Below are 123,929 nucleotides of genomic sequence, written 5' to 3' on the forward strand. Positions count from 1 at the left end.
AAATGAATAAAAAAGCACAAACACAACCTCAGAGAAATATGGAATTATGTAAACAGGCCAATTCTATGGCTCATTGGCATCCCTGAAAGAAAGGAAGAGAGCAAGCAAGTTGGAAAACATATTTATGATACTGTCCATGAAAATCTCCCCAACTTTGTTAAAGAGCTCAACATTCAAATCTGGGAAATGCAAAGAACCTCTTGAGGTACTACATAAGATGCCCATCCCCAAGACACATATTTCTTAGATTCTCCAAGGTCAACCTGAAAGAAAAAATAACAAACTAGAGAGAAAGGGTAGGTCATTTAAAAAGGACCCCCGTCAGGCTAACAGCAGACCTTTCAGCAGCAACTACACAAGCCAGAAGAGATGGGGGGCTATATTCAGCATTCTTAAAGAAAAGAAATTCTAATCAAGAATTTCATATCCGGCCAAAGAAAGCTTTTTAATGGAAGGAGGAATAAGATCCTTTTCAGACAAGCAAATGCTAAGTAGCAGTTCACTACCATCTACCTTACAAGAGATCTACCTTACAAGAGATCCTTAAGGATGTACTAAACATGGGAACAAAAGACTATTACCAGCAACCACAAAAACACACTTAAATACATAGACCACTGACATAAAGCAACTTTATAATCCAGTCTGCATAACAACCAGCTACCAACATGATGACAGGATCAAATCTGCACATATCAATATTAACCTTAAATGTAAAAGGGCTAAAGGCCACACTTAAAAGGCACAGAGTGGCAACTGAATAAAGCAAGACCCAATGACATGCAGTTTTCAAGAGACCCATCTCACATGCAATAACACCCATAGGCTCAAAGTAAAAGAATAAAGAAAAATCTATCAAGCAAATATAAAACAAAAACAAGCAAGGGTTGCTATTCTAATTTCAGATAAAACAGACTTGATACCAATAACAACCGAAAAGAAGACAAAGAAGGCATTACATAATGATAAAAGGTTCAATTCAACAAGAAGACTTAACAGTCCTAAATATAAATGCACCCAACACTGAGCACTCAGATTCATAAAACAAATTATTAGAGACCTACAAAGAAACTTAGATAACCACACAATAATAGTGGGGGGCTTCAACACCCCATTGACAGTATTAAACAGATCATCAAGGCAGAAAACAAAGATATTCATGACCTGAACTCAACACTTGACCAAACGGACCAACAGACATTTCCAGAGTGCTCAACTCAACAACAGGATATATATATTTTTTCATCTGCACGTGGCCCATACTAAAAAACTGCCTACGTGATTAGCCATAAAAAAATTCTCAACAAATTAAAAAAAAACCAAAATCATACCAACCACACTCTTGAACCACAGTGCAATGAAAGTAAAAATCAATACGAAGATGATCTCTTAAAACCATAAAATTACATGAAAAATAAACAATCTGCTCCTGAATGACTTTTGGATAAACAATGAAACTAAGTCAGAAGTCAAGAAATTCCTTGAAACTAATGAAAACAAAGATACAATATTCTAGAATCTCTGTGAGTCAGCTAAAGGAATGTTAAGAGAAAAGTATATATTGCTAAATGCCCACATTAAAAAGTTAGTAAGAGCTCAGATTAAAACCTAATATCACACCTAGTGGAACTAGAAAAATAAGAGCAAACCAATACCAAACCTAGCAGAAGAAAAGAAACAAGCAAAATCAGGTCTGAAATGAATGAAATTGAAATGTGAGTAAAACCATACAAAGATCAATGCAACCAACAGTTGGTTACTTGAAATAATAAATAAGATTGATAGTCCCATAGCTAGACTAATAAAGACAAAAGGGAAAAGATTCAAATAAACACAGTCAGAAATGACAAAGAAGGCATTACCACTGACTCCACAGAAATACAAACAACTCTCAGAGACTATTGCAAACACCTGTATGCACAGAAACTAGAAAACCTAAAAGAAATGGATAAATTCCTTAAATCATGCAGCCTCCTAAGATTGAGCCAGGATAAAATTGAACCCTAAAAGACCAATAACAAGGTCTAAAATTGAATCAGTAATAAAAAGTCTGCCAACCAGAAAAACCCTGGACCAGCTAAATTCACAGCCAAATTCAGAAAGATGTACAAAGAAGAGCTGGTACCATTCCTGCTGAAATTATTCCCAAAAGTTGAGAAGGAAGAATTTAACTCATTTATTAGGCCAGCATCATTCTGACACTGAAACCTGGCAGAGACACAACAAAAAAAGAAAACTTCAGGCCAATATCCATGATGAACTACAGATGCAAAAATCCTCAACAAATTCTAGCAAATCAAGTCCAGCAGCACATCAAAAAGCTAATCTACCACAATCAAGCAGGCTTTATTCCTTGGATACAAGGTTGGTTCAACATATGCAAATCAATAAATGTGATTCATCACATAAACAGAACTAAAAACAGAAACCACATGATCATCTCAACAGACACAGAAAAGGCTTTTGATAAAATTCAACATTCCTTCATGTTAAAAACCCTCAACAAACTAGATACTGAAGGAACATACCTCAAAATTTAAGAGCTATCTATGACAAACCTACAGCCAACATCATACTGAACAAGCAAAAGGTGGAGGCATTTCCCTTGAGAACTGAAAGAAGACAAGGTGGCCCACTCTCATCACACCTATTCTGCACAGTCCTGGAAGTCTTAGCGAAGCAATTAGGCAAGAGAAAAAATAAAAGGCATTCGAATAGAAAGACAGGAAGTCAAACTATCTCTCTTTGCAGATGATAGGATTTTACACCTAGAAAACCCCATGGTCTCTGCCCAATAGCTCATTGATCTGATACTAACTTCAGCAAAATTTCAAGATACAAAATCATTCCACAAAAATCTAGCATTTCTACATTCCAACAACATCCAAGGTGAGAGACAAATCAAGAAAGCAATCACATTTACAATACTCACACAAAAAATTACCTAGGAATACAGCTAACCCAGGAGGTGAAAGATCTCTACAACAAGAATTACAAAACGCTGCTGAAAAACATCAGAGAGGACACAAATATAAAAACATTCCATGCTAATGGATAGGAAGAATCAACATTGTTAAAATGGCCATACTGCCCAAGGCAATTTACAGATTAAATACTATTTCTATCAAGTTTCCAATGGCATTCTTCAGGGAACTAGAAAAAACTATTCTAAAACTCATATGGAACCAAAAAAGAGCCCAAGGCAGTCCTAAGCAAAAAGAGAAAAGCGGGGGGCAGACTTTTTATTACTGATTCAATTTTAGACCTTGTTATTGGTCTTTTAGGGTTCAATCACATTTCCCAACTTCAAACGATACTATGAGGCTAAAGTAACCAAAACAACTTGATATCGGTATAGAAACAGACACATAGACCAATGTAGCAGAATAGAAAACCTAGAAATAAAGCCACACATGTGAAACTATCTGATCTTCAACAAAGTTGACAAAAGCAAGCAATGTGGAAAAGACTCCCTATTACATAAATTGTGCTGGGACAATTGGCCAGCCATATGCAGAAGACTGAAACTGGACTCCCTCCTTACACTATATAAAAAAGCAACTCAAGATGAATTAAAGACTTAAATGTAAAACCTAAAACTATAAAAAACCCAGGAGAAAACCTAGGAACTACCATTCTGGACTTAGGCCTGACAAAGATTTCATGATTAAGATGCCAAAAACCATTATAACAAAAACAAAAACTGACAAGTGGTACTTAATTAAACTAAAGTGTTTCTGAACAGCAAAAGAAAATAACAACAGAATAAACAGGCAACTTGCAAAATGAGAGAAAATATTTGCAAACTATAAACTTAACAAAGGCCTAATATCCAGAATCTATAAGGATCTTAAACAAATGTACAATCCGAAACCAAACAACTCCATTAAATAGTGGGCAGAAGACATGAGCAGACACTTTTCTAAAGAAGACATACACATGGCCAACAAGCATATGAGGAAAACACTCTACATCAATAATCATTAGAGAAATGCAAATCAAAACCACGATGAGATGCCATCTGACATCAGTCAGAATGGTTATTACTAAAAAGTCAAAAAATAACAAACGCTGGCAAGGTCATGCAGGAAAGAAACACATACTGCCTCTGGGAATGTAAATTAGTTCAGCCACTCTAGGAAACAGTTTGGCAATTTATCGAAGAGCTTGAAACAGAGCTAACATTCTACCCAGCAATCCCATTAATGGGTATGTACCCCAAGAACTGTAAGTCATTCTGTCATAAAGATACATGCTCACCTATGTTCACTGCAGCATTATTCACAATAGCAAAGACATAGTATCAACCTAAATGACCATCAGCAGTTGAAAACATGGTACATATACACCATGGAATATTATGCAGCCATAGAAAAGAGTGAAGTCATGTCTTGCAGCAACATGAATGCAGCTAGAGGCCATTATCCTAAGTGAATTAACACAGGGACAGGAAACCAAATACCAAATGTTATCACTTATAAGTGGAAGCGAAGCACTGAACATTCATGGACACACAGCAGGGGACAAGACATAGCAAGACTTATTTGAGGGTGGAAGGTGAAAGTAGCTTGAGGATCGAGAAACTACTTATGGGGACTTTCCTGCTGGAGTGATGAAATAATATGTGCATCAAACCCCCATGATACACAGTTTCGCCATGTGTCAAACCTGCATATATAACCCCTGAACCTAAAATAAAAGTTGGAAGAATTTAAAAAAAAGGTGTACCTAACTTGGTGGGTGCTGTAATGTTTACTTAACAAGCACACAGCCTTTTGGGCATCTAAATCACAGCACAGAGGCTCTGGGACATGGGATCTAGTGACCTCATAACAGTGGTTGAGATAATCAGAATATAGAGAGTATTAGACATATCTAATTACTTTATAAATTTCTTCTTTCATAATGTGAGTAGAGCACTATCCAGTGGCTATCTGAGAAACCCCAAAGACCTTTAGATATGAACGGCATTTAACAGCTTTATTCCCATAAATTTATAACTTAAATTTATTTAAAAAAACAAAAAGAAGAATGGGAGAAAGGAAGAAAAAGAAGAGAAGAGAAAAGAAAAGAAAAAAGCAAGACCCAGAATTTTAGAGAAAACTAGAAATTACAGCAAAAGTTAGACATTAATTTTGGATACCTATTATAGGCGATAGTACTTTAAACAAACAAAACAAGAGGAAGTCTTAGAAGTGAGAAACCTTTGCCATAAATGATTCAAGATCATGAGCAAAACACACAACTTATATTTGAAGACCAAAATTTTAAAATGATTTTTGTAAGTTGTTAATCTTTATATGATTATATATACACATATATATGTGTGTATGTTAAACATAAAGACTGAAATAGGTGATAAATTTAAACTTTTTAACTCTAATTTTAAAATAATTACCTTTATTAACATATTAAATAATGGGTAAATACATTATCTTTAATTTACCAACTTAATAACCTGCACAATCTTTAAATCAGGCAACACATATTCATTATCAAGTGTACATACTCACTTTTCCCTTTACATATTCCTCTTGAGGGATGATATATGAGAAATAGTGCCTCACTGTGGAAATAGTTTCTGCCTTCTGAAACACAACTTGAGGATATATCAGAATTCCCAGCAGGGATGTACACTTTGAAAAGGTTCCAGAAATGATTCTGATACCACACTCACTGCTGCGAATCAGTGCCGATATGTCACTTCCGTTCGAGAAATGAAAGAATAAGTGATGTTTATTACTCCTTAGATTGTGATGTAAAGTTTAATAGTCCAGTGTAGCTTTATACATATTTTGTCCTAAGCAGTTTACAGATCAATATTTTTTAAAAAAGTTTCTACTTTTTATTAATCATTGAAGTCCTTTTGATAAAGTTAGACTTCCTGGAACCCTTACGTTTGGCAATGAATTTTCAGGTTGATTCAGGTTTATAAGGAGAAATACATATGACACTACAAAAGTGTGAGGGACTAGGACTGACATGCTTTTTCTAGGGCCTCAGTTGGCTAGAAGTGGACAGCAGCTGTTCTATCAAAAACTCAAACAGGGGTTTTGGGGATTTGCAACCTCAACCTCTTTCCCAGAGCCTATTAGGAGGACACAAATACAAAGATTCAATAAACGCACTGGCAAATCACAATGTGAAAAGTCACCGCTGTGGGGTATTATTTGCTAAGTAGCTAATCCCTCTGGGGACTCTCTGAGACAGCCCGTGGAACATATCTCATAATCTTCCTGTCCACTGACTGGTATCCCGTATTTGCTGGACGTCACCTCCAGGGGCATTGTCCCTTCTTCCTGCCACACACATGTAATTCTGGGTTGTTTTTTTCTATGTGTCTAATCTTCTATGCAAAACTCTTCCTTGGGAAGAGTGACAGTGCAGACTCTTGGGATAGAAGTCTGTCAACCTTACTAGAACTTTCTGTCGAACTCAGGAACACTGGGGAACACTGAGGCATCAATACCATATGCTTTGACATGGTTTTTAGTACTCTTTCCATTTTAGGCTTTTTTTTTTTGTCTTAAATGTAAATGCAGTCATGTTCTTCAAGTTCTACCGTATATAAAGAACTGCCTTAGATTTTAATGCCTTAGATTTTAACTGCCTTAGATTTTAATCCCTATGAAACCACAGGGATTAGAGACATAAAGCTGCAGCTTTCACTGCGGTAGAAAACCCTATTTTCCTGCCTGTTGGCAGAACACTTACTAGGAGTATGCAGAAGCAAAGTGCAATTATTCTCCATGATGCAAGGACCTACATTATTCATCAACGTAGAACAAAACCCAGATATATTATTATCCCAGATTATTCATTTGTGAGCAGACTACCAATTGTCGATCCAAATGAATTTTCTTTGTTCTGAGTACTTTTGATCATATTCAAAATCTCAAAGCTTTTAAAGTTTTCAAAATGGGCTCTCAAAATAGGAAATGTGATCTCGTGAAGCTTACTGTACTTACAGTTTGTTATGAACCGAATGCTGTATCCCTCTAAAACTCCTAAGTTGAAACCCTAGACACTAATATGATGGTATTTGGCAGTGGGGCCTCTGGCAGGTCGTGAGGTTTAGGTTAGATACTGGAAGGAGGCCCTCATGAGGAGATTAGTGTCCTCATGGGACGAGGACCCAGAGCTCTTCTTCTCGCTCCGCATCCCCCACACACTCAGGGAAGGCCACGTGTTGCCCAATGAGAAGGAGGCTGACCACAAGCGAGGGGCCAGGCCTGACCTTGAACTAGCTCCTTGATTGTAGGCTTCTCTGCCTCCAGAACTGTGAGAAATAAATGTCTGTGGTTTAAGTCATCCAATCTATGCTTTTTTTTTTTTTTTTAAACGGAGTCTTGCTCTGTCGCCCAGGCTGGAGTGCCATGGCACGATCTCAGCTCACTACAAGCTCCGCCTCCCGGGTTCACGCCATTCTCCTGCCTCAGCCTCCTGAGTAGCTGGGACTACAGGCGCCCGCCACCACATCCGGCTACTTATTTTTGTATTTTTTTTTAGTAGAGAGGGGGTTTCACCGTGTTAGCCAGGATGGTCTCAATCTCCTGACCTCGGATCTGCCCTCCTGGGCCTCCCACAGTGCTGGGATTACAGGTGTGAGCCACTGCGCCGGCCCAGTCTATGCTATTTTATTATAGCAACCTGAGCTGACTGGCTGTTATTTCTGGTAGTTACTGATAGTTATCTACTTGCATGTCCAAAGGAAATAACACAGCTACCAATTTTTTGGTGATATTCTTCAAATGTCAGCAGGAAATTTGATTGATTCTGGAATGTGTAAAGAGCTTGACAGAGGTACCACTAAGAATCCTTTCATCTGTTTACAATTCACAATCCTGAGAGGCCACTTGCAGAGAAAAATGCTGATCAAGGTTTCCTGGATGAGGTGTTCCTTCTCAGGGTAGCCATATTATCATACTATTAAGAGACTACAGACCCCTAGAACTTGACCTTTTGATGGACGGGACCAGGAGAAGGGGTTGAAGTAGATGAAGATTTCCTAAGAACATGGGATCAACTGGTCAATTTTCATTTGAAAAGGACTGAGAGGTCAGCTTGTAGAAAAGGAAGACCAAGAGGGAGAAGCAGCAAAGAGCTACATATTAGCAGAAGATCAGCTTAAGAGTTGAGAGGGAGCAACCTCACAGCCTTATGGCAAATAAAGATATTGAATATCAAGGAATTAGAAGGATTTAAAGAATTATGACTGAGAGTCTTCAACTGTATTCACTTTGACAAAGTTCATAAGTCTTATGGATTTTTTACTTGCCTTTGTCGGCTGGGTTTCATTTGTTAAAAATGCAGTTCCACAGAGATACTTAGCCATGAGGCAAGACAATTATATTTGTGCTTCTCATTAAATTGTGTTACATCCTAATGTCAGATTCTAGTCTCTATAAATTCTACCAGTAATTTCAGATTTCATGGTCTGCTTCCTAGCATTAGGATGAACCCCTATGGCAACCCTATTCCTATCCATTGGAGCAAAATGATAACTTAATTATATAATATATCAAAAAAGTGTTTTGTAGTATTTCACTAGTTCTTTGCCTTTGTCTCATACTTGGCTAATTGAAATTGAGATTAAATAACTTTAATTTTTACAAGGCTACAGTTGTAAACTGAGTTTTTTTTCCCCATAATACATCAACCTTTGGCAAATAATTTCATCTCCTGGGTCTTATGCCAGAATTTTCAGAACAGCCTTAAAAACTGTGAATGAAATGACTTGGCAATTGAATGCTGAAAGAAAAATAAATACTTAAAACAATTTAGTCTACTTTTAGTCGTTTTCATTCAAAAAAAACTTTGTTAATCATAAAGTAAGTTTCCCAATTTATGCTTTTAGTTCTCCATTATTTTCAGACAAAGCACTTGTAAACCGTTGAACATTTTTATGAAGTGTTATATCACAAATTGAGGCTATTGCATAAATGTTATGTTATTTTAGACCACCTAAAATATAACTTCTTTCTGCACTCTACTCTTCTTCAAGTTGTCTTATAATATCCAAAATTTGCACCATAATTTTTTCACTCAAGAAAATACTTTTGGACAATTAAATTATATGTATTTAACAGAGAGCTAAATGATTTATGGTATTTCTTAATATCTTAATATCTTTTCTTAACCACTGAGCTTATTTTGCATAAATTATGTCAAGCATTAAGAAAATAAGAAGTTATCCTATAGAGAAATTTTATGTATTTAGAATTATCATTATTATTATTATTTGAGACAAAGTCTCGCTCTGTCATCCAGGCTGGAGTGCAGTGGCTCAAGCTTCTCTCATTGCAAGCTCCTTCTCCTGGGTTCAGCCATTCTCCTGCCTCAGCCTCCTGAGTAGCTGGGACTACAGGCGCCTGCCACCACGCCCGGCTAATTTTTTGTATTTTTAGTAGAGACAGGGTTTCTCTGTGTTAGCCAGGAAGGTCTTGATATCTTGATATCCTGCATCTGCCAGATAAAAATATTAGGACAAAGAAGTTCATTAGTCTCAAGAGCTAATTCAGGATATTTATTATATATTCTGCAGACTATGGCCCTATTTATTCATGTATTTTTATAATATAACATAAAGTGCTCATTTTGACAAAGATATTTCTTTTCTCCATGTGTTCAATTTGCCAGACAAGCAATATAGCATGTAAGATGTAAGAAAAAGTTCCACATTTTCAAAATTATGGTCATTTAAAAAGTTATTGGGTGAAAGAGTCTATCCTTTACCAAATAAAGGCAAAGACATGAAGTGGTTCTGTTAGTTTTCCCATTGTCTCAATTTTTAGTCTTTAATTCCTCATTTTAATATTATTATTTTATTTCTAAGTCATTTTGATTGAATAATATTCAAGTTTTAATGATTTCAATTATTTTAGAACTGACTACTGAAATATTTAAAATTAATTATGATAAATGATTAATACTAAGACTTTCAATAATCTGAGTAATCACACATAGAGGGTCATTAGTTATAACACAAAGAAATGTACTTCTGAGCAATATCTAAAATATTGCCTAAGACTTTAAGTTTATTTTTATTATCTTATATAATTGATGACAAGTAGAATGATTTTTCTTTTTGGATTACTGGCAGGACATAGCTATGTAGTGATCTCAGTAATGATTTTATATAATAACCCTTAAAATTACCAAGCACATATGTAGAACTTCTTACATATTTTAAATTACACCTACTCACTGGGAATGACATACTTTCACCAAATCTCATAATCATAGGCTAAACAAATCTCAAAGGAACCTTGGAGGACTTCTGATTCAGTTATCTCTTTCTGGGTTAGACTCCTCCTAAATCACGTTACTTCCTTTATTCCCTTAAAATGAGATAATGTAACAGTGAATAACAACTTCCTGGCCAGGTAATTCTTTCTTAGGTTTAGTCCAAATTCCTCCCCATAGAACATATATACGTCTAATTTTTCCTCTGTCTGTGAAAACTGAGAACAGTTGCCTAGAATAGACGTGACTCTCACAAATAAGACACATTTTACTGCATGTTATAAGACATTTTTGAAAGTTTGAAATTATGAAGTCCCTACTTAGGGCTTAAGTCATTAAGGGGCCACAAACACTGATAAAATTATTTTCCTTAAACTCTTCTCATTTTCTATTATATGCTATTTAAAATATTATAAAAAAAAAAAAAGAGAAGAAGCAGCCTAACAAATGTGCCAAAGTTAAATCAGTATCTTTGCCAATTTTCTAACTGTAGAAGTTTGGAGCCCTACGCCACTGCTGAACCTGGCTGCTGGGTCATCCACAGGCACCTGGAAGGGAACAGGAAAACACTCTCCAGTGAACACAAGCTCTGCTTTTCGGCAGTTCACTGCAGAAACACACTGGTCACATCATCACATCAGTCATCAAATTGAGGCAACCATGCTGATGAAAAAGAACAATGATCTGTAGGATGGTTTTACCAAAGAGCCAGATTTGGAAGGCTAAGGAAAGGTGCCTCAAGACAGTGTCTCCTAAGCTGAGATCAGAAGGAAGAGGAGACTTTAATTAGTATAAAAGAGGTGAATGGAGCAGGGTAGGATAGAGAGTTTTAAAGAGAAAAGTCAGCAGAGCAACGTCCTTACAGTGAGAGGGAAAGGGGAACAAGGAAGACTTAAAACCAGGTACACTTTGGGAGGCCGAGACGGGCGAATCACGAGGTCAGGAGATCGAGACCATCCTGGCTAACACGGTGAAACCCCGTCTCTACTAAAAAGTACAAAAAACTAGCCGGGGAGGTGGCAGCGCCTGTAGTCCCAGCTACTCGGGAGGCTGAGGCAGGAGAATGGCCTAAACCCGGGAGGCGGAGCTTGCAGTGAGCTGAGATCCGGCCACTGCACTCCAGCCTGGGCGACAGAGCGAGACTCTGTCTCAAAAAAAAAAAAAAAAAAAAAAAAACAGGTACATAAAAGAACTAGAACAGGGGCACAGTCTTCTGTGTTCTTTGGCTTCATTTGCTAGCTTGCGTGGTTACTCTGAGTTGGGGGCTGTAGAGATGCTCCTAATAGCCAAGAGTTTAATTGTACATTGGAAATAGAAACTATTAAAGAAGATGTTGGCCGGACGTGGTGGCTCACACCTGTGGTCCCAGCACTTTGGGAAGCCAAGGTGGGTGGATCACGAGGTCAGGAGTTTGGGACCAGCCTGGCCAATATGGAGACACTCCGTCTCTACTAAGAATACAAAAAAAAAGGTTAGCCGGGTGTAGTGGCGCATGCCTGTAATCCCAGCTACTTGGGAGGCTGAGGTAGGAGAGTTGCTTGAACCTGGGAGACAGAGGTTGCAGTGAGCTGAGATCGCACCACTGCACTCCAGCCTGGGTGACAGAGCGAGACTCCGTCTCAAAAAGAAAACAAACAAACAAAGAAAAACCAAGATGTTTATCTTCCTTACTCAGATACCATATAAGAAAGCTGGGATTTTGCCAAATGCAAAAAGAAACTACATACACCCTGTATTACAAATACTAAAAACTAGTCATCAACCATCTATTGTTGTAACATGTCTTTGAATAATATATGTGTTTTCATTCTATTTCTAAATTAGGCAGTTTGTTTTGTTATTTCAAATCACTGGGTTCGGTGTTTCAATTGCTTAACTAATCAACCCAGAAAATCCACTGTGGAGTCCAGTTTTCACAGTAAATCTAAATTCTTTTTCCACACAACCATTCTCGTCCATCCTGATGCAATTCCTCTAGACATAACCACAGAGAAGTGCAGAGCACACCCTGCCAAGGAGCATCTACTGAAGAGATACTGATAATGGCGATTATCAGTTACTTAATTGTTATTTACAAAGTTGAGAGAAAGAGCTTCGTAAAAATGTGTATCTATTGGCTGTAAGGATGCTTATCTAGAATTAAATACAGCAGTTGTCTATTTATCCAGCATGTTGATTTCAAAGCCCAGTTCTTTTTATTGAACTACTTTGGAATTAAAAATTGTTATAATATTTACATATAGGATTAGGTTTCTAAACCAACTCCATCTAACTGCCAGTAAATTTATTTTGTATATAGCACAAGGAATTGAATTCAATCCCAAATTCTCTCCAGCGTACTAACCAAATTTAAATAAACATATGTGATGAGCTAGCATTGGTATTTGTGAATTTTCATATTTTTATTTTCCTTGGCTTACATTTTCCATATATCAAAGTCTCTTTTGAAAATTAAACTATATAATATAACCTCAGTTTTCAAACATCAGTGATAAGCAGGATTTAATCAACTCAGAACCCAGTGGGGGAAAACATGTTTTACTTGCTTTTCTTTTTTTAATCAAACAAAAGTTATATTTTGTTGTCATTGCAACATATCAGCGAATAAGCAATCCCAGAGAGCTAGGAGCAAGTTTAAATGTGTACATCTATGGGCAAAAGGAACAGCTTAAACTATTATGAGGCGGTCGTTTTTCCTCCAGTGTTTCTTACGCCAGTGTGGAGGCAGCTGGAGACCTGGAAAAGACAGCAAAGACATTTTTCTTTTTCTTTCTTTTTTTTTTTTTTTGAGATGGAGTCTCCCTCTGTTGCCCAGGCTGGAGTGCAGTGGCACGATCTCGGCTCACTGCAAGCTCCGCCTCCCGGGTTCACACCATTCTCCTGCCTCAGCCTCCTGAGTAGCTGGGACTACAGGCGCCCGCCACCACACCCAGCTAATTTTTTGTATTTTTAGTAGAGACATGGTTTCATCGTGTTAGCCAGGATGGTCTCGATCTCCTGACCTCGTGATCCGCCCACCTCGGCCTCCCAAAGTACTGGGGTTACAGGCGTGAGCCACCTTGCCTGGCCGCAAAAACACTTTTCTTGTGACAATTTTAAACTTGGTATATTTGAAAATAGCACAAATGTTTTTGAAACACTTGCAGTAGAAATAGTGACGTTGTAGCAGTGAAAGAAAAAGGCCTATTTTATTGTCTTAGATTTACACCAGGAGGTTGATATAAACATCTTTAGGGTTTGCATTTTTTGAGTTAAAAATTTATTTTAGATTCACAAGGTACATGTGCAGGTTTGTTACAGGGTATATTGTGTAATGGTCAGGTTTGGGCTTCTAGTGTACCCATCACCCAAATAGTGAACGTTGTACCCAATAGGAAATTTTTTTTTTTTTTTTTTTTGGAGACAAAGTCTGGCTCTGTCGCCCAGGCTGGAGTGCAGTGGCGCGATCTTGCCTCACTGCAACCTCTGCCTCCTGAGTTCACACCATTCTCCTGCCTCAGTCTCCCGAGTAGCTGGGACTACAGGCACCCGCCACCATGCCCGGCTAATTTTTTTGCATTTTTAGTAGAGACGGGGTTTCACCATGTTAGCCAGGATGGTCTCTATCTCCTGACCTCGTGATCCACCTGCCTTGGCCTCCCAAAGTGCTGGGATTACAGGCATGAGCCACTGTGCCTGGCCCCCAGTGGGTAATTTTTTAACCTTTCCCTCCCATGAGCCTCCCCATCTTTGGAGTCTCCAGTGTCTGTCATTCCCATCTTTATGTCCATGTGTATTCTTTGTGCAGTATTTAATTTTCTGAGTTACTTCACTTAAAATAATGGCCTTCAGCTCCATCCATGTTGCTGAAAAGGACATGATTTTGTTCTTTTTATGGCTGCATAGTATTCCATAGTGTATATTTACCACACATTTTCTTTATCCAAACAACACTTAGATTGGTTCCATGACTTTGCTGTTGTGAATAGTGCCACAATAAACATCCAAGTGTGGGCACCTTTTTAATATAATGATTTCTTTTCCTTTGGGAAGATGCCCAGTAGTGGGACTGCTGGGTTGGATGGTAGTTGTATTTTTAGTTCTTAGAGAAATCTCCATACTGTTTTCCATAGAGTTTATACTAATTTACATTTCCACCAACAGTGCATAAGAGTTCCCTTGTCTCTGCATCCTTGCCAACATCTGTTGTTTATGACTTTTTAGTAATAGCCATCTTGACTGGTGTAATATGATATCTCAGTTTGGTTTTAATTTCCATTTCTCTGATGATTCGTGATACTGAGCATTTTTTTTTATATAAAGAACTCAATAAGAAAAAACAACCCCATTAAAAACTGGGCAAAGGACATGAACAGATGCTTCTCTAAAGAAGACATATAAGCAGCCAACAAACATACAAATAAAATGCTTAACATCACTAATCAGTTTGGGTTTTGGATAATTGGATTTAGTGAAGGTACAGGTAGATGAGGAGAAATGTTGAATAATATGATTTAGTGCAAAAACTATTTTGAAAGAACGTAAGAATTGATGATTTTTATTACATCTATATAAATTCCTTGGAAAATTAAAAGTGATGAAGGTTAATAGGTGTGCTATTATTGTTGTTTTTCATTAACTGCTTGCTGTGGAATCATTGAATGAATGTGGATAGGTGATAGACATGTTAGAAAGATTTCTTTAGAAAGGTATATTCTCATATTTCTTTAGGGTGGGCAAATTAAAATCACTCATCTGATTGCGGCATATATAACTAAGGTCCTTCATCCTTTTGGCCTGAAATATTCTCCTTCTAACTGAGAAGTATGTGAAGAGAGGAAGCATTCATCGCTTAACCATCAGAACCGCTTTCTAGAACTGATCCAGTCAGAGTGAAAATATTCTACCAAGCTCAAAAATCATCACACAGAAAAAGCAACCACTTAGAGTCTCTGGAAACTGTCCTAACAGAAAATGTCTTTGAAACGACTTTCTATTCTGTTGGACCTAATTAAATCCTTTTCTCTCTTCGCATAGTAAGGACCCATAGTCCCTCCCTATTGACACGTCCCACTTCAGCTTTCCCTTGTTCTCAGGTTTAGGTACACCCTACCTCAAGTTCTTACTGCTTCTGATCATGGAACTGTAACAAGCACTTTTGCCTCAATATGACATCACAGCCTACTGCTTCCATGCATCCCAGGAGCTGGGAGAGACGTGGGCCTCTTCTGTCTACTATTTTTTATTTTTTTAGTATTCCTAATCTCAGGCTATGGTCTGAGAATCAAGCAGCAAACATTTTTGCACTTCTATTTTCTTTCTTTTTTTTTTTTTTATTATACTTTAAGTTCTAGGGTACATGCGCATAACATGCAGGTTTGTTACATATGTATACTTGTGCCATGTTGGTGTGCTGCACCCATCAACTTGTGAGCACCCATCAACTCATCATTTACATCAGGTATAACTCCCAATGCCATCCCTCCCCCCCCCGCCCCCCGTGATAGGCCCCAGTGTGTGATGTTCCCCTTTCCGAGTCCAAGTGATCTCATTGTTCAGTTCCCACCTATGAGTGAGAACATGTGGTGTTTGGTTTTCTGTTCCTGTGATAGTTTGCTGAGAATGATGGTTTCCAGCTGCATCCATGTCCCTACAAAGGACACAAACTCATCCTTTTTTATGGCTGCATAGTATTCCATGGTGTATATGTGCCACATTTTCTTAATCCAGTCTGTCACTGATGGACATTTGGGTTGATTCCAAGTCTTTGCTATTGTGAATAGTGCCGCAATAAACATACGTGTGCATGTGTCTTTATAGCAGCATGATTTGTAATCCTTTGGGTATATACCCAGTAATGGGATGGCTGGGTCATATGGTACTTCTAGTTCTAGATCCTTGAGGAATCGCCATTCTGTTTTCCATAATGGTTGAACTAGTTTACAATCCCACCAACAGTGTAAAAGTGTTCCTATTTCTCCACATCCTCTCCAACACCTGTTGTTTCCTGACTTTTTAATGATTGCCATTCTAACTGGTGTGAGATGGTATCTCATTGTGGTTTTGATTTGCATTTCTCTGATGACCAGTGATGATGAGCATTTTTTCATGTGTCTGTTGGCTGTATGAATGTCTTCTTTTGAGAAATGTCTGTTCACATCCTTTGCCCACTTTTTGATGGGGTTGTTTGTTTTTTTCTTGTAAATTTGTTTGAGTTCTTTGTAGATTCTGGATATTAGCCCTTTGTCAGATGAGTAGATTGCAAAAATTTTCTCTCATTCTGTAGGTTGCCTGTTCACTCTGATGGTAGTTTCTTTTGCTGTGCAGAAGCTCTTTAGTTTCATTAGATCCCATTTGTCAATTTTGGCTTTTGCTGCCGTTGCTTTTGGTGTTTTAGACATGAAGTCCTTGCCCATGCCTATGTCCTGAATGGTACTACCTAGGTTTTCTTCTAGGGTTTTAATGGTATTAGGTCTAACATTTAAGTCTCTAATCCATCTTGAATTAATTTTCGTATAAGGAGTAAGGCAAGGATCCAGTTTCAGCTTTCTACTTATGGCTAGCCAATTTTCCCAGCACCATTTATTAAATAGGGAATCCTTTCCCCATTTCTTGTTTCTCTCAGGTTTGTCAAAGATCAGATGGCTGTAGATGTGTGGTATTATTTCTGAGGACTCTGTTCTGTTCCACTGGTCTATATCTCTGTTTTGGTACCAGTACCATGCTGTTTTGGTTACTGTAGCCTTGTAGTATAGTTTGAAGTCAGGTAGCGTGACGCCTCCAGCTTTGTTCTTTTGACTTAGGATTGTCTTGGCAATGCGGGCTCTTTTTTGGTTCCATATGAACTTTAAAGCCGTTTTTTCCAATTCTGTGAAGAAACTCATTGGTAGTTTGATGGGGATGGCATTGAATCTATAAATAACCTTGGGCAGTATGGCCATTTTCACGATATTGATTCTTCCTATCCATGAGCGTGGTATGTTCTTCCATTTGTTTGTGTCATCTTTTATTTCACTGAGCAGTGGTTTGTAGTTCTCCTTGAAGAGGTCCTTTACATCCCTTGTAAGTTGGATTCCTAGGTATTTTATTCTCTTTGAAGCAATTGTGAATGGAAGTTCATCCTGATTTGGCTCTCTGTTTGTCTGTTACTGGTGTATAAGAATGCTTGTGATTTTTGCACATTAATTTTGTATCCTGAGACTTTGCTGAAGTTGCTTATCAGCTTAAGGAGATTTTGGGCTGAGACGATGGGGTTTTCTAAATATACAATCATGTCATCTGCAAACAGGGACAATTTGACTTCTTCTTTTCCTAACTGGATACCCTTGATTTCTTTCTCTTGCCTGATTGCCCTAGCCACAACTTCCAACACTGTGTTGAATAGGAGTGGTGAGAGAGGGCATCCCTGTCTTGTGCCAGTTTTCAAAGGGAATTTTTCCAGTTTTTGCCCATTCAGTATGATATTATCTGTGGGTTTGTCATAAATAGCTCTTATTATTTTGAGAAATGTTCCATCAATACCGAATTTATTGAGCGTTTTTAGCATGAAGGGCTGTTGAATTTTGTCAAAAGCCTTTTCTGCATCTATTGAGATAATCATGTGGTTCTTGTCTTTGGTTCTGTTTATATGCTGGATTACATTTATTGATTTGCGAATGTTGAACCAGCCTTGCATCCCGGGGATGAAGCCCACTTGATCATGGTGGATAAGCTTTTTGATGTGCTGCTGAATCCGGTTTGCCAGTATTTTATTGAGGATTTTTGCATCGATGTTCATCAGGGATATTGGTCTAAAATTCTCTTTTTTTGTTGTGTCTCTGCCAGGCTTTGGTATCAGGATGATGTTGGCCTCATAAAATGAGTTAGGGAGGATTCCCTCTTTTTCTATTGATTGGAATAGTTTCAGAAGGAATGGTACCAGCTCCTCCTTGTACCTCTGGTAGAATTCAGCTGTGAATCCATCTGGTCCTGGACTTTTTTTGGTGGGTTGGCTATTAATTGTTGCCTCAATTTCAGAGCCTGCTATTGGTCTATTCAGGGATTCAACTTCTTCCTGGTTTAGTCTTGGAAGAGTGTAAGTGTCCAGGAAATTATCCATTTCTTCCAGATTTTCTAGTTGATTTGCGTAGAGGTGTTTATAGTATTCTCTGATGGTAGTTTGTATTTCTGTGGGGTCGGTGGTGAGATCCCCTTTATCATTTTTTATTGCGTCTATTTGATTCCTCTCTCTTTTCTTCTTTATTAGTCTTGCTAGCGGTCTGTCAATTTTGTTGATCTTTTCAAAAAACCAACTCCTGGATTCACTGATTTTTTGGAGGGTTTTTTGTGTCTCTATCTCCTTCAGTTCTGCTCTGATCTTAGTTATTTCTTGCCTTCTGCTAGCTTTTGAATGTGTTTGCTCTTGCCTCTCTAGTTCTTTTAATTGTGATGTTAGAGTGTCAATTTTAGATCTTTCCTGCTTTCTCTTGTGGGCATTTAGTGCTATAAATTTCCCTCTACACACTGCTTTAAATGTGTCCCAGAGATTCTGGTATGTTGTATCTTTGTTCTCATTGGTTTCAAAGAACATCTTTATTTCTGCCTTCATTTCGTTATGTACCCAGTAGTCAGTCAGGAGCAGGTCGTTCAGTTTCCATGTAGTTGAGCGGTTTTGATTGAGTTTCTTAGTCCTGAGTTCTAGTTTGATTGCACTGTGGTGTGAGAGACAGTTTGTTATAATTTCTGTTTTTGTACTTTTGCTGAGGAGTGCTTTACTTCCAATTATGTGGTCAATTTTGGAATAAGTGTGATGTGGTGCTGAGAAGAATGTATATTCTGTTGATTTGGGGTGGAGAGTTCTGTAGATGTCTATTAGGTCTGCTTGCTGCAGAGATGAGTTCAATTCCTGGATATCCTTGTTAACTTTCTGTCTCGTTGATCTGTCTAATGTTGACAGTGGGGTGTTAAAGTCTCCCATTATTATTGTATGGGAGTCTAAGTCCCTTTGTAAGTCTCTAAGGACTTGCTTTATGAATCTGGGTTCTCCTGTATTGGGTGCATATATATTTAGGAGAGTTAGCTCTTCCTGTTGAATTGATCCCTTTACCATGATGTAATGGCCTTCTTTGTCTCTTTTGATCTTTGATGGTTTAAAGTCTGTTTTATCAGAGACTAGGATTGCAACCCCTGCTTTTTTTGGTTCTCCATTTTCTTGGTAGATCTTCCTCCATCCCTTTATTTTGAGCCTATGTATGTGAGATGGGTCTCCTGAATACAGCATGTGAGATGGGTCTCCTGAATACAGCAGACTGATGGGTCTTGACTCTTTATCCAATTTGCCAGTCTGTGTCTTTTAATTAGAGCATTTAGTCCATTTACATTTAAGGTTAATATTGTTATGTGTGAACTTGATCCTGCCATTATGATATTAACTGGTTATTTTGCTCGTTAGTTGATGCAGTTTATTCCTAGTCTTGATGGTCTTTACATTTTGGCATGTTTTTGCAATGGCTGGTACCGGTTTTTCCTTTCCATGTTTAGTGCTTCCTTCAGGCTCTTTTGTAAGGCAGGCCTGGTGGTGACAAAATCTCTTAAGCATTTGCTTATCTGTAAAGGATTTTATTTCTCCCTCACTTATGAAACTTAGTTTGGCTGGATATGAAATTCTGGGTTTAAAATTCTTTTCTTTAAGAACGTTGAATATTGGCCCCCACTCTCTTCTGGCTTGTAGAGTTTCTGCCAAGAGATCTGCTGTTAGTCTGATGGGCTTCCCTTTGTGGGTAACCCGACCTTTCTCTCTGGCTGCCCTTAAGATTTTTTCCTTCATTTCATCTTTGGTGAATCTGGCAATTATGTGTCTTGGAGTTGCTCTTCTGGAGGAGTATCTTTGTGGCGTTCTCTGTATTTCCTGAATTTGAATGTTGGCCTGCCCTACTAGGTTGGGGAAGTTCTCCTGGATGATATCCTGCAGAGTGTTTTCCAACTTGGTTCCATTTTCCCCCTCACTTTCAGGCACCGCAATCATACGTAGATTTGGTCTTTTTACATAATCCCATACTTCTTGCAGGCTTTGTTCATTTCTCTTTCTTCTTTTTTCTTTAAACTTCTCTTCTCACTTCATTTCATTCATTTGATCCTCAATCGCTGATACTCTTTCTTCCAGTTGATCGAGTCGGTTACTGAAGCTTGTGCATTTGTCACATATTTCTCGTGTCATGGTTTTCATCTCTGTCAGTTCGTTTATGGCCTTCTCTGCATTAATTATTCTAGCTATCAATTCTTCCACTCTTTTTTCAAGATTTTTAGTTTCTTTGCACTGGGTACGTAATTCCTCCTTAGCTCTGAGAAGTTTGATGGTCTGAGGCCTTCTTCTCTCATCTCGTCAAAGTCATTCTCCGTCCAGCTTTGCTCCGTTGCTAGCGATGAGCTACGTTCCTTTGGAGGGGGAGATGCGCTCTTATTCTTTGAATTTCCAGCTTTTCTGCCCTGCTTTTTCCCCATCTTTGTGGTTTCATCTGCCTCTGGTCTTTGATGATGGTGACGTACTGATGGGGTTTTGGTGTGGGTGTCCTTCCTGTTTGTTAGTTTTCCTTCTAACAGTCAGGCCCCTCAGCTGTAGGTCTGTTGGGGATTGCTTGAGGTCTACTCCAGACCCTGTTTGCCTGAGTGTCAGCAGCAGAGGCTGCAGAAGATAGAATACTGCTGAACAGCGAGTGTACCTGTCTGATTCTTGCTTTGGAAGCTTCCTCTCAGGGGTGCACTCCACCGTGTGAGGTGTGGGGTGTCAGTCTGCCCCTAGTGGGGGATGTCTCCCAGTTAGGCTATTCAGGGGTCAGGGACCCACTTGAGCAGGCAGTCTGTCCATTCTCAGATCTCAACCTCCGTGTTGGGAGATCCACTGCTTTCTTCAAAGCTGTCAGAGTCGTTTGCATCTGCAGAGGTTTCTGCTGCTTTTTTCTTGTTGTTGTTGTTGTTGTTGTTTAGCTGTGCCCTGTCCCCAGAGGTGGAGTCTACAGAGACTGGCAGGCCTCCTTGAGCTGCTGTGAGCTCCACCCAGTTCGATCTTCCCAGGGCTTTGTTTACCTACTTAAGCCTCAGCAATGGCGGGCGCCCCTCCCTCAGCCTTGCTGCTGCCTTGCAGTTAGATCGCAGACTGCTGTGCTAGCAATGAGGAGGGCTCCGTGGGCGTGGGACCCTCCCGCCTGGTGTGGGATATATTTTCCTGGTGTGCCCGTTTGCTTAAAGCGCAGTATTGGGGTGGGAGTTACCTGATTTTCCAGGTGTTGTGTGTCTCAGTTCCCCTAGCTAGGAAAAGGGATTCCCTTCCCCCTTGCGCTTCCCAGGTGAGGCGATGCCTCGCCATGCTTCAGCTCTCACTGGTCGGGCTCCAACAGCTGACCAGGACCGATTGTCCGGCACTCCCTAGTGAGATAAACCCAGTACCTCAGTTGAAAATGCAGAAATCACCTGTCTTCTGTGTCGGTCGCGCTGGGAGCTAGAGACTGGAGCTGTTCCTATTCGGCCATCTTGCTCCACCCCCTGCACTTCTATTTTCTAATAAACTATCTGGATTCCTCCTAAAAGTTGGAAGTGAGGTAGAGTTGACATCTAATTTTACATAGCCATGTTGATAAAAATGAAGCATATCTTTACAACATTTCAATATGTATAATTCCAAGGCACAATGAGCAAGGTATAGGAATCTGTCCCCTGTGTCTAGCTGTTTCTCCAGGTTTCTCCAGAATGATGGATGAAAATGTAATTTCAAGTCAGATGTCTACTGGGGAAGACTACGGGAAAAAGGATGTGAAATGCTTGACATGATGAGGGATGCAGAGTGTTCAGCAGTTATTTACTGAGCAGCTCATCACTTGATTGTATAGTATACCATATATGAGAATTTATAGAACAGTGAACATATAAACACACAGAACAAATAAACATATACAACATAGTAAGTTTTTAACATTTATTACATACATAGAACATATAAGAATTTATAGAGCAGTGAAAATACCACATTTTGACATTTGTATTGTACTGTGACAGATTTATACATATTTGTATAAAAAATAAAGGTGATAATCTCTTGTGATGTCCCCAAAATACAGCATCCTTTTCATCTTTTTCCATTATGTAAATATAATACGGTGTGATAGAAATGTAATATGCTGTGAAGTGATAGACATCACGACATATCAAAATGTATTTTATATATACATATATACATACACATACATATTTATTAAAGTATAATTTATATACATATATACAAATTCCGAATATGAAATTCAAAGAGTTTTGACAAATATCCACACCAATGTAACCACAGTCAGTCAAGATATAGAACATTCACTGCAGAAACTTCCCTTGTGTTCCTGCGCAGTCAGCTCCCGTCCTACCTCATCCCAGGTAACCACTGATATATGATTTCTACTGCTACATCTTAGTTTTGCTTGTTCTGGGATTTCAGAGTGTACTCTCTAGTGTCTAGATTTATTCATTGAACACAAGGTTTCTTAGCTTAGCCATGTTTGTTGCAGTTACCAGTAGTTTTGTCCATTTTATAGCTGAAGAGTATTTCATTATGAATACCACATAAATTGTCCATTTTCTTGTTGAAGGTCTTTTAGGCAGTTTACAGTTTGGGGATATTATAAGTAAAGATGCTGCAAACACGCTTGTAGAAGTCTTATGATGAGCATAAGTTTTCATTTCTTTTCAACCTAGGATTGGAATTGTTGGGTCATAGGTTCCATGTATGCTTAATTATATAAAACAATGTTAAACTGTTTTTCCTAAGTGGTTTTAGCATTTTACATTCCAACAATAATGTATGAGAGTTATAATTGCTCCATATTCTCAACACGTGGTACTGACAATATTTTTAATCATAACTATTTTTGTGGGCAGAATAACTCACTGTGGTTTTAATTTGCATTTCCTTAATGACAAAATGATATTGTGTATTTTTGTGTGCTTTTTGTCCATTGGCATAGCTCTGCCATTTTTTTAATTTTTTATTTTTTATTTTTGAGATGGAGTCTCACTCTGTCGCCCAGGCTGGAGTGCAGTGGTGAGATCTCGGCTCACTGCAAGCTCCACCTCCCGGGTTTACGCCATTCTCCTGCCTCAGCCTCCCGAGTAGCTCAGACTACAGGCACCCGCCACCACGCCCGGCTAATTTTTTGTATTTTTAGTAGAGACGGGGTTTCACCGTGTTAGCCAGGATAGTCTTGATCTCCTGACATCATGATCCGCCCACCTTGGCCTCCCAAAGTGCTGGGGTTAAGGCGTGAGCCACTGCGCCCAGCTGTCATTTTTTCTTACATTATTTTCCTTTTTTATTTTTGCTTTTTAATTGAGTTGAGTTCTTTGTGAACTACATTCTGAAAAACATTTACAGTGTTCAAATAAAGTGTTGCAAATATTTTCTCCCAGTCTGTAGCTTGATTCTTATTCTCTTAACAATGTATTTTAAGAGTTATTAATTTTAATGTCAAATTTATCAAATTTTTATATCTTGCTATTTGTTTTCTATTTGTTCCACTTGTTCTTTGTCCTCTTTCTCATCTTTTTGTCTACTTTCAAGCATTTAAAAAATTATTCTATTTCATCGAATAATTTTTATTGATGTAATATTAGTTATCACTGTTTTTGTTACTCTAGCATTTGCTTTAGGGATTATAGTATACAGATGTTTTAACTTAAAGATAACTTGTAATAGCCAACTTTTAATAGACATTATGCACAGTCTAAGAACCTTACAAACTATATTTCCATTTAGTCTCTCTAGGCTGTTGTTGTCATATATTTTACGTTTTTACTCATGCTGCAGAACTCACATGACACTGATATGATTTCTAAACAGCCCATTGTCTTTTAAAGATATTTAAGTAATAAGGGCAGGTATTGTATATTTACTGATGGTGTTACTATTGCCAGTGCTCTTCATTTCTTTGTATGGATCCATGTTTCTATCTGCATGAAGATGTTCTTTATTTTCCTTCTTCCTGAAAGGCTTTTACACTGTTCTCATAGTCCAGGTTTGCTGGTAATAAAGTACTTTTAACTTCTGTATGTCTGAAAAATATCTTTATTCCATCCTTTCTTGAAAGACGGTTTTGCTGGGCATAGAAGCCCCGGGGAGACAGTTTTCTGCTTTTGGTTGGGAGGTGTTTCACTGGAAGCGTGAGAGATGTTGCTCCACTGCCCTTCCCCTTGCATCGCTTCCAGAAAGAAGTCTGGTATCATCCTTGTTCTGTTCTCTGTGTAAGACTTGACTTTTTCTCTTTATCACTCTGAGTTTTGATCCATTTGCTTATGATGTGTTGTGATGTGGTTTTCTTCATAGTACCCCCACTTGGGGTTGTTGAGCTTCCTGGGTCTGTGGGTTTATAGTTTGCATCAAATGTGGAAAATGCTCACCTATTAATTTTTAAAAATATTTTTTCTATCCATCCACTCTCTTTTCTCCTTTGAGAACTCCAATGACACACAGATTAGTCAACTGAAGTTGTCTCACAGATCACCAAAACTCTATTGTGTGAAAAGGCAGGAAAATAGGACCTATAATAAGGATAAAAATCAATTAATCTAAAATGACCCAGCAATAGAAAAACCTAGACCAGTGAGCCGAGATCGCACCACTGCACTCCAGCCTGGGCGACAGAGCCAGACTCCATCTCAAAAAAAAAAAAAAAAAAAAAAAAATAGAGGTGACTAGAAAAGAAGATGTTTAAAAAGATTCCTTAAGGAGGTCAATAAGAATTTTTTCAAGGTTGATAAATGCTGCTGTAATTGAGCGTTTCTTTCCCTTGCTTCAGGTGGTTTCATGCACTTTGTTACACACTGAAAGGGGACCCCCTCCAGCTTTGCAGAATTTTCTCCAAGTGCAGCTCCTTCCTCGCTGGCACTTCCTCCTGCCATCTCTAGCCACCTTCGTGCACCTGAACTCTCAGCAACAGCTACTCCACTCACACACCTGCTAGGCTTCCTTAAGCTATCTCCATTGTCGCACTGCTGTCTCAAATTCTCTCAGGTTGTAAGCTGGGATATTCACAGCACACGTCTTGTTTGTTTCCCATCCTTCAGGGATGACATTCCGTGCTGATGTCCAGTGTACTGAAAACCACTGTTTCATGTATTTTGTCTGGCTTGAGGTTGTTTCATGCAGGAGAGTTAGAGGGTAAATATGCTCCCTATTACTCCATCTTATCCAGAAGTAAAATAAGAAAAAAAAATATATATATGTAAGTGTAAACACACATACACATACATATGTATGTATGTAAATAACGTATATAAATCACATCCTAAAGATTTGGAACAAGAAGAAAATTCAGCTGTCAATTATGTTTACTCACTGCAGATTAAGATGAACATTGTAGACTGGAGCATATTATGGGAGCAGGGAAACCTGTAGAATTGGTCAGGAACTAGAAATGTCAGGACCTGCATTCTAACCCATTTTTGTCAGTAATTATCTGTGTAACATTTTATCAAAGCAGTGAAGGCCTTTGTGAAATTTGCAAGAATAGGGATAATTATATGATTTACCTCACTGGCTTGCTTAAGGAGTTAAAATGTGATATGAGTCATACAAAGTGCTCATGCAGCCACAGAGGTTCTATTTTAAGGGCTTTCTTAAATGTTTAGGTACCATCACAAACTAGCTAAGTTAGAAATGTTCATATCGCAAAATCTAAAAGTTCATCTTATGAGTTTAGACATTTTTATTCGCAGAGCAAATGCAACAATGTGAACCTCACATTTTAAAATATATAATGGCACAATAAAATGCAAAAATATAATTTTAGTTCATAATCCTCCACCTATAGGCAATAAACTGTTATCAGTTTGTTAAAAAAAATACCACAGGAAGTAGTTCTTCAGTACATTTTCCTGACGATATGATTAATCCATAATAAATTCTGCTACTACTGCTAGTAATGGCAACTTTATGTAACCTTCTTAAACAATTATTCACATTTGCACTCAAGTATACCAACTGAAACCATAAGTGGCTGTTCTGACAATGCATCAGCAGTGAGCTTAGCCTGAGGTACATCCATTAGGAGTGATGTGAAGGAGGAGGAAAGCATTGGACTCTATGATATTTCATGTCTTTACCAATAGAAAAGCTCTATAATTCTTGGAATTCGATTTTTTAATTAAAAAATTGGTTCTCTCTTTACACTTAATTGCCAAAACAGTGTTTACAAATACTTTCATCTTGCCCCAGATTGGCCAATGAGGTAGAAGGTTAAACAACCAATTCATCATGTTTTGATTTAAAACGTGTCCATATCATTCTTCCCCAACTTCAACTATATTTTAATAATCCATTTATTATAACCTCACATATGGATTCAAGAATAAACTAAGTAAATAGAGCATTTGTTTGCCTTCCAGTTGCATATGAAGAAATTAATGTGTTATTAAAGAAAAAAGCCATGAAAATCGATTTTCCATCTGCACTCTTTTATTTGTTGCAATACTTTTTATAACAGCTAAGATTTGGAAGCACCCTAAGTGTTCATCAACAGATGAATGGAAAAAGAAAATGTGGTTCACATACAAAATGGAGTGCTATTCAGCCATAAAAGAGAATGAGATCCTGTCACTTGCAACAACATGGATGGAACTGGAGATCATTATGTTAAGTGAAATAGGCCAGGCATAGAAAGACAAACATTGCATGTTCTCATTTATTTATGGGATCTAAAAATCAAAACAATGGAACTCATGGATATACAGAGTAGAAGGATGATTAGTAGAGGCTGAAAAAAGTGGTAGACAGCTGGGATAATGGTGGGGCAGAGGTGGGGATAGGTTAATGGGTTAAAAAAAAAACAGAAATAGAAAGAGTAAGACTTACTATATGATAGCACAATAGTCAATACAAACTTCATTGCATATTTTAAAATAACTTAAAGAGTGTAGAGTGTTTGTAACACAAAGGATGCATGTTGAGGGGATGGATACCCCCATATTCTCCATGAGGTGCTTATTTCACAGTACATGCCTGTATCAAAACATTTCATGTACTCCATAAATATATACACCTAGTATGTACACACAAAATAAAAAATAAAAAATAGGTTTCCCATCAAATATTCTTTCAGAGACGATGTGCACAAAGATCCAGAATTACTGTCAGTCTAGGCAGACAGCATATCAAATCGCCTAGTGTGATTTTCTCCTCTGCTAAATAATACTGCGAAGGCAGGAAGCTGGGCTTCTCTACGGATGGAAGTTAAGAGAGAGAAGTGTCAGGAGTTTAGTCCGAGCATGACAACTTACTAGTACTGTCTACTTGAAGACATTAACTCTTACAACCTTATCTTTGTCTCATGTATAAAACTGAGGGAGCAGGTTAAAAAAAATCTTATATGTTAATATATGACTTATTCCACTCCATGTCTCCATTACAATGAAAGATCATACAGAGTCTGGATGAAAATATGTTAAATTTACGATGATCTTTCACAGTAATAGAGACATGGGGTAGAATATATCATGTACCAGTACTAACTACTATCAAAGTATGTTAAGTTTATGCCATAATAATTACTCTTAGGAAACAATCAAGATTTACAGTGATTTCCTAAGGTGAATTTGGACAAAAATATTGAGATAATACCACAGTGCACCAGTGTCACTCTTTTACAGAGATAAGCCTTCAATGTCACATTAACCACTCTATTTTTAATATTAGAATTTTGAAGTTGTTAAGCATCAGAATCTTCAGCTTTCTCAAATGAAGAATGGCAATTATATGTTATTTTCTTTTTTAATTTGAAGACAAAATTTGGGAAATTATTACGCTTTTACTTTTATATTACAAAAAGGTGTTACTTGCAACCAGCATCTACATATCTAAATAACATTTAAAGACTAAGTTCTCTGCAACAATAAAAAGTACTTAATTTAGATTTTAGTAAGTTGACTGTTAGATGGTTGCTCTCTGGCAGAAGTTTAAATATATACACTCAGAAATATTTTTACATCTAGCAATCAGTAAATATTTATCTCTTTTTCTTGCACTTTGCGTTTAATAATTTAAAATAAATATCAAATCAAAAAAGATCAACAAATCTTAATAATCTCAAAATATACAAGAAGGGTAAAGTAATGCATAAACCAATACAGAATACATTTGTCTGCACATTTTTGCATAAATTTAAAAAGCATGTAATTTTGTAATTTTAATTTTATAGAGCATTCCCTAAAATATTTTTTATTTTATTTTAAAAGGAGTTTACTTTCAAATAAGATTAAGTCTGAAAATCAGTACAAAAGATTGATGGTGATGATGTATCAATAGAATTTGATGCATCCGTTTTGCTGTCTTGCAAAAAGTGCAGTGAGCAATGGGCTGTCTGTACTTTCAATACAGATGTAGTATTCTGAGAAGAGATCATTTGTTAAGAGAGGATTTAAGACACAGAGTGTATTCATTCTTTCAAAAACAACACAGATGAGAAGATGGAAATTCATTTATGTTATAGTAATGCTGAATCAGTGTATTTCCAACTTGCCCTGATGTGGAAGAAATATACCACCATCTCATTAGTCCCTGGTAGGCAGTTGGTATGTGGAATATGAAGACTGTAGCATCACTGCTTTTATATAATTGGTTTATTGAATCCAAATGGTGGTTCCATGCATTATCAAATAACCACTGCTTCAATATTAGTCCTTGGAACTGTCTTCATCAAGTTAATTCCAATCCTTTGCTGTCTTAGTGTGTATGTGAGACATGTTCCAGTTAATAGCATATATTCAACTTTGGGTAATCTATGGAAATTTGGCCCCATGGTCATAAACCTGTGATCAGAATGGCAGATTTAATAAACATATAAATGCTAACTTTTCTTGGAGTGAACAGCTTTCAGTTTACATTCCAAAAGCAATTAGATGAGATAATACACAATGATATTTATAACTAGAGCAGTTCAAAAGTTAGAAAAGGAATTAGTGATCTTTAGTTACGCTATTTTTTTTTTTAATAAATTGAAAAGATGTTCTGTACAACATAACAGAGTCACAGGAAATTAAAGGCATATCAGTAACAACTTTTAGAAAAAGAGAAATGAATGATAGAGGAAAACAGATATGACCTCTCAAAATTTTGGGGAAATAAGTTTAGGATGATGTTTCATTCAGGTATTAATGACACAAATAAAGGATAACTCTATGTAAGAAGTAGTGTTTATATCTGGTTGTAAATTTAGTTAAAAACATAATCACAATTTACAAAAACTGTAATTACAAATTACAAAGAAAAATAGGCAGACAATCTTGTAATGACATCCTCTTGCATCTTGTTACCTACCGATTTTCTGTTCCATTACAAAATTCAATACTAAAATTTCATGGCTAACATTCAATATTAATTTCAACAGTAAAATTTATCAAAATGATTAAAAACAGTCAATTAGAAAAAGCAATACACCAAAAATAACAGTAGTATTTCCAGGCTTCTCCTGTGTTGTATTAACCGTCACACGGGGGAAGAAACGGGCTGTAAATTTTGGGTAGGCCGCTTGGCTCTGGATTCCAGGACTATGGAAAAGCCAGTGAAGGTAAACCAAGAAGCATTTCCTGTTTCAAAAACAGCAGCAGAGGGCCAAAAAGAGGGATCCCAGATATGTTTTCAAGTAACAAAAAGCATTTTACAAATGCATTTTCCATTAACAAAGTGCAAGTTTGTCTTTCACATCTGAACAAAAGTTCTGTCATTTGTAAAAAATAAAGTAGGGTCACAGCTTTATAATCCTTTTCTCATCTAAAACCCCACAACTATTAACACAGATCAAACTGCAGTTGTGGAAGACAGTCTTTGAATGGGGAAGCTACTGGAAGGTGATTCATGGCCATACCTAACTCACCGTTCGGAAATGGACGTGGAGGACTGTTTCACGGAGGGAGAAAGGGGCCTCCCAGAGGCGCTGAGGCTGCAGGGCTTCAGCCAGGCGACAGCACTGCACCCGCTGTGTGCACCCTGCTGGCAACAGCAGGCACGTCCACAGTCACGGTGATAGAGACAGCCACAGCTGCCAATCAGAAGACTCACTCTTTCTGGCTTTCATGGACTGTGTGTTGCACGTAGCGCTCACTGTTTAGAGCTGTCTTAGCACTCTTCTTTTTTCGAGACTTTTGACTCATTTTCTTTGCGTAACTTTCTCTGTTGATAGATGCGTATGGCTATGGCAGTGATGCAAAGCAAAATAAATATCACAACTGCTATCACACCTAGGGAGGAAAAAGAAAAATAAAATATCAGAATTTTCTTTTTCCTTTTTAGAGAGAGGGTCTCACTCTGTCACCCACGCTGGAGTGCAGTGGCATAGCTAACTGTAGCCTCAACCCTCCCAAGTAGCTGAGACTATAGGCCACTTCACCACGTTCAGCTACCTTTTTTTTTTTTTTTTTTAAACAATTATTCTTTGTAGAGATATGGGGTGTTGTAGAGATGCTATGTTGAGATGCTATGTTGCCTGGGCTGGTCTCGAACTCTTGGGCTAAAGTGATCCTCTCACCTTGGCCTCCCAAATTGTTGGGATTACAAGTGTGAGTTACCGTGCCTGGCCTCAATGTCAGAATATAAATGGTGATTTTTGCTCCAATCAGAGGCTTTGAAGACATCATTGCTTTTTAAGTTTGGTTAAAATAAACCAACCATCTATTATATTATAAACTGAAAACATCAAAACTCAGAAATGCTAACGCCAAGTAATTTTATGACATTTAGCATACTTCTGAGCTACGACGACTTTTGGATGTGGCTGTGTTACACTTTTTCCCTACAGGTATATGATGATTGGGTTTCAGATAATGCTTTCAGATTTAAAATAAGAAAGACATACACGTCTCTAAGACCACGTGCATCCTTCAGTTAACAAGTGGGAAATTTTAAATCATTTAAAAAGTATAGAGTGTTTAGCATCATCATAGATCATTAAATGTTATCGTTAGTACAATGAAATGGGTACATTTTAATAAAATTGTTTTCAAATACTTTTATGATACTATACTTTTGAAATGCAGTAGTGTAGCATATATGTAATCAATCCCTATTACCAAAAATAATGCAGGCAGATTTATTATTATTTTTTTACCTGGAATGTGGATTATTTGAAAGAGGTAGGTGAAATGTTTTAAAATATTGAAACCATTAGCAATGCCCATGATTCTCGACTCTAGCTGCACACTAAGTCAGTAAATCAGAATAAATGAATGGAAGGCCTGGGTACCAGTATCTTTACAAATTGTTTCAGGCTTTCATTCAGAGCCAGAGTGCTAAAGTGTGAAGCCATGCCACAGAATGCTGTTTACTGAAGCAATCATATGAGTGACAAATGAAAGTAAAATCTATGCTACAAGAAATAAATACATATAAAGACAAGCTTCTGAAGGTCATCAGAATATGTCACCCCCAAATATGCCTTTTTGACAAATATTTTGAGGTAAAGGCAATTAAGAAGCAGCCAATGGAGGAAGAGCTCTCTAGAGCCTCCCCTCTTTTCACCTGAAGACAGGATGTAAATTCTCTTTTACCGGAGACCATTCTTACCAGCTCAGGGATGTCAGCAGAAGCAGATACAAACACACATACTCCATTAGTTTCTTCCCACATATTTATCTTCCCATGGTTTCTCGCCTTTGGAAGCCTAAAATTGCTTTCCATTGTCCTGTCATTTCCCCACGAATGTATTGTTGAAGATGAGCCAGAGTTCTAAGCCACTGCGCTTTGACTTTCACTGAGGTTTCTCCCACATGCTGTGGGCTGCATGCCTTAGTAAACTGGCTTGTTTTTCTCTTGTTAATCAGAGGTCTGTCCCAACTACAAACTTATGAGTGATGAGGAGAAATTATATTTCCTCCCCCACGCTTTTACTGCCTACATCGTACATTTAAAGCACTTCACAAAAATATTAATTTATATCTTCAGCCAGTCCATATTAGAAAATGCAAACTGCCTTTGGGAGAGCCCAGGGGAAGCCTTCCAGACTCCTTTTCATCCCCTCCTTCAGAAACCAAGTAAGAACTTATCAGGGAAAGGGAACACTGCTAAGATGTTTCTCTACATTTACTCAGTCAATCTTGCCAGTGATACTTGACCACAAGCACTATAATACAATTCCAAAGATAAGAGCTGGTTCTGTTATCAACTTGCCCACTTCCTTATCACCAAAAGCTGGCCACTATCCCTGACATTGTGTAAATGTCTGTAGGCCTTGGAAACCTAGTCTGAAAATGTTCGGCATGTTGAAATTGCATTTGCATTGCAATGAAAAAAATCTCCTAAAAAAGGCAGGATTGATTTAGGACTGTATTGTATTTAAAATTGAACACACAAGTATACCTTTTAGATATGCATTATTGACCACATTCCCACTGGAAACTTTAAAAACAGTTTTTGTTCACCAGGTCATGTATTTTTAATTTACACCTTACTGATTTCTAAGAGAAAAAGAATTGAGATAGTGATGGAAATGTAAATATCCCCAACTCAAATTTAGTCAAAACTTTATTATGTCGAAACTGTTTTCTGTCATTTTGGAGGAAACAAACACACCTAGTTTACTTTTGTATGTGTTATAGATTCTGCAGAATAAGAATACAATCAACATTGCAATAATTCGGTTGGGCGTGGTGGCTCACGCCTGTAATCCCAGCACTTTAGGAGGCCGAGGCGGGTAGATCACGAGGTCAGGAGATAGAGACCATCCTGGCTAACACGGTGAAACCCCGTCTCTACTAAAAATACAAAAAATTAGCCGGACATGGTGGTGGGCACCTGTAGTCCTAGCTACTCGGGAGGCTGAGTCAGGAGAATGGCATAAACCCGGGAGGTGGAGCTTACAGTGAGCCAAAATCACGCCACTGCACTGCAGCCTGGGCAACAAAGCAAGACTCCATCTCAAAAAAAAAAAAAAAAAAATTTCAATAATTCACTCGTTAATTAACAAGGAAAGGTGAATGCTTATTTTTTGCACCAGTTCTAAATAAATTATATTTTAGAAAAAAGTTTTCATTGCCTAAACATACTTTTAAACTGTGCTTAATTTTACTTTTCTTCAGTTAAAAATAACTGCAAAACATTCTTAGCCTATTAGATGAGTTCTTGTCAAAGTATGATTAAAAGTGAAACATACAATGGCTACTGCTGTAAATGTCCTTAATGACAGGGAATTGTACACTTTAAAATAATAATGCACTTTAAATAATGTGTGCATTTAAAACTTCTTAAATAAGTGAAACATTGTTATGGGAGTATCCTAAATCATGCCACTTGTCATTGAAGGAAAGTACTATAAAGTCTGTGCTCTGATAATTAGCTGAGGTTTCCATTGCTTTGAACATAATTACTTTAGGTCCGTCCAGCAGTTGCCATTACCTTGACAAATATCCCATATGTCCTAGGGAATACAGCTATTTTCAAATTCATTATTAGTTTTGTAACTGTTCTTCAAAAAAAATGGTTTCAGCAGAATTCTTACACACTGAGCATCCCCAGGGAAGCTGAAATCAGCAGATACTGCCTCAGAAAATCAAGGAAGGCCGGGCACGGTGGCCATGCTTTTGCTCTCAGTACTTTGGGATGCTGAGGCGGACGGATCACTTGAGGCCAAGAGTTCGAGACCAGCACGGCCAATATGGAGAAACCCCGTCTCTACCAAAAACACAACAAATTCGCCAGGCATAGTGGCGCATGGCTGTAATCCTAACTACTTGGGAGGCTGAGGCAGGAGAATCGCTTGAACCCGGGAGGTGGAGGTTGCAGTGAATGGCGATCTCGCCACTGCACTCCAGCCTGGGTGACAGCGGGAGACTCCTGTCTCAAATAGAAAAAAACAAAAAACAGAAAAACACAAAGCAATACATAGCACCCCTGTGACCTCACCACTGAGTGTTGATTCTTACATATATTTCCCATTGTGCTAAGCAATGCACCATTATCTAAAGCGATAATGACAAACAACAGGTCATTCAGGGCCTTGTTACCTCCGATGACCGCCGAGTCTCTTCTGTCTGCATTAACCAAGGGCTCTCCCTCATCCGCTGGTCCAGAACGACCTACAACGGGGAAAGGGAGAAAGATGTTTATTAGCTTGATTTAATCACGCCACAATTCACACATACCAACTTTTGTCAATTAAAAGTGAATTAAAATAAGAACATCACAGAAATAGATTTTAAAAAAGGAAAAAAGGGAGGATGACAGAGACAGAGATAGAGAAGAGAAGGCTTTTGAGAAATTCACAAACGTGTGAGAGAAGCGCAGTTCCGCGTGCGCTGCGGTGGAAGGCCACACACCTGCGCCCCCCGCGAGTCGGGGAGCCAGTTCCCGAGCCGGGGAGCCGGACGCCGCCCCCGCCGCGCAGCGGGTCACAGGGGCCACGTGGCCGCGGACGGTGACCCGGGAGGGGCCGCTGGGGCGCAGCGCCGCCTTCAGGGGAGCAGCGCGGCCAAAGCGCACCGCTGAGAGGCAGCCCGTGAAGCCACTCGCCGCTGCCCGCCTTGTGTCCGGGTCCGCGCCGGCGGCCTCTGAGGACAGAAGGGGGACACACAGTTAGGGCGCAGCGGCGGAGATGGCGCAGGGGCACCCCACACTTGCAAGACAGCGACCCTTGAAAGTCCCTCCAAACCCCTTGTTCCTTCACTCCAGGGGAGGTCACCCTGAATCTTTACTTTTGGCAACCATTTCCATTGTCAGGGTTATGATAACAGATTTGTTCAAGTCCAGATGGCTGGCTCGCTGCAAGTACCAGAGCTTCCCAGGAAAGCAGTTAATGGCATACATTTAAGAAATCCTCTGCCATTTAATTTTTAAAATATAGCATTAAAATACAATTTTAATGGGACTCAGTCAATAATCCGGAGATGACAGAAAAACGACTCTTGGAGATGAGGGCAGAGCTCTGCAAATCCTTTCTGGTTTTGCTTATTGTATTATAGTTGCTATTTTGTATGATGACTTTCATATTATCTAAATAAACTGTATCTTTTGTCATCAGATAATATCCCTCTTAAGATTCGATTATATTCCAATCTTAAATTCAACGTTATCTGAAAGTAGTGCTGCATTTCTTACATTTATCAGCTGTTGCCTGCTGGTTTTTTTCAGGCCCCTTCATGTTCAATATTGTAAGAGCATTTAACTGTTATTTTTAAACCTAGTTTGACAGAATTTAGTCCATTCGTCTTTAGAGGAATAACCACTATATCTGATTTTATTCTTTTTTATCTTACACTATGTACTTCGCAGGATTGTTTCATCTTTTTTCCTTTTATTTTGCTGGTTTAATCAGTTTCCTTCTTATTTCCTGCTTTCCCTTTTGTGAGTTTGAGAGCTCAACTTCCCTAGCCCTCACAATCAAAATTGTTCCTTTACACGATTACATGAAAACAAGATCCTCTTTTTCCACCTTTCCCCACTCCCAACAATGAGATGATCGATCGCACGGGTTCTTTCTCCCGACCCTCCCTCCCACCCCACCGCGGGGTCCCCCCAACAGTTCTTCCCTAAATGGGAGGCTTGGGAAATTCTTTCTTTCTTCTCTCACTTTTACCTTTTTACCTTTCTTTCTTTGGTTTTACTCTAGTACAGTTAGATCCTGACCAGAATGACAATTTCTCTTACACTTATATTTTTCTATGATGTTTCCAGTTCAAGAATCTTTACATAATTTATTTTTTTCCAAGAAAGAACTGTGACAGGATTGACAAAGACTCTCCCCATGACCAGATGTTGGTCAGGCTACTCTAAGCTCTCTGCTCAACCAGCCTGACCTTTGGTCTTTCATCGTCCAGCTTACCTAGAATTCTGCCAATTTGGTTTTAACCCAAATCTCCCACCCTCAGTATCTGATCACCCTCAATATCTAATCACCACCTTTTCATCCCTCTCATCACCCGACAGGTGATATCTGACTACCCTGGCCTGGCTTCACCAAGAATCCTGGTAAGTCATTTTGGCAAGAATTACTCTCTCCTATTTTGTAATTTTCCACTCAGACACCCCACCACAGCCACTCTGCTCCTCGGCTATGAATCCCCACTTTTCCTTGTTGTATTTGAAGTTGAGCTCAATCTCTTTCCCCAACTGCAAAGCCCCATTCCAGTAATTCCTATACCTATTGCCGTAGTCCTGAATAAAGTCTGCCACACCATTTTAACAAGTGTAAGAGTATTTTTATCTTTTGACATGATACAAGATGGTTTTACATTAAATAGTTGTAGTTTAGAGAAGAATCATGTAATTTTAGGGCAGACTTTTTGTTTGTTTTTGAGACGGAGTTTCACTCTGTCCCCAGGCTGGAGTGCAGTGGCATGATCTCAGCTCACTGCAACCTCCGCCTCTGGGGTTCAAGCGATTCTCCTGCCTCAGCCTCCCAAGTAGCTTGGACTACAGGCAGGCACGCACCACCACACCCAGCTAATTTTTTTTTGGTATTTTTAGTGGAGATGGGGTTTCACCATGTTGGCTAGGATGGTCTCGATCTCTTGACCTTGTGAGCTGCCCACCTCGGCCTCCCAAAGTGTTGGGATTACAGGCATGAACCACCACGCCCAGCCAGACTTCTCTTTAAAACCCTGAATAAAAACCTTGAACAATTGTTTAATTTGGAGCTGATGAAACAGAGTAGAACTTTCTTACATCTTTAGTAAATGACTTAATTAGAAAATGATCACCATATATACTTTTTTTAAGCTGGAAAATCTGAAAGGAGTTCCTTTGCCCACTCTGAAGTGTACCTGGCAATCACACCACCACGCAGGATTTTGTACTCATGATTTTATACTCCCAGGTTTTAGCCAGCACTGCTATTTATTATCAGTTAACCAATATTCAGTAGAACTCAACTCTTACTGTGGTGACATGTAGATACAGTTTACTCTCTATTACCTTGACATGGCAACATGGCCAAAACCCTTCACTTTTGCTTCTCTTAGCTGAATAGCAGTAATCAAAAATGTTTTTGACCTGTCTGCCTCCCTTTCTGGGCTTTCTCAACTTTGGGGTCCTGTACCCAGCCCCCTTCCAGTTCTCTATTCTCTTCCATCAAAGCCTGCTCCTGAGTAAATTCATGTTTGCATAAATCCCTGATCATGGCTTTTGATAACACTTTCAGGGGCATGTGTATTTTGGCAGAAGAGTCAAAAGAATGGATCTCTAATATAGAATTTGAAATACTGGCACTCGAAGTTGTGACAAAAAAAATATTTGAGGTAAGGTTGTCTTCCCAGCCCATTGAAGTTATGCCAAATAGACAGATATCTATCCTTACAAAAGGGTGCCACTTGGTTGAACTAAAGGAGAAAACGACCAGATAAGTAAGTGGACAGTCTTCTACACTGTGCAATATGGTAGACACTAGCCACATGTGACCACTGAAATTCAAATCAGGCCGGGTGCGGTGGCTCACACCTGTAATCCCAGCACTTTGGGAGGCCGAGGCGGGAGGATCATGAGGTCAGGAGATCAAGACCATCCTGGCTAAACGGTGAAACCCTGTCTCTACTAAAATACAAAAAAAAAAAAAAAAAAAAAAAATTAGCTGGGTGTGGTGGCGGGCACCTGTAGTCCCAGCTACTTGGGGGCTGAGGCAGGAGAATGGCATGAACCTAGGAGGCGGAGCTTGCAGTGAGCCGAGATCACGCCACTGCACTACAGCCTGGACAACAGAGCGAGACTCTGTCTCAAAAAAAGAAAAAAAAAGAAATTCAGATCAATTAAAATTAAATAAAATTCAGTCCCTCAGTTACACTAGCCACACTTCTAGTGCTTAAAAACACATTTATCTCAGGTGTGTCTGGAGACGACCACATAGGACAGCACAGACTTTACAGGTTTTCATCATCACAGAAAGTTCTATTGGACAGCATTAGTTTTGTTGATTTATACTTTCAAAGACCTCAAGACATCTGTGATGTGCACTGAATCCTGGTTAACGGACCAAGTTAGAACAATCTTAGAATTTTCTACTGAAGAGAATCTTGAGGATAACTTAGTACAGCCTCCTCGTTTTATCAATAGAGAGGGACTGATTGATATAATCACCGATCTTTCTCAGAAAAAACCCCCACAAAATCTCGTATCTTCTTGACTTTACAGAGTTTTGGGGCGTTTTTATTCTGTAATGTTGAAAGAGGCAATCCGCCATCGGCTCTGAGTGTCTCCTCATGCTTTGCTGGGTTTGCCAAGAAGTGCAAGACACGGACAGGACTTTACTTAGGCCACTTCTCAAGGCTGCATTTGAAGGAAGCAACCTTGAGGGATGAGGTCATGACCCCCTCCAGGACAAAGAACAGACTTGCTTATTGCTTGTTACAAAATCGGTAGATTCCCCAAACTCAGTGTTCCTCTGCTACAGTGCAAACCTGGCCACAGGTGCAGCCTTCATTTGCACCCATCACTGCCCCATAAGGCTTGAAGGCCAAGGAAAAACAATGCAAACGAGCTGCTGCTCACGAGGCTTGCCCTGCCATGAGTAATAGGGTCCTTTGTCTCTGTACCAGGACAGCATCCACAAAACAGTTAAAAGCTGTTAACTTACTAGCTTGTAAGTCAGGTAAAATCAAATCCCAGACCCAACATCAAACATTTATTCTAAATGAGACAAACACCATAGCATAGAAGTAATATGAAATACATAGGTGGATGAATTTTAAATGGTAAAACTGTATGTCTTATGTGACATCTCCTTACAAAACTCAAAAGGCAATTTCCAGAAATATTTAATTACCAAAAGTATTCGGCATTCTTACATATCTAGAGCTCCGTTTGAAATACAGTCCTTCAGTAGGGTTTTCTTCAGCCCAGAATGTGTACCTCCTAAGGTATATAAGCTCAGCTGTATTCATATGTAATTGCTTACAGGCTATTTTTTTATTTTTATTTTTTGGGAGCAGACAAAAAGGCATCTTCAATTTTTGCACTCTTTTTTCGAGATATATATATATGTATTTTTAAAGATAGTGTTTAAGGGGCCGGGCGGGGTGGCTCACGCCTGTAATCCCAGCACTTTGGGAGGCCAAGGCAGGCGGATCATGAGGTCAGGAGTTCGAGACCAGCCTGACCAACATGGTGAAACCCTGTCTCTACTAAAAATACAAAAAGTGGCTGGGCGTGGAGGTGGGCGCCTGTAATCCCAGCTACTCAGGAGGCTGAGGCAGGAGACTCGTGTGAACCCGGGAGGCGGAGCTTGCAGTGAGCTGAGATTGTGCCACAGCACTCCAGCCTGGATTTAAAAAAAAACAAAAAGATAGTGTTTAAATACACATGCACATATACACACACAAAGAAAATAGAAAGAATACCAATAATACCAAAGTATCTAAAAACAAATCTTAATTTATAATGGATCACTTTTACTGAATTATAAAGTATTTTAGGTGTTCGCGTTCTTTAAGGCTACCTCTTGGATAAAATTCAAAGCAATATAGAAAATTTAAAATCTAAGGCCGGGCGCGGTGGCTCAAGCCTGTAATCCCAGCACTTTGGGAGGCCGAGGCGGGCGGATCACAAGGTCAGGAGATCGAGACCATCCTGGCTAACACGGTGAAACCCCGTCTCTACTAAAAAGTACAAAAAGTAGCCGGGCGAGGTGGCGGGCGCCTGTAGTCCCAGCTACTCGGGAGGCTGAGGCAGGAGAATGGCGTGAACCCGGGAGGTGGAGATTGCAGTGAGCTGAGATCCGGCCACTGCACTCCAGCTTGGGTGACAGAGCGAGACTCTGTCTCAAAAAAAAAAAAAAAAAAAAAAAAATTTAAAATCTAAAAAGTTTACATTTAAATAGGTTTACTCTGAATTGATCTTGTGATAATCAATCTGAATGGTCTTCATTCAGTAAGATTACACAGAAATGGCAAAATCATATTGAGGTGCTCAGAAACAGCATCTTAATTATGATGGATTCTGGGCCATTTTTTTCTAAGGCATTGTTAGGGTGCATAATAATAAATTAGGCTGGATATGGGCATTATTTTATTAGAATTGCTCATATATTAGCCTATGTGCCTATTAACATGTGAGTGTCGTGAGGGTGGGCAGCTGTAGTGTTTCTGTCATTCAGAGGCTTTCTCGGTACTTATAAACTGTTCATAGTAGATGCTCACCAAATATGTTTACATGAACGGATGAATCAAAGATTTACAGAGACTCCAGAGAAATATATTGATAACTTAGAACAGAGTGTTTTGGGTAACTTTCTTTGTAAAATTAGTGGCTTCTCTATGAGCCAACTTGTTGGTCTATTTTACTATAAGTTAAAGAAAGCACTTCCTATATAATTCCAAATCTAAATATAAAAGTGTAGTTTTGGTATAATTACTAAATGATGTGAGAGTGGCAAAAAATTTATAGCAGAACCAATCCTAAAATATAGTTGTTCAAAGTATAAAGTGTTTTATTAATCTTTGATGATTATCTCTACCTCCAAGGACAGGCAAAATGAATATTTATAATTTTCTAAGATCAGTTGCTTCTTACTATATACTTCATTGCTGAATTTGAATGTAGATTTTTATACCATAAGTTACATGCCTTTGAATATACCATCCTTGAATGAAAACATTAACACTTTCAATTCCATGTTCTCCTTTTTTTGGAAGGAAACAAAGATTATATAATAAATATTATTCTACTTTTTGATCCTCTTAATATTAAAGTGTAGTTTATTTTCTTAATTGATTTACATAAGATGGGTATTTTTCTTTAAAAAAATATTATTTTCCTCAGTTCCTTTATTAAATGTAAAGCTAACTGTGCTTTTACAACAGGTTATAAAAGACAATATGATAGACAATTACTGTAACTTTCTACCTTGCGTAATAGATATTTATGAATATGCCTCCCCATTCCTGTTAGATACTAGAGTCATAAAGGATGGAAACAACAGGTAAAGCAGGGCTTGAGACAGAATTAAAACTGTATTCATCTGCTGTAATAAGATAAAGTTTTTTTCTCTTGTTTTCAACTCAAACGTAGTTTTAGCATTGAATGACAGTCTCTGGAGTTGATGTTGATTAATACATACATAATCTGTGAACTCTGTGTCAGCTTTGGTAACATTCACTTTTCAAGAAGGGTTAGAAAATGATTCATTATGCATGATTGCCAAGTGAGAGCGTAAGTGTGGAGGTATTTTTCCAGGAACGCCCTTGCACATCTCACAGGCAGCACTTATGATTATATGTACACTCAGGCAGGAGTACAGTTTGCACCTTGATTGTCACTCACTGTGAAATTATTATTCAAGTAAGACAAGGAGCTTCTTTCAGCATGATGAATGCTTCCAGGGTTTGTGACATGACACTTGCGTTTTTTGGAAAAAAGCCCTTTTTCTACTTACCTAAAACCTTTCCCAATATGACAGATTTGACGGCGTTGAATTCTGTCCCTGAGGACAAGATGACTTGTTTCTTTGCACTCTGGTTAACCTATTAGATGTCCCACGAGAAGCAAACATCAACAGAAAGTACAATTTTAATGATAAGGAAGCAAAGGAAGATGAGGAAAGGAAAGATGAAAATAAATCACTTTTAAGTATCACTACAAAAGTTCAAGGAGCCACCTTCAAATAATTAATCATTTAGAAGGGGAAGCTATTTTAGAGCAATTGCTATGATGCCATCAGCTACCACTGTATCCATGATCTACCCACTTGCTGGCTTTACTCTTCTTCATAATGGAAGGATCTATAATGGGCAGAGTCCATGAAAAAGATGGAAGCAGCTGTTTCAAGCTTAAATACCTGCTCATTCTGTGGAGAACATTTCAAACATAAAACCAAGCATTGTTGTCCTCTATGCAGATTGAAAGTCTATTTTCCTTCAATGCCAATGACAATGTGTAATTTACTTCGTCTGTTGTGACTCAGGTCTATTTTCTTACTTATTCCCATTTTAATGACTATGTGGTGTGCTTTTAAACCGTGTTTTTAAGTTGCTAAAGCATTTGTTCTTTTATAATCAGAATAAGGCAAGTTCCCACTGCAATATCAATGAATAGATTCCACCAGTAGTCACTATAATAAACTAAAGAACATTCCCTACTGAGTAAAGTAAAACAAATAAAGATATTTTGATATTTTAAACAGTAAAATATTAATAATACCTTTGACAGAACTATATTGCTAAACAAACAAAACAAAGCAACACAGAATAAACCACACCTCCTCTCCCCCAGATCCTGGCCGTATTTGGCCTCTTTTTCTTGACTTACGGAAGAGCAGCACTGAATGGGTTGCTCTTTCATTAGTATTTATTATCAAATTTTTGCATTAGATTATTTGTTCTCAAAATAATAATATTAGTTAGTCTGACTTTTGAATTTTGGGGATTACCTCTACCACGACCACTGCGTCTTCTCTGTTAATTTTCACTTGGTGAAGGTGCCCATCAGCCATGTTTTTAAAATCAAAGGCAAATGCATCAGGATTCTGATGTCTATCTAGCTTGTACCTAATCTGCAAACTTCCTAAAAAGAAAAATAAATGGCATTTAAAATTAAAGTGGTATTTTATAAAACTCTTGATACAGATTCTAGAGCACTTTTATTATTATTTACTTACAGCACTTTTGAATCTATTTAGCATCAATTTAGATGCACCCAATAGCCATCTTTCCTGGAACAGTAATTACTTAAGTGCTATTCCAGTGCCAGACTCTGGGTCCAATGATGCTATTTTAAAAGTCAAGACTAAATGTGTTGTTAACAAGCAGTCTCTCTTCATTTTTAAATGAAAAGGTTTAAATTATGCATATGAGCTCAGAACTCAGATCTAAATTCATTATGACTTTGATATTTATTTTATGAAATGATGAAACTCCATACAACATTATATCAATATTCAGTTCCTGTAATTATAACTTCTAATAAGACTCATTTTAATGTATTACTGATACGTGGATAAAGACTTTTTATAGCCAGAATTATTTTAAGTCTCCTGCCATAATCCAAAAATGAGGAAGAGAAAGGTTTTGTCAGGAGACAAGGTTTCAAAAAAAATCTACATCATCTAATATACATACCCCTCTCCTACACAGATGTACCCTCATTATCTATAATTCTCTTGCAGCTTATACTAAGGTCCTGTTGATCAGATATATATATATATTTTTTTGAGGTGGAGTCTCTCTCGGTCACCCAGGCTGGAGTGCAGTGGTGCGATCTCAGCTCACTGCAAGTTCCACCTGCCTGGTTCACGCCATTCTCCTGCCTCAGCGTCCCCAAGTAGCTGGGACTACAGGCGCTTGTCACCACGCCTGGCTAATTTTTTTGTATTTTTTAGTAGAGACAGGGTTTCACAGTGTTAGCCAGGATGGTCTCGATCTCCTGACCTCATGATCTGCCCGCCTTGGCCTCCCAAAGTGCTGGGATTATAGGCGTGAGCCACTGCGTCCAGCCTAATCAGAGATTTTGTAGATTTTTTTGAGACATTAAATTTTTGTGCTGTGTATCTAACAAACTTAAAGCTTGGTCTTCTTGTTCAACTGTGAAAGCCTTAGAATGCCTCAATTACCACTGTTTGAGAGGCTGCTACTATACTTTTCTTCTATTAAAGTGATATAACTAGTTTTTCAGCCACTGATGAGATAGAGAACAGCTGTACTTATCTGTTGCTTAAAGGAATTGGCTTTTATATAGCTGTACTATAACATCCACATAAATGCTCCTCTATTTGGCTTAGAATGAGGAGGGAATGTATGTCATGTATCTAGATATCTTATTTCAAAATGAACTGCAAAACCAATTTGAGTCATCATGTACTATTAAAGGCATCCTATCAAGAATACAACGGCATATCAACTCCATAAAATTATCAAACATGTAATGTGAGAAAAGCATCTTAATTTCATCTTGAAATGCTAGCTTTTATAATAACCATTAAGGAAGGCACTGAAAAAGCAGACATTGGAAGGCATGCAGTTTTCTTTCATTTATAGTTTGAATGCTGAAAAGACCCATGCCATTCCAGTCCTATTTTTCTAATTCAGGGTTCTCTTTTTCTTTACACAAAAGATATTCACCATTGTTGGCGAGGATAACTGAAAGGTATTCCTCATAGAAAGAGCTCACATACAGCAATAAGCTCGGGGTTTGTGTGGTTCGGAAGCTCAGCGTGATTGTTTCTCTGGTCAATGTTACATCTCTGTGTAATGAAGAAACGAGGGAGCTGGAGTTTTCACTTAAAGTGTAATGTTCTTGAAAATCATATGTCATTGAGGAGCCAGTCTGAAAATATGCGGAAATCTCTGAAATGAAAAATACATTTTTGTTATGTTAACAAAACGTAAGTCCAACAGTCTTGTGTTGAGTACGTTTAGAGAATGAGACCAAACCTTAAATATCCTGGGAGATAAAATAATAGTGAAATGCTTTCCTGTTTTATTTTCTATTTTTCACTTTTAAAACTTTTTTAAAAACTGCAGTTTGAAGAAAAAGTAGCAAACTCCAATATACTCATAACCCAGAATTGACTAACATTTAACAGAGATTTTATTTAATTCTCCAAATCATCTTCATCTCATATTTACATATGATTTATTCTCCAGAATAAATGTATAATTTAAAGGTAACTTATCTCATCTTTGGGTTCCAATATTTTCCCAAATCATTCATTTTTAAACATCTTTATTCAGATATAATCCATATGCCATGTAATACGCCCAATTACAGTGTAAAATTCTATGTCTTTTAGTCTATCCGCAGGCATGTGCAAACATTGCCACAATCAGTTTCGGAGTATTTTCACTCCTCCCGACCTTCTTATTCCCTCATACGAAACCCTCCATATCCACTAGCAGTCATTCTCTGTTTCTCTCCAACATCCCAGTCTATGCAACTACTAATTTACTTTCTGTCTCTGCAGAGGTTCCTATTCAGGAGATTTCATATCAGTGGAATCATATAATGTGTGGTCTTTTTAATCTGGCCTCTCACTTACCATGATATTTTCAAGCTTCATCCATCTTGTAGCATATATCAGTATTTTATTCCTTTTTATTGGTGAATAATATTTCATTGGATGTAAATAATAATGGATGTGCCACATTTTGTGGATCTATTTAACAGCTGATAGACATTTGGGTTGTTTCTACTTTTTGACTATTATAAATAATGCTTCCATGAAAATTCACGTGTAAGTTTTTCTATGGACACGTTTTAATTTTTCTTAGGTATATATACCTAGGAGTAAAATTGTGTAATCTTATGATAACAACAACCTTAAGATTTTGAGAAAAGAAAAAAAAAAGATTTTGAGGAACTGCCATATTTTTTCCAAAATAGCTATACCATTTTATATTCCAAACAGCAATTAGGAGGGTTTTAACATCTCCAAATCCTCACCAACATTTGTTATTATCTTTCTTTAAAATTACAACTATATTTGTCTGTGTGAAAAGGTATTTCATGATTGTGTTTCTCTACTGGCTAATGTTGCCAACTATTTTTTCATGATTTTATTGGCCATTCACACATATTTGCTGAAGAAATATCTATTTATAAGCTTTACCTATTATTTAATTGGGTTAAATTTCTTTTTATTCAGTTTTTTTTGTTTTATTTATATATTTATTTATTTATTTTTAGTATACTTTAAGTTCTAGGGTACATGTGCATAACGTGCAGGTTTGTTACATATGTATACTTGTGCCACGTTGGTGTGCTGCACCCATCAACTCATCAGCACCCATCAATTCATCATTTATATCATGTATAACTCCCCAATGCAATCCCTCCCCCCTCCCCCCTCCCCATGATAGGCCCCAGTGTATGATGTTCCCCTTCCCGAGTCCAAGTGATCTCATTGTTCAGTTCCCACCTATAAGTGAGAACATGCGGTGTTTGGTTTTCTCTTCTTGTGATAGTTTGCTAAGAATGATGGTTTCCAGCTGCATCCATGTCCCTACAAAGGACACAAACTCATCCTTTTTTATGGCTGCATAGTATTCCATGGTGTATATGTGCCACATTTTCTTAATCCAGTCTGTCACAGATGGACATTTGGGTTGATTCCAAGTCTTTGCTATTGTGAATAGTGCCGCAATAAACATACGTGTGCATGTGTCTTTGTAGTAGAATAATTTATAATCCTTTGGGTATATACCCAGTAGTGGGATGGCTGGGTCATATGGTACATCTAGTTCTAGATCCTTGAGGAATTGCCATACTGTTTTCCATAATGGTTGAACTAGTTTACAATCCCACCAACAGTGTAAAAGTGTTCCTATTTCTCCACATCCTCTCCAACACCTGTTGTTTCCTGATTTTTTAATGATTGCCATTCTAACTGGTGTGAGATGGTATCTCATTGTGGTTTTGATTTGCATTTCTCTGATGGCCAGTGATGATGAGCATTTTTTCATGTGTCTGTTGGCTGTATGCATGTCTTCTTTTGAGAAATGTCTGTTCATATCCTTTGCCCAATTTTTGATGGGGTTGTTTGTTTTTTTCTTGTATATTTGTTTGAGTTCTTTGTAGATTCTGGATATTAGCCCTTTGTCAGATGAGTAGATTGCAAAAATTTTCTCCCATTCTGTAGGTTGCCTGTTCACTCTGATGGTAGTTTCTTTTGCTGTGCAGAAGCTCTTTAGTTTCATTAGATCCCATTTGTCAATTTTGGCTTTTGCTGCCGTTGCTTTTGGTGTTTTAGACATGAAGTCCTTGCCCATGCCTATGTCCTGAATGGTACTACCTAGATTTTCTTCTAGGGTTTTTATGGTATTAGGTCTAACATTTAAGTCTCTAATCCATCTTTAATTAATCTTCGTATAAGGAGTAAGGAAAGGATCCAGTTTCAGCTTTCTACTTATGGCTAGCCAACTTTCCCAGCACCATTTATTAAATAGGGAATCCTTTCCCCATTTCTTGTTTCTCTCAGGTTTGTCAAAGATCAGATGGCTGTAGATGTGTGGTATTATTTCTGAGGACTCTGTTCTGTTCCATTGGTCTATATCTCTGTTGTGGTACCAGTACCATGCTGTTTTGGTTACTGCAGCCTTGTAGTATAGTTTGAAGTCAGGTAGCGTGACGCCTCCAGCTTTGTCCTTTTGACTTAGGATTGTCTTGGCAATGCGGGCTCTTTTTTGGTTCCATATGAACTTTAAAGCAGTTTTTTCCAATTCCATGAAGAAAGTCATTGGTAGCTTGATGGGGATGGCATTGAATCTATAAATAACCTTGGGCAGTATGGCCATTTTCACAATATTGATTCTTCCTATCCATGAGCATGGTATGTTCTTCCATATGTTTGTGTCCTCTTTTATTTCTCTGAGCAGTGGTTTGTAGTTCTCCTTGAAGAGGTCCTTTACATCCCTTGTAAGTTGGATTCCTAGGTATTTGATTCTCTTTGAAGCAATTGTGAATGGAAGATCATTCCTGATTTGGCTCTCTGCTTGTCTGTTACTGGTGTATAAGAATGCTTGTGATTTTTGCACATTAATTTTGTATCCTGAGACTTTGCTGAAGTTGCTTATCAACTTAAGGAGATTTTGGGCTGAGATGATGGGGTTTTCTAAATATACAATCATGTCATCTGCAAACAGGGACAATTTAACTTCTTTTCCTAACTGGATACCCTTGATTTCTTTCTCTTACTTGATTGCCCTAGCCAGAACTTCCAAGACTATGTTGAATAGGAGTGGTGAGAGAGGGCATCCCTGTCTTGTGCCAGTTTTCAAAGGGAATTTTTCCAGTTTTTGCCCATTCAGTATGATATTAGCTGTGGGTTTGTCATAAATAGCTCTTATTATTTTGAGGTACGTTCCATCAATGCCGAATTTATTGAGCGTTTTTAGCATGAAGGGCTGTTGAATTTTGTCAAAAGCCTTTTCTGCATCTATTGAGATAATCATGTGGTTCTTGTCTTTGGTTCTGTTTATATGCTGGATTACATTTATTGATTTGCGAATGTTGAACCAGCCTTGCATCCCAGGGATGAAGCCCACATGATCATGGGTGGATAAGCTTTTTGATGTGCTGCTGAATCCGGTTTGCCAGTATTTTATTGAGGATTTTTGCATCGATGTTCATCAGGGATAGTGGTCTAAAATTCTCTTTTCTTGTTGTGTCTCTGTCAGGCTTTGGTATCAGGATGATGTTGGCCTCATAAAATGAGTTAGGGAGGATTCCCTCTTTTTCTATTGATTGAAATAGTTTCAGAAGGAATGGTACCAGCTCCTCCTTGTACCTCTGGTAGAATTCAGCTGTGAATCCATCTGGTCCTGGACTTTTATTGGTGGGTTGGCTATTAATTGTTGCCTCAATTTCAGAGCCTGCTATTGGTCTATTCAGGGATTCAACTTCTTCCTGGTTTAGTCTTGGGAGAGTGTAAATGTCCAGGAAATTATCCATTTCTTCTAGATTTTCTAGTTGATTTGCGTAGAGGTGTTTATAGTATTCTCTGATGGTAGTTTGTATTTCTGTGGGGTCAGTGGTGAGATCCCCTTTATCATTTTTTATTGCATCTATTTGATTCCTCTCTCTTTTCTTCTTTATTAGCCTTGCTAGTGGTCTGTCAATTTTGTTGATCTTTTCAAAAAACCAACTCCTGGATTCATTGATTTTTTGGAGGGTTTTTTGTGTCTCTATCTCCTTCAGTTCTGCTCTGATCTTAGTTATTTTTTGCCTTCTGCCAGTTTTTGAATGTGTTTGCTCTTGCCTCTCTAGTTCTTTTCATTGTGATGTTAGAGTGTCAATTTTAGATCTTTCCTGCTTTCTCTTGTGGGCATTTAGTGCTATAAATTTCCCTCTACACACTGCTTTAAATGTGTCCCAGAGATTCTGGTATGTTGTATCTTTGTTCTCATTGGTTTCAAAGAACATCTTTATTTCTGCCTTCATTTCGTTATGTACCCAGTAGTCATTCAGGAGCAGGTCGTTCAGTTTCCATGTAGTTGAGCGGTTTTGATTGAGTTTCTTAGTCCTGAGTTCTAGTTTGATTGCACTGTGGTCTGAGAGACACTTTGTTATAATTTCTGTTCTTTGACATTTGCTGAGGAGTGCTTCACTTCCAATTATGTGGTCAATTTTGGAATAAGTGTGATGTGGTGCTGAGAAGAATGTATATTCTGTTGATTTGGGGTGGAGAGTTCTGTAGATGTCTATTAGGTCCGCTTGGTGCAGAGATGAGTTCAATTCTTGGATATCCTTATTAACTTTCTGTCTCGTTGATCTGTCTAATGTTGACAGTGGACTGTTGAAGTCTCCCATTATTATTGTATGGGAGTCTAAGTCTCTTTGTAAGTCTCTAAGGACTTGCTTTATGAATCTGGGTGCTCCTGTATTGGGTGCATATATATTTAGGATAGTTAGCTCTTCCTGTTGAATTGATCCCTTTACCATTATGTAATGGCCTTCTTTGTCTCTTTTGATCTTTGATGGTTTAAAGTCTGTTTTATCAGAGACTAGGATTGCAACCCCTGCTTTTTTTTGTTCTCCATTTGCTTGGTAGATCTTCCTCCATCCCTTTATTTTGAGCCTATGTATGTCTCTGCATGTGAGATGGGTCTCCTGAATACAGCAGACTGATGGGTCTTGACTCTTTATCCAGTTTGCCAGTCTGTGTCTTTTAATTGGAGCATTTAGTCCATTTACATTTCAGGTTAATATTGTTATGTGTGAACTTGATCCTGCCATTATGATATAAACTGGTTATTTTGCTCGTTAGTTGATGCAGTTTCTTCCTAGCCTCGATGGTCTTTACATTTTGGCATGTTTTTGCAATGGCTGGTACCGGTTGTTCCTTTCCATGTTTAGGGCTTCCTTCAGGGTCTCTTGTAAGGCAGGCCTGGTGGTGACAAAATCTCTAAGCATTTGCTTATCTGTAAAGGATTTTCTTTCTCCTTCATTTATGAAACTTAGTTTGGCTGGATATGAAATTCTGGGTTTAAAATTCTTTTCTTTAAGAATGTTGAATATTGGCCCCCACTCTCTTCTGGCTTGTAGAGTTTCTGCTGAGAGATCTGCTGTTAGTCTGATGGGCTTCCCTTTGTGGGTAACCGACCTTTCTCTCTGGCTGCCCTTAAGATTTTTTCCTTCATTTCAACTTTGGTGAATCTGGCAATTATGTGTCTTGGAGTTGCTCTTCTCGAGGAGTATCTCTGTGGCGTTCTCTGTATTTCCTGAATTTGAATGTTGGCCTGCCCTACTAGGTTGGGGAAGTTCTCCTGGATGATATCCTGCAGAGTGTTTTCCAACTTGGTTCCATTTTCCCCCTCACTTTCAGGCACCCCAATCAGACGTAGATTTGGTCTTTTTACATAATCCCATACTTCTTGCAGGCTTTGTTCATTTCTTTTTCTTTTTTCTTTTGGTTTCTCTTCTCGCTTCATTTCATTCATTTGATCCTCAATCGCTGATACTCTTTCTTCCAGTTGATCGAGTCGGTTACTGGAGCTCGTGGATTTGTCACATATTTCTCGTGTCATGGTTTTCATCTCTGTCATTTCGTTTATGACCTTCTCTGCATTAATTAGTCTAGCTGTCAATTCTTCCACTCTTTTTTCAAGATTTTTAGTTTCTTTGCGCTGGGTACATAATTCCTCCTTTAGCTCTGAGAAGTTTGATGGACTGAAGCCTTCTTCTCTCATGTCATCAAAGTCATTCTCTGACCAGCTTTGATCCGTTGCTGGCGATGGGCTGCGCTCCTTTGCAGGGGGAGATGCGCTCTTATTTTTTGAATTTCCAGCTTCTCTGCCCTGCTTCTTCCCCATCTTTGTGGTTTTATCTGTCTCTGGTCTTTGATGATGGTGATGTACTGATGGGGTTTTGGTATAGGTGTCCTTCCTGTTTGATAGTTTTCCTTCTGACAGTCAGGACCCTCAGCTATAGGTCTGTTGGAGATTGCTTGAGGTCCACTCCAGACCCTGTTTGCCTGGGTATCAGCAGCAGAGGTTGCAGAAGATAGAATATTGCTGAACAGTGAGTGTACCTATCTGATTCTTACTTTGGAAGCTTCCTCTCAGGGGTGTACTCCACCCTGTGAGACGTGGGGTGTCAGACTTCCCCTAGTGGGGGATGTCTCCCAGTTAGGCTACTCAGGGGTCAGGGACCCACTTGAGTAGGCAGTCTGTCCGTTCTCAGATCTCAACCACCGTGTCGGGAGATCCACTGCTCTCTTCAAAGCTGTCAGACAGAGTCGTTCGCGTCTGCACAGGCCTCTGCTGCTTCCCCTGTTGTTTTTTAGCTGTGCCCTGTCCGCAGAGGTGGATTCTACAGCGACAGGCAGGTTTCCTTGAGCTGCTGTGAGCTCCACCCAGTTCGAGCTTCCCAGCGGCTTTGTTTACCTACTTAAGCCTCAGCAATGGCGGGTGCCCCTCCCCCAGCCTGCTGCCTTGTGGTTAGATCGCCGCAGACTGCTGTGTTAGCAATGAGGGAGGCTCCGTGGGCGTGGGACCCTCCCGGCCAGGTGTGGGATATATTCTCCTTGTGTGCCCGTTTGCTTAAAGCGCAGTATTCGGGTGGGAGTTACCCAATTTTTCAGGTGTTGTGTGTCTCAGTTCCCCTGGCTAGGAAAAGGGATTCCCTTCCCCCTTGCGCTTCCCAGGTGAGGTGATGCCTCACCCTGCTTCTGCTCTCGTTGGTCAGGCTGCAGCCGCTGTCCAGCACCGATTGTCTGGCACTCCCTAGTGAGATGACCCCAGTACCTCAGTTGAAAATGCAGAAATCACGGTCTTCTGTGTCGCTCGCGCTGGGAGTTGGAGACTGGAGCTGTTCCTATTCGGCCATCTTGCTCCGCCCCCGTTTGTTTTTCTGAGAGGGAGTCTCGCTCTGTCGCCCAGGTGGGAGTGCAGTGGCGCAATCTCAGCTCACTGCAAGCTCTGCCTCCTGGGTTCACGCCATTCTCCTGCCTCAGCCTCCAGACTAGCTGGGACTACAGGCGCCTGCCACCATGTCTGGCTAATTTCTTTGTTTTTTTAGTAGAAATGGGGTTTTCATCGTGTTAGCCAGGATGGTCTCGATCTCCTGACCTCATGATCTGCCTGCCTCGGCCTCCCAAAGTGCTGGGATTACAGGCGTGAGCCACCGCGCCCGGCTTCTTATTCAGTTGTAAAAGCTGTTTAAATAATTTGAATACTAAACCCTTTTAAGATACATGATTTGCAATAATTTCTTCCATTTTGTGGGTTATCTACTCTTTCGTTCTCCCATGTTTTAAGAGTTTTATAGTTTTAGTTCTTACATCAAGGTCTACTTGGTACATTTTTATGTATGTGTGAGACAGAAGTCTAATTTCATTCATTTGCATGTGCATGTATATTCAGTTGTCTCAGAGACTATTTCTTCCCATTGGGTTGTCCTGGCACTCTTGTAAAATCCATTGACCATAAATGGTGAGGTATCTATCTGGAATTTCAATTTTATCCCATTGAGCTATCTGTTTAGTCTTAGGCCAGTTATATACTACTTTGCAGTAAGTTTGGAAATTGGGAGGTGTGAATCTATCAAATTTCTTCTTTTTAAAGATTGTTTTGGCTATTCTGCATCACTTAAATTTTCATATGAAATCAGCTTGTCAATTTCAGGAAAGAAGCCAGCTGGGATATTGATTGAAACTACTGAATCTGTATATCAATGTAGAGAACACTGGTATTTTATTTATATTAATTATTCAATCCATGACATGAAATATCTCTCCATTTATTTATCCTTAATTTGTTTCCATGCTTTATAGTTTTCAGTGTGTTTTCCATTTCTTTTGTTAAATGTATTGCTATGTGTGTTATTCTTTTTGATGCTACTGTAAATAAAATTCTTATTGATTTTATTTTCAGATGATTCATAGCTAATGTATAGAAATACAATTTATTTTGTATATCGTTCTTGTATTCTGCAATTTTGCTGAACTTGGTTTTAGTTTTAATAGTTTTAAGTGGATTCTTTGGGATTTTTTATATAAAAAAATCACGCCATCTCAAATAGAGATAGTTTTATTTCCTTTCTAATTTGGATCTTTTTTTCTTTTTTAAAAATTTTTTCATTTTCTTGCCTAATCAGCCTGGCCTGAACCTCTAGTACAATGCTGAATAGAAGTAGTGAGAGCGGCTGGGCGCGGTGGCTCAAGCCTGTAATCCCAGCACTTTGGGAGGCCGAGGCGGATGGATCACGAGGTCAGGAGATCGAGACCCTCCTGGCTAACACGGTGAAACCCTGTCTCTACAAAAAAAAAAAAAATACAAAAAACTAGCCGGGTGCGGTGGCGGGCGCCTGTAGTCCCAGCTACTCGGAGGCTGAGGCGGGAGAATGGTGTGAACCCAGGAGGCGGAGCTTGCAGTGAGCTGAGATCCGGGCGACAGAGCGAGACTCCGTCTCAAAAAAAAAAAAAAAAAGTGAGAGCATACATTCTTGTCTTGTTCGTGATCTTAGGAAAAAACATTCAGTCTTTATAATCAAATATAATAATTTTAGCTATGAGTTTTTCAAAAATGCCATTTGTTAGATTGAGGAAGTTATCTTCCATAATTACTTTCTTGAAAGTAAACAAAAATTCATAAAAGGATGTTGGATTTTATCAAATGACTTTTCTGCATCAGTAGAGATTTTCATGTGTTTCTGTCCTTTATTTCTTAGATATAGTGTATTATATTAATTGATTTTCAGCTGTTAAGACAACTTTCCATTTCTGGGATCATTTCCACTTTGTCTTGATGTATAGTCATTTTTATATGTGACTGGATTTGCTTTGGTAATATTCTGTTTAGGGTTTTCACATCTATCTGCTTAAATGATATTGGTCTATAGATTTAAAATATATATACTGACGTATCTATGTCTGGCTTTGGTATTAGGGGAATACTGACCTTACAGAATAAGTTGAAAAATGCTTTCTCTTTTATGTTTTGGAAGAGTTTTGAATAATTAATACTTTTTGTTTAAATAGTTGATAGATTTTTAAATAGTTGATATATTCTGATAGTTGATAGCATCAATTGTTTGAAACCATCTGGACCTGGGCTTTACTTTGTGTGGTATTTTAATATTATTAAGACATTCCTCTTATTGTTACAGGACTATTTTTTCTCCTCCTTCTTGAAAGAGAAGTAGTAGTTTGCATTAATTTTGTAGTTAGTGTCATCCTAGGAATTTGTCCATTTTATCTGTTACGTAATTTTTTTCAACATACAGTTGTTTATATTCCCTTGCAATGCATGTTATTTCTGTAAGGTTGGTAGTACTATCACTCTTTTATATGTCCTTCTAGTAATCTGAATCATCTCTTTTATTCTTGGTCAGTTGTACTAAAGGTTTGCCAATTTTGTCAGCAATTTTAAAGGACTGACTTTTGGTTTGGTTAATTTTTTCTGTCACTTTTGTATTATCCATTTGAGAAGTTTCTCCTGTTTTATTTATTTTTCCTGCTTTCTCCTTACATTAGATTTAGTTTGCTCTTCTTTTTTCAGTGTCTTACAGTGGCAGGTCAGGTTTTTTATTTGGGAACCGTTTTTCTTTTTAAATATTGATGTTTACAGCTTTAAAATTCCCTCTAAACCCTGCTTTAGCTGTGTTACTATATGTTTTAGAAATGTGGTATTTTTGCTTTCATTTATCTCAAAGCCTTTTCTAATTTCCCTTTTGGTTTTGGAGTGTCTAATTTCCACATATTTGTGATATTCTACAAATTCCTTGTGTTATTAATTTCATCCCATTGTGTTTAAAAAAGACCCTTCATATGATTTCAATCCTTTTAAATGTGTTGAGGCTTGATTTACAGGTAGCATGTTGTCTAACCTAGAATATGTTCCATGAACACTTGAGAAGAATATACATTCTGCTATTGTTAAGTGGCATGTTGTACAGATATGTGCTAGAATGATTGTGTTAGTTTTTTCAACTCTGTTTTCTTGGTAATCTTCTGAGTAATTATTCTATCCTTTATTGAAAGTGAAGTATTGAATCCTCCAGCTTATTCCTCATTTGTCTGTTTCTCTTTTCAGTTCTGTCAGGTATTCTTTATGTAATTTGGGGCTATATTATTAACTGCTTCTAAATTTGTAGTCGTTATATCCTTTTGAGGGAATTAACTTTTTTTTTTTTTTTTTTGAGACGGAGTCTCGCTCCGTCGCCGGGGCTGGAGTCCAGTGGCCGGATCTCAGCTCACTGCAAACTCCGCCTCCCGGGTTCCCGCCATTCTCCTGCCTCAGCCTCCCGCGTAGCTGGGACTACAGGCGCCCGCCACCTCGCCCGGCTAGTTTTTTGTATTTTTTTAGTAGAGACGGGGTTTCACCATGTTAGCCAGGATGGTCTCGATCTCCTGACCTTGTGATCCGCCCGTCTCGGCCTCCCAAAGTGCTGGGATTACAGGCTTGAGCCACCGCGCCCGGCCGGAATTAACTTTTTATTATAAAAGTTTCTCTATTTCTGGTAGCACCTTTTGTTTTAGAGTTTATTTTTTCTGATATTAACTATAGTCCCTTTGGCTCTCTAGGGTTACTCTTTGCATTGTACATGTTTTCCCTTCTTTTATTTTCAACTACATTACCCGTTTCAATCTAAACTGTATCTCCTCAGACAGCCTATAGTTAGATTTCTTTTGTTATCCATTCTGACAGTATCTGTCTTTTGACTGGATTACTCAGCCGATGAATGTTTAATATTATTACTGATACAGTTGGATTTACATCTGCCACTTTTTTTCTTTTTCTATATGTTTCATTGTTTTCTTTTCACTTTTGTTCTTGACTTATTATTTTGTATTGGTGGATATTTTGTAACATTTTAATTTCTTTCTTGATTTCACTATACTTTGGGGTAAAATATATGTGATATATAATTTGCCACTTAACCATTTACAATGTGAAATTTGGTAGCATTAATTAAATTCACAATGTTGTGCAATTATCACCTCTTTTGATTTCCAAAGTCTTTCATCACCCCAAAGATAAACTCTCTATTCATTAAGCAATAACTCTCCATTGCTTCCTCATCTCAGCTGCTGGTATCCTTGAATCTACTTTGTCTCTACAAATTTATCTATTGATATCTAGTAAACATGGAGTCATATAATATCTGCCTTCTTGTGTCTGGCTTATTTCACTTAGCACAATGTCTTCTAGGTTCATCAGTGTTGTATCATGTATCAGAACCTCATTCCTTTTAATGGCTGAACAATATACCAGTATATGTATACACTACATTTTTTTAAATCAATTCATGTGTTGATGGACACTTGTATTATTTACACTATTGTGATTAGTGCTACTATGAACATTTGTATACAAGTATCTGCTGGAGTTCTTGTTTTCAATTGTTTTGGTTATATATGTAGAAGTGGAATTGTTGGGTTCGAAGGTAATTCTGTTTAACTATTTTGAGTTAACTCTAAATCAATTTCGACACTGGCTGTGGCATTTACATTCCCACCAGTAACAAAAGAGAGTTCCAATTTCTCTATGTTCTTGCCCAAACTTGTTATTTTCTGGTTTTTTTTTTTTTTTTTTTTATATAGTCAATCTAGTAGGTTTGAAGAGGCGGCTCATTATACTTTTGGTTTGCATTTCCTTAATAACTAAAGATGTTGAGTATCATCCTTCCATGTGATTACTGACTCTCTGTATATCTTTTTGGAGAAATGTCTCATCAAGTCCTTTGTCCAATTAGACTGTTTTTGTTGTTAAGCTGTGGAAGTTATTAACATATTCTAGATCAGATATATAATTTGCAAATATTTTATCACATTCTGTGGGTTGTCTTTTTACTCTCTTGATAGTGCTCTTTGATACACAGAAGTTGTTAATTTTGATAAAGTCCAAATAATCTATTTTTGTTGTTGTTGTTGCCTGTGCTTTTGGTGTGATCTTTAAAAAACCACTACCAAATCCAAGATCATGAAGATCTGCCTATATATCTTCTCCCAAAAATTTTTATAGTTTTAGCTTTTAGATTTAAAACTTTGATTCATTTTGAGTTAATTTTGGTAAGGGTCTAACTTCAATCTTTGCAAGTGAACACCCACTTTTCCTATGTTTATGTTAAATAGACTGTTATTTTCCTATTGAGTGATCTTGACAAAGACTGTTAAACATCAATTGACTGTATGTATGAAGGTTTATTTCTGGCCTCTTGGTTCTATTCCATTGATTTACAGGTTTATCCTCATTCAGTGCCACACTGTTTTGAATAATGTAGTTTATAGTGAGTTTTGAAGTCAAGAAGGGTGAATTCTCCAACTTTGTTCTTTTGTAAAATTGTTTTGCCTATTCTGGGCTTTTTCAAATTTTATATAAATATTGGGATGGCCTTTTCCATTTGTACAAAAAGTGCTCTGGGGATTTTGATAAGAATTAGATTAAATCTGCATATTGCTTTGGGTTGTATTGTCATTTTAATAATATTAAGTCTTCCAATTGATGAATATGGAATGTCTTTCCATCTATTTATGTCTGTCTTTCATCTCTTTCAACAACGTTTTATAGTTTTCAGTGTCCAAGTCTTTTCACTTTTTTGGTTAAGCTTATTTCTAAGTTTTTTACTCTTCTGATGATATTGCAAATGAATTGTTTCCTTAATCTCATTTTCAGATTTTTCATTGCTAGTGTAGAGAAATACAACCAAATTTTTGGTGTTAATTTTCTATCCTGCAACTTTGCTGTATTTATTTTTTCTTAACAGTTTTTATTTTCTGAAGAGTTTTCTACATATAAGACAATGTAATCTGAGAGAGAGAGATAGCCCTTCTATTCAGATTTGGATGCCTTTTATTTCTTCTTCTTGCTTAATGACTTTAGCTGGAACTTCCAGTACTATGACAAATCTAGGTGGTAAAACTGGGCATACCTGTCGTGTTTCTTATTTTAGGGAAGAAGCTTTCACCATTGAGTATGATGTTAGTTGTAGGCTTTTCATATATAGCCTTTATCATATTGAGAAAGTTCCCTTCTATTCCTAGTTTATTGAGTTTTTTTTTTTCAATCATGAACGGTTACTGGAGTTTGCTAAATTTTTTTCAGCAACAATTGAGATAATCATGTTTCTTTTCCCCCTCATTCTATTAATCTTGTGTAATATGTTGACTGATTTTCATTTGCTGAACCACTCCTGAAATCTTGGGATAAATCCTGCTAGGTTGTGGTATATAAGCCTTTTAATATACTTCACGACAATGTTTTGTTTTATTTTATTTTATTTATTTATTTATTTTTTTTGAGACGGAGTCTCGCTCTGTCGCCCAGGCTGGAGTGCAGTGGCCGGATCTCAGCTCACTGCAAGCTCCGTCTCCCGGGTTTACGCCATTCTCCTGCCTCAGCCTCCTGAGTAGCTGGGACTACAGGCGCCCGCCACCTCGCCCGGCTAGTTTTTTTTTTTTTGTATTTTTTAGTAGAGATGGGGTTTCACCAGGTTAGCCAGGATGGTCTCGATCTCCTGACCTTGTGATCCGCCCATCTCGGCCTCCCAAAGTGCTGGGATTACAGGCTTGAGCCACCGCGCCCGGCCTGTTTTATTTTCTTTAGTGATTGCTCTAAGCTTGCATTATACATATCTTATCAATAATCTGCTTTGGGTTTACACTAACTTAATACAAGTGAGATTTAGAAAAGTTATTTCTACATAGCTCTATTTATTCTCTTTTGGAACTATTTTTATGCATGCCAAACCCATTATTATTTTGCATAATTTATTCTCTTTTTAAAAAATCTGAAAAAAAAAAAAAGAGCAAGTAAGTATTTATAGACTGTCTATAAACGCTCTTATTTACCATTTCTGGTTCTCTTTCTTTGTTCTTCTGACTCATGTTACCATTTGGTGTCATTCTTTATTTCAGTACAGTCTTGCTCCCATCTGTCTCCTCTGTGCTGTTTTTTGTAATATATTTCTATAGGCCCGACAATGAAAATATATAAATTATATATTTGTATATTCTCTATTATAGTTTTATACATTGGTTTTTAGAATAGTTAAGCACTGAAAACGATAAGAAATATGACATTATACTTTCTTTTATAATTACTTGTACACTTACCTTTATTAGTGCTATTTGTTTTTTGTGTGTAGATTCAGATTATTGTCTGGTTCCTTCAGCCTGAAGGAATGTTCTTTGTTATTTCCTCTAATGCAGGCTGATAGCAGTGAATTCTCTGCTTGTTGTAAGTAGGAATATATTTTACTATCTTTTCAAATTTTTAGTTTTTATGAATACCTAATAGTTGTACGTATTTATGGGGTAGAGGTAATATTTTGATACAAGCAAACAATGTGTAATGATCAAATCAGGGTAACTGAGATATCCATCACCTTAAAAATTTATCATTTCTTTTTGTTAAGAACATTCCAGTTCCACTCTTCTAGTTATTTTGAAATATACAATATATTATTGTTAACTATAGTCATCCTGTGCTACTGAACATGAAAGATGGTTTTGCTGAGTGTAAGTTTCTTGATGACAATGGTTTTCTTATCTCTTTGAATATGTTATCTCACTGTCCTGTGGCCTCCATTCTTTCAGATTAGAAGTTAGTTGCTGATCCTGGCGTTTCCTTGTATATATGATTTTTCCCCTACTGCTTTTAAAATTTCCTTCTTGACTCTGGCTTTCAAAGTTTTTTTGTTTGTTTGTTTTTTTTTTGAGACGGAGTTTGGCTCTGTCGCCCGGGCTGGAGTGCAGTGGCCGGATCTCAGCTCACTGCAAGCTCTGCCTCCCGGGTTTAGGCCATTCTCCTGCCTCAGCCTCCCGAGTAGCTGGGACTACAGGCGCCCGCCACCTCGCCCGGCTAGCTTTTTGTATTTTTTAGTAGAGACGGGGTTTCACCATATTAGCCAGGATGGTCTCGATCTCCTGACCTCGTGATCCGCCCGTCTCGGCCTCCCAAAGTGCTGGGATTACAGGCTTGAGCCACCGCGCCCGGCCGGCTTTTGAAGTTTTTAATAAGATGTGTCTGGATATAAACTTCTTTGTGTCATCTGTATTTCAGTGAGCTTCTGTATCTTAGATTCATGATTTTTATTAATTTGGGATGTTTTCAACCATTATTTTTCAAATATTTTTTTGGATCCTTTGTCTCTCTCCTGGTATTTTCAATTACGTATATGTTGGTGTGCTTAATTACGTCTGATATTTCTCTGATGCTGGTTTTTTTTCATTATTATTTCTCTATATTCTTCAGGATACATAATCTCTATTAATCTTGCTTCAAGTTTGCTGATTCTTTTTTCTTTTCTCTGTTAAATATCCCTGGTTTAACTCATTACTCTCTTGGAGTTATCAACATTCTCTTAATTGCTTACTGCCAATATCGTCATATGACTATGCTTAAACTTATCCATGCTCTGTTCCAAATAGAAATCAGTTCACTTGGGGAGGGCTACCAAGCTGTGTATTTTCATGGCCTCCCTCTTGGTTAAACCTGCCTCACTGCTCTGAAGCTGAAGGCAGTTAGAGTGGCCTGCTCCTTTGTAGTAAAACCGTTGCTTACAAGTAGGGCACAGGGTGGGAAAGGTACTTCTTGCCTTGCCTCTCCTGGTGTAGAAACAGTTCCTTAAAAGCAAGCTGGAGTGAGGGCAATTGGGACACAGTATTTTCCAGCTGCTACACCTGAAGACCTTATGTCCTGGAATGAGGAGTTGGTTTAGGAAGGAAGCCCCAGACTTCTCAGCTGTTTCTGCGTGGACAGAGCTTCTGTCCCACAAAACTGGGGATGATAAGAAATGCTGCCACCCAATCTTGGGGTAGTGCAGTATCTCTGGAGTAGGACCTGGGTAGAGAGGAAACCTTTGGCTTCTTGGCTACGTCCATACAGAGTGGAGCTTCTGTCATACTGAGCTAGGGATGGGGAGGTGCAGGGAGAGGGTCTTGGCTGAAATGCCTCAAACTCTCAGTTATATTACTGATGGATAAATGTTTCTTCATTTGATTTCCTTAGGACATTTTCTAGAGACTTTCAATAGTTGTTTTTTAAAATAATAATTTTTACCAGTTATGCCTGTTTTGTATGAGAGAGGGTTTACAGAGCTCCTTACGTGGCCAGCCTGGAAATGCCAGAGTACCATGTTTTTTACTTGAATTTTACCTCGTCTTTAAAAATCGATTTGCTTTGTAGGAAGCATGAAACAGAGCTCCTGCAGTAGCTAGAGAAAAGGTGATTTGAAGATCAACCCTCCGTCAAGGTGAGAATTTAAAAATGTTCTTTTATGCCAAAGATGTTTCTCAGATTTACTGTTTGGATATAAAGGCTAATCCAAAGTGTTGTCTACAGTATTCTGAGAGAGAAAAGTTGAAGGGCTTTCAGCTTCTCTTAAAACACTTTATGAAAGGTTGACATTTTAATTTTATATCAAGTTAATTCCAAAAATGTTTGTAGTATACACATACACACACACATACGCACACACCCCAAATATACCTGTAAATAAAAAGATGTTGGGAGACGATCATTGTTTTGGAATACTACTCCACTCTTTCCATTTCCATAAAATATAAAGAATTTACTGAAAATCCAGATCATTCTTATTAGATTAAGTAATCTGACTATAACAAATGCCCCAGCCACTGGAGGACCATTTTCCATTTACTTACAATACAATGTCTATGCTTAAAATAATTTTGGGTTATAAAATAACATTCAAATTTCACTTAGCAAATGTGGATTGGGAATGCTTTAGAAATCAGCACTTGTGCTCATGAAGGAGTGGTTACTCCTGATGTTGGCTTTCAGATATAAAAAGGGCTCTGTATTTGCACCAGAGCTATGCGATCTGTTAGCACAGAGATCTTCAGGACTAAGAAAAGACATATGCAAGACCTTTTGAAAATTTAAATGACTTCTAGATAATGAATTCTCAAAATTCTTTTGAAAGTCACACAATTTTTATAGTGATTAAAGCTTGTTTTGCTGCTAAAAATAGTATGTGTAACAGCCCAGAGACACTTAAAAACACAATCATATTTTACCTCTTATAACTCAATATTCTAATAGGTTTCATAAAAGTATTATACATATATTAAATAAGTCAGTGCAGGGTACTTAATATTAAAATCAGTCCCTTTTTTCTTTTCTTTTCTTTTTTCCAACATGGAGTCTCACGCTGTCGCCCAGGATGGAGTGCAGTGGTGCAATCTCGGCTCACTGCAACCTCTGCCTCCTGGGTTCAAGCAATTCTCCTGCCTCAGCCTCTCGAGTAGCTGGGATGCCCAGCTAATATCTGTATTTTTAGTAGAGATGGGGTTTTACCATGTTGGCCAGGCTGGTCTTGAATTCCTGACCTCATGATCCGCCTGCCTCGGCCTCCCAAAGTGTTGGGATTACAGGCGTGAGCCACCACGCCCAGCCCTTTTCTTCTTTTCAAAATATGACTGTACCTGAGAAGCAGCTGTGTGATGCCCCACTACACTCCTCTAAGAAGAGTCAAACATCACAAAGTGTCTGAGTGATCCTGTTAATGACATGTCAATATTTAGTTAAATATGATTTCCCCCTCCTAGTTAATATGCTTGTTTTATTAAAAAAAAACATTTCTATAAAGGCCTTTTGAATCACTTCAAGTCATTGTCAGAAGGAACAATGGGTAAGAGGATTGCTCAAGCCTAGGAGTTCAAGTCCAGCCTGGGCAACAGAGAGGCTTGAATAGCAAGAAGTTGTCTCTAAAAATTAAAAACAAAAATAACAATGATGCTTTACTGATGTCAAAATTAGAACAGTACAAGGACAGAGTTTTGAAAACCAAATTATTTTGAGAGGATTAGCACTGAACAGATACTAGGGGTAACCCGGAGATCTTCTAAGAAAGAAATCCAGAGAGGACTGACAGCCGTTAAGTTTTCAAAACCAGTCATACCCCTTCTAAATTCCATAGAGGAATTTGGTACAGAAAGTATTCCATTTCAAATAATTCAATCTTATCCTTTCTGTATAATATCAAATGCCATAAGCGTTCTTCATATTATTTAAGTGCCATGTACTTTCCCTATAACCTGCTCCTTGGTCACACTTACCATTGGAGCAGAACGGCCCATCATATGCTGAGAAGGCACAGTCACAGGCGACCCCTCTGCGTTTCTCTCTGCATCTCCCTCCATTGCGACACAAGTGTCCATAGGTGCTGCAGTGTCCTGCACACCCAGGCTCCACTCCTGGCGTCATTGTGGCTCTTTCTTCCAGATCCAGGGCCACCCCGTTCAACTGCAGAGACCGAATGCATCCTAGAAAGCCTCTCTGTCTGGTGGCCGTTCCACCTACAATGGAAACACTGCAAATAGAAATGTGTTCCTTGGTATTTTATTCAGGATTTTATGTCCATTATTCAGGATTTTATGTCCATGTCAAACTCAGGCCTTAAGGAGAGTGGCAGTAATCACAATGTGTCCACAAATTTTGTGAACACACGCAATTTTGAAAATAAAACTGTTGTGAGACGTCACGAAGCTTTAAATGACATTGAATAAAACATTTATTCATATAACTTTCAAACATGGTGAGTCTGGTAAATAGTCCATCTAAAAACATTTCTTTTACTTCAGGTAAGGAAGAATTTCACTTTAGTTCCTTTACAAAGAACAAAATACATAATATAAACCACATCAAACATTATTTTACTTTCTTTATCAATAAGAATGTGCATTATAATGGTTAGGTATGAACTTTCAAGCTTTTCACAATAATAAAAATATATATGGATACATTTCTTACTTGGATGGACTCTAAAAATGAAGTGTGAAGGGAAATGGAGAAGCAAAGGAGGGGAAGTTGGAAGGGGAGACACCATACCCCAGGATCTCCTCTCAAGAGGATATAGTGCTAAACAGTAACTGAATACTGCATGCATGCGTATTTTGTCATGTCAAACTGGAATGCTGAAGAAACCATTTAGAGAGGTTTACAACACTTGTGTAGTGACACACACCATTATGAAGGCAACAATTCTCAATGTTAGGAGCATGGAAATTACCTAGAGTTTCTGGAAAATGCAAATTGAATACTGCATGCATGCATATTTTGTCATGTCAAGCTTGAATGCTGAAGAAAGAGGTTTACAACACTTGTGTAGTGACACACACCATTATGAAGGCTACAATTCTCAATGTTAGGAGTACGGAAATTACCTAGAGTTTCTGGAAAATGCAGAGTTTTGAGCCTCTTCTCAGAGATTCCGATTCGGTGGGCCTAAGGTGGGGGCCCCAAATCTGAACTGCCAATCAGCTTTGTGGTTGATTCTGAAGCCAGTGATTCATTCACCGCAGTGAATGCTGATTCTAGGTGAATTGTATGCTAATTGTGTTTCTAGGCTTTCCCTTAAATAATCTCCAAGATTACAAGTGAGAAAATCAAGTTCTTGGTTTGACCCCTCCGTGTATTCCTCCTAGTTTGACGGTTTCACGTCCTTTGAAAAAGCCTCACTGCACCTTAATAGAAGAGCTAACCACACTTGAAGCTAGGTTTTAGGAAGTCATGGTATAACAATAACACCCCCATCCACATCCACATCCATACATGAGTTCATTGTGTAGCATTTAGTGCCTGGAAGTTGTATCTACCCTCCCCTGTAAATTAGGTTGTATGATAATTTGTGATTTAGTCCAGTTTTAATTAGATTGCATCCTTATTTGCTTTAAAATGCATAAGAAATGAACAAGTGAGAACTTTCATCTGTGTTAGAATAGTTTCAAAAGCAATATAGCAAAATATATTTTTCCCAAGGGGAACAATAAACAACAGTGATAAAACAGTAATTAAGCAAACTAAAGGAAAGCCTTCCAGAGCTATCACCTTTAAATAAATGGAGTGCAAGAACAGAGGAGCAAGACCGGGTTATAAATAAGGAGCCTGTGATGAGAGAACCCCAGAGGTGAGCACAGCAGTGAGGAAAACCAGGAGTGGGCTCCTGGAAGCCTGGCCCCAGGGAGCTGCATGGTGCTGCTTCCGCTCAGCGGGTATCCTGCGATCTGGTTTTGAGTGGACCCTGGAGGACTTCTGTCCCAATTACAAGCTCTGTAACTACACTGAGAAGTGAAACTGAAGAAATAGATAAAGATGTCTAATGATCACACTAATAGTGTTGACAAAACATAGCTGTCACATATGCCAATCCTCTATAATATGAATGGTTCAAGTTTGGGGGTCGGCTGTCCTGGGATCCCTCTCATTAGCTGGTTACTCCGCCTCTCTGAGGCTTGGCTATCTCATCTGTAAACAGATGACAAGACACCTAAACACTGAGATACTGCAGGGCCCGGTGGCTCACACCTGTAATCCCAGCACTTTGGGAGGCGGAGCGGGTGGATCACGAGGTCAAGAGATCGTGACCAGCTGGGCCAACATGGTGAAAACGTGTCTCTACTAAAAATACAAAAATTAGCCAGGCGTGGTGGTGCCTGAGCCTGTAGTCCCAACTACTCAGGAGGCTGAGGCAGGAGAATCGCTTGAACCCGAGAGGCGGAGGTTTCAGTGAGCTGAGATCGCGTCACTGTACTCCAGCCTGGGCGACACAGCGAGACTCTGTCTGAAAACAGAAACAAAACTAAGAAATGTCAAATAAGAAGTACACAGCAAGCTCCTGGAACCTACCAGGTTGTCAGCAAATAGTACCAACAGCAGTAGTAGTTGTTGCTGGCAACTGTTGCTCTCAGTACGTTACAGTTCTTATTTTCTTTTGGACCTTCTCTGGACTTACACTAAATTCCGTTGTCAACCACCCGCACTCACCAATGAAGAGCTGGCTGTTGAGCTGCAAACGAACGTGCCCATCGGCAGGGGCAGGCTGCATCTTCCGAGGAAGCTGATCCACTTGAAGAGACGCTCCTTTCACATTTCTCTCTGCCCTCACGTGGTGCCACCGATTGTCATTAAAGGGAGTGGGTGACTGCACCGTGACCTCACAAGGTCCATTCCCCACATCAAAGGAAAAGGTCACTTCTGTGGGAGCTAGAAATAGTAGACATGAATATTGCTCAAGCGAATTCACAGGGAAGAAAACTGAGTCTTGTGCAGACACAGGAAAACATGAAGACGTGCTCAGGATGGAAGGAGACAATGACAGCGATGCAGAAAACCGTGAGTGTGAGTTGGGGAAGGGGCGGGGGGCAGAATAAATCTGTATCCTGGAGGAAAAAATAAAACAGAGCGGATTTTAACATATTTATCCTCAGAGTTCCCAATTCACCTTGGTAAGTCCTAAATAGTAGAGCTATGTACCCATAGCTGGAATCCCCACAGCTATGTACCCATAGCTAGAATACCAAATAGTATTTGTTTTTGAGGTTTCAGTAATTTTATGTACAAACGGCTCAAAGTCTCATCTAATTCTATAACCACTGAATGTGAATTCTGACAGTCATAAATTCAGCTTTGGGTACATGAAAAACAGTATGTCTGGTCAAATATTTTTGGAATTCAGTGAACAACGTGACGAGTTTGGTTTAAAGCTCTGGCTCTGCTGTCCTGTACTCTAGGGAAGGCGTGACATTTTAAAGGATTATGATGTGCTTCATGCTTCATTGTTTTATTTTCTTTTAACAGTGATTACTGGCTGGGCGTGGCACTTTGGAAACCCGAGGCAGGCAGATCACTTGAGACCAGGAGTTGAAGACCAGCCTGGTCAACGTGGCAAAACCACATCTCTACCAAAAATACAAAAATTAGCTGGGCGTGGTGGTGCATGCCTATAGTCCCAGCTACTCAGGAGACTGAGGCAGGAGAATTGCTTGAACCTAGGAGGCTGAGGTTGCAGTGAGCCAAGATAGTACCACTGTGCTCCAGCCTGGGGGACACAGCAAAACCCTCTCTCTCTCCCTCTCTCTCAAAAACAAAAACAAACAAACAAAAAAAACACCTAAAATCATAGAAGTTTAGTGTTTTATAAGGAAATACAAAGTAAGAATGAAATAACTAACATTTTGTTGAGCTGAAGCTCTTATTGCTAAATAATGGGTACCCTGTGACTTGCCCCGAGCGGGCAGCTTACCCCGCAGCTCAATCCTGATGAAGTCTGTGATCCCCAGGTTCTCCATGAACACCCCGGAGGAAACTGTGGTCTTAAAAAAGAAACACACGTCAGCAGTGAGTTCTCCGTGGAAAGCAGGGAAATGAAGGTATGAAGTCTCAGTGTTGAAGGAAGCTGAATTCCAAAATGACTCTGTTTGCAATAGAGAAAACGACAAAAGGAAAAAAGTCATGAAACAAAAATAACAGTTACATTTGATACTTACAGGATTATGATTGCTAAATACATTAAGAATCTATATGAGCCTTCACTGGGGGTTCTGAGCATCTGTGTCATATACTGATGACATCAAGAGCTAAATGGTGATTATGTTGAGGATTAGAATTCTGTGTTCAGAGAAGGCCAAGCAAAAGCCAGGCAAAAGCAATGAGGCCAGTTAAGAGATCGTGCAGCAACACAATGGGGACAGGGTCAAGTTCAGAACCACCTCAAAGGTACGGCCAACAGAACTTACTGAAGAACTGGATAAGATGTGAGAGGAAGGGTGGAGTCTGAGGTGACGTCGGCGTTTTCGGTCTAACTGGGAGGGGAAATAATTCTGAAGAAGCAGGTTTGAGCAGCAGCTCAGTTTGGCACATGTTAAACTGAGATCTCTATTAGGCATCCAAGTGGAGATTTGAAGGAGGTAGTTGGATAAATGACTCCAGAAAGCAGAACACAGACTCTTGCTTTCTGTCCTTCTTTTACACACACACACACACACACACACACCTGTCTTAATTCCTTTCATGGCAAGAACAACCAAGAACACGAAGAAGCTTATTTGTTCCCTTCTGTCCAAAACCCAACCCAGGATTGCACATCACACGGATTCCTCAGGCCTCTTTCGTGTCCTTCATTCTGGAGCAGTGTGCCAGTCTTTTCTTATCTTTTGTGTTCTTTTGACTTTTTGGTATTTTTCAGTTGATTTGCAGAATGTTCCTCCACTTGGATTTATCTGACACACTCATGACTGGATTCATGTTGTGCATTTTTGCCAAAACTACTGCAGGAGGGCCGCTGTGTTCTCCTCTGTGTGTCGCGGCAGCAGCCAGCAACGCTTACCAGCCCCATCACCAGTCCTGTTCGTTTCAACTGCCTTGTAAAGTGGCATTTGTCGAGTTTCTCCAACATTAAGTTATTTTTCTCTTTGTAATTCATATATTTTTGACACTTTATAAGGTTACAGAAATACAACTTTACCCAGTTTAGAATTTTTTCACCCAATGGTTTTATAATATATTGATGGCTCCTGACTGAAATTTTATTCTGATGGCTGCCAGTGGTGATTTTCTAAGCTCCGTCATTCCTTCCACATTAATTGGTTGACATGCCTCTGTTAGAAATAGCTTTTCTCGGCCAGGTATGGTGTCTCACACCTGTAATCCCAGCACCTTGGGAGGCCAAGGCGGGCGGATCACAAGGTCAGGAGATCGAGACCATCCTGGCTAACACAGTGAAACCCCGTCTCTACTAAAAATACAAAAAATTAGCTGGGCGTGGTGGCGGGCGCCTGTAGTCCCAGCTACTCGGGAGGCTGAGGCAGGAGAATGGCGTGAACCCGGGAGGCGGAGCTTGCAGTGAGCCCAGATCATATCACTGCACTCCAGCCTGAGTGACAGAGCGAGACTCCATCTCAAAAACAAAAATAAAACAAACAAGAAATAGCTCTTCTCTTATCTTTTACTAATTTATTTGTGTATTTACCCATTTGTTTATTCACATCACTCTTGGATTCCTATTGTATTCAATGGCTTATAATCTGTAACTTATTTTGATGCTTAAATTGTCTGAAATGTGGCAGCTGCTTTAAGCTGACACCCATGTCTTTTTGAGCTTTTTTTCCCTTTTGTCATAACAAAATGATCCGGGCTCATCTTAAATTTTCTCTGCCACATTTCTGGAATCAGCCATTTCTTCAAGGAGTTGTAGTTTCTTTTTTAGCAGAGAATGATAGAAAATGGTGTTTAGAAGCCCAGATCTGCAGGCTAGATATTTACTAGGGTGTCATTGCTTCTAGCCCTCTCAGTAGTTAGCTAGGAAATATGTGTACTTGTATCACACACACACACACACACACTCTTCTAGGTGTATTCTATAGCAGTCAACTAGGAAATATGTGTGTTTGTACATCTCTCTCTCTCACACACACACTCTCTCTCTTCTATGTGTATTCTATAGTTATCTATTATGTATATTAAAATCCATGAGTTCATGTGGATACCTCCATTTTTAACCCAGCACTACAGGTTCATTACAGTCTTCCTCCTTCCCACATGTATAACTCTTTCCTCAGTGAGAAGGTCAGCTCCCACTCTCCTCACTGTGTTTACATCTTTGCTCATTCCCCGGTGTGGAACCAAGCTTCTAACCCAGTGGTCATTTCCTTGACCCCCATCCCTGCAGATCCCCTAGTCCCAGCTGCCCCAAAAGAAGAGAAAAGAATCAATAAATGTTACATTAAAGAATAACAGAGATGAAGATAAGGAAAGGAAAAGAGAAAGGAAGAGGAAGCTACAAGTTTTACAGAAGGGAATATTTTATTTTTCTTTCTTTCTTAATTAATTTATTTATTTTAGAGATGAGGTCTCGCTTTGTCACCCAGGCTGCAGTGCAGTGGCATGATCATAGCTCACTGCCACCTCACGTTCCTGAGCTCAAGAGATCATCTCACCTAAGCCTTCCTAATTGCTGGGACTACAGGCCACCATGCCCAGCTAATTTTTAGTTTTTTTTTTTTTTTGTAAGAGAGGGGGTCTCACCATCTTGTCCAGGCTTGTCTTGAACTCCTAGGCTCAAGCAATCCTCCCACCTCAGTCTCCCAAAGTGAGAAGGGAATATTTCAAATATCACACTTGCTCTTCTCCATACTTTCAGAAGTCTTGCTGAAAGTAGGATATATACTGAGTGTGAAGGACATATCCTGAAGAGTCTCACAAATACAGCCACAGTTGGAAAGAAATGAAGGGCTGAGGTAAATTTCCAGAGAGAAAATAATCTAGAAAATGTTTTTTAGAAGTACAGAGTACCAACAAGCCAGTGTTTGATGTCAGAGTATCAGCAGGCAGGGTTTAAGCTACACATTTCCAGGGGTTATTACTGAACTGTGGGAGGCATCTGAAGCCTATGGATATGCCTCCATGCTGCAGTGTGATGTCTGGCACAGGATATTTAATAATTCTTGAAGATAAAACAGCACAGACAATGGCCAGTAAATCAGATACAACTCAACAGATCCCTCCCTCACCAACTTGAGCTCTTAGATTATGGGAAAAAATATTGATAGGATGACCAACTCTAGTCTTGCTATTACAGTTCAGAAGGGACAAGAAGTATGTGCCTGATTGTGAAGAGATGAATGTTGAGAAGAATTCGACTCTATTCCATATAAATGAATTAAATGTCTGGACAGACCTGCTAGACAGACAGGTAGTGTAGACTTACACTACAAGTATAAACAATGTTTAAAAAAGCACAGAAACAGTATAAACATACTAAGAAAGAAAGAAAGAAGAAAGGAAAGAAAGAAAAGAAAAGAAAAGAAAGAAGGAAAGAGAAAAGAGAGGGAGGGAGTGAGGAAGGAAGGGAGGGAGGGAGGGAGGGAAAAAGCCAGACTGAATGGGAGGAAGGGATGGAAAGAGGGAGGGAGGGAGGAAGGGAGGGAGGGAGGAAGGAAGGAAGGAGCCATCTGAATGGGAGGGAGGAAGGAAATTAAGAGAGAACACAAGCAAAGAAAAATTTCATAAGAGTTTCACAGTACGGGAATAATATAAAAACCAATTCAGTAAAATAAGAGCTAAAATATGAGATAATTTAAAAATAAAAGATGATTTTTAAGGAAAAAAATCAAAGACCCAAACAAAATCACAGAGGTAACAGATAAATCGGAAATATCTAGAAATGGAGAACACAGCTGATAACAAATTACTGACATTGGGAAAAAGCTTAGGATAATCACATTGAATGCATAGGAGAAGGACAAAGAGATTAAAGACATTGGAAGAAACAGAAAAAATGTATGGGGAGGGCAGGCGGGCAAAGAAAACGAGTCAACAGTCCCAGATGCAGAGAATCCAAGAAATGAAACAAAGTATTCAAAGCATAATAAAAACCATTTTTTCTTAAAAGAGAACAGAATGTTTTGGTCAAAATAACCATATTTCATTTTAGAAAAAATTAACAGAGTAATTAACACTAAGGCATATTCCGGATAAGTTTTTGACATTGAAGGATAACATATCTGTCAAGAGTTGTGAAGCGTCTGAAATTTCACCCTACTAGCTTGCCACAGATTAATGGATGCTCATAGAAAACACAAAATTTCTGGGTCAGAGGTAAAGAATTTCATTCCTCACAGCACAGTATGCAGCATGAGCATCAGAATATTTGCACTGGTTCCCCTTGTCTCCAAATTTCACAGGATGACATGATCCATTGGCCCAGGTGGATGCTACACACACAGTGGGTAGGTCTGCTTCTCAGACGAGGAGCACCCAGACAAGGGTCCGGGACTCCCTGATTAAGCAGGAGACAAGCCAGTGCCCCTCCTCTCTGGGGAGTGAGTACGCATGGATAGTGATGCTGTGTTCTCTAGGAACTACTTAGCTGCCTACACGACTGGCTACAGAAACTGCTTGGTATTAGGGGATGGAGACACCACATTGTGTGGCACACTTGGCAGGAATGTACAGAGATGCTCAGGCTCCTTGTTGAACCACCTCTCTCAGCAGTAGCCTCCACACATTGAGGTAGAACAGGAAATAAAAATACATTAAGTCTTAGACTTCTCCACGGCAATGTATGATGCTAGTAGATAAGAAACACTATTACGATTTTTCTCAGTGAAAGATTTTCCCTAGCTTAGTTGTGGTTCAAGTGCTGGGCAGTAGGTAGATCCTCACAGGCGCGAAAGAACCGTGAGCTTATAGCGCCACTGAGGTGAGGGAGGGAGGACTTGGCCATCCATGGAAGCCACCCATGAATGAAAATGCTGCAGGAAAGAGGTTAATACACACTCAGTGCCATGTGATGTAAAACAGTATTACAGAGGTCAGAAAACAGGGCATGTGATCCAATAATTTCCTACCACTACAGTTGGTCTGCAGAGTATAAGGGCAATGAATAAATATCCCTTAGCATTCAGAAAATACTTCATCTCATGATTGTTCTAGAATAAATACAATGAATTGATAATAAATCCAGCCAACCAAGTAATAAGTTAAAACAAAGACGACTGAGTCTCTATAAACTAATGCTTCAGTAAGGAAACACAGAGCTTCAGTACTGACTGTGCCTTTCTGGTATGTGTGCTTTCCTGATATTCACCCCGGCCCTGCTACTGCCACTATTTTCTCTCTGGTCAGAATAAGGGCATCTGTCTACTCCTTTACAACAACAAAAAAAATGTTATCATGAAAAGAAAGCTTTTTCTTGCGACTACTTACTATCTCCGTGGCAGAGCAGCGGCCCCAGGGCATAAGCAGCTTCAGAATGCGGTTGGCCTGCGTCCATCATCACAATCTGAGTGACTGGTAGGTGTTCCTTTTGGGAAAGTACTATTGTGTCGCTGGCCCTAAAAAACAACAACCGAAACCCTTAAAATTATTCTGATTAACAGACAGGCAAAATTAACTCTGATCTCTTATCACAATTTGAAACCAACATCATAGGGCTTAACAATATTTTGAGAGCACAGAGACTACCATGAGTCTAAATCAGGGATGGGCAAACATTTTGTGTGAAGGAACATACAGTAAGCTATCTTGGCTCAGCAGGCCATGCAGCTTCTCACAGCAACTACCTAACTCTGCCATCAGGGTGAAAGCAGCCACAGACACAGTTAGGCATAGCTGGGTTGCAATAAAAATTTATGGACATGAAATCTGAATTTCATACAAGTTTTATATGCCATAAAATATTCTTCTTTTTATTTTTCAACCTTTTAAAAATGTAAAGAAAATATTCTTAGCTCACTGCCATGCAAAAATAGACTAGTGGTCTGGCTTTCACCCAAAGCAAGAGGTTATCACTTCCTGACCCGTTTGCCAATTCCTGATCTAAATGATTACAGAGAAGAAAGGGGTCAAATCAAGAAGGATGGTCATTTTGTAAGCATGGGATAATATTATATTAATATTTTCAAGATCATTAAGCATATAACTTCCCTTGTAAAATTGTCTTAGAATAATATCTAAATGATTATTCATTACAAATAAAAATAGTAACACTGGATTTAGATATTCATTGTGCAGAATATTAATTTATCACTTTTTTAAAGTCCTTTTACGATTGCTGGGTATTTCTTGCCTTGTTAACTTTGTAAATGGAAAATGAATCCCACAGATTCAAAACCAAATACATACAATACCCTTATAAGTAATACACAGACTAAGGAGTGTGAAAGTGGTCTGTGAAACGCTGCGCCCAGTAGTTCAGGCAACAAACACAGGCTGGGCGCAGTGCCTCACGCCTGTAATCCCAATACTTTGGGAGACTGAGGTGGGCAGACTGCTTGAGCTCTGGAGTCTGAAACCAGCCTGGGCAACACAGTGAGGCCCCATCTCTACAAAAAAATACAAAAATTAGCTGCGTGTGATGGTGCACACCTGTAGTCCCAGCTACAAGGGAGGCTGAGGTGGGAGGATCTCTTGAGCCTGGGAGGCAGAGGCTGTAGTGAGCCATGTCTGCACCACTGCATTCCAGCCTGGGTGACAAAGTGAGACCCTGTCTCAAAAAATACAAAAAAAACCAAATAACAAAAAACCCCAAACACTTAAAGCTTTTACTTTTTGTTGAACAGGCATCTTCCTGGGAATTGAGGACACAAAGTAAAAAATATAGTCTCTGCCTTCTGAAAGCACACAGCCTATTGAATACCATGAGTATTAATTATGTGACTGGGAAAATAAATGCCCATGTCTGGGTCCAATACAAAGAGACCTGCAGGATCCCCCAGGAGAACCTGGGGTCCTGGTCTTAGCTATGCCACTAAATTTGTCTCTGGCCAAAATAAAGACATTGATCTACTCTTTTGCAAAAGTATTTTATTATATATATGTATATAAATGTATATGTAATAAATACTTGGCCAATAAATACTGCATATATGCATATATAATAAAATGCTTATATTTATATACTTTTGGTTATATTTTATTACATATGTCTCAACTGCATGTATATTCTGATTTACAGACAAAACACTCTTAGTCCAGTTACTCATTACGATATAGAAACTACAGAATCTAGTAAATACTGTATTTTTTAAATTGCCCAGTTCCCAAACCTTCTTTTCTAGGCATTTGTGGCAAAAGATCACAATAACTGATATTTCATCATTGCAACACTTTTGTATTTTCAAAATAAGGCTTTCTGAATTAAAAAAATTAAATTGGCATGTCCGAGTTGTACATATATTGGGAGCACGTGCGCTATTTCGATACCAGAATACAATGCGTCATGATCAAATCAGGGTCACTGGGGTGCCCATCACTTTCAGCATTTATCCTTTGTGGTGGGAACATTACAGTCCTCCTCTAGCTATTTTGAAATATCCAGTAAATTATGGTTAACTATAATTTCCCTAGTTCTATCAAAACTAGAACTTCTTTTATTTAACTGGACTTTTGTGCCTATTAATCAACTTCTTTTATAAAAGACTTTAGTTATCAAGGTTTCAAATTGGAAAAGATAAAACTAAAATAAAATGGCTATATTATTTAAGATTATTCCCTGAAAAAATCCACTTAATGATAAAGAAAGCTTATTTCTAAAATTTGGACTAAAACCCCATTGCCTTACCTAGTTAAGATTCTGTTATTCATTTTTATGCAAAGCACAGAATATGGATTATCTAGAGGCATCATCACTCAGCTTTAGAGTGGACTGACTGATGGTAGACAAGCTAGAAATATGTCTCCTGCTGAATGAGGTAGGTCTAGGAAATTTTTTATTAATGTGGTAGCCATTAAAAATTACCATTTCAACTTCTGTGATCATCATTTTAGCAAGATAGTCTAGTAGAGAAAATGCGATTTTATTAGTTATTTATGGAGGATGCTTGAATTTTAAAAGATCTACTTTACATGAGCTGAAACTTTCATTCCATTTTTAATACTGACTGTGCAAAATACTGAGAATGTGTAAGTGAAATCCACAGTGCATTTCAGTTTAATTAGGGCAGATACTATAATAAAGCCTTGTTTTTTCAGTTGTTTTGGAAAGTTTGGTGTTTTCAGTCTGAGCATAAAGATGGCCAGTGTTTTTCACCAGTTTCTTATTGTTACAGGCAGATTCCCAACCTTTGGAGATCAAAATAGAATACTCAGGATTTGTCATAGTGATCAGACTTCCTCACAACTTCCTAATTAATAGGGACATCTCATTTTTCTTCTTTTCTCCCTATTATTTTCTAAAGCTTATACTATAGTCTACACTTGGGAATAGTGCATTCATAGTACCATAATCTCTTGCAGCAGTATTAAAAATTCAGTAAGAGAACTTTCAAAGACTTTTTGCTTTTATTTTATATTTTATTAAAAATTTTATTTATTAAAAATTCCTATGGTTCTGGAAATTGTACTTTCCTAGGAAATGTGAAAACTTCTAAAAGCTACTACTTATTATTTGCCAGGGAACTTTATTTAAGGTAAAGTAGAGCCATAAATTTAGGAGGTTGCAAAGAAAGCTAAAAGGGAGAAATGTTGAGTCAACTTTTAACTTTTTTTTTTGTTTTTTGAGACAGAGTCTCACTCTGTTGCCCAGGCTGGAGTACAGTGGTATGACCTTGGCTCACTGCAACCTCCACCCCCCGGGTTCAAGCGATTCTCCTGCCTCAGCCTCCTGAGTAGCTGGGATTACAGGCATGCGCTACTACGCTCAGCTAATTTTTGTATTTTTAGTAGAGACAGGGTTTCATCATGTTGGTCAGGCTGGTCTCGAACTCCTGACCTTGTGATCTGCCTGCCTTGGTCTCCCAAAGTGCTGGGATTACAGGTGTGAGCCACCGTGCCCAACTGTTAATGATTATTTTGGGGGAGTAGATCAGCAATAATAAAATCATTATGATCCACACCTAACCCACTTAAAAAATTTCCAGATTCTCAATTTCTGTTTAATTGCCTATCTTCTGGCCAATTCAACCTGCATTAATTACTATAGCAATATAGTATGTCTTGACAGATAACGTAACTAGTTTCTTCACCTAATTTTTCCTCTTAAAAATTATCTTGCCTACCCTTTCATCCTTAATTTCCATATGAATTTTTTTTTTTTTTTTTTTTTTTTTTTTGGAGACGGAGTCTCGCTCTGTCGCCCAGGCTGGAGTGCAGTGGCCGGATCTCAGCTCACTGCAAGCTCTGCCTCCCGGGTTTACGCCATTCTCCTGTCTCAGCCTCCTGAGTAGCTGGGACTACAGGCGCCCGCCGCCTCGCCCGGCTAGTTTTTTGTATTTTTTTTTTTTTTTAGTAGAGACGGGGTTTCACCATGTTAGCCAGGATGGTCTCGATCTCCTGACCTCGTGATCCGCCCGCCTCGGCCTCCCAAAGTGCTGGGATTACAGGCTTGAGCCACCGCGCCCGGCCTACCATATGAATTTTAAAACCAGATTGTTGCAATCCACACAAGTAAAACACTTGGCATTTTTTTGGAATTTTGTTAAAATTACAGACTAATCTGAGGAGCATGTCAACTTTAAAAGAGGGTATCTCAACAGCAGCATTACTGATATTTTGGGCTAATTATTTTTTGTTATGGCGGGCTGTCCTGTGCACTGTAGGATGTTTAGCAGCACCCTGACTTCTAATTAATAGATACCAATATAAACAACCTTCCTCTCTGTGTGATGACAAAAAATGTCTTCAGACAATGCCAAATGTCCCCTGAGGGTCAAAATTACCCGACTGAGAACTACTGCTTTAAGATACTGAGTCATACTATTCACGACAGTAGTGAGTCAATCCATTCATTTGGCTGTCCTTAATTCTCTTGAATAAGTTTTGTAATTTTTTCCATAAAAGTACTGCAGTTATTCCACAGAACTTTACATTTTTGTTAATACTGCAAATAAAATTTTTCTAGGTGTGTAATGGTAATTATTTTATGATTTTATAGAAATTCAAGTAATTCCTCAATACTGACTGACCATATATTCAGCAAACTTACTGAGCTCTTATTTTTTCCTGATACTTCTTTCTATTATTTTGGATTTTCTATGTAGGCAATCATGTTATCTACAATATCTGCCAGGTTTGTTTCTTTTCCAAACTTTTGATCACTTACATGTATTTTATTTCCTCTTGTGTCTTTAACTGACACATGAATGAACTTTAAAAAATTATATATTTGTTATTGATTACAATTAAGAATAGAGTTTGCATGACAATTCTGTAAGATTTGTTGATTCCACACATTTGCAAAATTTTTTATACCTACTCAACAATAATGTATAATATTCTATAAAAAATAATTTTTCTTTACTAAACGATATATGGCTGCTACATCAAGTTTGTTAATTATAATATTAAAATATTCTTACCTGCTTCACTTACTCATTCCCAAAAATGTTATGCTAAATTATTCCACTGTTTTGGGTGTCACTTTGCCTTTGCATATTTGTTACTTCTTTATTTATATATATATGTATATATATGTGTATATACACACACACATATATTAAGAAGTAATATATATTAGTATATATATAAAGTGTGTATATATATAAAGAAGTACATACATACATATATATATATATACACATACATACATACACACTTTCTTTTTTGTTTTTTTGAGATGGAGTCTTGCTCTGTTACCCAGGCTGGAGTGCAGTGGTGTGATCTCGGCTTACTGCAAGCTCCACCTTCTGGGTTCACACCATTCTCCTGCCTCAGCCTCCTGAGTAGCTGGGACTACAGGCGCCTGCCACCATGCCTGGCTAATTTTTTTTTGTATTTTTAGTAGAGATAGGATTTCACTTGTGTTAGCCAGGATGGTCTCCATCTTCTGACCTCATGATCCGCCGGCCTCAGCCTCCCAAAGTGCTGGGATTACAGGCATGAGCCACCGCACCCTGCCACTTCTTTATATATTTTAAACAATCTGATGATGCACACAAGTGTAGTGAATTCTTTCTAGTGTGTTTATCTCAGCATTAGAGTTCAAGTTTACCCTTAACAATGCTTTTCATCTTGTTCTGATATAATACAGCTATATCTGCTTTCTTTTCATTTGTATTTACTTGGTAAACATTTTCCATTCTTTTAGTTTCAACTTCACTGAGTGCTTTTATCTTTTGTAAACAAACTATAGCTTCTTTAAAAATCCAATATGATAAAATCTAATGTCTGGTTTTTAAAGGAACAGAGTTTACTCATATTTATTATGATTATTTGTACACTTGTATGCATTTAAACCATCTTCTTTTATGCTTTTTGTTTGTGGTTATTTTTAAAGACTCTAAGATAATCACAGAAAAGTCCTATTTAAATTCTTAAGTAAAATAATATTACAATTACATATGTCATCATTATATCAGCCAAACAACTTGTGGATTTTTGCAGACAGTTGAATTATATGTTATATGTATACTTCAGAGAATATATTGGCTTATTTCAATATAGTCAACTATACATTTATACATATATATTGCCTTGCAGCATAGTTCAATATTTTAAATCATTATAATGCCTTTTAAATATATCTGTTTTTATAATAAATCATTGGCATGTTATAGTTATTTGATAGACTATTCTTACTGTGCCTGAGGAACTGTCTGATCATAAACTTTTTTTAAGTAATATGCTTTAGATGAGTTGCTGATTACAGGGAGAACTTATGGAAAAATGGTGTTTATATTAACAATACTACTGGCTCCATTAGCAGACATACGCCTGAAGAGACTTAAGATAGCTTTCACTTTACTTTCATTCCCGAATACTATTTTTATCATAAACTTCCCACCAGGAAAACCTTACTAGGCACCTCAGTAATAGAAAAGAAGTAGTAAAGACTAAGATTTAGGTTCTTATGTCTACACCTTAATCTAAATTATTACAATTACAAATCTTTTCATTTTATGAGACTGGTAAATTCCATTTTTATAAACTGAAAAATCAATTTTATTTGAAAAATTAAAATAGAAATTGTAATTTCCCACCCCCCACCCCCGTGCACACCCCCACATTTACAAAACATAGTCGGCAAGAGTTGGGATAGGATTTGAGAATGCTTATGGTCTTACTGTTGGATAGACCTGTCTACTGGAAGCTCCAAAGTAAATAAGGTCAAAAAGCAAATAACTCCACAATGCTCCTTTCTGAATGTAGGAGGGAAGTTAATTTTTAAAACCTGCTTCTCTCCTAAATTTTTTTCCAAATGAAAGCCCAGGTCTTCGGTCACACCACTGCAGTGGTTTACAGTGCTGAGGTGACATGGCTAAGGGTATCAGAGGACCTGCACCCAACTCAGTTTCTCCCATCCCTCTCCTCAAACTCAGTTCATGGGAGGGTCACTCAATACAGGTGGCTCCAAGTGATACGTTCCTCTGGTTACTGCCCTAAGCATATGTGAAGTCTACAATGAAGTGTGTGCACTTAATACTAACAGAAGGTTCTGTAACAAAAAAACGGTTGACCAGTCTGGCCAATAGTGAAACCCCGTCTCTACTAAAAATACAAAAATTAGCCGGGCGTGGCGCGCGGCTGTAATCCCAGCTACTCAGGAGGCTGAGGCAGGAGAATCGCTTGAATCCGGGAGGCGCACGTTGCAGTGAGCTGAGATCGCGCCACTGCACTCCTGCCTGGGTGACAGAGCGAGACTCCGTCTCAAAACAAAAACAAAACAAAATGGTTAACATTATTCTAATTAAGTTATAAAGCCACTAGCACATATGCCATTCTGTCTTTCTTGCAATAACCTGCCAACGCTCTCCTCTCTGACCTGTAGAGAACGGGGATGGGAACAGACCAATGAGCTAGAGGTCTTCTGAACAGCCAGGAGCTGGAGGGCTAGAGCCCTCACAGGCAGGAGCCCCTTGTGGAATGGAGAAAATGAAAATTTCTAGGATTGTTAAAGATGTCCGTCAAAAGATTTGAAGGTGGCTGTTTGTCTCATTACAGAGCCCAAAGCTAACACACATCATCACAATATCATACCAGACACTTTAAAATGTATAGCATACAAAATATTGTACAAAACCATTTTAACTGATGGGAAATTACTTCACACCTGAAACTTACCAGTGGCTAGATTTGAAACTGTGGATCAGATCTGCTGCTGTTACTCACTGCACTAAAACTGCATTCATTTTTAACTAACAGAAAGTTATATTAGGATTGTACATCAAAATATTGAAAAAGAGTGTCTCATAAATCTATATGATCATTTTGTAATTTCGAACTTGAGGAAGATTAAAAATAATATCCATGTAAATGTATAGTATGTATTCTATAGAAAACTCCAGTAGGTTAAAGTGAGTTTTCCCAGTTTCACAATATTTTTTAAAGTGATGCGAAGTAGACTTTTTATGCCAAATAAATAAGTGGATTAGCATGTAGGCCAAACAATCAACTCAATTATCAAATTACTGCTTAGATTAGCTATTTTACATCCAAATCAATTATACTGACACCTGGATTGACCATTACGTTTTTTTTTTTTTTTTTTTTTGAGGTGGAGTCTTGCTCTGTCGCCCAGGCTAGAGTGCAGTGGCGTGATATCGGCTCACTGCAACCTCCATCTCCTGGGTTAAGCAATTCTCCTGTCTCAGCCTCCTGAGTAGCTGGGACTGCAGGCACACACTGCCAAACCCGGCTAATTTTTGTATTTTCAGTGGAGACGGGGTTTTGCCGCAGTGGCCAGACTGTTCTCAACCTCCTGACCTCAGGTGATCCACCCGCCTTGGCCTCCCAAAGTGCTTGTGATTACAGGTGTGAGCCACAGTGCCTGGCTTAAGTTTTTTTCTAAAGCATGTACTCTACATGATCTAGTTGTTTTATGACAATGCTTTTTAAGTTGCTGACATAAACCCAAAGATTGAAAACATTTACATATTACAAATTAAAAGAAAACCAATATGCATTTCAAGAATAACCTCAAAAAGAACTTCTGAAAAAGAGGCACCGCGATCTACATGAGAAATGCTTTTCTGCTCAAAGGAAAGCATACAATATAACTTTCAAACTCCTGAAATTCTATGGTAGGTGTTTCAAAGTGTGGTCTACAGAACACTTGGAGCTTGAAGCTTTGCTATTGCACTAAAGATGATTTCAATGAGTGTGGGACATTGTTGCTTCTACAAAATAAACAGTCCTTTTATGCAGGACCTCTCGGAGTTTATTGTGTTAATATTAATGTTAATTTCTAAAAGAATGATAGAATAGGCAGCATTATATCCCAAATCAATTTAAGACAAAGATTTGGAGGAATTTGCTTTTTGAATTGCCACATGAATACTAGGTTAATTAATTAACTAAACTAAACTTCCCAGAGAATGATATTTCATTTCCAGTGAGTGGAAAACTTACCAGCTGTTTCTATTTTAGGAAAAATAAAAAACACATTATATAGTATTCACAATGAACTAGTAAATCTTCGGTCATAAAATTTAATCCTTAGATTAACTGATCATATTTCATCAAAACCTGTATTTCAGCTTGCTTGAACATACTTTAATCTAGTTACCTTATGGTATCAGCTTGTCTGACATTTAATTAACTATGCATAATTAAAGAATAAAAACCACATTTTTGTGCAGGGAAATCATATGGAAATCACCATTCACTCCGGCCAGCATCACAGTTGCAGTAATACTGAGAATCAATGCAGTTTCCCTCTAATCCACAAGTACACTTTTGAGCATCAGGCAAAGAACCTCCCCAGTAAGCGTGTGTTTCATTGGTTCTTCCAACCCACCAGCTCAGTGGGGCTCCATCTGAAAGACAAGTATGAGAAAGATGACATCTACTTTGTCCCTCACTACCACCCTCCCCATAAAGTTCCCTTTACTCCCAGGTGTAAAGTATGTGGGTGTGAGAGACAGAGAGAAGATGAGACTATACTTAAAAACTTATATTTTACCTCTGAAACAAAGATGTTTCTTTAAACATGCTAACCAATGTTTTCCCCCCAATATTTCAATATCCAGGCTTAAATGATTCCCATCTATTTTTCTTCTATTAGAAATCAGTCAGTTGCATGTGATATATACTTTCTATAGAAATAACATTCAAAACACATTCACCATTAAAATAAGTATCAGAGTAATTTGCACACTAAAGATAAAATGTATTTGAAATTATGAAATGTTCATTGAGAAAGTTTAATATTATACAAAGACACTGATTTATCTCATCCCATCTTTTTTGCTACTTGTATATTACACATTCGGAAAGATGTGGTACTCTCTTTCAGGACTTATGAATTTTTGGAGGTATTTTTTTTTTTGCATTGGATGTCCTGACTCTTTATTTGGAAGTTAAGGAATGACATTGATAGGCTTTTCTCATCTCTAAGGTCAGAGGTTTCTTATGCAAAGAAACAAAGTGCCCTGGGTCAACTACAGCTCTGATGAGTGCACCTCCTCCTCAGCACTGACAAGGATTAAATGATAGAGCCAGACACTAACTTAGATCTACAGAACTGCATGTTAGAACAAGGGATGCTGCCAGGGGTTGCGCAGGTTGGGGGAAGATTGGGGTGATGGACTGCATATCGCAGTAAAGTTAGGATAATTTAAAAAGCAGGTGTCAGGCCACCTATCTTAAAAAAGGAAGGGGGTCAGGAGCCACATGTTGCAGTCATCACAAATTAGGGCATGAGGAAAATGAAACTGGATAAACTCAACCAGTTTTTTAAACATGTTTGGTCATTTGGTGCTGTTTTTCAAATTTCAATAGGTTGTTACCATTGGAATATGAATTGAGATCTGGAACTTAGCTTCCACCTTACTGCTTATTACAACTCAATTATAACTCATTCATAGATAAGATCTCTGCATTCATTACCACCACCGCTATCCACCACCTGCCCCTCTGCCAAAAAGAAAAAAAAAAAAAGGAAATCTGCGAAAATTTAAAGGGGAATTAGTATCAGGAATCTTTTTAAAATATGCTAACAGCTTATCACTACAAAGTAACAGATATTTCAAAAATTAATATACTCTTCTTGGAATGCCACTTTAAAAATTATCGACTTCACCATTAAACTCTCGCAGATTAAAGAGCAAAACACTCATTCTATCCTAATGTACAAATGTAAATTTACATCTACATCTCCCACATTCCCCATAAAGTAGTAAAAATAAATTTTTTAGAAACAGTAACAAAAAGACGTAAGGGGGGAACTTCTAGACTGATAAACGATCTTGTAGACTTGTCTATCCCTGCTATTTCCACCAAGGATAATGATACATTCTGGAAATAATACAGAAGACAACCGAAGAGGATTCTGAAAGGTAGAAAGAGGAAGGTTAGGACCCCAGGACTGGAAAATACAATAACATAACTTAAACAAAAATTCTGAATCGGCTCAAGAATAGAGCGAAAATACAGAGGATAGAATCACTGAACTTCAGGACCCATCAATAGGCTTTATCTAACCTGACCAAAAAAGAGAAAAGAGACTGAATATAAAAAGAACTGAGCCATAGGATCCTATCAGACAATATCAGAATCTCAAAAAGAGAGAAGAAAGTATGCTGAAAGAGTACCAAAAAAATACTGGCTATAAACTTCCCACATAAGGTAAAACATATCAACCCCCAGATTTCAGAAGCTATGCAAGCCCAAAAAAGGTTAAACCCAAAAATATCCACACCAAGATCCATCATAATTGAGCTTATTGGAAACAAAACAAAAAAATCCTGAAAGCAGCCTGAGACAAGAACACATTACCTGTAAAAGAACCCTAATTTGAATGATAGTAGATTACTCATCTGAAATTATAGAACTAGAAGGAATGGCATATTTTTTTCAGGGCTGATAGAAAAGAATTGTCAAGTATAAATTCTATATCCAGAGAAACTATCCTTCAAGAATAAAATGGAAATAAAACCTTTTTAACACAAAAGAAAACTAAAATAATTTGTCGCTAGCAGACATTCCCTAAAGAATGGCTAAAGGAGGTTTTTCAAAAGGAAAAGAAATTATAACGAAGGATTCTTGGAACATCAGGAAAAAAATGAAAAGAGAAGAAATACGGGTAAATATAATAGACTATCCTTATCATTAATTTTTGAAATGACATATGATAATTGACACAAAAATTGTAATACCATATGATACTCAAGACAATGATATACAGAAGTGGGGAAGATAAAGGACCCAAATAGAAATAACGATTCCATATTTCATTATAAGAGTGAAAATACTTAAGTTGACTGTGATAAGTCACATATGTACACTATAATATCAAGCAATCAGTAAGAAGATTATAAAAATTAAATGTAAATGGTTAAAATATAACAAAAGTTAGACATTGGCAGAGTGAACTGAAAAAAAATAACACAACTAGAAATTTATAAGAAACTCACTTCGAAATAAACATAGGCAGGTTAAAAGTAAAAGGATGGAAAAAATATACTGCAAAATTAACTTTGAGAGAAAGCAGAATGGTTATCTCATAAAACAAACTTCAGATCAAAAACACTAGAAGCAAACAGGGACATTACATAATGATTTGTTTTTAAAAAAACAGTCACCAGCAAGACATAAATGCATGTGCAAGAAACAACAGACCCTTAAAAAATGAAGCAAAAATTGAGACTTCTGGGTTTCCAATCTGACATGATGCTAAGTGTCTGGAAGTCATCACTCCCATTCTCACAAGAGAAAAGCTGAACTAACTAAAAATAAACAATTCTTCTTAGATCCATTAGGGATCTTAAAGTCATAGGGCAAACATTACTCCTAAAGCTGCAGAGACAAGTGAAAACAGCATCACAGCTAATGGAGCCAAAGCAGATGGTGGAGTCTGGTAAAAGCACTTACAACGTCATTGGGCAATTGGTGGATACCGAGCAAGGACAAGCTACAGAGATTAAAAACTCCTAGAGTGGGGGATAAGCCTCAGAGGGTCCACACACCTTCATGAGTTTTATCTCCAGGAAGAGCCCCAGCAAGTTCTCAGAATAAAAATAGGAGAAAAATGCTCTTATGTCTCCAGCAGGGGGAGGGAAGGAGTAAATATTTTTGCAATAAGCGCAGAACAGTATGTTCTCCTTAACAACGTTCTAACCCCCCAAAAAACTAGCTTACTAGAGCCTAAACCACCTAGGGAAATGGAAATACCCAGCACCAGCCGCCTCTACCCTTCTTTCCTCACCCAAGGGAAGGGGAAGGAAGCTGAGAAGCCCTCTGAGGGTCACAGTCCAGGAAGACAGGTTCTCTAAAAGACTGACATAATCATAAGAGTATAGGATGCTTCCGCCGGGCGCGGTGGCTCAAGCCTGTCATCCCAGCACTTTGGGAGGCCGAGGCGGGCGGATCACGAGGTCAGGAGATTGAGACCATCCTGGTTAACACGGTGAAACCCCATCTCTACTAAAAATAACAAAAAATTAGCCAGGTGTGGTGGCGGCGCCTGTAGTCCCAGCTGTTCGGGAGGCTGAGGCAGGAGAATGGCGTGAACCCGGAAGGCGGAGCTTGCAGTGAGCCGAGATCGCGCCACAGCACTCCAGCCCGGGCAACATAGCGAGATTCTGTCTCCAAAAAAAAAAAAAAAAAAGAAAAAAGAAAGAGCTGTCAATTTTAGACCCTATTTAAGACAGAGTCTCTAGGGAAACTCAAATAAAACAGAAGAAAGAAAAATAAAAGAATCTTAGTGGAAAATTTAGCCTGTGACACCACAGTTATGCCTAGAGCAAACACAGCCTAACTACTAACCAGATAAACATAAAACCTTACTTTAAAGGCCTCCTTACCTCAGTTCCTTTGCCAATACAACATGTCTGGCTTTCAACAGAAAATTGCAAGGTATGCTAAAGCCAAACAATACAATCTTATGAGACAAATCAAGCAAACATGCAGATATAACAGATTTGGAAATAGCGGGTAAGGAATTTGAAATAATAATCAATATGCCAAGGGCTCTATGTTGAAAAAGTGGGGGCAACATGCAAGAACAGATAGGTATTATAAACAAAGATATGAAATCTCTCAGAAAGACTGGGAAGACTGGGAAGTGGGGAGGAAAGAATCAGTGAGTTTGAAGAGATGTCAATAAAAATTTTCCATTAAACACAAAAGAGAAAAAGAATGAAAAATGAAACTTAATATCCAAAACCCATTGGACAATTTTTTTTTTTTTTTTTTTTGAGACAGAGTCTCACTCTGTCGCCCAGACTAGAGTGCAGTGGCACGATCTCGGCTCACTGCAAGTGCCACCTCCCGGGTTCACGTCATTCTCCTGCCTCAGCCTCCCGAGTAGCTGGGACTACAGGCGCCCACCACCACGCCTGGCTAATTTTTTGTATTTTTACAAAAAATACAGAGATGGGTTTTCACCATGTTAGCTAGGATGGTATCGATCTCCTGACCTCATGATCTGCCCACCTTGGCCTCCCAAAGTGCTGGGATTACAGGCGTGAGCCAACGCACCCAGCCCTGTTGGGCAATTTCAAACGGTGTAACCTATGTAACCCATAATGGAAATACCAGAAATAGAAGGAAGAGAGTGAGAACCAGAATTTTTTTTTTTTCTTTTTTTTTTTTTTTTGAGACGGAGTCTCGCTCTGTCGCCCGGGCTGGAGTGCAGTGGCCGGATCTCAGCTCACTGCAAGCTCCGCCTCCCGGGTTGACGCCATTCTCCTGCCTCAGCCTCCCGAGTAGCTGGGACTACAGGTGCCGCCACCTCGCCCGGCTAGTTTTTTGTATTTTTTTTAGTAGAGACGGGGTTCCACCGTGTTAGCCAGGATGGTCTCGATCTCCTAACCTCGTGATCCGCCCATCTCGGCCTCCCAAAGTGCTGGGATTACAGGCTTGAGCCACCGCGCCCGGCCAGAATATTTAAAATAATGACAGTTGAGAATGTTTCAAAATTAATGACAGACATGAAACCACAGGTTCAGGAATCTCAGCAAACACCAAGCAGGTTACCTAGGCATCTCATATTCAAAATGCAAAAAATCAAAGACTTTCTTAAAATTAAAAATAAATCTTTTAAAAATAAAATATTGAAATAAACCAGAGTAAAATAAAATACCTTACCTATACAGGAGCAAGAATGAGAAGTACGCCAGATTTCTCTTAGGAAATCATGCAAGCAAGAAGAAAGTGAAGTGCAATATTTAAACTGTTGAGTGAAAACACACACTAATATAGAATTCGATATCCAGTAAAATTATCCTAAATAGTAAAGTAGAAGTAAAGACTGTCTTAGACAAATAGAAAGTGAGGAAATCTTTCTCCAGTAGACCTACCTTGTAAGTCGTGTTAATAGAAGTTCCTCAGAGAAGAGAAAAACAATATAGGCCAAAAACTCAGAAATACATAAATAAAGGTAGGAGCATTAGAGAAGAAATAAATAAATTTAAAATAAAATCTAGTGTCTTCTTAATTGATGTAATAGGTAACCGTTCTAAATAATACTAACGGTGTATTGGGTGATTATGGCTTATGAATAAGTAAAATGAATGATAGCAATGTAATACCAAATAAGACAGAAGGATTGGAAATACTGTGTTATAAAGTACCAGCACCAATAATGAAGTGGAATATTGTTATTTGAAAGTAGAATGTTATCATGTATATTTCATACTCAAAGGCTACCACTAAAACAATTACAAAGAAATGTAATTAATATTCTAGGAGAAGTGAGGATACGGAATCATATAAAATGCTCAATTAAAACAAAAAAATGTGAGAGAGGAATTCAGGAAAAAAAGAAGAAACAAAAGCAACAAATAAAAAAGAGTTACAGTATGTCAAATATTAATCCAAGTACCAATAATCACTTTAAATGTAAACAGTCTAAACATACCAGTTAAGACAGAGGCTGTCAGAGTGAACAGCAACAACAACAACAAAAACCTTGGTCCACCTATATGTTGTCTACTGAAATCCTCTTTAAATATAAAATAGCAGGTAGATTTAAAGAGCTAGAGAAAGATATACCATGCTAACACTAACCAAAAGAAAGCCAGAGTATCTAAATTAATTTCAGACAAAGCCAACTGCAGAGCAAGGAAAATGATCAGAGATGAAAAAGGGCATTACACAATAATAAAGGGGTTAATATAACAAGAAGATACAATAATACTGTGTATATATCTAGCAACGGAAGAGTCAAAATATATTAGGAGAAAACTGATAGAACTGCAAGGATAGAGAGACACATCCATTATTACCACTGGAGACTTCAACACCCCTCTATGAGTAAGTGACAGACTTAGCAGGAAGAAAATCATTAAGGATAGATTTGAACTGAACAGCACCATCAATCAACTGGATCTAACTGAATACTTTAGAATTCAATTAGCGTTACAGAATACTTTATCCAGACACTGCAGAATACACACTGTTCTCAAAGACAAATGCACAATTCATTACGTTAAACCATATTCTAGGCCACCGAACACTTTACCAAATTTAAAAGAATAGAAATCATAAAAGGTATGTTCCTGAATCAGAATGAAATTAAACTACTAATAATAGCAGAAAGAGAACTGAAATATCCTCAAATACCAAAAAATGTAAAAACACATTTCTAAATAATAAAACATGGTGAAAGAGAAAGTCTCAAGAGAAAAAAATTTTTTTAACTAAGTCAGTAATTAATAACCTTCTCAAACAGAAGGTACCAAGCCTAGATGATTCACTGGTGAATTCTATCAACATTGGAGAAATAAATGATACCAATATTCCACAATCTGTTGCAGAAAATAGAAGCAGAGTGACTATTTCTTAACTCATTCCATGGGCCAGCATTACCCTAATACCCAAACCAGCAAAACCTTACAAAAAAGTAAACTGCAAACAAATCTCTCTCCTGAACATGGATGAAGCAATCCTTAAAAAATATTAGCAAATTGAACCCAACAATGTCTAAAAATAAATACCACAACCAAGCGGGATTTACTCTAGATATGCCTTTAACATTTAAAAATTAATTAATATAGTCCATCAGATCAACAAGCTAAAGAATAAAAATCATATGCTTTTAGTACTTTCTGCTCAATTTTTATGTAAACTTAAAACTGCTCAAAAATATAAAGCCTATTAATATAAGAAAACTGATAGAACAGAATGGAAAAATAAACAGATCCACAATTATAGTACAGATTTCAAAATGTCTCTCTTAGCAACTGATAGAACTACTGGACAAAAAGTCAGCAAGGATACAGAAGATCTGAACAACATAATCAACCAACAGGATCGCATTGAAATACATACAGAATACTCCACTTAATAGCAGAATATACATTTTTTTCAAATGTCCATGAAACATTTAGAAGACAGACCATATCCCGGGGAACAAAACAAACCTCAACATACTTAAAAGAACTAAAATCACACAAAGTATATATATATATATATATATTTTTTTTTTTTTTTTTTTGAGACGGAGTCTTGCTCTGTCGCCCGGGCTGGAGTGCAGTGGCCGGATCTCAGCTCACTGCAATCTCCGCCTCCCGGGTTCACGCCATTCTCCCGCCTCAGCCTCCGAGTAGCTGGGACTACAGGCGCCGCCACCACGCCCGGCTAATTTTTTGTATTTTTAGTAGAGACGGGGTTTCACCATGTTAGCCAAGATGGTCTCGATCTCCTGACCTCGTGATCCGCCCGCCTCGGCCTCCCAAAGTGCTGGGATTACAGGCTTGAGCCACCGCGCCCGGCTACACAAAGTATATTCTCTAAGCATAATGGAATCAAACTGGAAATCAATACCAGAAAGACAAAACGGAAATCTCTAAACACTTAGAAATTTTTAAAAATACACTTCTAAATAAGCTATAGGTCAAATAATATGCTTCAGAGAAATTTATTAAAATACCTAAATGAAAATGAAACTACATGAAAAACTAAATGAAAATGAGAATACAACTTATCAAAATATGTGAAATGTAGGTAAAACTGTGTTGATAGGGAAAACTTAGCAGTAAACGCTTACATTAGGAAAGAAGAAAGTCCTAAAGCCAATAATGTAAGTTCTTACCTCTAGAAACTAGAAAATAAAATAAAATTAACTCATACAAGCTGAAGGAAGGAGATAACAAAGAGCAGATGTCAATAAAATTTGAAACAGAAAAATAATAGAGAAAATCATGAAACAAAAATCTAGTTCTAAAAAACAGTAAGAATGAAAAACTATCAAGACTGACAGACAAAAAAAGATGAGACAAACTACGAATATGAGAAATTTAAGTGGCTATCACTACAGATGCTGCAGACATCAAACAAGTAATAAGAAAATACTATAAATAATTCCACACAAATCAACTTGACAATGTAGATTAATGGACAAATTTCTGAAAAAGTAGAAACTACCACAGTTCACCTAACATGAAACAGGTAATTTAAGTAATTATAACTCTTAAGGAAATTGAATTCATAATTTAAAATGACTGAAAAAAAAAATCTCTTGGCCCAGATGGTTTCACTGAAGAATTCTTTTTTTTTTTTTTTTCTTTTTTGAGATGAAGTCTCGTTCTGTTGCCCAGGCTGGAGTGCAGTGGTGTGATCCTGGCTCACTACAACCTCCACCTCCCAAGTTCAAGCGATTCTCCTGCCTCAGCCTTCTGAGTAGCTGGGATTATAGGCATGCGCCGCCCTGCCCAGCTGATTTTTGTATTTTTAGTGGAGATGGGGTTTCACCATGTTGGCCAGGCGGGTCTCGAACTCCTGACCTCAAGTGATCCATCTGCCTTAGCCTCCCAAAGTGCTGGGATCACAGGTGTGAGCCACCCTGCTGGGCTTTACTGGAGAATTCTACCAAATGTTTAAAGAAAAATTAAATTTTACATAATCTCTTCCAGAAAACAGGAGACTAGAGAATGCTACCAAATTTATTTTATGTAGGCAGTATTGTCCTGATACTGAAACCAGATAAAGACAATATGAGAAAAGAAAACTACATATCAATATCTCTTATGAATTTGAATGAAAAAATATTCAATAAAATATTAACAAACCAAACATGTTTGAAATGCATTTTTTGAATTATAAATTATGGCCAAATAGGAGTTGCTCTAGTTATGCAAAGCTGATTCAGTATGTCAACAGATAAAAGAAGAAATACAATATTTTAATACCAATTGACACAGAAAAGACACTTGACAAAAATCCAATGTCCTTTCAAAATAAAACCTGTCAGCCAACCAGGAATAAAAGGGAACTACTTCAACATAACATGGGAAAAAGAATGAATGCTTTTCCCCTAAGACAGGAAGCAAGGCAAGGATGTCTGCCCTCATCACTCTAGTTCAACCTAGTACTGAAAATGTAGCTATTGCAGTAAAGCAAGAAAAATAAATTAACTCCATATAGATTGACAAGGAAGAAATAAAGCTGACTCTACTTGCAGATGGCATGATTTCCCATATAGAAAATCTCAAGGAATCTAAAAAAAATTAAGTTCAAAAAGTAAGAGGATATAAGATTAGTATGGAACAGTCAATTATATTTCTATATTCTATCAACAAACATATGTAAACAGAAATTTAAAGCACAACAGCACTTACAATCAATCAAGAAACTAAATAAATGCTAAGCATACTTATAAAACATATAATCGCTGGATGCTAAAAATTACAAAATGCTGAGGCAAGAAATCAAAGATCCAAATAAATGGGAAGATATCTCATGTTCATGGATTGGAAGACTCAAAATAGTAAAACACCAATTTTCCCTACATTGAGCTATTATATTTAATGTCACGCCCATAAAAATTCTAGCAAGATGTTTGTAGACATAAACAAATTTATTATAAAATTTATACAGAATGAGGAAAGTTGCAGACTTATTTAAAGAATCTTGAAAAAGAAGAATAAAGCAGGAGGAATAAGTCAACCCTGCTATACAGCTACCATGTTCAAGTCAGGGTGATATTGGTGGAGGGATACAAATTGATGAAACAGATAAAGAATGCAGAAACAGACCCACCACACAAGTAAGTTCAACCAATTTCTAACACTATTTAAAATGCAATTCAATGCAGGAAGGAAAGCCTTTTCAACAAATGGTTCTGGAGCAACTGAACATTCACAGTCAGAGAGAGTGAGAGAGCATCAACTCTCACAGCTTATATAAAAGTGTGTCCCAAAATAGGGCATGGAATTAAAAGTAAAAGGTAAAACTATAAAACTTTTAGGAAAAAATTTCAAAAATCTTTGGAATTGGAATTTAGGGTTAGGTAAAGAATTTTTAGAATTGACATGATGTGTACAATCCATAAAAGGAAAACATGATAAATTGAATCTCATCAAAATTAAAACTTTTGAAAAAATATTTGCAAATCACATATCCAACAAAGGGCTAGTATCTAGAATATATAAAGAACTGAAAATTCAACAGTAACAAAACAAACAAACCCAAACAATTCAATTAGAAAATGGAACAACAACAAAAACACATTCACAGACATCTATCTCACTGAAAAGGATATACATATGGCAAATAAGCACACAAACATGTTCAATATTATTAGACATCAGGGAGACACAAATTAAAACCACAATAAAGATATTACCACACACTTATCAGAATAGCTAAAATAAAAAATGGTCGTAACACCAAATGCTGATGAGGATGTGGAGGAAATGAAATTCTCATACACTGTTGGTGGAAATGGTACAAGCATTCTAGAAGACAATTTGGCAGCTTTTTATAAAACTAAGTATGCAATTACCATATGACCCACCAATTGCACTTTGGGGCATTAATTCCAGAGAAATGAAAACTTATGTTCACACAAAACCTGTACACAATGTTCATAAAAGCTTTATTCATAATAGCCCCAAGCTGTAAACAACCAACCCAGATGCCCTTCAATGAGTGAATAAACTCTGGTATATCCATGCCACCGACTACTAATCAGCAATGAAAAGGAACAAATTACTGATACACACAATTATGCAAATGAATCTACAGGGGATTACACAGAGTGAAAAAAATCACAAAGAGTACATACTATATAATTTCGTTTACATAACATTCTTGAAATTTAAAAAAGTCCATAGAAATGGAGAACACATTAGTGGTTATTAACAAGCAATAGGAGGATTTTTTTTTTTTTTTTTTTTTTTTTTTTGAGACGGAGTCTCACTCTGTTGTCCAGGCTGGAGTACAGTGGTGCGATCTCGGCTCACTGAAGCTCTGCCTCCCGGGTTCACGCCATTCTCCTGCCTCAGCCTCCCAAGTAGCTGGGACTGCAGGCGCCGCCACCTCGCCCGGCTAGTTTTTTGTATTTTTAGTAGAGACAGGCTTTCAACCGTGTTAGCCAGGATGGTCTTGATCTCCTGACCTCGTGATCCACCCGCCTCGGCCTCCCAAAGTGCTGGGATTACAGGCTTGAGCCACCGTGCCCGGCCAGTAGGAGGAATTCTTGTGCTGATGGAAATACTGTGTATCTTGACTGTATGGATGTCAAGATTCCGGCTGTGATATTGCACTATACTTCTACAAGATGTCACCTTGGGGTGGGGCAACTGCTTAACGGTTACTCGGGTTCTCTCTTTTACTTCTCACAAGTGTATGTAAATCTACATTTATCTCAAAAAATTTAAAAAAAAAATATCTTTTCAAAAGAGGAGAAGAAATAGGGAAATTATCACTGACAGGAGTAGAATATTCCATTTCTTGTGTTATTTTAGCCCCTAGCCCAGTAGTTTCCAAAAGATTACCTGGCGATTTTTTTTAAACAATTCCAAATCCAAGGCTACACTTCATTCAATAACAACAAACTAACAAATAATTAAGTTTTGTAATGCCAACTTTAAAAAACTGGAGAACTGGGAAGGAGAGTTTCTTACTTACTGAACTTATGTAAGCTATCTCATTTATAAAAGAAACCCCATGAGATCAGTACTACAGGATCCATTGCATCAGAGGAAACAGTCTGAGAAGGATTAAGGAATGGCCAAAATGTCCACAGCTGCTAAGTGACAGACTTAGCATTTGAACTTCAAACTTGGAATGCAACAAGACCTTTGCTCTTTCTACTAGACCAAATTGGCTGCCAGGCATCCAAAAGAGAGAGGGATCACCCTGGGAAGGTACTCAGTTGCGGATTGCACAGGTCTAGCGCAGTGGGTAATATTTAAGAGTGTGAGGGCCAGGCGTGGTGGCTCACACCTGTAATCCCAGCACTTTTGGAGGCTGAGGCAGGCGGATCACCTGAGGTCAGGAGTTCAAGAACAGCCTAACTAACACGGTGAAACCCCGTCTCTACTAAAAATACAAACATTAGCTGGGCGTGGCAGTACACGCCTGTATTCCCAGCTATTACGGAGGCTGAGGCAGGAGAATCGCTTGAATCCAGGAGGTGGGGGGTTGCGGTGAGCAAAGATCGTGCCACTGCACTCCAGCCTGGGCGACGAGAGGCGAATCCAGGCAGAGGAAATGGTCTGGTATATTCCAGGGGCTCACTGGCCAGGACGGATTAGGGAAGGCAATGCAGGTATGGGTTAGTGAATCAGCGCAAACCACCTTCCTATGACAGTCATATACCACTTTCAACTCAACAAAAGATTTTGTACTGAAAATTTAAGAGAGAAATTAAAGTGGCTTTATTATGCTACCGACATATACTTTTTGTTTGTTTTTTTAAGACAAGGTGTTGCTCTGCTGCCCAAGCTGGAGGGCAATGAAGCAATCACAGCTCACTGCAGAGTTTCCAAAAGATTACGTCCATTTATGAAGATTAAGGTATACATTTCTCAAGACATAATTTCAAAAAAATGAGACACCCACTGAAAAAAGTTTTTAATAACACTAGTCATTATTTCACCCTAGACCACAGTGAGAGTAGCGGGGCTGAGGAAAGGCAGACTCAGATAATCTCGAGGGAGGAAACAAACGTTCCAGGTAGATTCAGAGGAAGACTTTGAGAAGAGTAAGGAGGTTACTGGTTCCCACTGGTCTTCATGAAGAACTCTGCTATAGTCAGCCTCCCTACAGCCATTATCCCTCAGTGTGAATGGAAAGCTAAGTCATAAGTTATTAGCAAAATTTCCCTTCATTAAAAAAGGACAAGTCACTCACTAATCCCGCATATGAATGCTGAACGGTCAAGAAGGCGCTCAGTTGCTCTTTTGTCCAATTAAGAGCGGGAAGAGAAGGAGCGAGCGGTCAGGCCTTTGAACGACGCGCCCGCCGCGGGAGTGACCCGAGCCTGTCCTCCCCGGAAAGGCACCTCGCAGCCCGAGCCGCGCCCCGGCCCATGTGCCCCGTGGCCCCAGCCGCGGCGCTTACCTCGTGAGTCCGGGCGCCGAGCGGTCCCACAGCGCAGAGCCAGCCGCTGCTCGCAGCGCTCCGCCAGGCTCACCACGGCCCGCACCTGCCCCGCGCCCGCCGCGTACGCGAAGGACACAGCCGAGCGCGGGTGCCCGCTGGGGGCACCTCGGACGGTCACCGCGTCGGGGCCGCCGTGCCGCACCACGGTCCACGCGGCGTCTGCTGAGCAGAAACAGGCAAAGGAGAGGCATCACTGGGCGGCAGAGGCCAGCAGCAAGGGGCAAAGCCGACGCGTCTTTTATGTGCATACACTTTTAATTGAAATTTGCATTACTGCGTGTTTGCCCCGATTTGAGGAGATGGACCTGTAGAGCAACGTACTGAGCCAGAACTCAGCCTCTAAGAGAAAGCACATTGGGAGAACTGATGGCCAAACTTTTGTGACCTCATGCCTAAAAGTGTATCATGTAAGCAATGACTTTTTAGTTGTCAAAACCATTTTTTACATCAACACAAGCATGGGGCCAAACTGTCTGGATCTTTATCTTTCTAAACTCATCTGCATTTTCCTCATCTGTATGTGCCTCTATTTCTTTCATTATCGAATAAATTTATAAAAGATACATATTGGGACCATGTGACGCACATCTTCACGGGTATAATAGGAAGCAGCTCTATTAAAATAAAGTGGTTTAATTGTGTCAGCTTCTCCATCAGTGGCCAAGCCCAGAGGAATCAGAGGCCTTGAGCTTCTAACAGCACTTTCCAGGCGGTGACGCTGGGCATCTGACTGCCCGCTGACATCATTTCTGGTGTGTCTCTGTCACTTGATTACTTATATTGTTTTGATGAAATAAAAACAGAAGGACCCCACATCTCATAACGGAAGAAGGTGCATCCTGAGTCCTTCAGTGTTCCCAACAATGGACCTCCCACCAGACTCGAAGTCACTTTAATCCTATGCTGGTGCCGTCTGGTCCTTTAACCTCTAGTAAGATGTATTTAGAATAATGGACATTTTACATAAAAATTTTCCAAACTGGAGAGACTAAGAATCATAGGCGAGGTGGCGGGCGCCTGTAGTCCCAGCTACTCGGGAGGCTGAGGCAGGAGAATGGCGGGAACCCGGGAGGCGGAGCTTGCAGTGAGCTGAGATCCGGCCACTGCACTCCAGCCCGGGCGACAGAGCGAGACTTTGTCTCAAAAAAAAAAAAAAAAAAAAAAGAATCATATGAGGATTTTTTTAAGAACTACGAAACAAAACAATGTAATACATTTTACCTTGAGAAATCACCCTTCCAGCCCTTCACATCTCAGGATGTTTAATGGCTTGGCTGCCAACCGTGCATAAGACAAATTTCACAGCCTTACTGTTACTTTACACACGCCTAACAATAACAACAACAGAGATCAGAGGAAAGGACAAGAAAACCAGCCACGCTACTGAAATATCTCTTTAGTCACAAAACCCACGGAGAGCAAAGGTGTGATATGTACAAATGAGCCACAAATTCAGAAAAAATCTGCAAATTTAAATAATGAATGCAATTTTCAATTAAATTATCACTCCCCTCACTGTACTCACCAAAGGAAGGCTCTAAGTGTGCCTATGGTAATTTCAGTTCCATGGGTTTTCCTTTAATATTGCTCTATTTTTTTATTTTAAAATTTTTATTTTGTTTATTTATTTTTGAGACAGAGTCTCGCTCTATCGCCCAGGCTGGAGTGCAGTGGCGCTATCTTGGCTCACTGTAACCTCCACCTCCTGGGTTCAAGCAGTTCTCCTGTCTCAGCCTCCCACGTAGCTGGGACTACAGGCACACACCACCACACTGGGCTAATTTTCATATTTTTTTAGTAGAGACGGAGTCTCACCATGTTGAAACTGTTGGCCAAGCTGGTCTTGAAATCCCTACCTCAGGTGATCTACCTGCCTCAGCCTCCCAAAGTGCTGGGATTACAGGGGTGAGCCACTGCGCCCGGCCTCATTTTAGAATTTTTACAATCTGGTGTTACTCTGTGCACATCACCTCCCCTCACCTTTAGAGTTTTCCTATCAACTGAATCAAATCTAGAAAAACCTATGGAACACTAATTTGGGCATTGAAGATGATCAATCACATGCCATTTTGGGCCATGTGTTCATGATTTGTTGTACAGTGGGACAGAAATGATGGTCTGGAGTAGTTCACATAGGCTGGTGGGCAGTATGATAGATTTGCAGTCACAAATGGTTAAGATGTAGTCATAGAAATGTCCTCAGTACTGAGAAGGGAACTGTTGAGAATACATCTGTAAAACTGTTTTTCTGAAGAGCAGAATAGTAACCAGGGACATTATAGAATATGCATTTGTGTTTATAAAATTCCACTTGACTCACTTCTCCTTATAATATCAATAGTAAAAGACCCAAAGAAGGACACAGACCACTGCCGTTCCCCTAATTGCTCACAATTTATTTCAATAGATTATAAGCATATTGGAACTGGAAAGACCTCAAAGAGCATCTAATATAACTCCTATATTTTTCTTTTTCTTTTTTATTAGAGATAGGGTCTCCCTCTGTTGCCCAGCCTGGAGTACAGTGGCACCTTCATAGTTTACTACAGCCTCAACCTCCAGGGCTCAAGTGAATTGGACCTGAGTAGATTAATTATAACAGTGGCTAAATGTGGAAAGGGGTTCAGAGGTGTGGCTGAGTCAGAACACACTGGAGGCTGTCTCATTGGCCCAGGAGGAGGTTAACTGTAATTGATCCCTGTTCCACTCCTGTTGCTCAAATAAATATCTGACTTTGAAAATTAAGCTAATTTAACTTCATGATTTTGATTGGAATTAGCAGTACAGATGTTTCTCAATTTATGATGAAGTTGCATCTGGATAAACTTATTATAAATTAAAAATGCATTTTAATACATGTGACTTACTGAACCTAGCTCAACCTGGCCTAACATAAATGTGCTCAGAACACTTAAATCGGCCTACAGTTGGGCAAAATCATTTAACACAATGCCTATTTTATAATAAAGTGTTGAATATCTCATTTATTAACTACTGTACTGAGAGTAAAAATATATATATAATAATAATGGTTGTGGCCAGGCATGGTGGCTCATGCCTGTAATCCCAGCACTTTGGGAGGCCGAGGCAGGTGGATTACGAGGTCAGGAGATCGAGACCATCCTGGCTAACATGGTGAAACCCCATCTCTACTAAAAAGACAAAAAATTAGCCGGGCATGGTGACAAATGCCTGTAGTCCCAGCTACCGGGGAGGCCGAGGCAGGAGAATCGCTTGAACCCAGGAGGTGGAGGTTGCAGTGAGCCGAGATCGTGCCACTGTACTCCAGCCGGGGCGACAGAGAGAGACTGTCTCAGAATAATAATAACAATAGTTGTATGGGTACTTGAAATCGGGATGCATATGTTTTCACATAGTAAAGTCGCAATATTTTAAGTAGAACCATTGTAAATGGGGGTTGTCTGCACTTAAATAATAAAATTTACTCAATATATCATATGAAATCCCCAGCATCTGGTATACCCATTCCTATATGCCCCGAAGAAAAAAGAAAATAAGATCCACTGTGTTCTGTTGTCAGGATCACACATATTAAGATCTCTTTTTGGAGAACTGACCTCTTCACTTGTCTGAGAAAGTCTTTATTTCTTTACTCTTCAAGGAGAAGGTTTTGTTTTGCTTTTTCTCTCTTTCACACTTTAAATATCTCACTCCATTATTCTTGCTGGCATGATTTCTGAAGAGAAGTTGCTGTAATACTTATCTCCTCTGCAGGTAAGGTGCTTTCTTCCTCTGACTATTTTTAAGTTTACTTTTACCTGGGCCGGGTGTGGTGGCTCATGCCTGTAATGTTAGTACTTCTGGGAGGCTAAGGTGGGTGGATCACCTGAGGTCGGGAGTTCGAGACCAGCCTGACCAACACGGAGAAACCCTGTCTCTTAATAAAAATACAAAATTAGCCTGGTGTGGTGGCACGTGCCTGTAATCTCAGCTACTCTGGAGGCTGAGGCAGAAGAATCACCTGAACCCGGGAGGCGGAGGTTGCGGTGAGCCAAGTTCGTGCCATTGCACTCCAGCCTGGGCAACAAGAGTGAAACTCCATCTCTAAATTAATTAATTAATTTTACTTTTACCTTTGAATTCTATAGTTTGAAAATATATGCCTGGTATAGTTTTGGGGGCCTTTCTCCTTCTTTAGTGTTCTCTGAACTTCCTGGATTTGTGGTTTGGTGTCTGATATTAATTTGTGGGAATTCTCAGTCATTATTGCTTCAAATATACTTCTATCCTTTCTCTCTTTTCCTAGAATTCTCTTCACACGTATGTTACACCTTTTGTAGTTGTGCCACTGTACTCAGATATTATGTTCTGGGGTTTTTTTTTGGGGGGGTTCAGTCTTTTTTTCTCTTTGCTTTTCAGTTTTGGAAGTTTCTATTGAGGTATCTCCAACCTTAGGGGATTCTTTCCAAAGCTGTGCCTGGTCTCCTAATAAACCCATCAAAGGCATTTTTCATTTCTGTTACGCTATTTTTGATCTCTAGCACTCCTTTTTGCTTCTTAGAATTTCCATCTTGCTGCTTACATTGTTCATTCTGGTCTTGCATGCTATCTACTTTATCCATTACAGTTTTTTCCATATTAATTATAGTTGTTTAAAGTCCTGGACTAATAATTAATAATTCCAACATCCTTGCCATATCTGAGTCAGTTTTTTTGTTTTTCTGAGATGGAACCTTGCTCTGTCGCCCAGGCTGGAGTGCAGTGGCGCAATCTCTGCTCACTGCAAGCTCCGCCTCCCGGGTTCATGACATTCTCTAGTCTCAGCCTCCCGAATAGCTGGGACTGCAGGCGCCTGCCACCACGTCCGGCTAATTTTTTTGTATTCTTAGTAGAGACGGGGTTTCACCGTGTTAGCCAAGATAGTCTGGATCTCCTGATTTCGTGATCCACCCGTCTCGGCCTCCCACAGGCGTGAGCCACTGGGACCGGCCCTGAGTCTGTTTTTAATGTTTGCTTTGTCTCTTCAAAGTATGTTTAGAGCATTAAATCTTGCCTATAATCCAACCCAGACAAACAAGAAATACAAGAAAATTTTGTTGACAACAAAATTAACAAATACATATTTAATGCTTCTACTTAGCAAGTATACACTATCAAACTACATGTTTTCATAATGCTGCCAACTAGGTAAATTTCTCCTTGGTCTGTTCTGATATGTGCATCTAACGATGATCAACATACCTGTCATATTGCAGTACACAAGAAACGGTCCCAGGGGGCCACTTCCATCTGCATCAATATAGTAAAGCCCGGACGGGTTCCCTCGGTGCTTGTGGGCTTCACAAGACTGCTCGTAGAGAGCTGTAGGAGAACACCAGCCATAAGAACCAGAAAAAATAACTCCAGATGTTGAGTCAGTATCCAAAGGTTTGCATTTCTGAATTACAGACATGTGATACATATGACCCAACATCATTTTATAGTGTATGACAGTATATTTGATGAGATGCGAGAAAATGACATTCTAAAAATGAAATCTATTTCTATTAACAAAGGAGAAGAAAATTACCTAGTCAAAATACACTTAAATGTTGGATGTTGTTAGATGCTGAATAAATACTCGGTCACAGTGTATTTCTATTTTGAGGAAGAAGGAAAGATTGTGTTGGTGTTCAAAAATGAAGATGTGCTTATAGTGGGACTGTGATACCATCTTCAACAGACAATCTTTTGGCAATGTCTAGAGGCTGTACTTTCTCTACATCAATGTTTTCTTTTGCTTTTAGGCAAGAAAACATGCAAACTCTGAAGCACAGTGTAAAAGACTTGAAGAGATATGAGAGGAAAACTTTGTGAATCTGAATCTGAATTCTGTGTGCTATTGAAGCATGGTTCTTTTCAAAGTCGTGGCAACTATACCTCAGAAGTAAACTATAATTAAGGAAGAAACCCTCATTCTACCTGTAATAACTGAATACCTGAGCACATTAGTTTTAAACTGCCTAAATAATCTGGCATTTTCCAATAAACATTCTGTAAAGTTTTCCTTAAGCTATGCAGCAGTTATAACCTTTGCTTCCTTTAAAACAACCTATGGATGAGCATTTTAAAGAGATAAATAAAATTTATAAGCCATCAACTTCTCTTCATTAAAAAATAATTAAAGTTGATTCAAAAAGAAACTTCCCTATTTTGCAAGTGACAATTCAAGATAACTGAAATTCAAAACAGGAGAGAAACTGTTTTGAAAGATATCCCTATATAATGTAAATTTACTCGTGACACAATTGAATATTTTCATTCATACAAGTAAATGTTTTACCAAGACCAAGGTATAGAATTAATATCTGCAGGAGATGGACATTGTTAATCTTTATTTCTTTCCACTTATGGCATATTGATTTAAATAGATACATATATTTGTAAATGTCTGGTAGGATTCACTCAAACTAATAACAATGCTTAGATATAGGGTACAGGCTAGGTTTGGAATGGGGACAAATATTGAGGAGAGTGACTAGAACTTGTGCTTTATGTGAACTGTTTGGCTTTTTAAATGATAATGTATACATGTGTTAACATATAGTATATATTAATTGTATACAATAGATTTTAATTGTATGATTAATTATATACAATTAATTACAGACAATTATATATAATTAGTTGTATATAATTGACATATGTTACACAATTAGAAATACAAAATAACCTATACGGCTAGGTGTGGCAGTCTAGTCTCACAGTCAATGACTGTAGGCTTGGCAAAGTTCTACCTTTAGCTGGGACAACAGTCAACTCAATTATTAGATCAGACTGACACCTGAAATACTTTTTCAATCTCCTGATATTTTTCCCTCAGAAGTTTTTGAAGTTATATTTTCATTGCAGTGAATAAACATGCACTAATGTAACTCATTCATTAATTGCAACATTAAATGCAATCAGATGATGTTGAGTGTGGTGGTGGATATGAAGTTGTTAGGTAACACACAGGATTACGCTTCCGCTATTAGGTAGGATACTATGCCTGGAGGATGAAAGAAGTACAAGATGTGGTCCCTGCACCAACTCTATGACCTTATCAAGACATGAAGCCTCTGGTGTGAGAGGCCGCTCAACTCCTAAAAATGTGTCATGGCGGCAGGGTGCGGTGGCTCATGCCTGTAATCCCAGCACTTTGGGAGGCCAAGGCAGGTGGATCACGAGGTCAGGAGATCGAGACCATCCTGGCTAACACAGTGATACCCCGTCTCTACTAAAAATACAAAAAATTAGCCAGGCATGGTGGCGGGCACCTGTAGTCCCAGCTACTTGGTAGGCTGAGGCCGGAGAATGGTGTGAACCCCAGAGGCAGAGCTTGCAGAGAGCCGAGATCACACCACTGCACTCCAGCCTGGGCGACAGAGCAAGACTCCATCTCAAAAAAAAAAAAAAAAAAGAAAAGAAAATGTGTCACGGCTTTATAAACAGGGACCCTTCTAGTACAAAAGTCATACTTCATGCTTCAATCTGTGAGAATCACCCCTGGACTGTCTCCTATTTTGTCCAGATCCTTTGCAGAACCTCAGGGCTGGGAGCGCAGAATTCTCATTGCGTGTGTGAAGTGAGGTTTTAAGGCTCCATGCCCTGCCTTTCTCCTGTGGTTTTTGTGAAAATCAGATGTCTCATGGAAGAGTTCTTAAAAGTTTCAAGTAGGACCTCAGGATGAGAAAGTGGAACTCAGGGCTTTGCATCTTGCTCTGTTTCCTTGAAGACCCAGGGATGGGTGAAATATTCCTCAGAAGTTGCTCAGAAATGTCAGTAGAGATACACAGAAAGAAAACTTTAAAAGTTAAAAACAAATTGAAGAACAAAATAGGCTTTTGAGGATTCTGTGATGTTCTAATTGTAACAGATTGCCAGACGTCAATAACATGGCATGGCCTTTGAAATTCACAAAGGGTGATTCTCCAGTCAAGACACATGATTTTTAATACGGCAGAGGCAGTTGACAGGTGTTAGAATATGTCATCCCTTAGACATTATTCTTACACTTAAATGTCTACCAGAAGCATGTGAAAGGTTGGTTACAACAGACTCAGGCCACCATCTCCAGCGATTCTGATTTAGTAGGTTTGGGTGAGGCCCGAGACTCTTTACTTGTAACAGGTTCCCAGGGACTCTGGGTGTTGCTGGTGCATGGACCACCCATCAGGCATCCTGGAGCCAAGGCTGTGGAGCCACCTCCTTAGCTCAACTCCTCACCCGGCCACAAACTAGCTGGGGGCCAAGTTACTTATCCTCTTTCTGTCCTTAACTCTGCAATGAAGATAATAAGTACTTTCTCCCCGGAGCTGCTTTAGGGTTAAGTGAGTTAATATATGCAAAGCAATATCAAAGGGCCGGCATAAGTACCCGGTACATTAATACTTTTACAATTATTGACTTTACAATCATCATCACCACCAAGGAAAATCACAGTCATTGGAAGAGACCATAAAGGTCCTCTAGTTTCTAGCTGATATCCAATTACCTCTTCAAAAATGTTACCATGTTGCAATCCCATGATGGCCTCATCCCAGTGGTTGTTAACAAATCTTTAAATACCTTAAATGTAACACTGACAGCCTGGCAAGGGGTTGTTTTTCCCCCTTTCTTTCACTGAAACGATTCTCAGAATTAAAAGTATGGCCCAACTCAAGTAATGGAACAAGCTGTTACATCATGCATTTTTAATTTAATTTAGTTTCTACCTTTTACTATATCTGATTCTCCTAGACTTATTTCCCCACTGCTTGCCAGCTTCTTTTTCCAATCCTATTCATACCATATATTTCTGTGTACTGTCTCAGCACCCTTGTATTAAATAAGGTGGATTAAAAATAAACTAGAAATTGAGTGCTGAAATATCTCTTCTGATATGTTTGCATGATTGCAAATATGCAGCTACATATAAACAACTGATCAAGATGAAATGACAAAGAGATGCTGACAGAAACGCGAGGGAGGCGTGAGGCTTACAGGAATGACAGGTCTCGCCCGTGTAGCCTGTGCCCAGACAGTCACAGGAGAAGGTGTCCCACGACTGGGAACACGCGCCCCCATGCTCACAGTAGCTGGGCAAGCACCTAAAAGAAAACAGATACAACTGCTGTTTCCCTTTTTTGATCATCAGAAAATAAATGTCTTACCAAAAGCAGCTTAATGTGAAAGAACAGCATACGCAAGATAACCCCACATGACGTGATTACTGGGTCTGCCATCAAGGCTCTCTAAATATAGGGACAAACTTTGGATAAATATATCCATTAGCATGCAGCTGATGATCAGGTATCTGTGACAGCTGAACTGTCAACACATTTCTTTTTTTTTTTTTTTGTCCCAAGTGACACAATAACTTGACATGTGGCAAAACCAATTACATACATACAACTATGAAATATGACATGCTGCATCACTACGTTGTGGTCATTGTTAAAAGAAAGAAGGGGAAACAGGGAGGAAGATAGAGGGGAGGAGAAAGAAACAGGAACAGCTTCAGTCACACAGTGACAGAGGTCCAGAAATTTTGAAGAACATTTAATTTAGGTCATCTTGTCGCCTTTTAGATTTGGAATGAGCAGTCGGCTGTTGTTTTTTAAGCAATCTTAACACTGGTAACATGTCAATATGACCCAAAGCAATCTACAAATTCAATACAATTCTTATTAAAATCCCAAAGCCTTTTTTTGCAGAAAACAAAAATCCATCCTAAAATTCATAGGGAATCTCAAGGGACCCTGAACTAGCCAAAACAATCTTGAAAAAGAACAGTTGGAGGTCAGAGTTCTCTGGAATCTGCTGCCGCCCACTATTATATTGGGGGCCTAGCCTGCCTGCCTCTCAGGGTTGTTAGGGGAACAGGGAGCAGGGTACACTATGGAAACTGACCAGCAGCTGACACAGAGTGGAGGCTTCACCAAGAGGTAGCATGACCTTCTGGAAGCCTGGCCTGAATACCATGACCCACCTCTGCCTCGAGCAGAGTTGGATCTCAGCCTCTGCCTGCTGTCTCCCGCTGCTGAGCACATAGCTAAGGCTCTGCCCGCTGTCTCCCACTGCTGAGCACATAGCTAAGGACCTGGTAAAGAGTGAAGATTCTAAAGGACACTGACCTTCCAGGCTGCGAGGGACACCCTCATCCATGCTGGAGCAGCAGAGGGGGTTAAGTGCCCGCCCAAGTGCCCCTCCCCATGGGACCCAGAGAAGTAGCAGAAGAGGGGCTGGGAGGTTGTGACAGGCCTCCTGGCTGTGATGGGAGGACGACCAGCAGAGAACTAGGGTATGAAGTTGACAGAAAGCCCCAGGGGCCTGTATTTGGCCTCCGGAGAGATCCTTTGAGGGGAACCTGAGGGGCTGGGAAGAAGAATCCGCAGCAATCTCTACCGTCCCCGTGCCCTCAGCCCCCCCGTCCTGGCTCTCTGGCAGTGCACCACCAGCTCAGGGCCAAGACTTCCACTGATTACACGGTGCTAATGAGCATTTAGTCTGCATTCAGAGAAGAGTTAGGGGCCATCAGAATCATAACTTTTCAAGTATTTCAAAGGCCAAGGCATGGAAAAGCCTGTGTGAACTGATCAGAAGACGGGGAGTTGGAGTGAAAGGCGAGGATGGCTGGGGTGGGGGCCCACCCCCATACCATTTTTAAAAAAGCAGCTGTTCCTTTTCCCCCACATTCTTCTCCCCCTCCTCCCCTTCTTTCTTAATGGAGCATCTTAAGATCATACATGACTTGAAGATTCCACAAATTTTAAAAAACATTAAAAACCACTGCTGTTTGATATCAACAGGGAGAGAACTTTAGTTCAAAATATTTTGAAATAAAAACTATTTAAGTGATCTGGTGACTATCAACAAGCATACACTATTTTTCTTCAACTAAACACAACATCAATTTGAAAAATTTACATGTAGTACAAATAATAGAGGAAGTAGCTAGCATGCAGAAGGCCAACACAGGGGAAGATGGCAGAGGGAGGGCAGGAGTAGGGTGAGCAGCCTGGTCAGCACAGCCAGGTGAGGAGGTGACACAGGCCTCCCTGCTCAGGGAGCCCCAGTTGGACCCCACTGGAAGCTCTGCCATGTGGTACACAGAGCAACCCTGAAGAGTACAGGAGTCTGACGTAAGAGGTGATGTAAGAAGTTAAAACCTATCCCGGCCGGGCGCGGGGGCTCACGCCTGTAATCCCAGCAGTTTGGGAGGCAGAGGCAGGCAGATCACGAGGTCAGGAGATCGAGACCATCCTGGCTAACCCGGTGAAACCCCATCTCTACTAAAAATACAAAAAATTAGCTGGACATGGTAGCCTGTAGTCCCAGCTACTCGGGAGGCCGAGGCAGGAGAATGGCGTGTACCCGGGAGGCAGAGCTTGCAGTGAGCCGAGATGGCGCCACTGCACTCCAGCCTGGATGACAGAGCGAGAGAGACTCCATCTCAAACAAACAAACAAAAAAACCTATCCAAACATAAACATCCATTATTTGTGACTCTGTCATCCAAAGTGCCCACTGCTATTTTTTGCGTAGCTTACAATTTTGACTAAAAAAGATAACTTCATACCCCATATCTGTCTCTAAGTAGGATTTTTAGGTCTGGTATTTGAATAACATGTTTCTACTTTGCAAATTAGTGATATGGTTTGGCTGTGTCCCCACCCAAATCTCATCTTGAATTGTAGTGCTCATAATCCCCACATGTCATGGGAGGGAACCTGTGGGAGGTAACGAATCATGCCAGCAGGTCTTTCTCATGCTATTCTTGTGATAGTGAGTATGTCTCACGAGATCTGATAGTTTTATAAAGGGGAGTTTCCCTGCACAGGTTCTCTTGCCTGCCACCATGTCAGATGTGTCTTGCTTCCCCTTCACCTTCTGCTATCATTGTGAGGCCTCCCCAGCCATGTGGAACTGTGAATCCATGAAGCCTTTTTCCTTTATAAATTACCCAGTCTTGGGTATATCTTTATTAACAGCATGAGAACAGACTAATACAATTAGAGCTTTTTTTTGTTGTTGTTAACAAAGAAAGGCTAATAGATGCTTACAGGCCGGTTTTCAGGATACTTAAAAGTGAATTTTCAGTATTTTCAGGATTTCAAAACTGAACATAAAGGGAACAGCAAAGGTCTTTAATTTTAACTGTAGAATGTCATTTTGTGTCCCCAAAGTTTTCTAATTTTATTGCTTTATAAAATTCAGGTTTTCAAAATAATCTCAGGGGAGCTAGTCTTCTATGTTACTGACTTTGGGAATGAAATAGTGAATAGCCTTCATTTGTAGCCCTATTTGAAAATAATTTAAAAGTGCTTTCTTAAAACCCTTATCTGCAGTGATTATTGTACGCATCATGGCTGAAGTTTAAGTGTGGCTCACATATACATGCTTACTTGAGCATGTTTACAACTAACTCTGGGGTACAATTTGGAGGTGTTTTTAAAATGTGGGATCTTAGAGACCAAGTTAGGCACCAGTGTAACTCTTGTGACTTTAAGGTTAAAACAAAACAGTCTATAACAGTAAAAACAATAGTTTTGTACTTTGGGAGCTACGTGCACAAAGCAGGCAATGTGGATCATCTCTGAGAAAAGGCAGCCTCACGATATATATCTCATAACAGATATACTGCAAATGGATATTTTGTTAGTAATTAACAAGATATCAAAATAATGTCATGTAAGTGGAGAAAATCACACTTGCATCACAGCTGGGCTGACAGCTCTTGTCACTCATAGTGTGGGCACATGGGACATTTCCCCTTAACCCAGACAGAACTGAGCTCCCTGGATAGTTAGCTGAGCAACGTGGGATTATATTAAGTGAGCAAATGGCCAGAAATCTTCCCAACTACCCTCCCCACTACCGAGTGGGGTTCTGGAGCTGGTGTTGAGATGTAAATGCAGTCCCAGCTGTGTGTCAAGAGTTGGAATCTCAAGAGTGAGAGGTACTTGACAAAATTCTTACACTTCATACATATACTCCTCATCTTTTAATTAATCCATTTTTCCTAAAAATCAGCAGAATGTTCACAGGGGGAAATTATTCCGTGCTGAATAAAGTTCATATGAATGAACTTTTCATTTAGTAGAAATTATGTTTTTTTAATATGTCACTATGAGTTATAAATTAAAACCTGTTTAGCCAGAGATGATAATTTTACAGTTAATGTTTAAAACAGAATTGACTAACAGAATTTACTCCATGAAGAAGGCAGGTTTTGAAAGTTCTACCAGGTGTAGATATAACTTTAAATTTTTAAATATGTAGCACTTCTTTATTCACTGAAAGTAAATACCAAATGTACTATGGCAAATTGTATGTAGAAATACTGTTTCTCCAGGTGTGACCCTGTGATTCTTCTCAGCCAAAATCATTGTAAAATTATGGCACAACTAGCATAACTGTGGTTGTAATACTTATTTTAATTAAATGTTTTTCTTGTTTAACCTTCTCCATATTTCATTGAGTACGTCCTTTGGCACATATCTTCATCCATCTTTATGATTCAAACTTTTCTAGGAGAAATTACTTTTTATTTTCTCTGCAGGACATGTGGGGTTGGGTAGCTAATGAATAGTAACTCGGCAAATTCCTCTGCCTGGAAAAATATCATCCAACTGATGGGTGTGTGGTTGCAAAAGCCAGCTTGATAACTATTAGCTAAGCAACCTGGAATCATATTAAGATAAAATCCATAAGGTGTATGTCTTCTAATACAATACTATCATTTAAAAAATTTATTCCATTAGATATGCAGTTTTCTTTCTTTTTTTTTTTTTTTTTTGAGACAGAGTCTGGCTCTGTCGCCCAGGCTGGAGTGCAGTGGCGCGATCTCGGCTCACTGCAAGCTCCGCCTCCCGGGTTCACACCATTCTCCTGCCTCAGCCTCTTGAGTAGCTGGGACTACAGGCGCTGCCACCATGCCCGGCTAATATTTTTTTTTTTTTTTTTTGGTATTTTTAGTACAGACGGGGTTTCACCATGTTAGCCAGGATGAAGCTGATGTGATCTCGTGATCCACCCCCCTCCACCTCCCAAACTGCTGGGATTACAGGCGTGAGCCACTGTGCCCAGCCAAGATGCAGCTTTCTAATCTTCATAGTAATTATGACTATTTCATTCCCTCTGGAAAGAAAGATAACAACAACAACAACAAAGAGAACAGAATGCCTTTTTCCAGCTGTCTACATTTGCTTTCTTCAACTTTGAAAACAGGTAAGCTCAAGTGACCTAGGATGGCCCTTACCTGTCTGTGATGCCGCAGGAGTCTATCTGGAGGTCCCTGAAACTCCCCAGCGCCCCTTGCTGTACTGAGATGGGATCCACCGCTTTGTCACCAATGGTGATGAGCCTCAGGCAGCCCTGAAACCCTCCCAGGGGGCTTTTACATCCAGAGCCAGAGCTGTTGTCCAGGCAGCCTGAATATGGAGACAAAAATAGGACAAAAGCAGTAACTATGACAAAACTATTCCACAGTATTTACTATATGAAGACTGCTGCTACCCCTTGTTTATGGACATCGGTATGATGTGATGAGCTTCACCATTCATTAGAGAGGTGAGAAGGGGCAAGGTTAGAACTGATCAAATTTAAGATAATACCTGGAATTCAGAATAAGAAATTATGGGGGAAAATTTAAATTTAAAATTCCTGTCACAGGAATTATTGCCCAACCAACTGAAAAGAGGTTTGGCTTCTTTTGTGAAATCTCATCTAAGAAATAATCATGCATTTTAGCATCACGTAGTGTAAGTGAAAAACATTAAAATGGAGGTTAAATTAAAATAAATGAAATCATAGCCCACATTTTATTTAGGATATACTGGATTTATGAAGTGTGAAAAATGCTACATAAAAATATAATTGTGTACTACCATTTATCTAAAATATGTTAAATTATCTACCCTATAGGTGTTTTTGTGTGTTGTGATGTATGTGCCTTTGGGAGTATTTAAAAACAATTTTTTTTTATACTGACTGGGTGGAAACACCTAGATTTGCTTTTCTAGTAACACTTTCTTTGGTATTAGGTGCTTTAGTCAAATATATAACCGAAGATTAAATTCTAATGTTAACAACAACACGAAAAGTAACAGGACCTAACACATTGTTAGGGTACATAAGGATAAAAATTTGCAGTCCAGAATTGTTCCATGAATAGAAAGAAATAAAATAGACATTTGATTTTTCCAATATTAGAAGTTAAATATTAAAAGTTTCACCACAACCATCAGCTAATTTCACCTAAATTACAAATGGCAATGCTTATGACATCATTTCCTTTTACTATCTGGGCTTGTTTTGTGAAACAAGAACAATGCTTGTAAGAAGTAGTGGTGAGTGCCTGACTTTGACTTAAGCAGTATTATTCCACACCAGTCCAAGCATATAGGAAAGCAGTGTCTTGAACTTACTGCCAACCTCTGAGTTACAATATATAACCTAATAATGGAACTCTAATTCAAAGTTTGAAAAATAAGGAAAAGGATGAAAGTACACACTCTAGTTAAAGAAAGAGAACACAATAATTGTAAAATGTCTTTTTATTTAAAGACAACTGTTTGTAGAAAGAGTCATATTAATTCAGAATAAAATTATAAGGCATATGTCTAAGTCAGGAGTCGGCAAAGGTTTTCTGTAAAACGCCAGATAGTACACATTTTCGGTTTTGTGGGTCACACCTGGTCTCTGTTGCATATCCTTCTTGTTATAATCCTTTAAAAATACAAAGCAATTATTCATTTGGGCTAATATGCCATAGACCATGATTTGTCTACCTCTGATCTAAATGAATACTTAATTTTAACATACAAATATGAAAGAGGCACCTCATTTCATAATGGTGTAATGCCAATGACAACAGAAATTTAATAATTAATTTAATTGCACATTATGAAATTACAGCTTTTGAAAAATTTTATCCTTTGCCTTATTTTTAAAAAGGAGCTGGCTTATATTGATTCTGTAAGCACTGTTTCTTTCAAACTTGTGAGATATAATTTCTTATTTTCTTTCCCATTCAAATATTAGGTATTAAATCTAATATTCGGCATGATGCTTTGAGTCCATGCAAATATCCTTTTCTCCAAAGATTACAATAAATGTACAGCAATATTTATCACCAGAGGATTGTGTTTTTAGTGTTCTTTCTTTATTAAAATGAAAAAAAATGAAGTACAGAATTTGTACTTCTGTGTTTTTCATTGACTGATCTCTCTTTGACCTATTATTGTTAATCACTAGTACAATTTCAAAAAATAGTCAATGAAGATTCCTCTTACTGGAATCAATGAAGCACCTCTCAATGCCTGAACTCTTATTTCCTCCCTAAAAGTCTCCAAAAAAAAAAAAGTTGTGTTTAGATTTCTATTTTAATAACTGAAGCTTTATCTCCTTAACAGTTTAATATTTTCTGCTTTAGATTGCTAAAGTAAAAGCCTCCCTCATATTTAAGACTTCTTTTTAGTTTATCTCAACTTTATACATAACCTCACAGAGACTTGGAAGTTTAACATTTAACATCATATTTTTTAAAAAGCTTGAAGACTAAAATCTTTTATATTTTCATATTTAAAAAAGAAATATAAGTTCAAATGGTACAGCAGAACCTTCTGAAGAATGGGAACCTAAAGAGAGTGAACTTTGTATAATTCTACTGCATCTCACTAATCATTAAGAAATAAACACATTAGGTTAAGAATTAGGAGGATTATTAATTCAATAAATATTTCTGAGTAATGAATTATAGGAATATAAACAGTTCTGCTAATCTTTCTTTCACCAAGTGGTGTTTCCTGACACATAACTTAGGTTATTTTACTTATTTATTTTTTTTTGAGACAGAGTCTTACACTGTCGCCCAGGCTGGAGTGCAGCGGTGCGATCTAGGCTCACTGCAAGCTCTGCCTCCCAGATTCACACCATTCTCCTGCTTCAGCCTCCTGAGTAGCTGGGACTACAGGCGTCTGCCACCAGGCCCGGCTATTTTAATTTTTTTTTTATTTTTATTTTTTAGTAGTGACGGGGTTTCACCATGTTAGCCAGGATGGTCTTGATCTCCTGACCTCGTGATCTGCCTGCCTCGGCCTCCCAAAGTGCTGGGATTACAGGCGTGAGCCACCGTGCCCCACCAAGTTATTCTTAAATAGAATAAAATCAATAACTCTGTTAGAAAAAAAAAACTAAAATAAATCCAGGTGACCCCCAAAAAAGTTAAGAAACTCTGGGGACAAATTCTAATCATAAAGTACTGCGTGTTTTCAGATATGAAATCAAACAAAGATATTAAGACCCATGAAAATTTTAGCCCGGTTATTTTCATTTGTCTAAGCATATGAGGTTGGCAAGAAAATTGTCACTGTGTGTTACTGCAGTGACAGACTTCAATGCAGTGTTGCCACAAGTTCTCGCTCTAGCAACTTCCTACAAGAAGGATGTGAGGACTGGCGATACAACAGTCAAGTTTGTATTCTCAATGTCATGGAAGGAGGTATGGCATTGAATAGCAGAAAAGATTCCATAAAGGTAAGTTTAAAAGAATTTGACCTTCAGTCAATCTCTGTTTCAGGCATGAAGGCAAAAAAATGCAGGCTATATGCACAATCTGCAACCGTACAGAGTGCTGCTTGAAAAACACTTCAAAAAGATGAAATCTCAGACTAGAAAAAATAAATGGACAAATGACAGTATAGAAGATAAGTCTGCATCTCCGAATTAAACTTTCTTTCTTTTGAGACGGAGTCTTGCTCTGTTGCCAGGCTGGAGTGCAGTGGCGCGATCTTGGCTCACTGCAACCTCCACCTCCCGCGTTCAAGTGATTCTCCTGCCTCAGCCTCCCCAGTAGCTGGGACTACAGGCACCCGCCACCATGCCCAGGTTATCTTTGTATTTTCAGTAGAGACAGGCTTTCACTATGTTGGCCAGGTGGTCCTGAACTGCTAACCTCAGATGATACACCTGCCTCGGCCTCCCAAAGTGCTGGGATTACAGGCGTGAGCCACTGTGTCTGGCCTAAACTTTCTATTAAAATAAATCTAGTGAGATCCAGAAATCCACCTGTGATTTGTTCCAAGTCTCTCTCAAGGTTTCTTTGGTACAAATAACATTTTCCATTTATTTGGCATCAGGAAATTGGTGGGTTTTCTTCTTCTCCCTTCTTCCTTCTCCTTTTCCTTCTCTTTCTTCATTTGTTCGTATTAACCTGGTTACTCATGGGTAGAGTCAGCAGGGAAACATTACATTCAAAAAAAAAAAAAAAAAGATGTCCCCATATGATGTCCTGGGAGTGGAGACCGGTGACTCAAAAGCAGAAGGCTTGTCCCAAAACGTCAAACTTCTGCAGTCTCAGCTTCAGGTGGGGAAGGCAGTGCTCACTCAGGGAAAGAGCCAAAGGAAGAAACAGTGCAGCTCTTGCCCCAGTCACTGTCCTAAGGCCAGGCAGCTCCTCAGATGACCTGCAAATTGGGGACACACCACGGCATGCAGCAGCTGGGCTGAAGGATCCTGTTCCCAGTGGGTTTCTGCAGGGGACGTTCTGATTCCCTTAGCTGACGAATATGATCCTAGGTTTCTTTATGATTATGAGAAAGTAGTGAAGCGCCAAAGAGAGGAATGACAGACACAGCACATACGGAAGGAAATAGAAGAAAGGGAAAAGAGACCTAAAGACAGGCAGAAAGCTAGGGGGGTTCTGATCAAGGCGACCAGATCCAGATTCTGATGAAGACAAAGATTAGGAAAGAGAGAGGAGGAAAAGAAGTAGGGCAGAGCTGCCATTGCCCCACCCACTTCCCTGGTAGAGAAAGACAGAGTTACCCGAGGTTTTCCTTATGAAGAGGATTCAAGACCTCAATCACGCTCTTCCAAAGCTGCCATTCCTCCTCCAGTGAAGGAGGAACAGGACAGACCGAGATCTCCAAACCCGCCTAGTAGCTCCTTCCTCGCTAATGTGGTGGGAACGGTGGCGCACATCACGCAGAAGCGCGGCTTCCGGGAAGGCCAGGGCCTCGGGGAGCACCAGCAGGGGCTGCGCGCCGCCATTCCGGTGGGGAAGACCAGCAAACCTGGCGGCAAGATCATCATGGGCGACGCCGCGGAGAAAGATGCATTGTAGAATCAGGTACAAATCCACTGACTGAAATACCTGAGTCCTACCAACGTGGTCCTACTAAGGGGCATAGTTGGTGCAGGGAAGGTGGATGAAGACTTGGAAGTTGAAACCAGGGAAGAATGTGTGATGACTTATTTTTCAGTTCATATGGTTTCCTATGAGACATAGCATCATTAAGGATAAAATAAGTAAAACTGAAAAGAGTATGGTTAATCTAGTTTTAATAATGAGTTCGTTTTGTTATGTTTCTTCTTCTTTTCCATTGTCAATTTATATTGGCTCCGAGAAAACAGGCTTGATGGGTGAAGTCCACGGTATTTTCCAATTTTGCCATGAAAAATATGGCAAAGTTGGAAAATGTGTGATATGTGAACTTCTTGGTGGCCCTGATGAAGAAGCAGTACAGACATTTTTAGAATTTGAGAGTTGAGTCAGCAATTAAAGCCGCTGTTCGCTTGAATAGAAGGTATTTTCGTGGACAGGTGGCAAGAGGATGCTTTTACAATTTGGACAAATTCAGGGTCTTGGACTTGGTGGAACAAGTTTGATTTTAAGAACTAGAGCATGAGTCATCTCCGGTGACCCTTAAATAACCAGTAGGCTAAGAAAAGAAGGAAAAAGGTCACAGCCTCCATGGCTGTTGGATACTGAGATTCTTGGAAAGACTTCCAAGGTATACAGTGATTGATCCCTTTTCATTTTGTGACTTTTAAATATTGTATAAAAATCCAAATCCTTTTAAATAAATAAATAACATGCACAGCTGACTAGTTTCAATCATTGGTGGATACTATACTGTAGGAATGAAGTTAGTGTCTGCAGCTGTACATATTCAGGCCATTCTAACTATATAAGCTAGTTAGGAAGAAAATACTGTGGATTTTATCCATCAAGCCTGTTTTCTCCAGGCCAGTATAAAACAAATGGAAAGGAAAAAGAAACATAATAAAAAGAACTCATTATTAAAACTGGATTACAGGATTAATTTTAATCTTTTCAGTTTCACTTATTTGATTCTTAGTGATGCTATGTGTCACAGGAAACTATAGGAACAGAAATGTCCCAAGAATTAAATTTGCTGAGAAAACAGAAAAGGGCTTATTAGTCTCTTTCAATACACTGCACAGCATTCAAGAAGAATTTGGATCATGTGGTCTTTAAATTACTAAAATGAGTAATGAATACTAGTGGAACCAAAGGCTATTTCTATGTGAGGAAATCTATTTTGTGTTTATATGCATCAGTAAAATCTAACAACCAGCCTATGCTGTTAAACATGGTGGTTAGAGCTGGTGTTTCCCAAAGTTTACTATACAGATGGGTAAATAAAGTTACAAAAGCGCACGCAAGGAATGCAAAATTCACTGGAAAAACTGGGTATGTTAAGAATATTTAAAAAACTGAATTTTACGCTAGGCATGGTGGCTCATGCCTGTAATCCCAGCACTTTGGGAGGCTGAGGTGGGTGGATCACCTCAGACCAGCCTGAACAACACAGCAAAACTCTGTCTCTACAAAATACGAAGAAAACAACAACAAAAATTAGCTGGGTGTGGTGGCGCTGGCCTGTAGTCCCAGCTACTCTGGAGGCTAAGGTGGAAGAAGTGCTTGAGCCTGGAGAGGCAGAGGCTGCAGTGAGCTGTGATTGCTCTACTGCACTCCAGCCTGGGCAACAGAGTGACTCCCTATCTAAAAAAAAAGCAAAACAACAAAACAAACACCACCCCCCTACATTTTATAAAGCAAATCTAAAAGCAAAAATGAAAATCGCCTAACAATAGCAAAATGGGACAGGAGAACTGATAAAATGTGGTATATTTATGTAACAGAATATGTATTCTTTAAAAAAATTATTAGTAATATTTTTCTAACTGTACATATATGATCTATTTCACATTAAAAATGAACAAAATTATGATATGAATAAAACTAACTCAAAAGCATTTCTAACATTAGCATGTATATATTTATGGAAATGTGTTCTTGGATAACGGGACGTTATAAAATCTCACCTGGAGAATTTCAACCATAAAGGTGATACTATATTTATACTTCGATAAATCATTTTCTGTAATCAACTTTATTTAGTATCACTTAAAAAATGAATGGTACTTTCATTCTTATCCCTTTTAGTGCTTCCTAAATATTTTACTTTTGAAATGATAGGTCTTGGATATATTGGCTTATTTGTTTTTTGTTATAAAATCTGTCATCTATAGCACATGTTTTAATACAATTTTGGGCACATATGCACACCTCGGAATATGAGGAAAGAAAACAATCAGAAGCTTTGCAGATTGACATTGTCTGTTTTCACAGTTGCTCTGTGGAAAGTTTGCTCTGAAGGACTGCCAGAGTTTAGAAAATAAGATTTATAATTTCCATGCTGACAGCCAAATTTTAGGGATGAATTTTACTTTCATATTGTGCTGTCTCCAACATAATTTTAAAAGGATTCTGGAAAAAAAATAGTAAGATACAAAACTATACTAATACTCTCAGGAAGCACCTCAAGCACTGATTAGCAAATGTATCTTATTATTTACAGTTAAATGACATTTCTAATGACCAAGGACTTTCTGCATAAACATCCCTGGGGAGAAGATTTATTGCACCCTTCTGTGACCTCCCACTCTGACTGCCCTCTCTTAGGCTGCAGTGTCTCTTGGTTCTACTCAATCATTGACTGAGCTGGCAAATAATCCGTTTATCATTGTCTAGGAAAGGCTGATGTGCTCCCCGACTTAGTAAAATGTTTCACCGCATCATTACTGGGCAATAAAAATAAGCTGAAATAACCGACTGAGTTGAACTATTAGCCACTTTGGGCAAAACATGACCTTTCTTCGTGAGGCAGTGGCACATCACTAAGATGCTCCAGAGGGGCCAAGGCTCCGGGGACACCTGTGTGGTGCAGTCAAACCAGCACATAAAGCAGTGAAAAAGGTAACGGCACTCATTTAGCATTGTTACAATTCCACTGGGCACGGTGATGAAGGGAAGCTCCATAAAGGGTGGTCTATTTAAAACTGGTTCCCGAGTGTGATCCTTTATTTAGGCGTATCTGGAAGACATGCATTTCAGTCCTGAATTCGCAGTCTTTTTTCAACAACCCTCTGAAACAAAAGGGATCCAGCACGGTGACTACAGGGAATGATACTGTTTTATTTACCTGGAATTTGGAAAGAGAGTAGATTTTAAATGTCTTCACTCCCCTCTGCTACAAACATGGTAACTATGTGTGGTGTGCTGGGTGTGTTAATTAACTTGACTGTGCTAATCAGAACACAGTGTATACCTATATCAAATCATAACGTAGTATACCTTGAATATATAGAATTTTTATTTGTCAAATAAGTATTTTAAATTTTTTTAGAAAGGGACTTATGGCAGAGTAGCAGTAGTGGGTGGTAAGGCCTGGGTCAAGCTCAGCTCCAGGTGGGAGGTGGGGTCAGGGAGGAACCCAGTAAGCAGCTCTGGCCTTGCAGGTGTAACACTGTAGGCCTCTGTCTTCCCAAGGCATATTCCCTGTGTGTTGTCCCAGCGTCTTCCCTCTATGTGTGTCTCTGCACCTACATTTCCCTTTTTTATAAGGACACTGGTCATACTGGATTGGGGCTCACCTTAATGACCTCATTTTAACTTGATTACCTCTGCAAAGATCCTGTTTCCAAACAAGGTCACATTCTGGGGTTCATATGAATTTGAGGGAAAACAATTCAATTCATAGTATCATCTCTGAAGTAAGGACAACTTTACTTATGTTTATACAATTTGGGTTGTGGTTGCTGAGTGTCTATTTCAAATGGGTTATGGGCTCTTCTCATACTTTCAGGTCAAAGGGGACTTTGGAATCCATAGTGTATGTATGTATGCATGTATGCATGTATGATCATGGATCAGCCTTCCCATTTCTGTCACTGTGTCCCTATCCCTATATGGTTCATGATCATGTATGTTACTTTAGCTCCAAGGCCATACACAATCCAAACAAAACAAAACAAAACACAGAAACTGTGTTGGCTATTTTGACTGCTGAAACTATTCTCTTTGTGTGTATATATATATTTTTTTTAGTTTAGTTTTTCAAGTGATTCTCCTGCCTCAGCCTACCAAGTAGCTAGTATTACAGGCACCTGCCATCATGCCTGGCTAATTTTTTCTTTTTGTATTTTTGTAGTGACAGGGTTTCACCATGTTGGCCGGGCTTGTCTTTAACTCCTGACCTCAGGTGATCCGTCTGCCTCAGCCTCCCAAAGTGCTGGGATTACAGGTGTGAGCCACCGCGACTGGCCATATATATCTCTCTCTCTCTCTCTTTTTCAGGGCCATATATATTCTCGGGGTGTATTTGAGAAATCCCCCCCTTTTTTTGGCCATTGTCCAAGGGTTTAGAACTGAATGGGAATGTCTGTAAATGGATGTGATGGAGGCTCGAACGTGTATCAGCTTTTCATCATCACTGTAACAAATCACTAAAATATTCTCTTACTATCTCTCACTTTAGAAGTGTGCGAGGGCTGGACTGATGACCTTGCTTACAGTCTTACAAGGACAAAATCAAGGTGTTCTTGGGCTCTTTATGAAGGCTCTAGGGGAGAATGTGTGTCCAAGCAAATGCAGGTTAGAGCAGAATTCATCTTCTTGTAGTTGTAGGAGTGAGGTCCCAGTTCATCACCGGCTGGTAGTTGGGGCCTCTCAGCAGCGTCAGGCTGCCTGCATCGCTCTTCATGGTGCCCCGTTCATTTTCTATACCAGCAACGCTGCAGAGAGACATTCTCCTGCTTCCGGTTCCTCTGGCTTCCCCTCACCCACACATCTCTTCTGTGTCTCTTCTACCTCCAACCAGAGTCAAAATCTCTTAGGTGCTCATGTGATTACACTGAGCCCACTGCATGAATCACGATCATCTCCTGTCTTAAAGTCTGCAACCTTAATTACATCTGCAAAATCCCTTACGTGATGTAACAGATTCACAGTTTTCAGGGATTAGGGCATCTTGGAGAGTCATTCTTGCTGCCACAAAATATTCTTCATTCCTTCATGAAATGTTGTTTGCTTTCATATATTTGTCTCTAGAGAAGCATCAGGCATTTTCTCAACATCCCTTCATGTTAAAAACCCTCAACAAACGAGGCATTGGAGGAACATACTTCAACATAATAAGAGCCACCTATGACAAACCCACAGCCAGCATCATACTGAATGGGCAAAAGATGTGAAGCATTCCCCTTGAAAACTGGGGACAAGACAGAGATACCCTCTCTCATTATTCCTACCCAACATAGTACTGGATGTCCTAGCCAGAGCAATCAGGCAAGAGAAAGAAATAAAAGGCATCTAAATAGGAGGAGAGGAGGTCAAACTGTCCCTGTTTGCAGATTATATGATTCTATACCTACAAACCCCAACATCTCTGCCCAAAAGCTTCTTGATTTGATAATCTCAGTAAAGTTTCAGGATACAAAATTAACGTACAAATATTAGTAGCATTCCTATATACCGACAACATGCAAGCTGAGCGCCAAATCAAGAATGTAATCCTATTCGCATTACCACAAAAAGAATAAAATACCTAGGAATACAGCTAACCAGGGAGGTGAATGATCTCTACAACAAGAATTACAAAACACTGCTCAAAGAAATCATAGATGACATACAAATGGAAAAACATTCCATAATCATGGATAGGAATAATAAATATGGTTTTTAACCATATTGGGCCACACTGCCCAAAGCACTTTATAGATTCAATGCTATTCCTATCCAATTACCAATGGTATTCTTCACAGAACCAGTAAAAACTATTTTAAAATTAATATAGAACCAAAAAAGAGCCTGAATAGCCAAGGGAATCCAAGGCAAAAAGAATAAATCTGGAGGCATTACGTAACCCAACTTCAACCTCTACTACAAGGCTATAGTAACCAAAATAGCATAGTACTGGTACAAAAACAGACACACAGACCAATGGAACCAAACAGAGAGCCCAGAAATAGTGCCACAAACTTACAATCATTTGATCTTTGACAAAGTTGACAAAAACATGCAATCGGGAAAGGACTCCCTATTAAATAAATGGTGCTGGGATAACTGGCTAACCATAAGCAGTTCCTGCATCCCTTCCTTACACCACATACAAAAATCAACTCAAGATGGATTAAAGAGTAAAATGTAAAACCTGTCAGGTGCAGTGGCTCATGCCTATAATCCCAACACTTTGGGAGGGCGAGGTGGGAGGACAGCTTGAGTCTCAGAGTTTGAGACAAGCCTGGCAACATAGCAAGACCTCATCTCCACAAATAATAATGATAATTATTATGATTAGCTGAGTCTGGTGGCATGCACCTGTAGTTCTGGCTAATCAGGAGGCTGAGGCAGGGGAATCTCTTAAGCCTAGAAGGTTGAGGCTGCATCGTGCCATTGCACTCCAGCCTGAGCAACAGGTGAGACCCTGTCTCAAAAAAAAAAAAAGTAAAGCCTATAACTATAAAAACTCTGGAAGATAACCTAGGAAATACAGGAAATAGCATTTTGGACATAGGCCATAGCAAAGATTTCATGACAAAGACACCAAAAGCAATTGCAACAAAAACAAAAGTTGACAAACGGGACCTAATTAAACTAAAGGGCTTCTGCACAGCAAAGGAAACTATCACCAGAGTAAACAGACAACCTACTGGAAGAAAATATTCACGAATTATACATCTGACAAAGGTCCAATATCTGGAATCTATAAGGCACTTAATTTAACAAGTAAGAAAAAAAAACTACCCCATTAAAAAACGGGCAAAGGATGTGAACAGACACTTTTCAAAAGACATACATGTGGCCAACAAGCATATGAAAAACTCCTCAGCATCACTAGTCATAAGATAAATGCAGATCAAAACCACAATGAGACGCCATCTCACACCAGTCAGAATGGCTATTATTTAAAAGGCAGAAAATAACAGGTGCCGGTAAAGCTGTGGAGAAAAGGGAGTGCTTATATACTGCTGGGGGTTATACATTAGCTCAGCCATTGCAGCAAGCAGTCTGGTGATTTCTCAAAGAACTTAAAGCAGAGCTACCACTCGACCCAGCAACCCCATTGAGTACACACCCAAAGAAGTCATAATCCTTCTACCTTAAAGACACATAGATGTGTATGTTCATTCACAACAGCAATGACATAGAATCAACCTAAATACCCATCAACAGTAGCATAAAGAAAATGTGGTACGTATATACCATGGAATACTATGTAGCCATAAGAAAGGATGAGATAATGTCCTTTGTAGCAACATGGATGGAACTGGAGGCCATTATCCAAAGTGAACTAACACAGGAACAGAAAACCAAATACCATGTATTCTGACTTACGAGTGAGAGCTTAATATTGAGTACACATGGACACAAAGCAGGGAAAAATAGGCACCACAACCTACTTGAGGGTGGAGGATGGGAGGAGGGTGAGGATGGAAAAGCTACCTACTGGGTACTATGCTCATTACCTGGGTGAAGAAATAATCTGTGCACCAAGCCCCCATTACATGCAATTGACCTGTGTAACAAAGCTGCACATGTATACCTCTGAACCTAAAATACGTTTAAAAACAAGAGAAGCATCACGTATTTTCTGAAGGAAATGGGAATATATATGAATATACATTGTCAAAGACTATAATGTTTGAGATTTTCTATTGCTTATTTCAGTAGTTTCTGGATCTATTCCATCTGGCCTAGCAGTTGTGAAAACAAAGTAGTGTGGATCCAACTCTGTCATCTGTTTCTGTCATGCAGATTTGAGCCCTCATCCTAAAGGAGGGACAGATTTTAGTCCCATCCTAATAAAAAGAATCTCTGCTCTGTTTACTGTTTTTCTCTACTCGGTTTGGAAAAATTTTGTTGAGATGATTGTCTTTACCATATATGGCTGAGAGCAGGTATAGGAGGTATCTTGGTACTCATACTTGGAAACCCTGAATGTGGCGTCATCCTCAGCACATGGAATTTCTCAGATCACTGACGACCTTGGACCAGCGATCATTCCTTAAGCTATTTCGCTCTTCTGAAAAGGTTGGCAGGCATGGCTACATTTTTCCGAGGACTCCTTATGTTATCATCCACTCAAGATAAATCAAGGCATTAACTAATTTCAAAAATCTTGACCTGGTGCGGTGGCTCACGCCCGTAATCCCAGCACTTTGGGAGGCCGACGCAGGCGGATCACAAGGTCAGGAGATGGAGACCATCCTGGCTAACATGGTGAAACCCTATCTCTACTAAAAATACAAAAAACTAGCCGGGCGAGGTGGCGGGCGCCTGCAGTCCCAGCTAGTCGGGAGGCTGAGGCAGGAGAATGGCGGGAACCTGGGAGGCGGAGCTCGCAGTGAGCTGAGATCCGGCCACTGCACTCCAGCCTGGGCGACAGAGCGAGACTCCATCTCAAAAAAATAAATTAATAAATACAGAAAAAAAATAAAAATCTTAAGCTCTTCAGGTTTACTCTGTGTCTGCTTAGAGGAAAAAGCATCCAACTAGAGATATAAATGTATCCATTAATAAAAGGTAATGGAGGCACAAAAGTTGATTTGAGCTAACAGTGATTCATCAATCACTGCTGAAGCAGCTTCAAATGGGAACTGGTTCAGGGACCCTTTCAAGGGAACGAAAAGGGTCAGCTTCTGTAAGGTACACATCGGAGCCGAGTTTTCACTGGTTGTAGTTATACAATTGCCTTACTTGGTTGATCCTGCTGGAAAGTCTCTAGTTATATGTTAACTGGTGGCTTCTGATTGGTTAGCCTTAAGTTTGACTTTTTTTTTCTTAAGCCATTTACAAGAAATAGCTCAAGTTAAAAGTTTTGCTTATACTGGTAAATCAAGCAAAGTTAAGGCCACTTACAAGGCTTTGTCTGGTCAGAGATGCCTCGGGCCATTTTAATTTTGTTTAACAATTTAAATACACACTGTGTGCCAGAGGGCAGCTCAGTGAAGTCTTTGAATGTCTGTGAGTGTATATTTGGAAAAGTACATATTCTTTGTGAAACACAAATACTGATGAGGTAAAATGCAATGTATAGGACTGTATGTAAATAGCAAGTCTTCTATTACTAGATCTCTATTTCTGTTTACATACAATTTTTATTACTAAGAAAGGTTGAATATATTTACCTTTCCAGTAAGAATTACAAGTAACTAAGTTACCTCCGTAACACCTCAGTGTTTAGGTACAGTGCAAAGTGGCTCTCTATATCTGTGTCCAGCATGGAATTTCTTACCTA

General features: G+C 38.8%; 1 protein-coding gene and 1 pseudogene across 1 annotated transcript; one reads left to right on the top strand and one right to left on the bottom strand.

Moving 5' to 3' along the window:
* Positions 1–30,279: 30,279 nt before the first annotated feature.
* On the bottom strand, positions 30,280–110,241 carry LOC117098297 (contactin-associated protein-like 3). The gene is given in 16 exon segments (XM_033236689.1): positions 30,280–30,364; positions 30,366–30,462; positions 34,219–34,290; positions 34,531–34,761; positions 41,571–41,658; positions 42,564–42,697; positions 44,251–44,475; positions 63,147–63,386; positions 65,854–66,072; positions 67,112–67,282; positions 72,574–72,701; positions 81,902–82,058; positions 95,533–95,733; positions 100,777–100,896; positions 104,539–104,645; positions 109,799–110,241. Coding segments are annotated over 14 exon segments (2,055 nt in total). The 5' UTR covers positions 100,784–100,896; positions 104,539–104,645; positions 109,799–110,241.
* A 3,571-nt stretch (positions 110,242–113,812) lies between these two features.
* Positions 113,813–115,209, top strand: LOC117098298 (annotated as a pseudogene).
* The last annotated feature ends 8,720 nt before the right edge of the window (positions 115,210–123,929 follow it).

Source organism: Trachypithecus francoisi, unplaced genomic scaffold, assembly GCF_009764315.1.
Source record: "Trachypithecus francoisi isolate TF-2019V2 unplaced genomic scaffold, Tfra_2.0 Lachesis_group16, whole genome shotgun sequence".
Taxonomy (NCBI): Eukaryota; Metazoa; Chordata; class Mammalia; order Primates; family Cercopithecidae; genus Trachypithecus; species Trachypithecus francoisi.